At 44.4% G+C, this 144179-nt stretch overlaps 1 protein-coding gene across 1 annotated transcript; it reads left to right on the top strand.

Moving 5' to 3' along the window:
• Positions 1 to 27918: 27918 nt before the first annotated feature.
• Positions 27919 to 102688, top strand: LOC147684606 (UNC93-like protein MFSD11). Its single transcript, XM_086940446.1, has 13 exons — positions 27919 to 28030; positions 42985 to 43040; positions 46078 to 46185; positions 50642 to 50721; positions 51974 to 52070; positions 57724 to 57782; positions 67492 to 67633; positions 72745 to 72794; positions 75316 to 75381; positions 76456 to 76581; positions 79003 to 79177; positions 83638 to 83773; positions 102506 to 102688. The coding sequence occupies exons 1-13, from the start codon at positions 27941 to 27943 to the stop codon at positions 102656 to 102658; spliced, it is 1338 nt and encodes a 445-aa protein (XP_086796572.1). The 5' UTR covers positions 27919 to 27940; the 3' UTR covers positions 102659 to 102688.
• The last annotated feature ends 41491 nt before the right edge of the window (positions 102689 to 144179 follow it).

Genomic DNA, 144179 nt, shown 5'->3' with positions numbered 1-144179 from the left:
TTATGGTTTAAATTCTCTCCCTTTTCCATTGGGATTGAACTCTGTCTCAAATGAACTCCATGCCAAGTTGTCACCCGAGCTGGACAGAATAACAGCTGAATGCATCGTGCTGGGCATGTGACCAGGCTGGGCATGTGTGTCCTGTGACACTCAAGGTACTTAAATAGGCTCTTACTCGTTTGTGACTCAACACGTGCCAAACGCAGAGAACTGTGCCAGCATGACGTCACCCTAGTCACAATAATGAATCATCAAGCAGAAAAGAGTTCTCAAATTTGCGTTTTTTTAGGTAACAAAACCACTTAACCCTTCACCTCCGCTTTCAGGGGTCGGGTTTCAACGAGTGCCACAAAGAACAAAAAGTGTGCTGTCCTCCCCCTGACAAAGAGCTGTTGTTTGTGGAAAAGCTACTGACAGAGGATTTGTATCCGCCGGGCAACTCCTGAATTCTGCAACCTTCGTATTTTAAAACACAGACATGGTGTAGTCACCATGGGATGTAGGCAAATGAGAGGTGGGGGTGGTTTGTGAACATTGGTCGGCATACAAGACCTATGAAGGGTGCAGTCCCCCACCCCCTCTCCCCACCACTGCATGTTGAGAGCCACCTTAGGAACACAAAAGCTCACACATTTTTTGTTTAATTTCAGGTACAGTGTTTTCAAACACTGCAAGACGCCTCTGATGGAGCAAAAAGCAGAAAGCAAAGCATGCAGCACAAAGACTTAAGGACCACACAAAACCATGAGGATATTTACATATTTATCTACAAACAGCTTAAAACACCAATTTAAAAGTCTGCCTAAAACATATAAATGGTTTGCCATATATAATGAATACACAAAGAGTGTATATGTTATGTTGTATAGTTATATAGGAAATATACCGATATATATATTGTGTTTTTTGAAATTCTCCCTTCTGTATAATCCTGTTCCCTTATCCCATGTGGTACTTTCATTTTCTTTCCCTCCCCTTGCATCCATTGCTTGGTACATTCGGAATATTCTGTTCTGGAGATTCTAAACGACAGTTGCTCACTCATGAGGGGGTGCTGATTCAGCGAGGTGTTTGCTAGGCTTGTCCTTCAATAAATAATTATTTTTCACTTGTACACCTATTTGAATTATAATAGTATACCAGGTTCCAACCTTCCAAGAAGTTAGTTTAAGCTGACCGCTGTCTGACTGGCAAGGTCGGCGCAATTCAAGCCATAAAACCTCAGATCATCTTCATAGACTCCAGACCATGCAGAACACGGCGGCCCAACTCATCCTGGACCTCCCCAAGCGTACCCACATCTCTCTTCACCTCAGAAACCTCCACTGGCTCCCCGTACAGAAACCATGCCAGTTCAAGACGTTCACACACCCCTACAAATCCCTCCACAAACAAGGAGCTTCCTACATCAACTACCGGCTGAACTTCCACCTTCCCTCAAGACACCTGCGCTCCACTTCACCCGCCATCGCACACCAACCCGCATCCACCGCACCCGCAGCGGGGGCCGCACATTCTCCTACATCGCCGCCAAAGCCTGGAAGGACCTCCTGCCATGCCTCCAAATGGCACCCTCCCTGGCAGTCTTCAGAAAGCGACTCAAGATCTGGCTTTTCGATGCAGACGCAACAACCTCAGCGCCCAGATACCCCTAGGAGTGACAGTGCTGTGCAATGATTGATTGATTGATTATAGTTTACCACACTGGCTGAGGTTTTTGTGAAAGATCCACCTTCAATGTACACTCAGAACACCCCCCACCCCGAAAGATTCGAGCGACACTCCTCACGTGCTCTCCAAACATTTGTCCTTGAGAACGGACATTAAGACCAACCAGAAATTGGATGATTATGTCCCTTAACCCTGGGGCCTCAGATTTCTCCATTCAGATGCCTACAGAGCAGCTCTAAGAAATGTGAAAACATTGACATTTGACTTTTTTCTGAGTTCATGGTTTAATTTTAAATCAGGTAAATCTGTTTAAAGAAAAGATGCCGAGGCGCCATCCAACATCTGAAATGCCAGAAGCTCTATTCCCATACTTTATGGGTAAATACAGAGATTGGATCCTAAACACATTCCTGAAGCCAGAAAACAGACTTAGAGTGAAACTATGCCTCCAGGTACTCTGAGATTTTATAAGAGTCTGTACAGATGAAAGGTGATAGATACATTAAAGCAGGACATGAGGACTTAAGGCTCGGAGAGAAACTTCTCGTTTCCGCTACTTGTTGTAAGAACCCCCTTCTTTCAAGTTTGCCGCAAGCCCCAATGAAAACCTCACTGATGCTGTCCTTTGCAAAGCAGCATGCATTAGGAAGATTCTGCAAAACACGCCGCCAGCATAAAATATACTTTTTATAGGGGTTCCCCAGTTCGGGATATGGTGGAATGCTTTGTAACCTCAGCATACCATTTGTTTTAAGGTTTAACCATGAGAATCCTTTTTTTGGGAATGTTGTGTAAGAGAAAAGGATTGGGAAAATCTCTTAGGAATTTTCCAGTCGAGGCAAGTAATTAGAGCTTATGAGGAAGAGTGCCAGTACAGGGCAATCTGGAGCCAACAAGCTGTGGTAAGGAGGTGATTTGGTGTGACGGTTCTCAAGATGTGTTGAGCAAGCGCTTCATGTTAGTGGTTATGATACCTCTGATCAAGAGTGGCCATTCAAGCTGAGCATGTGGATTTACATTTAGACTTTGGGGTTCCAGGGGGAAAGTAAATAAAATCACACACTACAAGTCCCAATGCTAAACTTAAGGACTACTGCATGGAAAATGTTGCAAATCTCATAGCGAAACACTAACAGACCTGTCTGAAAATACTCAGGTACGAAAAAGGCAAGAGGTAAGAGGTTCTAATTTAACTGGTACATCAAAGTAATAAACTCCCACAGATTATTATACCGTTATTACACAATTCTAACAGAAGATGGATTAACAAGGCTGTTCTCAAGAGTTTTTTTGTGAAAAGTGTATACAAAATTTTGATGATGAAGTCATCTGCGAGGAGGAGTTCGCTTTTTTATCTAATACTGACCCTATCATTCCAGCATTATACGGCCTCCCAAAAGTCCATAAAGACATGACAAATCCTCCTATTAGACCGATTGTATCTATCATAGGATCACTCACAGAACCCCTCAGCAAATATGCGGATGTGTTCTTACAGCCCTTAGTTATTAAGCAAAAGGCATACATTAAGGACACCATGTCCATGATAAAGAGAGTAGAGTGCCTCAGCTTTAACCCTGATAAGCAAATTCTGGTAACACTAGACATAGAGGCACTCTATACGAATTTGCTCCAGGATTACACAATTGCAATGATTAGAAATCTCCTGAGCATTGAAGGCAGAGACCTGACAGCCCATCAAACCTTTATTGTGGACTGCATAACCTTGGTACTTAAGAACAATATTTTTTTTTTCAAGAAAGACCTCTACAGACAGGTCAAAGGGACCAGCATGGGGGCTACCTGCGCTCCTAGTCTGGCCTGTCTGTATGTCTCCCAATTTGAGGACAAACATATATTTAATCAAACTGCGCCTTTCTTTGAAAATGTATCAGAATGGTCAAGATACATTGATGATATTTTTTTTATTTGGACAGGCAGTATGGACACTCTTACCAAGTTTATCGAGTGGCTCAATTTAGGAGACAAGAATCTAAAATTCACCTCACACAAACATCGTGAGCAATGTGAGTTCCTTGACATTATAATCAAACACACAGAAGGTTCACTAAGTGTCGAATTGTACACCAAACCGACCGACAGAAACACCATGCTGCACTTCAATAGTAACCATCCGCCTTGCCAAAAGAATATTATCCCCTTTGGACAATTTCTAAGGCTGAAAAGGAATTGTACAACCATAAATGACTATGATAGACATGCCCAGGTCCTAAAGCAAAAATTCCTAGAAAGAGGGTACCCGCGACGGATGATCCGTCACGCATATAAACGAGCAAAATATTTCAATCGAGAGAACCTATTCAATAAAAAAGAGGTATCCCCCAATGAACCACAACCATTAATCTTTGTGACGAACTACAACCAAGCCAGCAACAAAATAAAAAACATTGTCAATAGAAATTGGCATTTAGTCACAAATAACAAACATGAGAAATTGCCTAAACCAATGTTGTCATTTAGGAGGAACCGGACTATTAGAAATAGTCTGGTCCACACATACAGAGAGAACAAAAATGCGACACAACCATGCATTAATAATGCACCACTACCCACGGGCACTTTTCCTTGCTCAGGATGTGTCAACTGTGGTAATATTATCAAAGGAAGCAATATCACATATAGCAATGTCACACTGAAGATTAAAAGCTTTATAAACTGTCGAACAAAAAATGTGATTTACCTAATACAATGCCCCTACCAACTTTGCTATGTAGGCGAGACATCCAGGGAGGTTCCGATCCGCCTAAATGAACATAGGCCGTAAATTAGGAACAACAAAAAGGGTGCCCCGCTCGCAGAGCACTGGAAGATGGCAGGCCATAGTATTGAGGATCTGAAATGGTGCGGCCTAGAAACAGTAGAAATGAATGTAAGAGGCGGCAACTTGAACACTAAAAGGAAAAAACATGAACAATTCTACATGTCCCGGTTCAACAGTGTCAGATGTGGCTTAAATAGCAGAGAGGATTGGTAATGAATAGTACAATGAGATGTAAGTTCAGCTTCATAGTATCCTTCAAGAACTTGTTACGATTGCACACAGTGGAGGGAGATGACCCTACCAGGTATCCCGGTACCAGTTAATACCACCTAGTATCATTTAAATCAAATTTAATGCTGCGTACCTTTAGCACACAGATCTATATCCCATGATACTGACGTCTCACCCTCTGATTCAATATGTAAAATCTTCAATTTGCCTAGTGATGCGAAGCATAGGAAGGTCCGTACTTGAGGAATCACAGAAACTGCGGTAATAAGGACTAGACCCTCATCTCCAAAACAAGATAATAGGGGGATAATCAATAAACAAGATAATATATAAAAATATTCATTTAAGAACGTATACAAGGAGTGCGTTACAAAAGAAAACATTGTGTTAACGTCGCTATATCAATATCACCCTGGTTGGCTACTGGTTAACCAATGGGAACGTAGCACTCTGTCCTGCAGTTCTAACCATAATACTGCTGTTCGAAACGGTACTCAAAGTTTTTGTACTTCCCAAAACCTTCCCCTATTTTCATACGGGGTTGTCATAATGTAAACATGCGTGAAAAGATACAACACGGTGAAGACACTCAATCGAGTACGAGTATAACGACGACACAACTTAGTATGGCATTGCGTTTCCGTTACTATAACAACAAAGCTTGGGTTGGCTGACGATAAACCAATGAATGAATGAATGAATGAATTGGGGATTTATATGGTGCAACTTAACCCGGAGGCATCAAGGCGCATCTGGTGGAAAAGCAGCTGAGTGGTCGGAGGCACCTGAGAGAGGCGAATTTACGGGTAGGACTCTGCGAAAAGCCCGGTTTTTAGATTTTTACGAAAAAGGGCAAGAGATGGCTGGCCCTTAAGGTCAGCTGGAAGCGTGTTCCACAGTTTGGGGGCAAGGGAGAAAAAAGCCCTCCCTCCACCTGGCCTTGACGGTCCGAGGGATCGTCAGAAGATTTTTGTGAGCTGATCTCAGGGCCCTGCCCGGAGTGTAGAAGGACACGAGGGACCCGATGTCCTCAGCACCCAGGCCGTGTAGAGCACGGTAGGTAAGAACAAGGACCTTAAAGTTAATCCTGGCCTGAGAAGCCAGTAGTTTAATTTGAGGCGTAATTACAGGATATATCGACAATATGACACTCAAACAATTGTCTATTTCTGCAACCCTTCTTATCTGCACACGGAAAAGTAAAATTATCGCATAATCAGAAAACACGCGTAATCAAAGTGTATCGTGTAGCCTAATAAACACAAACCGTGCGTTAGCGTTACCGCGACAACAGGCTTTGGATTAGCTAGAACCCATCCAATCGCGGAAAGCCATAGGCAGACTAACCACCATGAACTATGCGTTAATGTTACCAGGGCAACAGGTTTCGGATTGGCTATAAACCAACCAATCGCGTAGCTCGGAAAGTAGCCCTATCAGAACTCCGCTATTATAAAAGATGCGGTGTCGGCTGTCATGTTACTTGTATCGCTTACGACAATAAGACGAAACAGGCGACGCTGTCCAAGTGAGGAGCAGGGAGGCCGGTGTACACTCTAAAGGTTAGTAAAACGAAGCTCCAAGAATGTCTGGATACCGTTATTAGAACAAGCAGGCAAAATGGCATTCCCACTACTAATGAACAGCTGGCTAAAGCATCCAGTGTATACCCACATGCATCATTAAGAGGCAGAGTGATCAGGGCAATAGATCCTCCCTTTTTTTTCAATAAATGGTTCTTTTTTTCAATAAATGGTTCTTTTTGCTTAACATAACATAAGTGTATACCCATATGCATTATTGAGAGGCGGAGCAATCAGAGCAATAGATCTTTTTTCAAAAAAATGTTTCTTTTTTCTTAACATAACGTACTAAGAGGAGATTAATCCTGCATATGATTACGAATGTGTACAACTAGAAGAGGTCCATAAAACCGCCTATAACCGGCCTTTAAGCATGGATGAAAAGGCATAAGAGTCAAGCATCGCGAAGGCTAAAATCAACTTAAAAAATAAAATCGAGTCCTCTAAAGTATATGGACATTATACATGAAAAGATAAAGGGATATAGTGGACTGTCCATACATTAGCCGCTACTAAGCCATTACAAAGAGTAGAACGGTTACCCACAAAAAGGGCTATTAGCTGAAAATAAGACATACTCAGAAAGGGTAAAACCACACCGAATATAGACAACCAAAATGAGAACACTTTAACTCTAAACCAATTCAAATTAAGGGAGTAGTCCAGCACATTAATTCCATTGATAACGACAGTAATATCAAAAAAAGACAGTTAACAAGGACCAATCAAGTAAGAAAATCCCCAGTTGACCGCATAACACAGGGAGTTAATACTATACCAATTTTCTTACAGTGTGAGTCTGAACCTACATAAAGGCGGGAGGTCAATCCCCGAGTCCTTATGTGCCATTGAATGCAGCAGAAGAAGGTCTGTGGTTTCAGTGATCTGCTTACCTTATGAATGGTGAGTCCTGCACCTTACCAATAGACGCACACTAAACAAAGACAGAAAGACCACCTAATAACACTAATCATCATCTTACCTACAGAAATACCATTAAGAAGTATTCTCTTTCAAAGCGGTGGCTCCCCTGGACAGTGTGTACCGCCGCACTTATTATTGCTTAAGGTAATATAATAATTTTTTCCACCTGGGGGGCAGGAAAGACCATAAATAAACGGGGCAGATAATATATTGTTTTTCCTTCTTACCTTACAGTCAGTTGCCATTATCCTCATAAGCACTGATAGCCAACAGACCCATATAAGTAAAGGGATCCCGAGGCAGCACGAACTCCAATCTACCATTGAGTCCATAACAAACTATTTTTTAATTTCGTGGTACGTGACACCTTGGGGTTACTATAATTACAAAACAGTATAGGGGTCAGTCTACATAGATATAGACTGAAAAGACTAAGAAAAAGGGAGAGGTAACAGACTGTAAATGTTTAACTATATCAATTGTGTGTACACATAAAAAGAAAGAGGGCATGTGAACTTAACAGCTTTATTTGTATGAGGGAAAACTGTGATAATGTGTAAACAAAGACAACACTGTGATAATCAATGTTTGGTAATTCTGTGTTCTTTTAACCTAGAATCTGTCCTGAAGAAGGTGTTTTTATATGAAAAAAAGCCGAAACACGGCGTCGACATTTTTCTGATTCTTGTTTTATGTATTATGTTTTACATTTTAGAAATTTTGTATTAATTGTCAAAAGTATTGAGATGTGTATTCATCTATGTTTTTAACGTATTGATAAATCAAACTGTATGGAATATTAATAATAAAAATGTTGTATATGCTTTTCACAAAAAACCTCTTGAGAACAGCCTCGTTAATCCATCTTCTGTTAGAATTGTGTAATAACGGTATAATAATCTGTGGGAGTTTATTACTTTGATGTACCAGTTGAATTAGAACCTCCTTTTTCGTACCTGAGTATTTTCAGACAGGTCTGTTAGTGTTTCGCTGTGAGATTCACAACAATTTCCATGCAGTAGTCCTTAAGTTTAGCATTGAGACTTGTAGTGTGGGACACCACGTGATTTTATTCCCATTTTGTTAGTGCCTGCGTCAGTCTTACGCCTGTCATGAAGCAGGCGTAGGATTTTGACGCATTAGCGGCCAAGAAATGGCGCAGTGAAATCTTATAGATTTCACTGCGTCACTTCCATGACCCTTTCTTGCATCAAAACGCCCCCCTTGCATACATTATACCTGGCGCAGGTATAATGTGGCGCAGGGGTTTACTAAGTGAGGAATCTATCTAGATGCGTCACTTTGAAAATTTGGCGCAACAAGGCGCATTTGTTACGCCACTGGTGCGTCACAAAAAGTGACGCACCGGCCGCGTAAAAGTGCCGCACAGCCTCATAAATGAGGCCCCATGCGTTCAGCCTTGTTCCTCTGTATGGTCATGGAACTCCTCAGTGGCTTTCAATAATCTTATAATATATGACAGGGGTTGCTTTATCCTAGACTAACCAATATTTGCCTTTTATGAAAGCTTATGTGTGTTATGACAAAGCAGTGGGAAAGGCTGTAGGCCTAGTTGATTCATTTGAAAGTATTCTGCCAGAAACCATAGGTCTAATAACTTTTTTTAATGAAACATTATGGGTGGAGCAGACGGTCTGATTTATTTAATCTGAAAATCACATGTTAAAGCCAGTATGCCTTTAAGGGTAGATTGTTATTGAATTGTTAAAACCTGGAGGCAGGTATTGTGTTACATGGATTCTCACAGATTACTGTAGTAGGGGTGTTGGTTTCCCCATTTGACAAACCCTGCAGGTGGAAGAGTTTCACTTTGACAATTCTTGTTAACCCTCATAGGATGGGTTAAACACTGCGGTGCCAAAAGTAATGTTGTGCATATTTATAATGTTTTGACTATATGCCTGAGAGTTGCCTTGAGGGAAAGTTTATGCAGAATTCATTAGGCCTGAGTCGATTGTGGTGAAAGGTCAATGACAAAGGCTACAGGTCTGATTACTTCTTTGGGAAAATGTATGTCCGATACCATAGATCTGATATGTTTATTATAAAAAGTAATGACAAAAGCAGGAAACCTGACCAATTTATTGTAAACAACAGTGTTGGTAATGCCAACAGGCCTTTACGAGTCCGGCGGTCTGAGGATTGCCAGACCTGTGGTGGCACTGTGGTGGCAGTCTAGCCACCGCTGCACTGGTGGTCCAACCGCCCAATTGCACGTTGGGCAGTCGGCCCGCAATTGTACCGCTGGTTGTGGCGCAGAGGCGCAGCTGGATCTTGCTAGTTTGTCCACTTGGGCATTCATTGATAGCTTGCAGTCCATGATAATTCTGAGGTTTCTTACTTCCTTAGATACTTTAGGCAGTGTTCCCAGATCTCTGGTCAAGTGGTGAGTGGGTCATGATTTTTCCAAAATGTGACATGTGAGTATTTCTGTTTTGTAAGCATTCAATTTGAGATTGGTTTGTGTAATCAACTGATCACCGGCTCTGAGGCAACTGAAAATTTTTGATTTTACAATATATTTGGGGCTTTCCAGTTTGAGTATTTGCGTGTCATTTGCATATTTATAGCATGTGAGGTGAAATCGATGGGATCAGTGCCGGTAATGACTTCATGTAGATGTTGAAAAGCATGGGTGAGATGATAGAGAAGGGACCCCTGCTTTTGTGTAGTATGATTTGAAGGAGAAAGGGGGGGGCATGGATGACATTAGTTCTGTTTTGAAGGTAGGATGAGATCCAGTCGAGAGCAGTCCCATCTAGGCCAGTTTCGTATAGTCTTTTTTTAGAGTGTCATGGTCAACCATGTCAAAGGCAGTTGAGAGGTCCAAGAGAAGTAATGCAGCAACCCTGTTCTGGCCAACTGTGTTCTTAAGGTCATCCCAGATGACAATGAAGGCAGATTCTGTGCCTCTTCCTAGACGGAATTCTGTGGTTTAATGGTTTAATTCCTGATATCAATATATGCTAGTGCCGGATCGCGGAAAGTCAGGGCACGGGGGCTCCTGCTGGCGCCAGCAGGAGCCCCCGTGCCCTGACTTTCCGCCGGTATTCAAGAGGTGCAACCTGGCACCTAGCGGAATTGTTACTTAACCGAAAGCCTCAAGTGCGATCCGGCACTGGCATATTTTGATATCAGGAATTAAACCATACAAGGAAGGCCCATAGCCTATTGACGATTTAGTGGCTGTCAGCCCCCCGTTACGGATCTACTGGGCCGTATTACAAGCGTGTCATTACCGTTGAACCTTGTTCGTCCTTCAAACTAATGCGATATAGGCAAAATTTGTGAATAAGCTTAAGACAACAGTGAACTATCCCTTGTCCTGAAGATGATGCTTTATATTGTTGTGAATAGCATCGAAACGTCGTCGACACTAAAAGCACCATATGCAATATGATTTTATAATATTGTAATGATCAATGGTGTGAAAATGGATATTTAAGTCTGTCATAGTGATTACAAACAAACAGACACATCTTATACCCTGCCTTTGGCCATTCTGTTTTTCGTTGGTTTGTCTTGTGTTCTGTGGGTCACAGCTGTGCCCACTTGTCATTTAATGTTTTGAATCACAATCAACTGAACTTATATAAAAATAAATTCTTGTCCGGCTGGACGAAAGACATACGATCTATTTAAGCGTATGATTATTGTGGTTGTCCATTTTTCCTTCCAAAATAGGGACCACTGTTCTCTAAAACATGTTACTGCCCAAGGTCCCTATGGCATACCTTCTGGGTTTCCCTTGTTTTGTATAATACTAACCTGCTTACAGGCATGCTGTGTGGGGCCCCTCCATCTTTGCTAGTTCTCAGAGAATACTGATAGAATGCCAGTCCACTCTCAGGCAGATTGACATCAAGTAACCCCGAATGTATGATGTTACAATGCATACATTTACAATGCATGCCTTTACAACGCAGTTTTTACAGCGCAACATCCTTTACAATGCATTATTTTACATTGAATGCCGTTACAATGCATTTTTAGAAACTACATTTACAACACATTCCATTACATCGCATTATACAATTACAACACATACCATTACATTGCATTTAAGGTAAGCGATGGATAGTGTAGGGGTAAAAATTACTCCTCTAACTCCAGTGGGTGCAACAGTAGGGTAAGTGGTGAATAGTGTAGGGGTAAACATTACTATTGTAACTCCAGTGAGTGCAACAGTAGAGTAAGTGTTGGATAGTGTAGGGGTTGTAGTGACATGCGTTGTAATGACATACGTTGTACTGACATGTGATGTAACGGCTGCATTGTAATGGCATACAATGTAAAGGATGTTGCGATGTAATGACTGCGTTGTAAATGTAGTGCGATGTAATGACTGCGTTGTAAAGGTTGTTTCTCAGTCACCTCATTCTCTCTCTCTCTCTAGCTCACCTGACGTCTCCATTACTGACCTGGCAGAAGCAGTAAACTATTCTCTCCATCCACATAACTTCCCCAACCTACCCTAAATACAAAGCTAATCACCCTCCACCCACCTACCTTTAGTCTCCAGTGCACTTGCCTACCTGTGCCACGAAGGCAGCCTTTGCACTATAGACAAGCCTACAACTTCTCCCCCATTCAAGCAGTTTCAACATTAAACCTTCCTCAACCTTTCGATATGAGTTTACTGGTTCATAGACCTGCTGGTATCATTTGTCTGCAGAGTGTGTGTGTTTATGTATCTACAGGTTTTGGTGTCGGGGTTTGGGGGATTCAGGATGCATGTCAACAAGAGATGGGGGTGTGGGTAGTGTATGTTTGTGTGTGTTTGTTTACAGGTGGGTGGGGCATCTCTGAATGTCTGGACAAGGGTTCTGTGTATCAGCCAAAGGCACAGTGTGCGGGAGGTTTGACACAGTGTATGCCTGCAGGAGATTCTGTCTATGTAGTATGAGTGTGGGTTTGTGCATACAGTCTGTCTTTGTAGGGCGTTTTCTGCTTGAGTTGAGTGTGCCTGCAGTGGATGTGTGTTTGGGTACATCTCTTTAGGGAAACAAAATAATAAAAAGAAAGATATCCATAAAAAAGAAGGAAAGAAAAGGGAAAACTGACAGGGAACCAGAAAATAGAGGAAATGATTTAGCAGTATCAAATGTAACTGCATGTTGTAGGTTAAAACGTGAATTAGGTGCCCCTTGGTGCAATTTACAGTTCACTGGTAAAACAATACAATCCAGTACAAAACAATCGTTTTCTCAGCCTTACTTTCAACATCTATTTTCTTCCATTGTGCTTCAAAGCAACTAATTAGAGGCTTTTACGGGGCTGAATTGGGAATTGTTAGAAGGGACATGACGCCCAGTACTTTCTAGGGCTTGGCTGTCCTTCGGCAATATTTATTTCTAGAGTTTTAATTGCAAGCATGCCGTCTCTACTAATAATGAGGCTGCTTACTTGGCTTCACCGCTAGATGGCACTGTTCGCAATATGTTCTCTTTTCCTGAAGCAAATGTTCTTTAATACTTACAAGCGAGTGCTCATGCCACCTGGTTAAGAAGCGACCCCAGGGCTCTCACCAAGGTTTAGCTCCGCCTCCAGGACCCGCACTAATGTCTGAGAAACCTGGTGCATTTAGCCCCTTAAATTTAATTTACAAAATAAAATTTAAAAAAACATCGAACTCTTCCAGTGGGATGATGGTGTTATTAATCTTGGAATTTGACCTACTGCTGCTGTAAGCAGAAATACCTGCTTAATATAACTTATCTCTGTTGTTTGGGGGCTTAAGAGATAACTGGGCACTGTCTGGCAGAGCAGAAGGTTGGGGTAGGGTCAGTGGTACAAGTTATGGCACTCCACTTTATTTAGATGGGGCGGGGAGGTGCAGTCTGATCGATGTCTGTTACTTTGTTTGAGAGAGCTGTCACACAAAACCTTTTCTAGAGCGGATTCGGTCAGGAGGGTCCAGAAAAAATAACTAAAGTTGGAAGTAGAGAGAAACACAAAGAAGGAGTGGGCCCATCACAAAGACTGTTTTTGACGTGTAATCTATACATACACACACAATAGCGTAAACACATTGTAGTGCTGATTGACTATAAGTACTACATGCCTTTCACATGTATTGGTGACTTACGCCTATTTGCATAACTACTTATGCTGTGCCTATAATACACAGGTGTAGTTAGATGAATAAAATATTTGAGAAATTATTTTCACTTTGAATTTCTCCTTGTTGCATTTTTTCTCTCGGGTGCTCCCCCTTTCCTACGTGTAACATCACAGTGAGAGACACAATTGGACACTTTATTGCACTTTCTGCAGGACTCGTGTCGCATTCATTTGAGTGTAAGGTGGGTGCTGTGCTAAATGCACGTTTATACATTGAGAGACACAATTGGACACTTTATTGCACTTTCTGCAGGACTCGTGTCGCATTCATTTGAGTGTAAGGTGGGTGCTGTGCTAAATGCACGTTTATACATTGAGAGACACAATTGGACACTTTATTGCACTTTCTGCAGGACTCGTGTCGCATTCATTTGAGTGTAAGGTGGGTGCTGTGCTAAATGCACGTTTATACATCACGTACATTGTTTTGTTTCGGCGGTTTGGAGTCTGTCGGCGATAAAGGCTGTCTGTCGGCAGTGTGACTCGTCTCTCCTCGCGGTGCTCAAGAGGCGGGGGTGACCCGCGCTGCCCTCGGGAGGACAAGCAGTAGAAGTCATGTGAATGAAGGCATATTGAATTAGAAGAGATCCCGCCGGAAGTGGGCAGAGCACGCCCAGCCTAATTAATGTCTCGCGGAGGAAGATGGTCCCATGAGGGAGGCGGGCGCGAGGATCAGACCCCGTCAGAGTTTGGGACTCACTTGGGACCTGGCGGGGCGAACTGGACGAGAAGAGCGGCGCGCGGGCGGCATCGAGAGCTCCTCGGGAGTGGATCGAATAAAGAGAAAGGTAATGGGGTGGTGGGAAAGGATCACAATGTATTTACTTGGTGCTCGAGGGGGGGCTGGGGTGGGGCCGAAACTCATGCTGAGGGGCGCCAGGCCTTACTAGTAGAAGGGCGTGGATGCCTGTGTTCACCTCTTCTGAGGGAGGTGGGACTTTACAGAAGTTGAGGCATGTCACGATTGATGTGCACTGCCGGGAGCAGTGCTTTAATTGGGCCGGTACTGTCCGGTACTGAGTACCGGCACTTTTTTAATTGTGAGAGGGAGAATACCTGCACTTCTCAAGAGTGACCTAATACTTTTGAGAGTACCAGCAGTTCTCAGAAGCAAGCAGGTATGCTGGTACAGGGTACCTGCACTTCTAATTGTGCATCTCAAACAGTGGCTGGGAGAGCAGGAGTCACCAACCAAGACGGGCCGCGACGGAGCTGCAGTAATCAGTCATATGCGTGTCAGTCATCAAGTGCGAAGCTTCCGTTGATGCAGCAGGTGCAGTTGCACCGTAGCTCAGAGGCCCTCGCGGACCCACTGAGCCGTGATTTTGTTGCTATATTTTATCATTGAAAGAGCAGCTGGCATTGGGGGGGGGGGGGGTAATTTCCTTTCTTGCTCTAACTATGGCCTAGACCAGTGGTTCCCAAACTTTTTCGAACTACGACTCCCTTGACCGTTTGGCCATAAACCGCAGCTCCCCATTATGTTACTTTTTTTAGTGGGTGAGATGATGTAAGCCATGTCTCGGGAGAACTTCAATTTTTCTCGGTGAAAATAATTGCCGTGAGCTGATGAAGGTATTATAATCATAGATGCAACTAAAATATATATATAACAGTTGTTTAATAAAATACTTTTATTGGTTTAGTCACGGTGCATTCAAAACAAAGTTAAGCTTACAGGCCAGTGTAGGCAATGTATTGTGATGAATGCCCCAACAGGTGGCTCAATAATAGACAGTGTACGACCCTGACAGTTCATGGGTGGCAGGCAATTAACCTGAACTCTTTGTTATTTAATCATATTAAATATTTGTATTTAACTGGTAAAGGTCAAGACTGAGGATACCTAAATACAAAAGATGTTGAGGAAAGTCATGTCAATGACCTCTTAAAATGTTACTGCATTCTAGTGTGAAATACTACATTATCCGCTATACATGCAATTCCTCAAAATTGGCAAAACATTGAAGGTAAAAAAGAGAAAAATATTTGAAAACCTTCCACACTACCTCTGGACCCCACTCGCAACTGTTAGATTTAATTTTCCACCACTTGGAACAGTTGGAGCCCCGCCCCATTTTGAATTGGCTTACTAGAAATATTTAATTTTTGGAATAAACTGCATTTTTGATTCAACTCAAAATTTCCTACAGATTTCTGTTAAGAATGGAATATTTTACATACAGCTAAAATGTTGTTGATCTTTTCTCGACATGGCTCTAGAGAGGGGACAATCGCAGTCATCTCTTGCATGCTCAGAATATGGTGGGACTAGTTTCCAGTTATGTTAAGAGATTCACATTTCAGCAATTATTTAGGAATATGTTCAGTATTGGAGACCTAATCAGCTCAGATCGCTCACGTCAATCACCTCAGATTTCTGTCATCTTTTTATGTTGTAGAAATGCAGACCTCCTGTTCAGAGTGACCATGGTTTCTGTGTTTAAGAGCTATGTTCAAATATGCGCAGAATTGTAATTGAAAATGCAGGGCTTCCCCAAATGCCTCCAGGAATCAGAAGGTGCCATGGAAAGCTTCTCTGTGCTCCATTTAAGAATGGGACAGGTTAACAGATGAAAACTGTGCACAGAAGTATCCCTTGCGTGGACTTATAGCACACCACTTTTACACCAGATTCGGGCACTGGGGTGTTTACGCCTGAATCAGAATTTGCACGAAAATAGGAATAATTGCCTGAATCTCGGAATTGTGATTGTTTTCAAACAGATTCAAATCTTGCCATTATAAGTGCAACAGCATTACTGCTTCCTTTGATATCCCACATTAAAACCGCTCTATGTAAATGTGTTTAATTGAGAGGGTTTAGATGATTTTAAGTTATAATTAAGTAGTTTTAGAGGCTGACATGGAATATTTCCGGATTGGCCTGCAAGGTCGGGTTTTTAACTTGCTAAATCGCTTGGCAGCAGCAGCAACTTGATATACCTGGCCTTCAGGGCTGTGAGAGAAAGCGAAGGCTCCGCCAAAAACATATCTACAAACTGGTATTGTTTTTTTTTTAAAACGTGTTTATGACAGGCCTGTGCTGTGAGGGGGAAAAAACGTACCTTTCGGGACTAGATAGTTCAAATATTGGTTAAAAACCATTGTTGCAGCCAAGAAATTATTAAAAGAATTGGGGGGGGGGGGAGTCTGAACCGTAATACTTTTTTTGCTGCAAGATGCACATCTCAGGCAGTCATTCATGGAGAGAGAAAAATAATACATAAAGATGAACAGATGGTTTCCAAATATTCCTGCCTGCTCAGTTCTTATGCAGGGGTGAAGCTGGCAGGGTTAGGACACATCATCTGCTGCTCTGTGCGCAGCTCTGATTGTTTTCCTCTTGTAGCAATAACGCTTTGCAGCCTGTGGTGTGTCTTTTGGCAGTGCATGAAAAGTTATTTATTGGGTGTTTCTGATCTTTCTCACGAAGTCATTATCTCGCAGCTTTGGTAGCAGAGAAGTGCAGTTCTGAAGAAGAGGTCAAATACCTTGACAGTGGTTCCTAAACTGTGTTCATGTCGCCCCCGGCTATATGGCTGAGATACCCGCCACCCCCTCTCAACACAATCCCCAAGAATTGGGAAACCGGAAACAGTTCTTGAACTTTTGGAAGGCGGGAAGGGAGTTACCATTCCCGGCCGTATTTATTAAAATATGAAACAAAATAAAACATTAAAATAACAGTTTCATATTATGTACAATTTCATTTCCACATTACGATGTTTGGCTAACCTTAACAGATCTCTAATACAAAGGTTCTCCTAGCCGAACTAACATCCTACAAAACATTTGACTTGAAATTGTACATCCTAACGTTAAGGGCCAACGGCATGGTCGTAACCGGTGTCAGATCCCTAAACCAGAAATACCCCCCCTCACTTGTGAGAGGAGCGACCGCACAGAGGCGTACCTCACGTGCATCTACCAATTTCCCTTTGTACTTGACGGGGGCCCCAATAAACTCGACGCCATTTAACGGTCGTTCGAGGACTCGTGTGAGGTGTCTAAAAGGTAGCGTAAACCCCCTCCCGCACCCCACACAACTTACCCATCTGCCGTCGCAGATGTCCTGGCCCCGGGAAATTCCCCAGGAGGGGCCGTAGCCCCTCCTATCCAGGAAGGGGCCTTGACCACCTTTCCTTTCCTTCCGGCGGCCTCTCCTTAGACAGGACCGCCTCCCCGTTGAGGGGCCAATTGGCCACCTCCCCCGAGCGCTCCCATCCGTAATGGGTGACGCCCCCTCATAGGGATCTTCGAATTACTGCTCACCGATCATGACCTTACCGCCCGACCAAAATAAATACGACAATTCTACCTAAGTTACTAAGATTACAAAGCAAACATCACTTATTACCAAGCGTAAATACTGATCAATCCTTGTTCCAAATTACTTTATTTGCAAAACATACTGAAAATAACCAATCTTTATTGCATCTTAAGAAATTTCACGACAATCATCACAACCTGTAAGAAAACAGAGAAAACAAAAAGATACTATATCAACTGTATTCACAACGAATCGCTGTCCTCAGGGGCTGGTGGGTGGGTCAAAATTGGCTCTTCGTTCCGTCTCGAGCTCACGTGCAGCGGGGAGGTGCAGCTTCAGAGCACAGGAACAAGAGGATGCTTTCTTGGCTTCCGCTCCTTTTATCCGTCTTCAGGGCGGGCGTAAACCCGCCCCCGCCTGCCTCCGAGGGCGTGACCGGCCGCGTCGGTGTCTAGGCCAGCCCACTCTAGGGCGGGAAAAAGGCGCGCCCCGGCTACGCCGCTTCGGGCATACCAGCCGAGACTCGCCTCCCGCCCAAGATGGCTTCCCGGGGGGGATCGTGGTACTCCACCATACGTTCGGGGGGACCGAATGGTCGCCCCTTTCCATATGGCTGAGATACCCGCCACCCCCTCTCAACACAATCCCCAAGAATTGGGAAACCGGAAACAGTTCTTGAACTTTTGGAAGGCGGGAAGGGAGTTACCCTTCCCGGCCGTATTTATTAAAATATGAAACAAAATAAAACATTAAAATAACAGTTTCATATTATGTACAATTTCATTTCCACATTACGATGTTTGGCTAACCTTAACAGATCTCTAATACAAAGGTTCTCCTAGCCGAACTAACATCCTACAAAACATTTGACTTGAAATTGTACATCCTAACGTTAACCTCTTGGCTGCTAGGCGTTTTCCCCCCCTGTGCTGGAAATGTAAATTATTCTTTATTCATGACGAGCTCAGCTCGTCATCAGCACAGCTCAACTGTGCATCATGACGAGCTGAGCTCGTCATCAGCATCGAAAGGGTTAAGGGCCAACGGCAAGGTCGTAACCGGTGTCAGATCCCTAAACCAGAAATACCCCCCCTCACTTGTGAGAGGAGCGACCGCACAGAGGCGTACCTCACGTGCATCTACCAATTTCCCTTTGTACTTGACGGGGGCCCCAATAAACTCGACGCCATTTAACGGTCGTTCGAGGACTCGTGTGAGGTGTCTAAAAGGTAGCGTAAACCCCCTCCCGCACCCCACACAACTTACCCATCTGCCGTCGCAGATGTCCTGGCCCCGGAAAATTCCCCAGGAGGGGCCATAGCCCCTCATATCCAGGAAGGGGCCTTGACCACCTTTCCTTTCCTTCCGGCGGCCTCTCCTTAGACAGGACCGCCTCCCCGTTGAGGGGCCAATTGGCCACCTCCCCCGAGCACTCCCATCCGTAATGGGTGACGCCCCCTCATAGGGATCTTCGAATTACTGCTCACCGATCATGACCTTACCGCCACAGGCCGGATAGTTGACCGGCTATCCGGACCCCCCACAAAACACTCCTACCTAAAGGTCATGCTGTAAACTCCTTAACCAGGCTATGAAGTCTCCTATGAGTAACTCGTTCCCCACCCGGGACAAATGAACACCGTCCCCCAAATACATACTGTCCCCTTTGATACAACCATGCGAAACAGAATGCAGTGTATTTGAACGAAACAATCTACTCACTTTGTTATTTATCTTCCTTACTGAATGATTCAGTGCAGTAACCGAAATAGCCCCCCGCCACACTTTCCGTGGGATCATATGGGACCATGCAATTGTGCACCCTGGAACTCTTTTTGCCAACCAACTTACTGTGGAAAGCATTGCCTCAAGAAGAAGTCGTCTACCAGTGGCCACCAGATCGTTACCCCCAAGATGTACTATGATTATAGACGGCGGTGACCTCGTCCGCTCTAACAAACCCTCAAAAAAGAATTGAAACTGGTCAATACAGAGCCCGCCCTTTCCGTAGAAGGACACCCTGTACCCGTATTCCCCAGCCACGTGACTCATATCACCTGCTTTGAATACGTCCGCGGCACGCCTCACATATGAGTGGCCCACGACCCACACCTCCTTATTCGCAGACGGTGATTTCTGACCGCTGGTCCCCAGGAGTCGGGTCGACTGTACAGTCCGCCCCGCTTCGTAAGCTTGCGTAACTGAAAATCAAACAGAGACAAGAAGCGTGAGTATATCATTACAGCTTCACAACATGTGCAACCGCACATACCTTTTATAACAGTTAGAGGACCAACGCCCCACACGTTTTACTTGCTCCACACTCAGACCCCTGGCTGTAGCCTCAGTAGCAGCCCCTATCCGAAAGGAATGGGTCCCGAACTCGCCGGGGTTCAAGCCCGCGGCCGAAATCGACATCGCAAGCACCCTCTGGAACTGAAACCTCGTCAGTGGGGTGGCGTCAGCGTGTCTCAAGAAGGTCCCCCCCCATGCTGCAACCCTCTTTGCCAAATATTCCTCTACGCATACCACAGGGCACATGGAAGACCCGGGGATCCTCTGAATGATTACGCAGTCCCCCATTGCTCCTTGATCGGATTTGGACCTAACAAATGAGACCGTCATCGTCCCCCCCCTGACCTGAATGTGCTCCCGGCACAATCCCCCCATCGTATCCCGCTTGTTCTTTGCCACTAATTCGCTTATCCGCATAGCCCCATGGAATGCTAGTGCAAATGCGGCTCGGAACAATACCGCTTCATACTGGGATGAGCACGTTGCCGGGAGCACAGACAATAACCGTGTCAGCCTGTCCAAACCTATCGGGTGCCTCTCATCTACTCTGCGACCCTCAAGGCGTTGCCACCCACGTAGCGCTTTCTGCACAACGAAAGACGCTGTCGGGTCCTGGATCCCATGAGCCTTTGCCATAAAGGAAATGGCGGCCCGATGCCTCTGGGCCGTAGCTACTGATTTGCCTGCCTGATGTAAAGAGAGCAGGAATTTCACTACAAACTCTTCCTGACCCCAAAGCTCCCCCCTAGCAGTACCCAAAAAGGCCCAATAGGAACGGAACGCCCTTCATATGCCTTCCTCGTCCTGGGTGCTAAACTCTCTCCCACGAGGTTTTGTAGTTCGGGGCACCGAGAGACCAGAGAGCTTCGGGAAAGGGTGCCGCCACCGGGTCCGCTGTGGGCAGAAAACCCCAGAAGGCCTGCATACGGAAACGAGAAAGCGCATCAGCCGCTTGGTTCATCACCCCCGGCACATGTCTTGCCCTAAACAGTACATTCAGTTGCATGCATAACAACACAATTTCCTTGAGCAGTCTCAGAATCAATTTGCATCGTGCTGCCTGACTATTGATACACTCCACCACGGTCATGTTATCAGACCAGAACACCACAGAGTGATCACGGAAACCCCCAGGCCACGTTTTCAGGGCCACCAAAATAGGAAAAAGTTCGAGAAAAGCAATGTTACTCGTCAACCCGCACTCATGCCACCATGACGGCCATTTTTGAGCCGACCATTGTGTACCAAATATGGCGCCAAAACCCATACTCCCCGCCGAATCTGTCCAAAGCCCCAGCTCCTCGGAGGACACCGCTGGTTTGTTCCAGACAATTCGACCATTGAAATCCGCCAGAAATGCCAACCAAATGCGCATGTCCTGGCGAACCTCTGCCGAGAGTCTCGTGCGGTGATGTCCTTCCTTCAGGCCGACCATGGATTGTGCAATCGAGCGGGAAAAGGGGCGCGCCATCGGTATCACTCTTAGGGCAAAATTCAACTGACCCACCACCTGTTGCAATTGATGCAGGTTTACTTTTGTTGCACGAATACATGTCTCAAGGGATAATCTGAATTTCAACACTTTTTCCTTGGGTAATCGAAAACAACCTTCCACCGAGTCGAGCTCGATCCCCAGAAACTCGATCAAGGTCGAGGGACCCACAGTCTTACCTGGCGCCAATGGCACACCAAATCCATTCATTAAGACACAAAATTCATGTAAAGCCTGTCCACACTCAGGATCCCCGGCTGCCCCCAAAAACAGAAAGTCATCGAGATAGTGCATAACATGTTGAAAACCTGTCTTCCTTGTGAACACCCACTGCAGAAAACAACTGAACTTCTCGAAATAGGCACATGAAATCGAGCACCCCATTGGCATACATCTATCCATGTAATAGCAACCCTGAAACATGAAACCAAGAAGACGCTGATCGTCTGGATGTACCGGGAGCAACCGGAACGCTGACTCGATGTCTGATTTTGCCATCAGCGCCCCGGGCCCCAGGCGATTCAACATGGCTACGGCCTCATCGAAAGATGCGTACCGCACTGAACACACTTTCGGGTCTATCGCGTCATTCACGGAAAGACCACGTGGGGCTGACAAGTTATGTATCAGCCGAAACTCACCCGGGTCCTTCTTGGGGACCACCCCTAGAGGGGAACAAACCAAGTTAGCAACAGGTGGCAAATCGAATGGACCGGCAACACGACCTCGAGTCACCTCCTTCCCAATCTTTACCTGTACCACCGCCGCGTGCCGCAAGACCGACAGTTGATTCTTACAGTTTGCTACACCCTGAAAATCCCCCACTGGGATGCGGAAACCATATGAGAACCCGTTTCGCAACACCCCAGCGGAAGCATGATCCGGGTATTCGTTGAGCCAAGGAATCATTGCCATGGTATCAATCGGGGTAGGTAAAGGCACCCCTCGGACTATATCAGACCTGTTTGGCGCCTCCCTTACCACCGTTATCACCCGTTTTGGCTCTGCACAAGGACTCAGGATGGGATGGCTGCCCACACCCCCCACACTCATGTCTGAATTTGCATGACCCCTGGGGCCTCGTACATTTCCCTCTGTTAAAATTCCAACAGATCCCCCTTTTCCCTGTGTTGCCACTCGGCTTCGAGTGGTACTCATTACCTGCACCCGTCCGAAAGGGCGTCCCAGAGTTTTGGCGGGAAGATTCTCCTCCGTTACTCCCTACCAATGGTACCTTCAACATTCCTGTACTCTCCATTTTTTGCCATGACACGGAGTCGTAACAATCCCAAGTCAACAATGGGTTGTGTTCCTTAGCTTTTCTAAAAAGATTGTCATAGCAGAACCACTGATTGCCCCCATATGCCACAAAATACTCCATAATACGTGACTGATAAATGGGTAACTCGGTCAGCAACTCGGGCCTGCGCTCGCCCATGATGGAGGTAAATATGCCCCACGCTCTGCCCCAAGTACCAATGTTCTCGTCAACCTTAAAGGCGGCCATTTTTGCGCGCCAAACACTCGGATGCATGAGCTCCTTTTGGCTCTTCACATGCTCTATCTCGTAATGGTCGGTAAGCAATGAAAACATGTTTACATACTTATCCGCCCAAATCAATTCCTTAATTTCTAGTGGGACATGCTGGGCAATCTTCTCCCTTCGAGAAGGAACAGACCCCTCCCCCGCAATCGGCAATGGCCGCTTACCTGAAGTAGACCCCGCGCTTGTCGCCGAACTTGGGCCTGCTGTACTTCCAGCCGCCGGAACCTGTGGGGGAACAGAAGATGTTGCCTTCGCAGCCTCCCTAGATTCCCGCAGTTGCCTCATTACTGCCCGGGCGTCGTCAGCCGTGGCGCCCTCGCTATCTTTTCCCAACCACGCTGCCAATTGTGCCGCTAACTCGGGGGGCATATCCTCCCTGTTCACGGGGGTGACCACCACAGGGATTGGATTCCCCTCTTTCGGCACCGGGATTGGCTCCTCACGTGGGGTATCGGGAACCGGGGTGTCTCCCCCAAGTGCTCCCCTTCTGGGCCTCTTGCTTTTTCCACCGGGGACTGCTCCCTGCAAAGGCCGTTTCGGTCCTCCCTCCCCGTCCTTAGCCTCCACCTTTTTCTTCAGATCGGCTATCTCCTTCATGAGCATGCGGAGCATCTGCTCGGTACCGACCCGCTTTCCGACTTTCTTGGGCATTCTCAGACGGGATATCTGTAAGACAAAAGAAAGATTACAACGCTCAAAATTGGCTCTTCGTTCCGTCTCGAGCTCACTTGCAGCGGGGAGGTGCAGCTTCAGAGCACAGGAACAAGAGGATGCTTTCTTGGCTTCCGCTCCTTTTATCCGTCTTCAGGGCGGGCGTAAACCCGCCCCCGCCTGCCTCCGAGGGCGTGGCCGGCCGCGTCGGTGTCTAGGCCAGCCCACTCCAGGGCGGGAAAAAGGCGCGCCCCGGCTACGCCGCTTCGGGCATACCAGCCGAGACTCGCCTCCCGCCCAAGATGGCTTCCCGGGGGGATCGTGGTACTCCACCATACGTTCGGGGGGACCGAATGGTCGCCCCTTTCCAGTTTTAATGGTGCACCAGGGTGCCGCGGCGCACAGATTGGGAACCACTAGCCTAGACACTGGCGGCGCTACTGCGTTTCACGACGGAAGTGAATTAGAAGAGCTAAAAAGTCCGCGAGGGCGTGACGTCACGATGGAGACTGCAGCAGAGCTGACTATCCAGTAACAAAGGCAGGCAGGGATTGGTGTGCATTGATTGGCCGAGCTGAGTGCTGAGTCACAGAGCTCTGCATCCAGGGCTAGAAGAGGATCACCATCAAGCTTGTCTTTTCCACAATCCCTAGGACTTCAGTGATGTAACACTGATGGCAGCAGCACCCCCACTCTAAAAATGGTTCCAGCTCTACAGCCCATGGATGTCTTTGAGTTTGTGGTTGAAAGGGGTATTTTGCAATGGCCGTCATCAGACAAGTGGGTCCGCAGGAAGTGGCCTTGATTGAGAAGAGAATGGACCTTGGGAGCCTCTTGAGTAGGGTACTGCCAGATGGGATTTCCTTTTTACATTCTTCTAATAGGGGAGGGGAATGATCCTAGGGTCTTTGAGTAGTTGAGGGTGGAGGATGATCTGCTTGTCCTTGATTTGACCTTGATATTTTCATCCATTGAAGACCATGCTCTTAGATTTAATCAGGTTAAGGTTCAAGCCGCTGGTGCCACCCATAAGTGAGTGGTTTTTGGGCAGTTTCTCAGGTGATGGATGTCAGATGTGAAAGATACCTTACTCTGTACTGCATGTGGCCCATAAATTGTTGCAATGCAATGTGTAGTCTGTTCAAGAGATGTCCAGAGGGTGTAATTTGTAGAATGAGCAAAAATGGAGCTTTGGTAGCTAACGAGATACGTAAAGAACAAACTTCTCCTGGGAAAATGATTTCAATGTGCTAGAACCAGTAGTGTTAACTAATTCTGACCATCTATACTCATTCACTCATCTTCATTTATCAAAGACAGCTATAGTATCGTGGATCACAAACAGGATGAATCAACCAGGGCCCCAACAGTCAATTATGCAGAACAATACTCTAAAACAACTGATATGCAAAAGTAAACAAATTTTAATACAATATGCAAAATTCACACAATGGTTAAAAATACTTTCATAAACAAATTCATATAATGCCAAAAGGATAAAAAACACCAATATATAGACAATAAAAAGGAATAAAAATCAAGAGCCTTGGAAAAAGACGATCGCGAGATCCTGGTGACCACCCTCACAGATCTATTCCTCTGACCTTCGCATATACAGCAAAGAGTGGATAAATACTGGCGACCGACACAGACGAATTGCGTTATACATGCGCTTAGAGTCACAGTACCCCTATATATTTAAAAAAAAAGATTATTACTATTCCCATCATCAAAATATTAGACAGGGGTTTCTTCCTTTATCGGCTACATTACATGGGAGGACGAATAACCCCCAGGTTACCGCACCTGGTTTAAGAAGCATTTGGAGCCCTAAGGAGCCCCGTTTAATTTTTTAATTTCTTTGGTGGAGGACAGACCACCTTGTAGTGATTGTGTTATTATCAAGTAGCGTTTGGAGCCCTAAGGAGCCCAGCTATAACATTTTAACTGTGAAGATCTCTTGGTCCATTCTATAGATATCAAGAGGATTCATTGGTTTTTAACTGAAAGAGAACTGTCTATAAAACTTTGTCCTGAAGAAAGTGGCTTATAATAAAATAAAGGTGATCGAAACGAGTCGACGCATTATATGGTGTTACATCCAAGGATCAAATTGGGTGGTGAATAGAGGAAATGATTTATGGACACCCATGATATATTATGACAATGAATTCTATGTGGAGTAACGAATTGATGATGTTTTTATGATTACACATTGATGTTTGTTGTTCTCTTGATTTTTATTCCTTTGTATTGTCTATATATTGGTGTTTTTTATCCTTTTGGCATTATATGAGTTTGTTTATGAAAGTATTTTTAACCATTGTGTGAATTTTGCATATTGTATTAAAATGTGTTTACTTTTGCATATCAGTTGTTTTAGAGTCTTGTTCTGCATAATTGACTGTTGGGGCCCTGGTTGATGCATCTTGTTTGTGATCCACGATACTATAGCTGTCTTTGATAAATGAAGATGAGTGAATGAGCATGGATGGTCAGAATTAGTTAACACTACTGGTTCTAGCGCATTGAAATCATTTTCCCAGGAGAAGTTTGTTCTTTACTTACCTGTGGTACCCCTTCTCTTGGGTGTGGGGTCGCTCCCATTCTCTCTTTTTAAGCTAACGAGATATGCCTGTCTGCATTAAAAGTAGTTATCTACTTGCAGGAACAAATAAACCATCTGTAATTATCGGAAATTGTAATAATGCTGCAGGCACTATTCGTCAACGTCACCAGCGGATCACATATCAGCATCATTCTCAGATCTCTAGCAGCTCCTGGGGGGCATACATACCATTATTTGGAGGCAGGCAGTATCACAGGATAGTACTGGATTTGCCAATGCATGTGGAACAGTATCCTGTTTTAAGCATGACTCGGTGGTCGAAGGTGCCTAAGAATGCCATTGGCTCAAGAAGAATCAGGATTCAAGGTACATCTTTATCTAGAGTAGTTTAAAGCTCAATTTAGGAGGCCTGCAAGGTTGCAATTTCAGTAATACACTGAAGGTGAACGCCCAGCTGATAAACCCGTAATTGCGTGCACCAGTGTTTGAAGCTTTGGGGTTGGGCATCTGCCCCCCTTTTGAAGATGTTGTAAAGAAGCTTTATCCCAAATGACCCTATGGTCCTTGATCTAGAATTTAAGAACAGTGGAGACCTTCCTAAACTAAGGCCTACGTTTACTGTTGTAGTGTTTGGTCAAGGATGCCTTTACATCACTATTGTGAAGCACTCAGAGAAATAATTTCATACAAAGCATCTACACGCCCACCCTGGTTGACATTTGTACAACAGATTGGACTATCATATTACTGGACAAACCTGTATCCATTCCACACAGCGGCTCTAAGGTCTTCAAAAGAACGTTGTGATCTGTATTGGACCAGAAATTACTCTAGAATCCAAGAAATTGTCCTTTAACAGAATACTTCTTAGAACATAAGCACACACTCTAGTTCAAGGCTTTGAGTGCCTTCTCCTTGCCAGGAAATGACTCACGGCCTGGCTGTTTGAATGAACAGATCACCACAAAGCAGTTAGCAACTCCAGCGCCTTGAGACCCTTGCGGGTGATTTGCCACGCTTTATAAATCCTTAATTGATTGATTGATTTGAACAATATTCACCCCCCATATGATGACATTCTTTTCATGAAATCTAGATAAGGGTTCTTCCTTTTGAACAATTTTTACTGCAGATTGGCCGGAGAACTCAGATCATCACACTTTCCTTATTGCAATGATCCCGAAGGAATACTATTACCCGTCTTTATATTTTGTCCATTATATCATGATCACTGAAGTAGACGGATTATACCCGCGTTTAGAAATCTCGGAGTGAGAGATCATGCAACAACGCTTAGATTAGCATGGACCTCTACGATGCCTACAACAGTTATTGATGTATCTAGTTTTTTATTATAAGCGTGGAAGAAAAGAAGAAGCAGTTACATGGATCTTGTCCAATGATGACTTTTGTTTTCTTAGCATAATGTATAACTTTTTTTCTGTGGAAGATTCTTCTTGTATAAAATATGTCAACATGTTAACTTCAGTTTATATGCTGTTTTAATGTTTTCCTATATTTATATCTGTAATTATGATGTTTTTATGAGTAATAATTCTTGCAATAAACGTTTTGATTAAAGTAACATTATGGCCATGCCCTGACATAAGGTAGTGACTGCATGAAACATGCATAGTCTCATTGCATCCCTGTGCGGCCTTCTGTGTGTATTAAAGGCATATGTTAAGAATGCAAGCCAGAAGTGTTGCATTTGCTAATGCTTGATTCTTTTTTTTATCTTGCCTTCACAGGTTTATTGATATCAGAACTCTTGCAGCTATGGGAGTGTCTGGGATGGTGAATGTCCTCATCCTTGGGGTGTCCTTCCTGCTGATCTTCACTGCATTTGCCACATGTGGGAATCTGGTGGTAAGATTGCTATTGGATTCTAGGTGGGGTTGGTGACTACACCGCTCCGCAGGTAGCGGAACCTATAGACTGCTTTAAGTGTCTGTGCTAATTTCTACTAGAAAATGCTGTCAAAACACTAAAGAGTGAAATTTGCATGAAGGAACTGCAGGGGGCTAGAGCAACTGCATGATGGGTGGTTGAGAGGCAAAAGATAGCCTGTTTAGTTGGTGATTGACAGTTTGGTGCTGTGAACTGGAACAGTAAAGGGTGATGGGCATGACCCAAAGCCATTTTGTCTTATGTGAGTGTAAAAGCGTCAAGCAATCGACTGCCCAGCCACTAAATGTGATGGTATTAGAATTATTGTTGGTCAGGTATGGTAATTGCATTTGTTTAGTGCTTAATGCACCTGAAGAGGCATTGAAGCACTTTACGCCGGGCAGCACACTGCTCCGGAATTCAAGGTTAGTGTTTTCTTCAGAGGTAATTAAGATTACTTGTGTGCTCTTATGGAAACCATTCCATGCATTCACTCCAGTTTCTATGTCTTAGATTCAATTAGCAGGTATTAGTTGTGATGTTTAATGTGAGGGTGTGCGTGAATTCATGCAAGTGGTTGATGGTATTGAAAGATGAGCTTTTGGAGATTAGGCATTGGTAGTTTGCAGTGGTAGGGCTTTTAATGGAGAAGTTGTGAACTTGCAAAAGTGAAGTGGGCAGTTTGCAGTAAAACAGTAACAAGGATTACATTAATCTGACTTTTTTTTAATTATTATTTTTTTAATTTATTTATTTTAAACGTTTTATATAGCGCTAGCTAGACCCATAGGTATCAGAGCGCTTCACATACACACTGTGAAAAACAGAAGGGCATTACATTCCATAGAAGGCTGGCAGTAAGTAAGCAAACCACGGATAAAGAATACAGCATGAACAATAAATAACTGTGCAACGGAGGGGGAGATAATAAAAAGAAAACAAGGTGATTAGCATAGTCCGTTCACCAACAATCCTTGAATGGGAGTCAACTCGGATGTTGAGGTCTAGGTTAGTTGACGTTGTTCGGGAAAGTATTTGTTAAGGAGATGGAGTTTCAGGTCCCTTTTGAAACAGGAGAAGGAGGGGTTGCATCTGAGGACTCCAGGGAGAGTGTTCCATATCCTGGGAGCGTTGCCAGAAAACGATCAGTATTGGGTGGTTTTCTTTTTCATTTTTGGTGGAATGAGAAGGAGTGAGTCGGAGATTCTCAGTGTTCTGGATTGACTTGCTCTCACCAGTTTGTTGTTCAGGTAGTTGGGGGCCGGAGAGTGGAGGGTTTTGTGTGTGATGCAGGCCAGCTTGTAAATATATCTCCCTTCCATGGGAAGCCATTTGAGGGAGTTGAGAGCTGGAGTGATGTGTTCAAATCTTTTTACTCCAGATACAAGTCGAGCGACCATGAAGTATTCTGTGCTCAGAGAGAGAGAAGGCATGCAGAGAAATGAAAAGTAAAGAGAAGTTCGTTTGAATAAAGGAGAGGCAGCAAATGAAGTTCTGAGTCAAGGTCAATTTTCATAGGAATAGTGTTTTTTGAGATTGATGCAAAACTGTTAAAGAAACATCATTTGTAGCATGTGAGATAGTGCAAAATTATGTATTTTGATAATCATTAAAACCGGGCAAATGGTTAGCCTGAAAGGCTACTGCTAGACCACCGCTTCAGCAAGGACTGAGGATCCTCCCTGGGGTTGGAAGAGTAAAGTAAAGGGTGGACACCCCTATAAGGACCAATTCAATGCTGTAGGCTGTACCTAAAGGAAGTAGCTACCTCCTGATCATATCAACACGAGGCTACACATAGGGTACAAAAACACAACATTAAAAAGGAGTCTATGCAAATACTGGAGTAGATAGATGTTTATGATATTCACCCTGAAAGTTAGGGCCACAGTATTTATTAGAAAAGAAAAGTGGGGTCCGCCATGGGTATCCCAGCTTCCGTATGGCACAGGATAAGGTTGGGGACAGCCTCCAGGCAGTGGAAGCGTATTGCCCCATTCCAGTGGCTTGAAGGTGGAGACCAGACATTGAAAAGAGGGGGGTGAGGTCAGGCATTCCCTCAATGAGGGCCTTGTTAGGAGGTGGGTGCTGATTAAGTGCCTTGTCTTGAGCACTGCAGGTTTGGTAGATGAAGAGTATGTGTGTGGGGTGGGGGTGCCGACTCAGCACACAAAAATCACTGCAAAGTCCAGAAACAAGAAACAAAAAAGTCTAGTATTTTGTAGGGCAATAAGTCCAAAAATGGTACTCAAATGCTGTATATTGGGGGAAATGTAGCAAAAAGGCAGACTGGTGCCACGCCATCTATCGAGCAGAGCTTCTTTGTGGGCCGTTGGCCCTCTCTCTTATTGTGGAAAATCACAGGCCCAGCACAAGAACCATCCCTCAAACTCAACCCCCCCCCTCCCCCCACACACACACAAAGAGAGGTACGGGAAACACGGCATTTCCAAGAACAGTGAGCTTTAGATTTCTATAATTGAGTAGATGGTGCTCCAAATGGCGCTGATTTTAAATACCATTTAATCCGTGGAACTCCATAAGGGGCCACATACATCTTCGGCCCTAGTTCATGGCTCAATCCCTGAAAGAGGGGGTGTAGACACACCACATATATGCACGGATGTCAGAAGGCATGTGTCAAAAATATGTGTGCTTGTTTTTTTGTCAAACAAATGTTTGAATGCGCGCACATGTACTCCGATCACACAGTTTTTACAGTGTGTACACAAATGCAGAGATGCCAGAAGAGGCGCACACACATCACAAAAGACGCACACGTCACAAGCGGCAATACCATCACATAGATGTCGGAAGATGAAAAGACGCACACACATCACAAGAGACGTAGCCCAAAACTCACAGAGCGCCACACTCATCACTCAGGGGCCAGAAGAGAAGGCTGGCACACACGTCACAAGACGTGCAGACACGCAGCGCAGTTGTCACATGTGGCACACACGTGCTACAAACGAGCTGAGACACACAGATGTCCGCTGGCAGAAAGATCGAAACAAGGGTGACCGGGGCCTTGGAGGGCCCCCTGGGTTGCCCTGGGCTTCAGTGGCACTGCTCTGGCTTGGCACAGACCCCCAAACTGGAGGTCACCGGCAGGCCAGCTCCCGTGGCAGCCAAGATCTCGGGTCAGACAGGGCGCAGTTCATAGTTAAAGCGAAGAAGAACTCCTCCTCAGAGCCAAGCTTAGAAACTCTAGGGAAGCTGAAAGTGCCAGGACTGCACAGGCTGCAGAACTTAATCTATTCTAGCAGAGCTCAATTTGAGCAGGTGCACTGAATTGTCAACACCGGCACTTATGACAGTATGCCACATGGTGGCACTGTCTATTTAATTTAGAGAGGAGCACAGCAACCGCTGTTTATTATGTAATAAACATTTATATACTAATATTATATTATGCCATAAAAATAACTAATACCTTCCGCTCAATCCATTTTTTTAACTTTGGGATCCTAAAATAGTCTGAACTGTCACACTTGTAAGAGTGTTATGCTTAGTAGTTGTGTTAGAACTGTCATTGGCAGCGCTGGCATGGGTAATGGGTGTGGCAAGTTGCAGTGGCCTCTTAATGACGGCCCTGGCACTTATTTTTCTACAAATTAAGCCCTGATTCTACGCGTTTACCTTGGCAACACTGGTTTGAGTAGACATGCAATATACATACATGCCAATGGCGTACATTGTATTGTGTGTGGGAGGCAGGAGTTAGAGAAGTGCTGGCTACTCACTGTGCTGGAGTAAAAAAAATCTAGCTATTGCGTCAAGAATTTTCAATTCTCTTAAGGATACGGAGGTGAGGATTATGCTTCTCTTTCTTTACTGAAGCAAATACAGCAGCCAATACACTTTAAACTACATAGCCCGGAAGGTATACACCTCCTTCTCTGCACCAATCACCGTTCACCCATAACGTATATAACATTGTGATACGGAAGTCCTTCCTCTTTCTTTGCGAACCAACAACTTAAGTCCATGAACCTCCAAACCATAGAAATAGCACCGGCCAGCAGACATTGTCCAGAAACCAGTACTCATGAACGAAGATAGTGATTTCTCCTGAGACAGAAGCCGGGAGTAGCCTTGCACGAACTTTTAAAAATATTGAGTGTCACAATTACTTTGTTTATATTTTATCTGTTCTCATTCCTTACCCTGCACAGGGCTCCTCCACGGCCCTAACTAATCCAGCGCAGCGGATTTTAGCGCTGCTGCGGGACAAACTTTAAAACTCATTGCCGCCATTCCTGCCGTGGACACAGACCACACCCCTTTTCCGAGAGGCCACGCCCCCCTTCGCCACTACAAAAGACGCTGATTACAAGCGCCACGCTGATAGTGATTTCTCCTGAGGCGGAAGCCGGGAGTAGCCTTGCACGAACTTTTGAAAAATATTGAGTGTCACAATTACTTTGTTTATATTTTATCTGTTCTCATTCCTTACCCTGCTCAGGGCTCCTCCACGGCCCTAACTAATCCCGCGCAGCGGATTTTAGCGCTGCTGCGGGACACACTTTAAAACTCATTGCCGCCATTCCCGCCGCGGACACAGGCCACGCCTCTTTTTCGAGAGGCCACGCCCCCTTCACCACTACAAAAGACGCTGATTACAAGCGCCACGCTGATAGTGATTTCTCCTGAGGCGGAAGCCGGGAGTAGCCTTGCACAAACTTTTTAAAAATATTGAGTGTCACAATTACTTTGTTTAAATTTTATCTGTTCTCATTCCTTACCCTGCTCAGGGCTCCTCCACGGCCCTAACTAATCCCGCGCAGCGGATTTTAGCGCTGCTGTGGGACAAACTTTAAAACTCATTGCCGCCATTCCAGCTGCGGACACAGGCCACGCCCCTTTTTCGAGAGGCCACGCCCCCTCCCCCATCTCCCTTCCTGTATAAAAAATGTGCCTTTTCCGGTCGCGCAGCCGACGAGCGCAGCGGGCGCGCCGATTGCACGCCAAAGGTGCGCCTAAGGCAAGCCCGTCCGCGGCCGTCCGCGACCAACCGGGACAAAGGACATGCCTTCATACGCGATCTTTAACATATACCTTTGAACAACTGCGCTCCTTTAATAAAAATTGGCCGCTAAATACCGCCACATTGTCCTACGCTCAAAATCTTGGCATTGCTTTATCCACGACTATCATACCCGTCCCCCCCTCCCCACTGCTGTCCTTCTTCTGAACACGAGATCAGCCGTTAAGCACCAGACCGAAATATTTGATCTTTTGGATTCCAATTCCCCCGACCTTCTCTTTTTAACCGAAACGTGGTATAGATCTGATTCCTTGACAAGCGTCCTGGCCACCCTCCTGTCCCACTACTCTATGCTCCGTGCTGATCGATCCGAGAATAGAGCAGGTGGCGGGGTGGCCCTGATTGCTCGCAAGGGATTTCATTTTCAAATACTTGCATCGCCTACGATTCCAGCAGCTGATTGTCTCGTAGTACGCTCCACCTCTTTCAAGATTCCAATCACCTGCGTATTAACGTATTGGCCACCCCAACCATCGCCTGGCTTTCTCTCTGCCTTCCAGAACTTACTGGCTACCTTAGTAGTCAATAGTGCCTCTGTCCTCGTTCTGGGAGACTTCAACTTCTGGCCTACTGACCCCGCCGAAGACACCACCTCTAAAGACTTTACTCAGCTGCTCCTCAGCCTTAACTTCAACCAGCACATTCAAGGGCCCACTCACATTCGGGGCCATATCCTTGATCAGATCTGGACACTAAACATCCCGGCTTCCACTCCTACCATCTCGCCTTGTCCTTGGTCGGATCATTCCCTGCTCGCCTTTTATTTGGACCTGAGCCAAAAAACATCACCTTCCTTCCACAAAAACACCTGGGCAAGGAACTGGCATAAAGTCGACATTCCATCTCTCTGTAACTCGTTAGCTGCCACCTGCCCAGACCTATCAGGTTCGGCTCCACACTCTCAGGCTACCATCCTAGATCGCTGGCTCACCAAAGCCTGCGACCCAGTGGCCCCCTTGAAGCGGGTTACCATCAATCGCACCCACAAGGCCAACAAGTGGTTTAGCCCTGGTCTTAAAGTCAAGAAACTAGAGTTACGGCAGGCCGAACGAGCTTGGAGAAGAGCATATTGCCCCACTCGAAGACAACATTTTATCACCTTACTCAGCGAATATAAACAGGCCATTTTGACAGCTAAGACCGAATACTTCTCTGGGCGCATCCTTGCTGCAGAAAGCCAGCCTCGTGAGATTTTCTCCGCCGTCCACGAGCTGTCATCATCGGATAGAACTCTACCCAAGATCCCACCCTCCCAGGCCCTATGCAACTCGCTCAACGAGTTCTTTATTGAAAAAATAGCCCTCATCAAAGCTAACATCCCCCCCCCTCCGCCCACTTTCACTCACCCCCAACCCCCAGACAATAATCGGTCCCTCTCTGCTATCCCCCCACTGTCCAGAGAATCCTTGCTCCCTTTACTCAGCTGTGTCAAGTCGGGCTCCCCGGCCGACATCTGCCCGGCACGCATTCTCCGTCAGATTTTTACTAAATGTCCATCCCCTGCCCTTACCCTCCTGAATAATTGTTTCACTTATGGCTTTGTTCTGGCCCCTTTTAAAACTGCTATAATTCTCCCCATACTAAAAAAAACGGGGGCTGACCCTTCCTCCCCTGCAAACTACCGCCCTATATCTCTCCTCCCTTATCTGGGAAAGGTAGCTGAGTCCCATGTCACTCAGGCGCTCAGCTCCTTTATAGAGAACAGCAACTACCTTGCACCCTGCCAGGCGGGCTTCCGCCCCCGCCACTCTACGGAGAAAGTGGTTATTTCAGTCTTAGACCAACTCAGGGAGGGACTTGATTCCAACACCCCTCAGGCCCTGGTCCTCCTGGACCTGTCCGCCGCTTTTGACACGGTGGACCACTCTATCCTCTTGTCCCGTGTCAGGGCGGCGGGCATGGAGGAGCAGGTTCTGACCTGGATAGGCTCCTTCCTGGACAACCGCACTCAGGCGGTCCACCTTGCTGAATTCTCGGCCCCGCCCCGTAGGGTGAAATGTGGTGTCCCCCAGGGCTCTTCTCTCTCTCCCCTTTTATTTAACCTCTACATTTTTCCTCTTATTTTTGCACTCCAAACAATGGAGGTCACAGTCTATAACTATGCTGATGACCTCCAACTCATTTTTAATTTTTCTTCCCCTTCACCAGGCACCACTAGCTTCCAGTCCATCATGCTGTTTATCCGGGATTGGATGAATGCAAACCACCTCAAACTCAACCCGGATAAAACAGAGCTGATTTTGACTGGAGGCAGTGGCAACCCCTGGTCCCCATCATTCTGGCCCCCCTCTTTTGGCCCTTCTCCCATTCCCTCTCATTCTGTTAAGACCCTCGGTATCCCTCTCAATCATCATTTGACACTCCACACCCACATTAGCTCTGTTGTTTCTTCTTGTTTCTTTACCCTGTGCATTATTAGGAAAGTATCCCGATTTTTCTCCCCCTCTGCACTCAAACTGATTGTAATGGCCATGGTCTTATCCAAGATCGATTATGGGAACATTATCTATAATGGTGCCCCCGCCTATGCACTTCAACGCCTTCAGCTGGTGCAGAACCAGGCAGCCCGCCTGGTGCACGGCCTATCTAAATATCATCACTCCTCACCCCTTCTCAAGGCCATTCACTGGCTCCCCATTAAACAACGAGCCCTTTTCAAACTCTGCTGCATCACCTTTCAAGCCCGGGCGGGCACTGCTCCTGCTTTCATTAATTCTGCCATCACCAACTACCGCCCTCCTAGAGACCTACGTTCCTCCACTAAATCCTTATTAGTTATCCCCCGCTTCAAGAAAAAACGATCGGGAGGACAGAAATTCTCGGTCCTGGTGCCCACCTTCTGGAACACTCTTCCGCCCCCGTCAGATCCTCCCTCTCCTACATGGAGTTCCACAAAGCCCTTAAGACTTTCTTGTTTCAGCAAGCTTTTAGCTTATAGCTCCCGGTGCCCTCCCCAGTTCAGAAGTCCGTCAGCGCCAAGAAACTGCATAGTGAACGTGCGCTCTATAAATTGTTAAAAATTCAAATTCGAAGATGAAACTCCTCCGTCGTTAACCTAAACAGTGGTAATTGTCTCTTAGGACCCTTCAGGTTGTCTTGGTCTCTGCTCCTGAAAAGAAAACTTAGGCCATAATATCCCAGAATCAGGAAATACGTCATCAGCATTGCGGGGGAAAAGACATAACAAATCACAATAAAAGTGTTAACACAACAGCTCGTAATACATATCTCAAGAATAACAGTCAATAATATATGACATATAAAATCTTAGGGTGGGATAATCCTCACACCTGTGTCCGTAATAGATTTGAAAATTATTGAAGTGATAGCTTGAATTTTTTTATTCTATATCAGGAAACGGAGGCTTTATATTATGCTAGTTTAAAGTTAAGCCAGCATCGTAGATGCAACATACACATGTGCCGTGTGATAAAATACCTTGAATGTAGAATCAGAAGACCAATTCACCGCAGCCATAATGTCCTCCAAACAAGAACCAGTAACAAAAGCTTTTGAGACCATAGTCCCCCTTACTGAGTGAGCCCCAAAAATGGAGACATCAATACCAGCATCAGACAACAACCATCTAACCCATTGCGCCAAAGTTACAGAAGAGACTGGGCGGAAAGGTTTCTGCAAGAAAATTAACAATTAACCTGCCACATCATTACTCAATTCATGAGTACAATCCTCGTAGCATTTTAAGCATTTCACAAAGCATCATTTTTGATGATGTGAAAAGGCAAGATAACTCACACATCTGGAATTAGTTTTAGTACCCTTGGAAATTTTAAAAGAGACTCCTGAAGGAGTAAATACTCCACCTGCCAAATCCAGGGCCTTTACATCGGAAACCCATGTGCAAGAAATAAGGCACAGCAACAAGGTGAGTTTCGCCAACAGTTGCTTACGCGAAATGCCTTCAATCGCGAGCCAATCTCTGAGAAAATGAACCACAATGTCTACATCCCATACCATGGAATATCTAGGTTTTAATGGACTAACCAATTGAATACCCCTCTACAGTTTACAAACAAGGGGATGTTCATCTACAGATTTACCATCTAGATGAGGATGACCGACCGATATGGCCGAATGGAAATTATTAACCATTCTATAAGCCAGACCTTGACTGGCAACATCCTATAGAAAGTTAACAATCATACGGATACCTGATCTTACGGTATCCACTTCTTGTTCACCACACTAACAAACCCACCTATGCCAAGCTGACTCATAAGGTTTGTGCATAGAGGGAACCCAAGATTGAAACAGGAAGAACAGTGCGTCCTGCAAAACTCCTGGCACTTGCCAGCATCTCCTGAAAGTCTCCAGGTCATGAAGGACAATAGACCCTGCCACACTAACAAGTGTGGCAACTCCATTGGATCGACAAGAAGATCCGGAAGTGAGAGAAGTCTAACTGGAGGAGCACATGACAGATTTAACGTCACTGGGAACCACAATTGTGCCTTCCAATAGGAAGTGACTAAAATAATATCTGCTCCCTGATGGTGAACTTACACCAATACTCATTGAATCATGGGGAACCGGGGTAATGCATAAAGCCAACCTGTCGACCAAGACTGAAGAAACGCATCAGAGATGAGTATCTGGTGATCCGATCTCCAGCTGTAAAACAGGGGCAATTGTGCATTCAGGCAGGATGCAAATAGATTGATTGTGCATGGTCCCCACTTCAAATCCAGTTGTTGAAACACCCTTGAATGAAGTCTCCAGTCCCTTGAATCCTGAAGAAAGCAAAAATTCCAGGCCGCCACTACATTGGAACTGCCCCGAATGTATTCCGTTGTCACCGAAATGTGATGTTGCAGACAATAATACCATAAGTCCTTGGCTATTTCAACCAGGAGATGGGACCTCATGCCACCCAAAAGATTGATGTATCTTACCGCAGACACATTGTTCATCTGTAATTGTATGCAACAACTCGTTTTCCTCGGAGGCAGAGTCCAAATGACAAAAGAATCCACTAGGAGTTTGAGACAATTGATATGAAGCAGAAACTTCTCTGGGGACCATCTGCCCCCTTGTCTCTACAGAACTACAAAGGGCTACCCAGCGACAACGACTGGCATCCGATTCTTTTACCACCTCCGGAACTGATGCAAAGATGTCTTATCCGTTCCATGCATTCATGTGATCCAGCCACCAGGACATTTCCGTCCTGGCTTCCGTAGACAATGCAATCTGTTCTGTGTCAGTTAAATCCTTGCGGAGATCCAATATCTTCATTTGTTACAGGGCCCGATAGTGAAGAAGGCCCAGAAATATATTGTTTGAATCAAGGAAGCCAAGAGACCCACTAGTCAAGCCTGGATCCTCAAGGATATAGTCGGAGAGAGGCAAGCGCTCTCCTCAACTCCTTCTTGATCAAAATCCACTTGAAATCCCAAACACTCCATTGTTTGGGAAGGGACCACTACAGACTTGTCCGTATTGATGACGAACCCCAAATCCTGCAGGAGCTGAGTTGTCCAAGACAGATGAAGTAAGACCAAAGCCACGTTCTGTGCCATGACCAGAATGTCATCTAAGTAAATAATTAGACAAACTGCCCTTTCCCAGAGATACTGTATCACTGGTCTCTGCAACTTGGTGAAACACAAAGGAGCGGATGAAATGCCGAAAGGCATGGCGACAAACACGAACCAACCATGGCACCTCTGAAACTGATGAAACCTCCGATCAGGTGGAAATATGGGGACCGCTAAATAAGCGTCTTTGAGGTTGAAACGAACCATCCAGTCTCCCTCCAATAATAAATCTCTCAACAAGTGTATGCCCAAGTGTATGCCCTCCATCTTGAAGTGGCGATACACAATCCAGGAGTTGGATTCTTTGAGATGTAAAAGTAAGCAGAACCCTTGATCCTTTTTTGGAACCAGAAAAATAGTGCTCACAAACCCGTGAGGATGTGGACTTGAATCTGTTATAGCCCCTTTCTGCATCAGCGACATAACTTCATTGTCTATAAAACTGCTCTCTATTAGGGAAAAATGGAGAGGGCCCGGCCTCTGTCTCTGGGATGGAGAGGAGTAGAACTCCAGATGAAAACCCTGAACCATCGGAAGTACCCATGGATCTTGAGTTGGCATCTCCCAATTGTGATGAAAGAAACTTATCCTTCCTCCCACCCAAACTTCTGACGAAGGACAGATCTTTACCTCTGTATCAGGTATCACCAGAGTTGTTTCCTCTCCTGTTCCCTTCACAGTGTTGTTGACCTCTGCCTCCCCTATTTTGGGTGGGATAGAAATTGGAGCGGGTAGGGGCTTTCCCACGTCCTCTTGCCACATATCCTCTCGAGGCCTGATAGAATTCTCGGCCAGGCGCCCAAGCTCTAACGCTCTTGACCGTTTATGCGCCCCATCGGGCGTTCTCTGGCACTGGGAAGGGCTTACTCGAGGAGCACAGACCGATAAGCTGATCGGGAAACAATGATGTCTGGTCACCTCCTCGCACGTGCGCAAACCGGGCAGAACCAGAAAGAAGTCTTTCCATAATACGCGCAAAGCGCGTGTGTCCTGCTCCCGTCCACCAAAAATATGGGCGGCAGCAATCAGTGCACGCCTACCTATGCATATTCGCCCGTCTCATACACTTGCAGTAACACTACACAGACACACACAATAATAGAAGGATATAAGCACTTAACTCGCTGCTGCAGCAGTAAAGAAAGAGGAAGGACTTCTGTACCGCAATGTTATTTACCTTATGGGTGAACGGTGATTGGTGCAGTGAATGAGGGTGTATACCTTTCCGGTTATGTAGTTTAAAGTGTATTAGCGGGTGTATTTGCCTCAGTAAAGAAAGAGAAGCATAATACGAAGCCTCCGTTTCCTGATATAGAATTACCTTCCGACCCACATACCTTACCCTACCCCTCTGTGTCTGTGACCTATCCTGCGTGCACATAATGTGCATGCGACGTGGTAGGTGTCAGAATACTCTTCCGGGTGATACTTCCTCACTAAAGGTGCACAACATAACATAGCCTGGTGCCTGTCACAGCGCTGGCTCTGTGAGCGGTGACATGCAACACCTTCTCATTGCCTGTGCGCTGCATCCAGGCTCAGTGTTGTACTTATCAGCTGCGCTGTACATGCCCTGACACAGGGCAGTTCTCTGAAACAAACATATTCTCTACCTGTCCTCACCACAGGACCTAATGCCCGCTGCTGTTCACGTGCTCCATGCTACACCTCAAATGTGCCACTGCTCAATGAAAGGACCAATCCTTTATACCTACTGGTTCTTAGTGCAGCAACATGGCTCAGTGAGTTAAATGTTCGCCATGAGCCATGGTTCTAAGGAGTTTGGGAAGCACTGACTTAGACATTTTTTAGCTTTCCTGTGAGTATTGAGGAACTGTATGCATAGATTCTGGGAGGCCAGAATTTCCCATAATGGCCTGAATCTTTGCATACAATTGCTAGAATTCTGAGTTAAACCCTATGGAATGAGGAATCCCTGCATTATTTAGGGGAATTGTGCATGGTATTGTCTATTGCATCAGGCGGGGGAGTATTTCATTTTGTCCCTGCGCCTTGCCTGAGGGTTGGACAGGTTCCGGCCCTCCAGCCCATTCTGTAGAGTGATTTTACTGCTGAAATTCCTGGACAGTAAAAGCAGGTCCGCTGTTCCAGTCCCTGGGAAATCTGGTTGTGGGAACATCAACTATCTCATAACTGTGCCAAGCAGGGGCGTAGCTAGCCCTTTGGTCGCCCGTGGGTGGGTAGTGGCGGCCGGCATGACTCACGGGTGGGGAGTCATGGGGTCGCTTGCGGAGGGGAGGGTCACACTGGGAGGGGTTAATTTAATTTTGAAAAAACGATAACTAAACTTACCTGGCAGGGTCCCGCGTCTTCTCTGCTCTCCTGCTCTCCAGGAACAGGAAGCAGTAGCAGGCAGCCAGGCTCCCTCCTTGCCCTAAGCCAATCATAACACTGCTCAAGCAGCGCTGTTATTGGTTGGGACGCCGACCAGCCAGGCTGTAATGGTCCGGCCATTTTCTCCATGTAGGCTGCTCATGGAGAAAAGGCAGAATGCGCATGACTGGTTTGGGCGGCCCCAGAGCACCAACCAAACCAGTCATGCCAACTCAGGAGTGGCAAGATTACTCCTTTTCGTTTGCTCAGTCGGTGGCCGATTGAAGAGTGGCTGGGGGGAGGTGGAGGAGGCATTGCCGCACCGAGACGGCAGGTAAGAGCGGGGAGAGGCCACCGCAACAAAACCTCGTGCCGCTTTGGGCCGACCACCCCCCCTTGCTACACCACTGGTGCCAAGCGGTATTTCGCACTGGAATTCTGTTCCACAAAAATTTTATTCAGGGCCACGATGAGGCAAAGGGACTCAGGTGCAAGCCGGTGGCCATCGCTAGAAGGCCTTTCTGCAAAGCTTGCAGGGGCGCTGTGGCTATCAGCACACAGGCCCAGAGATGGTGAGAGGTGCCTGTTGTCACCAGCCGACTGCAGCATTGGAATAATTCCAGTTCCAGCCTTTGCTATTTTAGACCCAGATTTACCTATTTTAGGTGTAGGTATGTGGAGGCAGTGATGAGTCCCCAGTTTTTTCCAGAGGCCAAAATCAATACAATTTTAACTGTGAACTGCTGTGTGCAAACCATTGACAAGAAACTGTTAACTTAACTTATCTGCAAAACGCTAACTACTGTCAAGATAACCACACGAGCTGTGTTCGAGTGTTGACCTCAGCACTTGTTTGCACATTGTCTAGTCTTGGGCTAATCCATTTAATCTCCTTACGTGGTTTGAAGGCATTCTGTGAATCGCAGCGCCTTGATATCACGGAGGGGATGCAAGTATGCCGGCACTAGATGGCCTTAGCACTCGGCTGAACAGCAGTCACTAAATTATAGGCAGGTCCAATGGGATTATGTGGCAGTGGAGGGCCAATTTATGTGGCATGACTGAGTAAATTATGCGGTAAGAAAAGGCAAATTATGTGGTGGAATGCAGCACATTTTGTGATAGTATTCATTATTTTGTCATTTCTACACTTGTTAACAGTGTCTGGGCATTGCTTGCACCTCATTAGTACCAGTTTTACACACAAATAAAGCAATAAGCAACAGAAAGGCGACCAATCAACCTTCGCATAGGGCCTTCCACTGTGCAGCAACGCGCGTTGCTGCATTTTTCGTAACTTTTGAACTGTTTGAGCTAGAAACATTTTTTTGGGTTAAAATCTGCCGATTACGCAGCAGATGATAAATTATGTGGCAAATGCGGCAAAACTATAACTCCACAGCTGCAGAATCGCATCATTCCAGTAGCCCTGGTTGAAGGCACATCAAGGCGAGGGGGGCTCACACCGGAGGGCTGCTGTGTCCTTGCACGGCCAAGGCACCGAAAAACGATGCTGCTATTAAGCACTTATAGGATCAGCCTCAGCTAAAGCTGCTGACCGCTGCAAAAGGCGCCGTGAATGAATGAATGAATGAGAGCATTTATAGAGCGCTTTCACAGACTCCCTTCAAATGACGCTGAGGGGAGTGAGTCCCCCTCAACCATAGGGGCATTCACAGGTCCTCCCTGCTTATCATCTTCAAACCTGACACTGGTTCATGTGTGTAGCTCGGTGGTGGCATCAAACCGTGTTTTGAAGAGTCCCTGGTGTGACCAGGACCTTTTTACCTGTGTTGCAAAACTGGGAGCTCACTGTCCCCCTTGTATAACATTTCTCTGCTTATGATGAGCCCAGAATGTTAGCGCCCAGATCCCAGGCACGTGGATGAATGAGTGTTGCAGGTGAAAAGTGAATATATCTGTCTGTATACACTGTGCCTCTGTTTTTGTTTGCATACTTTTAATCTACATTTCTCCTGTTCTTTCGGCAGCAAACAATTACAAACAGCGTGACAAATTCCACTTTTACTGGCAGTGGCTACTACAGGTAACCTTAACCCCAGGTTTTTTCTTTCTTCTCCTGTATGTGTGCATGCTGTTTGGGGTTTAAAAGGAATGTAATAATTTGATTTCATACATTGTCACTTAAGAAACTATTACCAACCTCATCTTATTTACAATGTGAACCCATGGATGTTAATGCTGCAGCATGCTTAGTCTGCCTGACACATGGGGCCTATTACGATTGTGTTTTTTCCGCATCTTCCGGGCCGGCGGAGGCTTCCGCAGGCCTGGAGGAAGCGGAAAAAATGCAGCTGACCCACCAAAGACCCACCGCCACATTAGGATGGCTGGTGGGTCCTGGGTTCCGTCCGCAGCTTTTCCTCCGCGGTTGGCTTACAACTGCGGCGGAAAATCTCTAATATGGTGACGGTGTCTCTCAGACACCGTCAGCTATATTAGGATGGGCTGTTAAAAATGCTTTTCCGCGGCGGGTTTTTCGCCGTGGAAAAGCATGTGTAACTTCACTGCGGGGGCCCGTTGCAGGCCCCCTGGGTGAAGGGGGGTGGGGGTGCACATGGGGGGCACCTATGGTACCCCCCTGCATTTGTATGCAGAAATCGGTGCCTGCCGCTTTCTGCATACAAATGCAAAGTATGCATTTTTACCATTGCGGCGGATGCAGCTTGAAGCCACACCCACCGCAATGGTAAAATAGAGGATGTGACCGCCAGGGTGGCGGTTACATCCTAATTGCACAGGAGGGAACTCCGCAGGCCATGCGGAGGTTCCCTCCTACTCTATGGTGACGGATGGACTCAGGTCCGTCCGCCATCATAATCGGCCCCTAATATGGCCAATGAGTGGACTTTTATTGTATGGTGCCTAACCTTTACAATATCAAATGTAGTACACTTTTTGAAGCACATGTGAAGGCCACCTTCATTTCCTGTGAAGCTGAAAGTCATAAGAAGATCCAGGCATCTTCATCTTCAAACTCCCACTCAGCATCAGCACCACATCACACCTGAGGGAGCTCCACTGGCTCTCGATACACAGTTGTGCACAGTTCAAGTTTCTCACCCATACTTTCGAAGCACTACACAACCCAGGTCCAGTTTACCTGCACATCCGTTTCTCCTTCCACCAACCATCCAGGCAACTTTTCAGCTAGGTTCTTATTAGCACACGCTCCACACATACACAGCAACAGAACCGGAGGTCGAACCTTCTCTTTCATCGCTCCTAAAGCATGGAACGACCTCCAACTTCACATCGAAGCCTCCTCCTTGCTTCTTGAATTCCGTAAGAACCTCTAGACCTGTCTCTTTGACTACCCCCCGGAGCCTTGCGGCCAGGCTCCTACACCTGCTCATAACTGAGATACACTCTCTGGTGACTGTGCACTTTATAAACACATAACAATATAATAGGCACATCTTCTTCAAACATTCCGTACCACGCATAGTCAATATTACCATGGAGACTGAGGTTTTGCCTCACCTGCCATGTTCCAAATGGCCTAAATCTATCTAAATAGAAATAGTCCAGTGAGAATTCCAGCTTGCAAAACCTTGCCTAGGGGAAACAGGAAGCTTTTTATATTGTACTTGAGACCCATTAGCTATTTGGTGCCAAGGATATAGGCCGGGGACAGCAAACACACAAATTAATTTATGTCAAGGATTTGTGTGTATCAAGGCATTGACACTATTCCTCCCAAAAAATAATATAGAGGGAGATACAGTCACCATTTTGTGAAAGTGACTCGGGTGGAAAATATGGTGTTAATGTATGAGGTCTCCAACAAGTATTAGCAGCTCTCTTTTTAGTTCTTGGATCACATTAAGTCGCAACAAGCTAACGGGTTGCACAGGGACTTGGTTAGACGATCATGGGAAGAAACTTGTAGGAGCTACATGGTTAAGATATGGATTCGCTCTATGTAGTTAAAGGATGTTCCCATGCCAGGGAAGCAGGCATCTTTCAACCTGATACAATTTAAAAACAAAAGATGAGATGCAATTATAAAAAAAGAGTCACATCCACAACACTTTATTGGGTTGAAATATGCAATAAGTCGGTTCATTCTTGCAATTTCTTTTCTTTCTTTTTCTTTCTTCTCAACAATAGACAAACACACGCAGCCAACGCGTTTTGCCCGATACATGTGCTTCTTCAGGGCAATGTGATTCTACTAGATACAGTTGGGCATTTGAAGAATGGTAGCGTCGCACTGAAGTTTAGGAAATATGTTCCACTCTATTAGCAAACCCTTGGAGACACAAGGTATCAACATCGAACAAAAACAGCCACACCCGCATACCTGTGTCCTTCCAGACACAGGTACGCAGATGCAGGTGCCTTGGTTGGATTACAGAACACAGCATATTGGTTTGAAAATACACTAATAATATGGGACAAGGAATCTTTGTGAAGACATCGAGATTTTTGGACACTTATTTGTTGTTGATAACTTGTGACCCCAAGGGTTTGCGAATAGCGTGGAACACATTTCCCAAACTTTGGTGCAACGTGACCATTTTTGAAATGCATATCTGTAGCTAGTAGAATCAAATTGCCCTGAAGAAGCCTATGTGTTGGGCGTAATGACGACACTGCATGTGTTTGTCCATTGTTGAAGAGAAAGAAAAAGAAATCAAAGAAATTCCACGAACGAAACGACTTATTGCATATTTAAGTCAAAAACAGTGTTGTGGATACAACTCTGTATTTTTTATTTGCCTCTCATCATTTGTGTTTTAAAATGTCTAGTATATGACCATCTACTAGCTGGTCACTTGAGGTGGGCAATTTCCATCCAATTCTGTATGGGTGATTACTTTAGGTGGTGCAGTGACTGAGTTTTCTACCTGCCTGTACTTTTTTAACCTCAAACAATTCTTCTTGAGTGTTGGCACACGTTGGGTATACTGACAATATTGAGCTAGGACTGGCACCAGTTCATGGGCTATACACGCTACGTGGCTGCCTGTGTGTGTCGGCACTGATTCTGAAGGGTACTTGACAGTTTCCATTTTGCTGCAGCTAATTGCTCTTCTTTTCTGTTTTGTCTTTATTAGTCTTGCAGTGATCTACGGGGTGTTCTCCATTTCTCAACTTGTAGCTCCCCCCTGGGTGGCTCTGCTTGGACCCCGGGTCTCCCTCATCATCAGTGGAGTGTTCTACAGGTGAGTGAAGTTCACAATAAGAAGTAGGAGACCCGCCCATTGCTGTTCACAATAAAAGAAAAACACATGCGCTAGGAATGGAAGCCGTGAGTGACAACACCGTCCCTGTGTTCTCTATTGTTTTGATATACTTTAAACAATGCTCAGTCCACCGGTCTTACATAGCTTGCCCAATACTCGGCTTAAAAAAAGTCTCCATCAGCCCACCCATGTGGCGGAACCTCGTCATCTGAAAGACTAAGAGAAGAGGGTCAAATGTAGCCAGTGTTGCTCCAAGGCTAACATATATGGATACTAGACCTCTTATTCTCAAAATATCTCAGCCTCTGTGATTGTTCAAGGTATGAGGCAACTGATGGAGTGCAGTGCAAGTGATAAATGTGTGTGAAGATAAAAATGACTAGTAGGACAAAAAATGTTTATTAGGGATTGTCCTAATGCCATAGGATAAAAACCGCCTGATAGTTTGAAATAAATTTACTATCTTTAGGCATCAAGTGAGGTCGACATGTTTCAGCCGTACGGCCAATTAGCCCGGCTTTCTTCAGGACCTTAATAGATGTTGTGTGTTACTGCTGAAAAAACATTGGTGAAAAAACTAATCATCCAATTTGTTCATAAGGAAGTAAATGAATCAGTGGTGTATTACCACCCTACCCGACATGTATCCCATGTGTGTGTAGGTGTTCATTCTCAGCTTTCTGTGGGAGTAAGCTATGTAAGACCGGTGGACTGGGCACTCATGAGCATTATAGGTTAATCGTCGCACCAATAGACTGATTTTCTCCCTGTAGTTAGATGCGTTTGTGATTAGGGGTGTGGAGCTAATCCGGTCTATAAATACTATCCCCTAGACCCTCCCTTACACTTTGTTGTTTTAATACTTTAAACAATGTCACTTCCTTTCTATACCTCAGTGAATTTTCTGGTTTAAATTTATATATGTGGCCTGCCTTGATATCTTGTTGTGATATTGTTTAACTGCCCAAGATACCATGGAATTGTGGCTGAGACACTGGATTTACAGTTGGTCTTGTGTAAATGCAGTATGTCAGCATAGTGGCTTAAGTTGTGACCCTGAGAAAAAACATTGTCTACTCAGTACTCAAGTAAACTTGTTCTCATACCGCGTCATAACTTTTCAAGACAATATTAAATGTATTACGGTGCCTGCGAGTGGTCTAAGAGGGTGAGGTAGTAGCTCGCCCGCAGTAACAGGAATGGATTAAAAAAGATATAAAAGTAATGCTGTAAAAAGTAATATGCTATGTAATGTGCAAAAATGATGGTCTGTGAAGAGGAATAGAAGCACACTACTTTGAAAATATACGTACAGTAGTGCAGGAAGGGCAACAAAGTACTGGCAAGACCTAAAAGATCTGTGAAAAGGACAGCAATTGAGGGCCTGATTTAGCGTTTGGTGGATAGAGGTTAAACCATTGGTATTCCAGAGTACCTCATTCTTGCCATTCCGAGGGTCCTTCGCCCACAATAGTTAGAGATGCCCACCAGCACAGTGGACATGTCAACTTTGGCAGTGTATTTCAAGTTTGACAGACTGCACCATCAACAGTCTGTCAAACTTGAAATACACTGCCAAAGCCGCCATGACAGAGAATCCTGCCTATGTTGACATGTTCAGCAATGTTATTGGAGTGCCCGCCCCCCCGGTGAGACCGGTGGAGCCAGTGTGCCCTGTAGTTTAGGATGGCTTTCTCATTTTGGAAGACCATGTCTTACCTTCAACACAGACTGAGTCAGGATTTTGACACAACAGAGATAAGGACGGCTGTCAGCAATGAAGACTACTCGGTGTCCGTGGCTAACATACTCCTCAGATGGCCCAACAGAGTAAGGGCCATGAGTGGTTTGGCTACTCAACCACCCGCCTGATTTTAAGTTGGTGGTCCAGTTACCAGTTTTCACTGTCAGTCACTGTTGGGTAAAACCTAGCAGTGAGGGGCAGTGCAAAATGATCCCTAAACCACAGGAGACAACACCACTGAGGGTTATTAGTTTTTGTATTTTCAAACACAAAATTACGCTTTGGGATTTTGTTCCTAAAAATACAAACATATGTTAAAAAACGAATAACCCTCAGTGGTGTTGTCTCCTGTGGTGTAGGGACCATTTTGCATCCTAAACTACAGGGCACACTGGCTCTGCTGGTCTCACCGGGGAGGCGGGCACTCCAATAATCACACATTTGTTAAGATAGTAGTTCCTCTGGTCAGCTCTTTGCAGATAGGTGACCAGAGGGACTACTACCTCGATACTACAGGGTTCCCGTTAACCCTGAGGAAGACTCACATCCCTTTTTGGGCTGTTAGAAGGGCCAAAACATCTTGGTTAAAACGATGAGGGAGACATAATACCTCTTCGCATCCACCCAATTTTTTTTATCCTACCCAGTATGCCCTCTAATAAAGAGATATCTATAGGGTATACACCAAGGGAGTTTTATTACTTAATCTGGATGCCCCTATTACCCAGCGATACAAAAGGGGATAATGGACGGAGCTTTTGAGCAAATCAAACACTCACCCCCAGTCAACTGCTCTAGGTTTAATCCATCACCATTCTTTAGCTCACTCCACCACCCCAGTTCAGACATGGCCATATGCAAATCAGTCTGACCCTGTGCCTCATAGGAACAGTCCAGCCCGAACTGCCAAGCCAAGTCTTCCCTGGACAGTAAACAAGCACCTTGGGACCGGTTTCGGATTCATAATCCTCATCAGCCAGGCTATCTTGAATCCAGTGGCCAAGTGAGCAAGGGACTTATGTCTGAGCATACCTTGCCAACTTAGGGCGAACAAAACAATACAAAAGGGGATGATGGACGGAGCTTTTGAGCAAATCAAACACTCACCCCCAGTCAACTGCTCTAGGTTTAATCCATCACCATTCTTTAGCTCACTCCGCCACCCCAGTTCAGACATGGCCATATGCAAATCAGTCTGACCCTGTGCCTCATGGGAACAGTCCAGCCCGAACTGCCAAGCCATGTCTTCCCTGGACCGGAAACAAGCATCCTGGGACCGGTTTCGGGTTCATAACCCTCATCAGCCGGGCTATCTTGAATCCAGTGGCAAAGTGAGCAAGGGACTCACGTCTGAGCATACCCTGCCAACTTAGGGCGAACAAAGCGATACAAAAGGGGATGATGGATGGAGCATTTGAGCAAATCAAACACTCACCCACAGTCAACTGATCAGCGTTTAATCCATCGCCATTCTTTAGCTCACTCCGCCACCCCAGTTCAGATATGGCCATATGCAAATCAGTCTGACCCTGTGCCTCATGGGAACAGTCCAGCCCGAACTGCCAAGCCATGCCTTCCCTGGACCGGAAACAAGCATCCTGGGACCGGTTTCGGGTTCATAACCCTCATCAGCCAGGCTATCTTGAATCCAGTGGCAAAGTGAGCAAGGGACTCACGTCTGAGCATACCCTGCCAACTTAGGGCGATCAAAGCGATACAAAAGGGGATGATGGACGGAGCATTTGAGCAAATCAAACACTCACCCCCAGTAAACTGATCTGGGTTTAATCCATCACCATTCTTTAGCTCATTCCGCCACTCCAGTTCAGACATGGCCATATGCAAATCGGTCTGACCCTGTGCCTCATGGGAACAGTCCAGCCCAAACTGCCAAGCCATGTCTTCCCTGGACCGGAAACAAGCATCCTGGAACCAGTTTCGGGTTCATAACCCTCATCAGCCAGGCTATCTTGAATCCAGTGGCAAAGTGAGCAAGGGACTCACGTCTGAGCATACCCTGCCAACTTAGGGCGAACAAAGCGAAACAAAAGGGGATGATGGACGGAGCGTTTGAGCAAATAAAACACTCACCCCCAGTCAATTGATCTGGGTTTAATCCATCACCATTCTTAAGCTGATTACCCAAAGCAAAACGTTCTCTAAGATCTACCCCCTTTGGAGGTTGAGACCACATTGGCAATACTATCTGACTAAGGTGGGACGGAATTGCCTGTAAGGAAGCAGGCCACAAGAGTGTGGGAGGCTTTACCATTCATATCTTTGTGATGTGCTCACTGGGACATTTTGGTTAAGATTGAATTGATCTGGGTGAAAAGTAGACATATTTCTTGCTGTGTTCTGCTTCTGTAGGCGGGGAGTGCATACCTTAGGATGCAGGGCAATTGTTTTCTAATTGTTGGTCCTGTTGGGGACTCATGTGATACCTAAAAAGGCATGCAGGTATTTTTATAAATATTTCTCTTCGGACATGTCTATGCAGGGGAGCGATCTGACTATGCAATTTGGATGTTTTCTGATTATTTCCCGGCTTTCTTTGTCTGTGGATTTAATGCCTCGGGATGCAGACAAGGTATCTTCCTGGTTGTTTATGTTTTGCCCCTGTGGTAGTGGGTGAGATTCATTAGAATACATGTCTTGTTTTTAATACTTAATCTCGGTTTCTCTTGGCAGTGCGTACGCAGCTGCTCTCACAACCCCAAAGAACTGGTCATTTTACCCTACTTCAGTGCTCCTGGGAGTGGCCGCTGGTGGTAAGTTCACACTGCCCGGTGTCTCAAGTCGAATGATGTTTACCAGAAACTGACACAATAATCAAAATGGCTAATTGGAAATTGAGCGCACTCCAGATAAATGCATCTATGGGTGGATTATAGGCCAGGCCAGTTGACTAGTTAAATACTTTTTGTACATCTTTGAATTTAGCAGGTTTTTTTCCCTGTTATCTGTTGTTTTTTGTCCAAATTTGGGAGACCTTTTTAAACCATTATTTTCTAGGATTTTCATTTGATTTAAGAATAATGATAGTTTTATCTGCAGTTCTCAGCAACCCAGTAAACAATTTCTGATTTTTTTCTTTTTAATATTCCATGTCAGAGAGTGAGGCATGGGTAGGGATGGGATTAAAACAAGAGCATAACTAGTCAGGTGGTACAGAGTAAGGAAGTGTGAGGAGCAGACCCCAGCATCATCCATTGTAACATGGAATACACTGTGAATGTGGCAAAACATCATGCATTATAAAACTGGCCCAGCAGAAATGTGGAACATGTGGTCTGAGAGAGACCAGCAGATAGTGTGACTGCGGCATCACAGCGTACATGGATGTGGAGGTGTCACAACACGCAGCAGCAATGTGGAACATGCATTCATACAGAGACCAGCAAACAGTGTGAATGTGGCATCACAGCACAGTGTACATGGATGCAGTTGTACCGCAGCATGCAGCAGCAATGTGGAACATGCAGTCCTAGAGGGACCAGCAGACAGTGTGAATGTGGCATCACAGCGTACATGGATGTGGTGGTAGCGCAGCACACATCAATGTGGAAAACAGCAGTCAGTGTCAGTAGGTAGCAAACAGCATAGGTGTCACTCAACAACAGGCAGTTAGGGTTTTTAAAGCAGGCAATGTTAGCATTCATATTATCAAGAAGAGTGAGTCTGAGAGTGTTCATGTGGTGCAGCAACAGGCAGTGTGAGTGAGTGCACCTAGCAGACAGTCTGAGTATGCCCCGGATGCTGGCAGAGTGGCTCTGCGTAGCAGGTTGGGTGTAAGTCAGATGCAGTCGTGTGGCAGCGGCCACCAAGCGGACTGTGTGAGCATGCAGTAGCAGGCAGGGTGGGTGCAGCTCAGAACTAGATTGTGTGAGTTTGTTTGTGAAATTCACACAGTGCAAGCACAGCTGTGGCACAGAAGCAGCTTGTGTTAGTATTAACTGCAGGGAGTGGTGCATGGCAGGTGGAGAATGTTCCAGTGTTCATAATCTTCTTTCATTTTCATAGTTCTCTGGACGGCTCAAGGACTTTTCCTCACCGCAAACTCCAATTCCTACAACATCCACAAAAACACAGGCATCTTCTGGGCATTGCTGCAGTGCAGGTAATTTCATTTTACACTGAAAGCCAACACACACCTTCTGTCCTCTGTATCCCACATTTCAAGAAGAGAACCAAGGGGGCTGCCCAGGATGACATGGTGAAGAATAATCCTTGTTTTGAACTCCCTGTAGTGTTTGGTAAGGTCCAGATAACCACCCACACCAAGGGGAAAACTTTCACTTAAACTATTGCCTATCAATCAGGTGGGGCACCCCACACTCATCTCATCACTCAGACTACAGGAAAACGTACTTCATTCACACCCAGGCACACCGCTCCAATTCCAATGCTCACACCCAGGACTCAGTCCTTTACTTCTGCCACCCACGTCAGCCCTGTTGCCAGTCACACCACTGATACAACCTTCTACTGCAATCACTATCACCACATGCACATTCCTCGTTTGCCCCATTTTCAGTTATTACCAGATGAGATACACCATGCACTCCTTTACTTGCACAACTCACATCCCATGTACACTATTCCACTTGTATTACTGGCATCGAGGCACATATATTCCACTCACAACAGAGAAAAGCCTCCTCTCTTCTGTCACTCACAACTGATGCAGACCTCTCCACATCTACCATTCAAACTGGAGAAGTGCTCCTCCATGTCTATCCCTCACATCTGATGCACGTCCCTCCACGTCTGCCACCTTCACCCCATGTACACATATTCACTTATATCTACCACAGCCCATGTACACCTGCCACTTTCACCACTTACTAGCCAAATACACCCAATAACTTCTACCACTGACAGTCCTGGTATCCCTGTCACTAATTACTCAAGACACATGAGAGACATCTGCAAAACACCCCTGATCACTCACGACCATATCTACCACTTCCTCTTGATTAACATAAAAACCCAAGGATACACATCTGTGCTTCTGCCACAACCTTCATGTACTGAGTGAACTCAAGAGGTCCAGGACTTAGCACCTGATTTTGCAAAATCGATGCCATCTTTGGGGTCGATTACGATGTCGTTCAGAAAGGCTCCGAACAGCAGTCGATTTGCCTGAAACCGATTCGGAACCTGCTTTTCCGACCAACTTGGATACTTTTCAGAATGACCTATTACGATGGCTGGAAACCGTTCGGACTTTCCGCCTCGGTTTCGAAAGGCATTTGGAGTACTCAAGTTGATTGGAGCTGAATCGTAGCGGTCTACAGACTGCATTTCCAACCAAGCAATTAAGATGTCAGATTCGGACAGCCTTTCAGTATTGGTAGTTCCGACATGGATCGGCTGTCGGAATCTGACTTTAGGGCCCGTAGCAGGCCCCCATTCACCCGTGGCCCTCCGAATCGGGTCCTGTGGGGTTACCCATGGGTCCCACCTTTCCATGCATGCACAGTGTGGAAGGGCACCATGAGGTGCCCGCCACAGGGTACAGGGTTTTTCCCAACAGCCCCTTGTGTCAATCGGAGCCTGTGTTCTCGTTCGGAACACAGGCTCCCATTGAAGTCAATGCGAGTCCGGCCGAACGATGTCCAGAAGCATCTTAATCGGTCAGTCCGACTCGCAGAACCCGATGTGATCAGACACGATTCCAAAACCAATTTGTCAGATCGTAATCGGCCCCTTTGTGGGTCTTGTGTAATATGGGGTCTAGAAGAGTCTGACATTAGAGGGTCTACGTGTACAGGTCGATAACAGTGCTTGAATTTGGATGCCTAGGCTGAGTAGGACAGTAGAATGGAAGTCTTCTTTTCATGAGTGATAGAGCTGATTTGTTTTGAAGCGCACAAAGTTTAAATAAAATGGGAATACATAAATCACTAAAAGTAGGTGGTCTTTTAAGGCATTAATGAGGTAAGTTGGAACTGGAGAACTGTGAGTGAGCTCCAGAACTACAATAGCTGGTGGTATAACAGATTGCACGTAAATGCATTGACCGTCTTATCTCTAGTCCTGAATACTAAACCTGCATGCAGTGCCGACAGACGTGCACACCTGAAGTGCACTGCCTGGGCTGTGTATGGGGTTTCAATGAGGTAAATGGTGGGGTTTTTAAAGTCAGGGTTTGGTTTTGAGGCAATAGAGATGCAATAAATATCTCTGGCATATTAAAACTTTGACAACTTTGAGAAAAGGATAACACTTGAATAATTTCTCTCATTTAGTTTCTGCTTTTATAGATTCATTCAGCAATGCTTCAGTATTCGGTGCAATGCACGTGTGCACTAGATGGAACTGATTTAGGATACTAAACTGTGAAAAAGATATGTAAGAGTGAACAAATTACCCACCTAATGTCAATTCATGATATATCAGTAGTTTAAAATTTGAGTTTTATTCTAGGACAGCTATTGTGATCTATATTAGCAGACTAGACAGTAGAAGCTGTAGGCCAATTCCTTAGAAGTCAATCTGATTTGCGCCCCATGTGTTTTCACTATAATAACCATGGTGTGCATTGGAGCAAATCTGGATAGGACAGGGGCAGCTTTAACCCTTTGCGTGCTGCCGTCTGCCGTTGGACGTCGCGAGCACTACCTCGCTGGTGCTGCGCACGTCCAACGGCCGACACGGCCAGCCCGTTTTGCGGAAGTGCCGCGGCCGCGGCAAACGGGTTAAGATGCTCTTGTAAATACGGAATTCACAACAATAAGGTCAAGTGCAAATGTAAATGTTTCTGTGATTCTTACTACAAGTCACAGATAAAAAAACTAGTTGGAAATGTAAATGTCCATTTTTTAAAATATAACATTTAATAATAGATGCATGCAGCTTTAAAGCTCTTCAGATTGTAGCAAGCATGGGAACAAGGTCAGGGAGAGATGAAGTAATCTGTTGTGAATTATGCAAGATACTCAAGTGAGACCAATGAGGTTAGGGCTAATGCCTCCTAGTTCTACCACCACTAAAAAACTGAATATCATTTCATCCACTAAATCACATTTCCAATGGATTGTATGTTCTTTATTAGATAACATTTCATTCAGAAGGTCACTCCTCACTCCAGGCTAGAACACATCTTCTCGGCTAGACCCCCTTTGCTGCCAACAGATGATATCCCCTCCACTAGAACTCAGCACCTTTACCAGACCCCATCACCTCAATTAGGCAATATCTCCCCCGATAAACAGCTTTTTCAACATTTCCTCCACTAAAAACATAGTCAGCCTTAGAAGACTTTGCCCCAATTGTCACCAATCTCACTTGCTAGATGAGATCTCCCTGAACACGCCCCAGTTTCCTAGTCAACAACATCCTTTCATTATGCCTCATATCCTCTACTAGAACGCGTTTTCTACACATAATACCATCTACTTCCATAGAACCCATCGGCATCACTAAACACCATATCATCCATGGGACTCAGTCCCCTTCTCTAGAACCCATTTGCTCCCGTCGGACACATCAGCTCCACTAGACCCTGCCTCCTCCACTTGGCCGCGTCTTCCCTGTCAGACACCCACCTCTTCCTCCAGACAATGCCCTAATTTAGAGTTTGGCTGCCCACTGGCTCTGCCAATGGAAACCTTCGACTAAGCCTCGTGCTGGAGATCTCCCTACGGTAAAGTGTAGAAAAAGTTCAAAAGTTTATTAAACTTGAAAAAAAAGTGTAAAAATATTTTTAAGTCAAATATTAATGTAGGTTCATTTGATATGTTTACTGTAAGTGTAGTACAAAAGAAAAAGTTTCAGCATTAGTAAATTAATTGAATTTTAAGTTTATATATTATGAAAACATTACATTGAAATTATGTTTTTGAGGTTAAATAATTAAAAAAAAAATCCCAACTAGAGTAGAAATTCATATATTTTTAGTACGTTTTATTCATTATTAAAAGTGAGGTAAAGAATTAAAAGTAGAATTAATTATAAATCTATACTGATATATTTTATTATAATATTTTTAGATTTCAATAAATATAGTTACATCTATTTTTTTATTTCAAAATAGGTTAATAAAATATGTTAAAATAAAATTATGTTTTATTTTGAGATACTCTTTCATAATGTTTAATTCTATTTATTTACTTTTTTTACTATTTTAAATAATTTTATTTAATTCACATTATTTCCTATGTGGTTTTATTTTAATTCTCCAACGCTATTATTTTCAATTGGAGAGTGTTGCAGTATGAATAGTTGGCCATGTGTGGTGCTGGACGTGGTGCTGGACTTACTCCACTTCTAAGCTGGAGTACATTTTAAACGGTTTCGGGTCAGTTTTAGCTGTGATAACATTAGAAGTGTAGTGTGTGAATAGGATATGGCTCACTCTGTTGTAGATTGGTTTACATCCATTTCCTAAAGGCCTCTCTAAGTCCTTAACGCTTAACCCCTATCACACCTCCCTTAATCTGTCCCTTTTAGTAGTAAGTATGCCCCATTTTCCAGCTTCTCCTCCCTGTCAATCCTACATTTACTACTAAAACATATACTTACATGAGAGGAGTTGCCGCAGTCGGGCAGAGATTGCCACACAGTAAAAGGTAGGAGAGGTGGAGAGGAACCTCTGCACATTGATTTGTGAAATGCATGTTGTAGTATGTTATTAGTACTATTGTGGTACTGCTAAACATTCTAGAAAATGTAGTTTGGGAATTATCCCCATAAACTCCTGCTTCTGGAGTTTGGTTTTGAAAAACATTGCTATGCAGGCACGCGGTGCATGGCACCTGCTCCACAGCTTCCTTGCCTGTAGAGGACCCACTATGGACATGGCTCCTCTGAAAGGGCATAGAGTTCCACCAGGGAGGTGGAGGTCTCTAACTATAGTGGGTAGTAGTCTTCTACACCTGCAGAGCGGGTGTATGACGTTACAACGCATACTTTTACAACGCATACCTTTACAACTCATTTTTTACAACGCAACATCCATTACAACGCATTCCATTACAACGCATGCCATTACCACGAATTTTTAAAAACTACCTTTACAGCGCATTCCATTACATCGCATACTAGCTTTACAACGCATACCATTACAACGCATAACATTACATTGCATGTAAGGTAAGTATTGGATAGTGTAGGGGTAAAAATTACTATTCTAACTCCAGGGGGGGTGCAACAGTAGGGTAAGTGTTGGATAGTGTAGGGGTAAAAATTACTATTCTAACTCCAGGGGGTGCAATAGTAGGGTAAGTGTTGGATAGTGTAAGGGAACTATGTGTTGTAATGCTATGCGTTGTAATGGTATGAGTTGTAATGACTGCGTTGTAATGACATGCGTTGTAGTGGTATGCGTTGTTGTGTCATGCGTTGTAATGGTTGCGTTGTAATGGCATGCATTGTAATGGATGTTGCGTTGTAAACGTTTTGTTGTAATGGTAGTGCGTTGTAAAAGTTGCGTTGTAAAGGTAGTTTCCCATGCAGAGCACATCTCTGTGCTGCCCTGGCTTAATGGAGTATAGCCTTCAAGTGCTAAATAAGCCCCCACATTTCTTACACTACTAGAAAACTTCGTTGTAACCATCTCCCGTTACTCACAATAATGCTCAGGGTGGTGTAGTAATGGACTGTTTCTGCCTCAACAACACACTCATCTTGGATAAACAATGCTTGTGGTTTTTTTTTTGCCTCAGTCTGTGAGTCCTCCCATGCACCAGTTCCTCAGAAGCTGCCTTGTTTCTCCTCTTTGTCCATTTAGCAGCTAATCATAACCCTTGTTTTTCTTGTTATTTCAGCTCCATCTTTGGGAACCTGTACGTCTATCTGGCGTTAGATGGAAAAAGCAGCGTCTCAGGTATAGACAAACACCAGGAGTTAGTTTTCCAGCAGATATTTGCTGCCTCGTTGTGTCATGGTCTGCAATGAGATTGTACATTGGGGGCATGTAGCAACAGAGTTATTGAATCCATGAGTATGGCTGAGGCAGTGAGAGGGCTGTAGATACTCCTATAATTTCCACGCATGCGCATCCATTAGCCATAGGGAATCCCTGGGATTCCTTAAGGATACTGAGTACAGCAGTAAAAGGGAAGTCACTAGGATATTGTTGTATATAAGGTTTTGACAAAGGGTAAAATACACCCGGAGTATTAAGAAGTCTGCATGTTAGCTCTTTAACCCCTTCCACGCTGATGACGAGCTGGGCTCGTCATGGCGTAGCCTCCTCGCACGCTGATGACGAGCCCAGCTCGTCACGTAACATGCGATTTAAAAAATCTCAGCGTGCGAGCGGAATTCCGCTAGCGCGCATGAGGTTAAAGTAATTGCCTTTGCCGGGCCTTCACCAGGATAGCTCCTTAGAAAGTTTTATATCATTCTTGTGATGATGTGGCTGAGAGGATGTGGCCTAATGGCTAGAGCGGTCGACTGCGAAGCTGCGTAACCGGGGTCGGGTCTCGACAGGGATGCTCAACATCCTGTGATTCTGGTCAAATCACTTAATCTCCCCGTGCCCAACGAAACATGAATGTGTCCGTCTGTAACCCAACTAGAGCTCATTTAAAGCGCTCTGATACCTTTGGGTCAAGATCGCGCAATATAAAACTTCAACAAAAAAAAGAGTTCCTCCTTTGGCAGTTCATAGAATGTTTTATGTTTCATCAACTGAAAACAGCAAAATTGGCCCTAAATATTTTCTGTTCGATTTTCTGGTCTGAGTGGAGACAGCTCCTGCTGTCTTCAAATCTTTTGCTACCAAATTAAAAAAAACATTGAGGGTGATGGCCCCACCAAGAGCAGTGTTTCTCTCTTACCTCATGCTGTTGGCTGCGTGGTGTATCATTCCATGACATATGGAGTGTTTGTATTGCAATGCATGGATGACCATTTTGCGTATAGAAAGTATACTCAACCATCGCACTTTATGTCACATTCAGTTGTTCATCCCACACTGGCATTATGAACAGAAATCATGTTTTTATGCAGGTGGAATTTGTTAATGCTTTTTGAATTAATCATATTTTAGCCTAAATCTGTTGTGGCATTGTACACATTGTGACTGACTGACTAACTCCACTAGCCCAATAGTACCACCAACAAACCAATACTATCGCCACCAATACCACTACCTATACCATCACAACCAACATGACCACCATTTTCACCATCATCAGTGCAACCAATACAATTACATTTTCCAGAAGGTGGAAAAAAGAAAAGCTACACAAAGAATTGTCATTCAGGGTGCAATACCTACAAGACACCGTCACAGCAGATGTTCCCCTGACAGGCTTCAGGGATGCTGTATGTTCCAGTGATACAGGAAATACAATTAAGATAGATCCACGTCTCCATATCAGAATTCTTGACCAGAGAGCAGTGATCTGGACTTCTGGTGACCAGCAAGGCAATTCGCAGCGAACACTTTGTGAAATACGTTTATCGTTACACTTCATGCTTGCAGAATGGATGAGCAGGTGTGCCACAGGTGTGCCACATTTAATGTTTTCAGCACCAGTACTAATGTGAGTTGTAGGAAGACCTTAAATAGATATATTTGCTAGATCACACTTTCCGACACATATCGCGTAACAACTAGCCAAAAATTGCAAATGATGATGTTATGAATTTACTTACCCCCTAAAAGGATTATTGAGGTAAGCTGTAATAATATTGAAAAATGCATTGGTAAGGGATGTTTGCCTTCCCTTTGTCACCAACACCACTGCTTAAAGATGTGAATGTCAAGAATGTCAAGACGCGAGTGTCACGCATTAACGATCACAATAGCTTCAACATGGGTGAGATAACCAAGATTTTCACAGCTTATGGAGCTTTCCCTGTACCATGTAATGAGATTCCTGCAACAAAGGGTATACCGACTGGAGCAATTCCATCACAATGATAGGAATATTGGTGTCGTTGGGGCCCAATATGTGACAATCTAATGTAAATTGCGGAGATTCTGTTTTATTTCACTGTTGGCTCTCTACCAAGCCTGGGTGTGTTATAAGGTCAAAACTCAATAAAAAGTTTTTTGAAGTATAGGAGTATTGGAAGGGAAATCATATGGTCTTCCATTTTCAACCACATTGGTGTGACCTCTTGCAAACATCAACCCAGAGGACATCGCAGAACGTGATGTAACATTCCTTTTGCTCCCCATGCCAGGAAATGACATCACAATACCCACGTCACTGAAAAAGTGACATGAAATGACATCATTGCTGTAGATGAAAACATTATACTTCTACTGGAAATAACTAGCCTCAGCACTTCACAAAAGAAGGAATGAGAGGCCCCATGTTAATTTCATTAGCCACAATCCTGCTGAATTTCTTTCCACATACAGTGTCCCTGCAGTATGATTCTGGCGTAGACTCAGCAGCAAGAGAAATATGCAGTTCTCTCTTTCCCTTACTAAGTTCTAAGTGCATCTGCTCTCAGGCAGCCCTGATGAAGTGCTCTTGGGAAAAGCCTCTTCAGCTATGAGATTCACAAGCCTGGTTTCAGGGAAGTCTGTCTTAAGGTTGCACGTTTTCTTCTAATCCATTGCAAACCTATTGTGGAAGTATCTTACATATCCTGTATGCCAGGAGACCTCTGGTAGTTTGAATATGGGGAAGGTCAGACTCCTCTCTGAGTTAGTGGACATTAATGTTCATTCTGGAGCATCCAGGTGTATTCTTCTGTTTATTAACCACATCGCTGCTGTGGTTATTTTTCCCCTGTGCTGGAAATCGGTATTCTCTATTATTCATGACGAGCTCAGCTCGTCATCAGCACAGCTCAACTGTGCCTCATGACGAGCTGAGCTCGTCATGAGCATGGAAGGGGTTAAACATTGTTCCTTTAAGCAGAATAGCAAGCATAGTTCAGAGGGGTGAAACGTGTGGAGCTTCATCTTCTGGCCAGAACACACATTTACCAACATTCTGACCCACAACAGTATGGGAATGCTGGACAAAACCTGCTCAACAATGTATGTAGCTAATCTTTAATGTCTAAGCCAGCCTTTATAATGAAGGGGACATCTTGCGAAAATAATGTCAACCTGAAACCATCTTCGCCTACAACAGACACAGCTTATGTACTTATCTGCATCTTGATGTCTGATTTGTTATTCAAGTGTTACCCTCCCAACCTATCGAAGGTTGAAGAGTTTACGGATGCTGAGCTGCTTTCATATTCAATGGCGTACCCATTTTGTGGAGATATTCAATGGTGTACCCATATTGTGTAGATATTCAATGGTGTACCCATATTGTGGAGATGTTCAGTGGCATACTCATATTCTGGAGATATTCAATGGCTTACCATTACTGTGGAGATATTCAATGGCTTACTCATATTGTGGAGATATTCAAAGGCGTACCCATATTGTGGAGATGTTTAATAGCTTACCCAAACTGTGTTGATAGTCAATGGTGTACCCATATTCTGGCGATATTCAATGGCGTACCCATATTCTGGAGATATTCAGTGGTATACCCATAATCTGGAGACATTCAATAGTCTGGGGATATTACGTGGCTTACCCATATTGTGGAGATTTTCAATGGTGTACCCATAATCTAGAGATATTCAATAGCTTACTCATATTGTGGAGATATTCAGTGGCACACCCATATTTTGGAGATTTCAGTGGCTTACCCATATTGTGGAGATATTCAATGGCCTACCCATATTCTGGAGATATTCAACAGCTTGCCCATGTTATGGAGATATTCAATGGCTTACTTATAGTCTGAGATATTCAGTGGTGTACCCATATTCTGGAGATATTCAATGCCTTACCCATATTCTGGAGATATTCAATAGCTTACTCATATTCTGGAGATATTCAGTGCTATACCCATAATCTGGAGACATTCAATAGTCTGGGGATATTACGTGGCTTACCCATATTGTGGAGATTTTCAATGGTGTACCCATAATCTAGAGATATTCAATAGCTTACTCATATTGTGGAGATATTCAGTGGCACACCCATATTCTGGAGATTTCAGTGGCTTACCCATATTGTGGAGATATTCAATGGCCTACCCATATTCTGGAGATATTCAACAATTTACCCATGTTGTGGAGATATTCAATGGCCTACCCATATTCTGGAGATATTCAACAGCTTACCCATGTTGTGGAGATATTTAATGGCTTACTTATATTCTGAGATATTCAATGGTGTACCCATATTGTGAAGATATTCAATGGCGTAACCATATTCTGGAGATATTCAGTAGCATACCCATATTCTGGAAATATTCAATGGTTTACCTATATTCTGGAGATATTCAATGGCATACCCATATTTTTTTGATATTCAATGGTTTACCCATATTCTGGAGATATTCAGGGCGTGCCAATATTCTGGAGATATTCAATAGCTTACCTGTATTGTAGAGATATTCAGGGCGTACCCATATTCTGGAGATATTCAGTGGCTTACTAATATTCTGGGGTAATTCAATGGCATACTTATAATCTGGAGATATTCAATGGCATACTAATATTCTGGAGATATTTAATTGCTTACCATTGCTGTGGAAATATTCAATAACTTACCCATATTGTGGAGATATTCAATGGCTTACCTGTATTGTAGAGATATTCAGGGCGTACCCATATTCTGGAGATATTCAGTGGCTTACTAATATTCTGGGGTAATTCAATGGCATACTCATATTCTGGAGATATTCAATTGCTTACCATTACTGTGGAGATATTCAATGGCTTACCCATATTGTGGAGATATTTAATGGCTTACCCAAACTGTGGATATAGTCAATGGCGTACCCATTTTCTGGCGATATTCACTGGCATACCCATATTCTGGCGATATTCAAATGTGTACCCATATTGTGGAGATATTCAGTGGTGTATCCATATTCTGGAGATATTCAATGGCTTACCCATATTGTAGCGATATTCAATGGCCTACCCATGTTGTGGAGATATTCAATAGCTTACTTATATTCTGAGATAACTAATGGTGTACCCATATTGTGAAGATATTCAATGGTGTAACCATATTCTGGAGATATTCAGTGGTATACCCATAATCTGGTGACATTCAATAGTCTGGGGATATTACGTGGTTTACCCATATTGTGGAGATTTTCAATGGTGTACCCATAATCTAGAGATATTCAGTGGCACACCCATATTCTGGAGATTTCAGTGGTGTACCCATATTCTGGAGTTATTCAATGGCTTACTCATATTCTGGAGATATTCAATAGCTTACCCATATTCTGGAGATATTCAGTGGTATACCCATAATCTGGAGACATTCAATAGTCTGGGGATATTACGTGGCTTACCCATATTGTGGATTTTCAATGGTGTACCCAGAATCTAGAGATATTCAATAGCTTACTCATATTGTGGAGATATTCAGTGGCACACCCATATTCTGGAGATTTCAGTGGTGTACCCATATTCTGGAGCTATTCAATGGCTTACTCATATTCTGGGGCTATTCAATGGCTTACTGATATTCTGGAGATTTTCAATGGTGTACCCATATTCTGGAGGTGGTGCCAACTTCGAGCTTCGAGGAAAGTATGCGAATGACACCCAGGTCTTCCTGAAGCTGGGCGGCTTTCATAACCTCTCAACCCTAATAAACTGCTTAACTGATCTACAAAAATAATTGTGCCACTTGAAACTGAACACACAGAAAATTTTATTTCTTGTTATTTCCTCCAAATCCAAGAGCAGACTAACACCCCAATGACAGGAGAAACTAGAAACTCTAAGCAATTATGCCCTCAGCCAAATCCCAAAGGGTCAAAATGGGTCTAAGCTTAGCCTCGACACACACATCCAAGGAACTGCTAAGTGTGCCTTTTCCATGAATATCTGTCATTCAAGAAACAAGTAGAGGACTGCTGAAATTACTGGCCTACCTAAATACTGACTTGCTCCTCCCAAAGCTGTTGTTCGCTATGGTACCGACTCATTGCCAGAAAGAAGAAATCCAGTCTCAATAAATCTCTGTTGAATGCTTTAAACTGGCTGCTCCAGGTCGCTCGTAACACACCCGCGACTTCCTGCATTACACCTAAGCTCTCGACATACTCCTCATACCTCGCTCCCACGCTAATGCTCTCCAGTGGGAACAGAAATGTAGGAGGTCGAACAATCCTGTATCTCAGCCACAAAAGATTTTAAGAATTGTCCACAATGAAGAAACTTTAGTCTGCAATGCGCCTAAAACCAGGAGCTGCAGACCCTCAACATTACACACCCCTCCTCTACGCTGTTCTAAACCATCCTGAAGAAGAACTTGTCCGAGGGGTCCATCTAGCTCTGTGTCGTATCGCTTGGCCCTACATTACCTTCTGTGCTTTTACTTCTGAGACTTTGTACATGTATTAGAACATTAGAATGTTGAGAGCTCCATTGAAGATGATGGCTAAATTGGCTCAGGGCTAATGATGACTGGGATAAGCCTTCAACATTCCAATGTTTGTCTTCATGTTTCTCCCTTTTTAAATTTAGAAAATTCTACCCTCAGTGCATGGAATGTTCTAATAGCCTTGTAGCCCTCCTGCCTCATGCTATACTGGTTGTTAAAGGCCCTCTCTATCGTTAGAGGCCCTCTCCTGCAGCTAGGACCATTAAAACAAGTTGCTCAAGTCTTTTAAGTATCGGTATCGGCCTTGGCAGCAAGCTATAGGGCTATATTGTGATGGTGTGTTTTAGAACTCTCACGTTGTCTAATTATGTTTAAGTTTTTTTACCTGTTAATTAATCTTGCTTTGACTTGATGTCCCAGGCTTGCAATTTCATGCTGTTTAATTTTAAGTATGCCAGATTTGTCAATGCATGTTCTAATTCTACTCTGTACATGTTTCTCTTTGTAAAACTCTCTGAGAGAGCTAGAGATGCACTATATAAAAACCTAATAAAACGAAAATTAAGTTCTGGGCGACCTCATACAGGTCATTAATGTCCTCATAGTTGACTTGGCACGTTTTGCTTACAGTTTACCAAAACACTCAAAGGCACTCCCGCATCCAGCCAGTAGCTGGCGGTATAATGTCAATAATGTAAATCCATAAAAGACTGAGGCCGAGTAACTACTCTCACAAAAAAAAGTAATGCTACCCTCTGTCTCCAAGTTTTGTTGTGCGGTCGCCAAAGCTTCAAGATGCTTCATCAGACCTGGTGCTAGCATAGCTTCTACTTCCCTGATTGGCTTTGTGTTTAGTCTAAAGGTGAGTAAGACACAGCCAAGTGTTTTGGCTCCCATTCGAACGGTTCGAAGCACTTGGGGCCGGTTGTATGACATTACAACGCATGCTTTTACGACGCATGCCTATACATCGCAAGTTTTACAACGCATGCCTTTACAAAGCATAGTGTTGAGGGGTGCGGGATAGTGAATAGTTTAATTTACTATTCCAACTCCAGTTCCCATGGATAGTAGGGAAGGTGTTGGATAGTAAATTAAACCTATTCCCTATCCTAGAGCGCCCCCCAGCGCAATGCGTTGTTATGACATGCGTTGTAAAACTTGCGATGTAAAGGCATGCGTCGTAAAAGTGGCGTTGAAAAGGATGTTCCCCCTTGGGGCCAGATGTACATAGGTTTGACTTTGCGAATACCAAATAGCAAATTTTTGCGATTTGCTACTTGGTAATTGCAAAGTCCCATGTACGTATGTATATTTGACACATTTTGCGATTCCCAGTGGGTCCAAATAGACCTACCTCATAAATATTCATGAGGTAGGCCTCGGTTTTCAACCTATTGGGAATTGCCAAAATCAAAGGGATAATGGCCTGCTAGTGTCAGCAGACCACCATGTTTGTGATTGCTTTTAAATAAAGCTATGTTTTTTTTAATGCAGCCCTTGCTCAGAGTGTCGCGCCTTGAAGAACGGGTAGAGGCACATCCATACATTCTTTAGAAGCACTTTTCAAGGACCATCATCACTAAGTTGTAAATAGTTCTGCAAAACGACCTTTGGTCCCAGCAGCCTTCCTATTTTCAAGCCGTTAATTAATGAATCTCTGCTACTCAGCCCAGAGTACTTGATCATCAGTATGCTCAGTTTAATTCTACTTTGAACATTCTCAATATTGTCATTCAGAATTATTCATTATGCATTTTATAAGGATTCATAATAGTCTCCAAATGCCATCTTTGTGTAATTATTAGCAGTCACTCGTTCTACTTCTTTTGCATTTCCATCTACCGAAATGTGATTTTACTTTGAAAGTTTTGATGAGCCTAAAATTTTCCAAACATGTTATTACTTGCTTACTGTGTTTCTGTAAATGTAACATATTTCTAGATTCTAATGGATTCCTAATTATATCTAATTGCATTTTTGGCCCCCAGGAGCTTAGCAGAACAATCCAATTGACATGCAACAGCATTAGTGGGATTTTCTAAAAATCTATTCAGGGCTCCTTTAACTTATTCTCTAAACAAGCGCTACATTCCACTTCCATTTGTTTGTTGACTGTTGATAAGAATAGAATGAGAAAAGATTTCAAACACTCCAATAACAAAATATGGTTATGATAAGACACAATGAACCTCCATAATTTCAGTGGTGGGTGCTATCAGGGAAAACTGGTGGGGCAGCGCTGGGGACAGTAGCAAAAGAAATAATAAAATAAAGCAGACCTGCCACCTCACTGCTCTTCTGCTCCTGGTGCACAGGCTTCCAGACTCCCCTGCACCAATCCAGATGCTGTTTTCATGCTGGTAATACTATTACCCAACATGAGAGAAGCGCCGGGATTGGTCTGAGCAGGCTGGTTTTGCACTCCCACAGGGGCTGAGAGCCTGGGCCTGCTGTTCTCCACCAGACTGTGCAACACCGCTTGGATTGGAGTCTAAAGTAAACTAAGTGCACATGTTGGTTTAGCTGTTCTTAGACAGCTGGCTATATCGACATGCGCACTTGCTGTCCCAACCACTCCTCCTCCATGTTTGCTGCTGTCCTCAGGATGGCCCTGCCCCAAGACTCGGCTCTGGCTTAGTGATGAAAAATAAAATGGTTTAATTATCATTGTATTTTTCATGTGTTCATCTGCTGGTTCCAGCGGTGTGCCAACGCACCTTCGCCATAACGGAGGAGCCGCCACTGCATAATTCCTGTATTTGATATTGAAAATGTAAGAGAGAGGGAGAGCAATTGCAGATTCACATTCCTGAAAGAGCTGTAAGAATACTGATAAACACAGAAATATGCAGAGGGGAGAGACCCTAAACAATTAATAAACAATAGCTGACAGCATACGGCAACAAAACGCCTTGGAAACCAGGAGAAGATCAAATCAAAAAGTGTCACTTTGTTTTGCTTTCTCTTTCCTTGTTCTTCTGAGGTTATAATTTGCCATTCTTTAATATGCTTCCCATATTCTCTCTGTCTTGGTATTATACTATTTGATTTTCATTTTATCCTTCATTTTCCAAACACTATGTATAAACGACCCCTTTTACTCTCCTTGCCGTTACTCGAGTACTGCAAATATTTGATACAGCTTTGTTCAGTCTGGCATGAACCTTTCCCAATATATATCCTCTCTTCTTTGAACTAGATAAGGACCGAAGGACCTTGTTAGGAACTCTTTCCATCATTTCTCTGGTGGGGACGGCACTCTTTGTATTTCTCCAGAAGCCTGAAAGCCAAGAAGAGCCACTTAACGAAGGTGAAGACCTCCTTTTGGAAGCTGAAGTAATGTAAGCAAAATCAATCCAGCCTGCTCAGGGATTACTTGCATTGGTTAATTGGATTGCCACTTTTCTTTTTTGTTGTTGAAAAGGTGCTGCAATGACATTGCTATGAAGTAAAGTCCGCAGGGTAATTGAATCAAAATTATTGTGGAAAAATAAATGACCTTATTGTGACTTTTGACCTGGAGTTTAGTAGTCATTTAACTGTCGACATAGCAACCTCTAATATTGCCAGCTACTACCTGTTTTGAAATTTCTGCATAGCATTATGCATTTCTATGCCTTGAAACCTCTGAACAAAGCTACTGTGTAAAATCCTCTGCTCAATTAGATAATAGATAGAGGATGAACTTGCAGAACTTGTTTTGCTATGAACTTATCCCTCGGACAATTATAAGCTGCTGTCCCCAGTGCTGTGTTTTTAATTATAAACGCAGCTGCGCATTGTATGGTTGTAGATCGTCATCAAGGTTTTCACAGCTCCCCCAGTCCTCTCGCAAGGATGACAGTTACTTGCTTCAGATAAACATAAGTGATGAAGGTGGCACTTACTCCTTTTCTGTCTTGTATAAGGAGTCTCATAGTAAGAAGGTTCATATGAGCCACATGTCTCCCCAGTCTTCCAAGAGAGAAACTCACTGAACAAAATAGCTCTGTGCCATTTTGAAAGCAGTCAGGGAAAGTAAATTTGCACAAGAAGAGAGTGTCTCCTGTCTTGAACAATGGAACAGCAATACAAATCTCCTAGAAGAAAAGACAAAGTCCTTCATTGGAGGAATATCTGAGTTGAGTCCAGAGTCACAACGTTTGAGGTGCTCATGATAACGTAGGGGAATAAAGAGAGTTATTTGAAAGATCTGCTAAATAAATGCAAACTTAGGGAAAAGGTCTTGCTATATAAATTTGAGGATCTTGGGTAGTCACGAAGAGGCTGAAATATCTTCTCAGTGTCCGGGTACATTAGAAATTGTCATATTATTAAAGTGAGTGTTGGGGCATTTCAAGAAAAGCAACACACATCTCACCATTGTCAGAGCACATACCCCTTCATTTACCCCTCCAAAAGTTGGGGGCTGCCCTTGCAGCTAAGTTCCTGCTAAAAGGCATTATTTTTGTGATTGAACCAGAGAAACATCAGATAGTAACCTCTCTGAGGTGTTACTTTTGATTTTCTTTGACCAATATTTGAGATTGTCAGTAGGTGAAAGTATGTGGAGAGATTTAGTAGAGCTCCCTGTTTTAGTGTTTTGCAAATTTTATTTTTTATATCTAGAAATTCTAAAAGAACACAAGCAGAATTTATTTTACGGTGAACTCTGATGGCAACCTAGATTTAGTGCAATTCACTAATTGGAACCACAGGAAGGTTACCCATTCACAGCAATTAATGATGGATTCTTCAACTTTAGCTGATCCAGAGATTAAAACTTAAATTATTTTGAAAACAAAAATATTTTTTCTCATACACATGTGTTTAGATTTGAGTGGCCTGGGGTAGCATTATGGCATTATCTTGTAGGCATGTCATCTCAGAACTCATAAAACACAGGTGTGTGAAGAGCAGCAAAGTTGAGGAGATGTCATCCCTTCTGATTATATGGAAGGCTAAACTGTTATCTGGTTTAATGCCAAGGATAAAAAAAAATATGACAAAATTAAAGCTTAATTAGAGGTTATATTAAGACATCATGAATAATGTTAATTATAAGGCATTTAAACAAAAAAAGTATAGATCTGGAGGATATCCCAAGAAGGAGGAGAATGCGAAAACGAGGAGTATAGGAGGACTGAATATTTAGTACTTTTGACCAGTGTGTCTGCAGAACTCTTTTTGTATTCAGTAGGTTCTGGAGCTCCCAAGTCTTTCCATAGTATGGGTACAGACCTTTATAGGGAAAAGTACCATACAGCTTGTGATTTGTACCATCCAGGCTTACCTTGCGGGAAAGCATCAGGAGAAGATGACTTAGACTTTGGACGCTACAAGACCCTTTCACCAGAGGTCTCTTCAGTCCTTGCTCTGACAACTGTTCAAATCCATCTAGTTTTTTGTTGTTGCAATTTTATACAGCACAGACTCCACTCAAAGCTATTGGAGCACTTTACATGAGCACCAGTAACATTATAAGGTCACATTAATTTGTTTAGGCTCAGGTAAATTAAGTGATTTGCCCAGAATCACAAGATGTTGAGTTAACGCCAAGACTTGAGTCTAGTTCCAAAGTCGGCAGCTCTGACCGTAATGTCACGTTGTCAATTATGCTGTTTGGTGATGTCATTTGTGATATCATCAGTGATATCAGCAATTATATGATTTGAGATGTTATAAGTGAGTTCATTCATGATGTCATTTGAATTGTGATCTGTGATTTCATGTGGTAAGTCTTGGGCATGGCATGAGGAAGTGTGTTAGGATTTGTGAAGCTATCTTGAAATGGTTGATGTAGTGGAGACCAATAATTTCAGGGGCCATGAATTCCTCTTTCACCCTTCAGCCTCTTTAACATTCTCAACAGACAGATCAGCATGAAACTTCACATACAGAATCTTAACGAGTTATGCAAATGGTCAATCAAATTTTGGACAGAAACGTCAAATGGCGTCACATTTATAAGCAAATGAAGCAAGCATTGGCAAAGCCAATAGGTCTGGCATGCCCCTCCAGCCTTTTGACAATTCATGTCTTGTTTTATAATGGCTTTTTCAAAATGTTATTGTTTGAGAATCTCCCCTTCATCAATCCAAACAAAAATATTCGCTTAAAAGGCAAAAATGTTGTTTTGATCTAAAAAAAACCCCAAATTTTTTTGAGTACTCATGGCACTGAGCGGAACAACTTTGTGTGTTGATGTGCTGCTTGTAAAAGGGCAGCAAGCCATAATTCATAGTGAAGTCAGGCATGGCTGAAGTGGGCTGACACATTGCCTCATGATGCATGCTGGAGTGGGTGTAAGAGAAATTTTAATGACCGACTAATGGACGAAGTCTGTCTGAAAACCCCAATAGATAAGTATAATTTTAACACAACATTTTAGTCAAATTAAAAGGTCATGGCTAATGACGACTTAAAAAAGCCATCCAGTCTGGGCATTGGCTGCCAGCCTCTAGAAAGAAAGAAAGAAAGAAAGAAAGAAAGAAAGAAAGAAAGAAAGAAAGAAAGAAAGAAAGAAAGAAAGAAAGAAAGAGGTTATGAAAGAATGAAGGAAAGAAAAAAGGAAAGGAAAGAGAAGGAATACAAGAAGGGAAGAATAAAAGAAAGAAGGAAAATAGAAAGATAGAAGAAAGGAAAGAAGGGAGGAAAGAAGGAAAGGAACAAAAAAGGAAAGAAGGAAAGAAAAAGGAGAAAGAAGGAAAGAAAGAGGCAAAGAATAAAAAAAGGGAAGTAGAGAAGAACAAGAAAGGGGGAAGAAAAATGGAAAGAAAGAGGCAAGAAAGAAAAATGAAAGAAAGATGGAAAGAAGGTAGGAAAGAAGAATGAAAAGTTAAGAAAAAGGACAGAAGGACAGTAAGCAGGATAGAATGAAGGAAGGAAACAAAGAAGGAAGGAATGAAAAGGGAGAGATAGAAATGAAAAACGAAGGAGAGAAGGAATGACAGAAGGAAGAAAAGAATTAACAAAAGAAGAAAGAAGTGAAGAAAGAAGAAAGGAAAGATTTAAGGAAAAAAGAACAAAAGAAGGAAACAAAGAAGGAAATAAAGAGGAAAAGAATAAAACAAGAAGGGAAGAAATAAGGAGGAATGATATATGCAAAGAACGTTAAAAGGAAAAAAAGGCGAAAGAAAGAAAGAAAAAGGTATGGAAGAAGGGCAGAAAGAAGGAATAACACAGAGAGTTGCAAAGATAGAGCACCCTTATGATCTTATATTCAGAGTTCATGTAAACTACTGGTATGATGTGAAAAAGCAGCAGTCAGATAAACAAAGACCACTTCAATAGGAATTTACAACAGCATTGGCAGAAGGCAGGAACTGATAAAGCTGAAATGTGCACTGTGCTCTCTCTCGTAGAAAGAGTCCTGCTATCACATCAGACTCTTCAAACAATGGTAACAATAAAGTAATAGTAAAGTAACATCACTAGCTGTGACAGTAACTACCTTTTTTGTGTATGTGCACTTTGTGAAAGGGCTAAATGAAGTCACTCAAAGTGAAGTTAGCCAGTGACTGAAGTAGTCTGAGCCAAACTCTCACATGCTGTATGCTGGAGTGAGGGGAGGGAAATGTGATAAACATAAAGAGACCAATGGATGAAGAGAGAGGTGGCTAAAGCCCCTTTATGTAAGTATACTATACATATCATTTGAGTAAAATCAATAGGTCTTAGCTAACAGCAGACCTAGGAAGGAGGAGTTTGGTCTCAGCAGATGGACCACCCCGCGGCACATGTTCGGATCGCAGCTTCCCCGTGTAACCACATAGGAAACTGTCATGTTATGTAAAGTTTCAAGAGCTTAGAAATACACTAAAAAGGCCAAATATAAAAGCTGGATGTTTGCTTTTGGTTTGTGAACACTTTGTGCTTGGTCATACTCATTTGGCTGCTGTTTGACCCAAACAGGTACCCAAAATATCTTATTTCATTATGAGCTTCCGAAAAGCATAGGGAGTGATAGTTTGTACCGTATGTGAAAGATAACACAGTTCAGCGGTACCTGCAAGGTATTCCTTAAGACTGCAAGCTCTGTGGTTCTATTATAAAATACAATGTGTAAAACTTATTTTAAGAAGGCTGGACTTTTTCTTATGCATCTATAGGGATGACTTGCAGTGAATTTGACTGTCAACTGGAATTATTGGCCTAATTGTGAAAAGTATGAAAATGGAGCTTAGCTCAATGGTCTGTATTAAGATACATCACAAACACAGGACATTGTTCACCTTGTTCTGTAGCTGCACACTAAGGAGTTGGCGTTGTTCATTCGTTGATATGTGAGGCAGACAGTGCACATACACGTCATTCAGGCGCAAGCTGCACTCAGTGCCCCGTCCCAGAATGCATTGTGGAGGAGCGAGGCTCCATCATTTCCCTCATGGGACTTGCAACGCAGATTCTACCACAACTGGAGAAAAGGCGGCCATCTTGAGGGCTTTCTTGATGTTGTTGGTTTCTTTTCCAGATCAAAGGAAACAGTGGCTTCGTCTTTGAGAGAAGCATCCACAGAGCTGGGTAAGTCTTGTGCTGCCTCAACCACCAGGCCATTGTGGGTTGCATGAGTTGTAGAACATGAACTGCACTGCACATGGATGTGTACTCAGGGTCCCGCTTTTGCTTTTGGAGCACATAAGTAAAATGGCCGAATGAGCAGGACAAAGTCATCTATCGCTTTTAATGTGAAAGAGATCCGCCGCAATTTTTCTGGTACTTTGACAATAACCAATAATCAAAAAGAGAACGGACACTAGTGTCTGCAAAAACCATTAGTTTTTGTCGAAAACCCTCATAGACATCCTGGAATTGTCATAGCGGTATATCTTTTTATCCGCCCCATCAGGAGTCTTGGCATAGTCATTGGGTCAACGATTAACGTGCAGTATGCCTGCCTCACCAGAGGCTACTTCTGGTGTATGCAGAAGTGTCCAGAAATGAAAAATTGTGTTTAAAAAATAATGACTTAGTCAAAAGAAAACATTTTTAATCTAAGGAAAACGGAGACTAGTCACTATCATTAAAAGGTTTTGTGATATCTAGGTAGTTGAGTTACTGAGATACCATATCATTCTCAAAAAGTGTCGACATGTTTCAGCTCACGGGGCCCACAGAGGGTCAGGGGAGCTTTCGTCAGGACGGTAACAAAAAACAAACAAACAAAAATATATAGCCCATACACCTTTTGTGTGTATGGTAGTAGTTGCACAATGGGATTTCCAAGCTTATGTGTTCAATGTATTGGCTTCAACAGGGACTTAAGAGTCGCTTCTGGAGTTACTCCATGCGGCACGAATTGCGGGCCTTGTGCTGACTCTGCCCCCGGCTATTTGACAATAACCTCCATCTTTAATTTAGCCAAGAGGTATAATGGATAACATTTAAAGTTTCCATATCGTATGATGATATTCCTTCGCTACGTAGACGGCGATATTCAGAGTTTTGAGAGTGTTCTGTAGAACATGGACCCTACATCCCATGATTCACATACATTTATACCAAGCTGAGCTCTGTCCAGGGTACAGCCTGGTTGGCTTGATGTTCCCCAGTACTGCAATATCCTACGTATTATTCTCGTTAACATCAAGATGCCCACACCCGGTGCTACACACCCATCAGTTTCTCAACCTAAAGAGCAAAGCTGAATGCTCCATCGCACCCAGAACATGTATTCCTTAAATTTACCCTCACCAGGCTGAGCCTGCCTGTGCTCTGAAGCTTCTGCAGTCCCATGGTTAGTTGCCATAATGTGGATTCTTCTTTGTCTTATAGCTTTGGGGGTTCCACATACACGGATGACAGAGTTAGCTTTTCCTGGAGTAAGGGTTTGTTGGTCCCAAATTCATGTCAGGCAGAACTCTTCCTAACTGCCTTACATGACATTCACACTGACACTAGGTTGTGCTCTCTCCTGTACCGCGGCCTTATGATCCCCTTATGCAAATATACTATATTAGGCTGGCTTCATGGGTCCACACTAGTTTGCACAAAGACACATTTTCTTGTTTATTGCAGCTTCAAAGTTCACTCACTGACCCCAAGCAGACCTCTCCTCCATGTTAGAGCCCAATGGACCCTTTACACACAGACAAAATAAAGGAATCTTCACTACTTTACCTTTTAAGTCCCACAATGCCTAGCAAAGAATGTGAGCTCTGTCAATGGTTCCATATTAACGCGCTGGCACCAACTGATTCATTCACCAATACCAGAACCTAATGACCTGTTCACTTCCTGACACCCTATTGGGCTCTCCCATGCAATGCCTCCTTAGTCCCAAAGTAGCTGGCTTTTAGGTAAGTTCTACCTTGTAGTGTAGCCTCAGACGAGCCACACAATGAGTGACGTCAAGTGAAGCTCTCTTTGGTGCTGCAGCCCAATGGGTCCTTTACACACTGATGCAGTAAAAGGCTCTCCATTGCTATCCACACATATTTGTTTCCTTGCTGAAGACCTGGCATGGGCCTGTCTTTGAGAGGGTGAAATGGCACATCCAGTGAAGCTGCCCCTCGACTCTGGATTACCGCTTGCGCTCAGCTGAGCTTCGAGCTAGTCTATTCCCATCGGATCTTCTGCATCGTGTAGTCCTTTTGCCAGGCATTCCCTCTGGTGACACCTGCTGCCCAAAACCCACCACCTACACCAATACACACATTACTTCAAGTATCAGAGAAAGACTCTAATATGTGTTTACTATTCTAGGGTCTTGGTCTCATGAACACCTCACCGACACACGCACAACATACACTCCCCACACACATGCATGACACACCCAAACACATACATACACACAAAAACACACGCACAGAGCTTCTTTTCCCAATTCCTACTACCACCTGTACTTTGGACTTATGACCATAGAGAGTATACTAAGTAGTATGAATGGTTGCATGTGAGTTTGAAGGCAGCCAGCTTTGTTCACGCTGGTGGTGGCTCACACCTCGTTTACCTGTTCCGTGTCTCCCGCTATTTGTTGTCTGTCTTCCTATTAATGAAGGAAGGAGGCCACTCATGTCTATAACTCTCTTGGTTTCCACTGCAGGGGTCCTTTGGAGGTTGCTATGCAGCAAAAACACAGCTCTTTTGAGTATCTCCATGATTTACACAGGTAAGGAAAAAGGTTTTAGGAAGAATGGATGCTATCCCAGGAACTTAGCAGATCAGAATCCCCTCTTTCCCCAAAGTTAGGAATGGTTGTGGCCATCTCGTGTGACCAACTCTCTGGAAGCTGCTCCCAACTTTGCAAATAGCCTTGTTGAGATGGTCTTGCTATGCGAAGGGCCGTTCTAAGGGTCCTCTCTGACTGGACACGACTTTTTTTATTTTATATACAGCGGTGTGCCAAATAATCAACTTTGTTAACTTAAAATGATTCCTTATCTGGCTATGAGGCTTATGGTGAAACATAACTGGGTGGTTGTGATGATCCACAACATTCGGCAGGTTCATTGACTTCCAATGTGATCCATGTTGTATCCAAATTCAATCCAGGAGTCTGTGGATACACTCAGGATTACTTTGAAATCTGACCCATCCATATTTTCCCTTTGATCAACTGTGAAGGATGGATAAAGTATGAGGGGGTTCCTACATTTAAACAAGCTAGAGCTGTGGTAGATACATTTTGGTGTAGGATTTTTGTTTTGGATTAGTTTACCTCTTGCACTTAGAAAAAAAGAAATATACATAATATAGGAACCAACTTTAATCATTTTTAATTCTCAGCTATGGCGTTTTTATATAGCCTTACTTTAAATCATTTCTCCCTCTATCTTGATTCCTCAATGGTATTGTTAGTGGTTTATAAATGCATTTGGACATGAAAACAAATGCTTTGCACAAGTCTTTAATTTTGACTCGTGACAGCACATATCTTCTCCTTTCTACACACTGTGAATCTTTCGTCCCATTAATTCCTATGTATTTCTTCATTCCCATTAATTCTCATTTACTTCTTCATATAGAGCTTCCTTTATCCCCCAGAACATTGAGCTTTTGAGGTCTCATTGGCTGCAAATTAAATCACACACAGCGTATTAAAATAATGATTCTGACTCTGTCTCAGACCCTGGCAAATTCTTCCTTTGTGTACACACCCAGGTTAAGTGGCCCCAGGGTGTAGTAGAATGCATGTTGTGGCTACAGGATTTGATCTCTCTCTGTTCTCAACCCATGTTCCTAGGCCTCGAGTTGGCATTTTACAGCGGCGTGTATGGAACCAGCATCGGTGCCACTCAAGCTTTTGGGAGTTCAGCCAAGGCACTGATTGGCCTGTCTGGGATGCTTGTGAGTTTTGGAGAAATAGCCGGTAAGCTGTTTATTTATAGTTCTTTAACTACCTCAGTCATCCTTCATGATCTGCAAAGCCCATTTGAACAGTAATAAGTATTAGAACATTGGAATGTTGGGAGCTCCATTGAAGACAATGGAGGGGTTCAGGGCTCATAATGGCTGGTGTAAGCCTTCTGCCGCAACATTCCAGTGTTTGTCTTTCTAGTTCTCCCTTTTTGATTTAGAACATTCTGCCCTCAGTGAGTTGAATGTTTAATAGCCTTATAGCCCTTTCGCCTCAGACTTTACCATTTGTTAAAGGCCCTCACCTTCGTTATATGCCCTTGCTTGTGGCTCGGGCCAATAACTCAGTTTCAGGGCCTTTACCAACCAGTATAGCCTGAGGCAGTGGGCTGTAACGCAGTATTGTATACTGACCTCTCTTTTATACACAAAAAATTCATGAGTGTTCAGTACAAATCGGCACTCAATCGTGGATGCATGCTTGCGCCCCATGCAGTCGTGACATCATACCTTTCAGCTGTTCATGATTAATCTGCCCTGTCAATGCCCACATCCCTTTGGTGCACCGGGTGTCCAACAGCAACTCTCATTGGCTGTGCAACAGGTCCCTGCTCCCCGTTAGTGCTTTCAATAAAGTCCCAAAGAAGTCTGCAATTTCATACCACCTCTGAGGTGGAGTAAAAATTGCACTTCCCAACGTAGGTGGAATATTTTTTTTTAATTTAAAATGCTGTGGAGGCAGGGGAGGTGATCTCATTTGCATAGTAAGCTTCTGAGCCTATCGCAGCAGAGAAGAATTATGAGTGATGCAAATACTGACAGAAACACTGCTTCACACTATTTCCTGTCAGCCGGCCTCCTAGCTGCCACCAATGGAAAGCATTACAGGGAAGCATCTAAACAGCAATACTATGCCACAGCACAAAACAAAATTGAACATTTTACCCACTCAAGTTCTTCAAAATCGTTTTGGTACATTACAGGCAGCCACTGCTCACATGGAATAATTACCATCATGTGCCTTTTACTTATGTCAATTCCTACTTTCCTAGAAACCCATTCCTGCTTTTTCACATAAATCAGTGCGAGATTTACACAGTTTAGCTTCATTTTTGAAAGACAAAACAGTAGTGAACTCAATTTATAAGCCAAAACCCAGGGACAACACACACAAATTATTAAATTAAATGTTGTGACATGTGAACAATATTAATAAAAACCAAACATGTTGTTTGTATACAAAAAAAGTATTTATAGTTTATTTATATTATTTTCTTCATTTTTGTTGGAAATTTCTTATTTAGCTTCAGCAAGTTCTATTGTGCCCAAGCAGACCTGTGGGAGTACACAAACTGTTGTCAACCTCCACCTCATGTAACACATTCATGTCCCCCCTCTTCCCAAATATTGTTTAATGATTTATCCCCCATAATCAAGGAAAATGCTGATGTTAAGTGTACTTTTGTTTTCTGTGGGCAATTACTTTCTTTGTAATGCCTAGAATGTGGGTATTAGAGAGACTGTCTGGTTTTGTATGTTCAAGGTGTCTTTATTTATGGTCAAAGACAAACTTTAGCATTTATCTGAGGGAGAGTTTGATCATAAATTGGGTGAGTTTCCGCCCAGCCAAACTTGTGGTCTCACCATCTCATGGTGAGGTTGGGGAAGTGGCAGGTTTCCAATGACAGAACCTCAGCTAAAACCCTTGACCCAGCAGCCTTGATTTTTCCTGCTTCAGCCTCCCATGCAATGAATGACATTCCTTGCCAGGGAAAATAAAAAAAAGCCCACACTTGCAGGAAGGAGGAAGAAACAGAGTATGAAACCTTTGCTCTACTATCCAGGCCCGATGGTTCATTCTATAAACCGCGTCTCATTGTATGCTATGTTGATTTCCTTCTGAGATAAGAATGAAATGCAATGTTCTTGTCCCATTTTTTATGTCTAAATGATGGGACTTTGAATTGGTGCAGCTTGTGTGCCTGGCAGAACTGGCCAAGGACACAAGCTATATACTAGTAACAAAAATAAATATTGACTATCGATGCATTCAACCTATTCCCTGTCTGCTCTTTACTCAAGTATGTACTTTAATCAACGTATGTTTAGGCCTAGCTCAGCGCCAGGACACCCACGGGTAATCGTGCGCTTCTTATAAATTCCAATAACATAACATAACATAACTCATCAAACCCACTGTGTTTTCCTGCTTTCCTTTACTTTGTACTTTTGTTGTCATTTTCTGCACATTCTTCTTGAAGAAATGCCACACAGAGTGGGCTGTGGCTGGAAAGTATTGACTCATCTCCCTGCTTCTCCTGATCTACCTCTGTTATTATCTGTAAGTTGGCGTCTCCAACCTCCTCGCTATGCGGAGCGACTGCTAATGCACGTTTTGAGTCTTTCTTCTCTTTCTTCTTCTGTTCTACTGCAGGCGGTGGGATCTTTGGGTTCCTGTGTAAAAACAGCCACTTTCGTCGCATGTCAGTGCTGCTGCTGGGGCTGGTGGTGCACCTGATCGCATTCTCTCTGATCTTTTTGAACCTTCCTGGTGATGCGCCAATAGTCGGCAAGGGCGGAACGTGGACCAGTCCAGCCTTCAATCCCAGGTACTGTCTTTGTTTACGGAATCAGGCTAAAAACATGTTTTCATCTCAAGCACTGCTCATGTGAACAAAAGCAGAATATCATTAGATAACCTAACCTAAACTAGTGCAGTCTTTCCCTAAGGAATCAGGCTATCAACAGAAGAGAATCCTTAACTGTAAGGATTGTGCATCTATACAGAATAAAACTATCTGCAGAACTTCACTCTTAATTTTCAGCTCTATCCATATGTACATAATAACTACTAGAAAGCTTGGGCATAGCTGAAGAGAACACCCTGTCTCAAGTAGTTACATTTAATCCATGTTACTCTGTCTGTGCAAACTCTAACATCATTTAGAATAGCCAAAATTCATCTCAGTTCCTGTCAAATGTTTCAGGCTCTAGCTGATTTGAGAGTTGTTACGCTCTATTTGTGTAGGACTCTACGCTGTACAGAATAAAATAACTTTCTCATAAGACCTTTCCCATAATCTGGCAATCGTCTGGCCTGGAATGTATGTACTTATGTATGTGGTATTTATATAGGATGAACCTAGCCAAAAAGAGGAGATCGTACAGGGTTCAAGGTAAATACGCCATCAAGGTGTGATTGAAGGGGTAGATAGTTTTCTAAGAAAAGGTAAGCTGCTACAGCATCATGATGTAGTGTTGGTTAAAGAGGTGACTCTTGAACGTGTTCCTTAATATGAGGAGGGTTGGGGCAGCCCAGGGGGATATGGAGATTTTAGTCCAAATCCTGAGTGAATACATGGAGAAGCCTGTTTTCTGTATTGTACAATTTTGCACTTCTTTAACTCCAGTCAAATTATGTCCTGACTATATGCGCTGAGAGTCACTGACCACTGTAGATGGTGATCTTGTCAGCTGGAGAGGTAAGGTGCAACTCTTCATGGCGTTGCAACTGATGCAGCTGGTTTTGAAGATGGTGCGCTCTGGCAAGGGAAGATAATGGAGTTTCATCAGGGTGAGGGTGATGTGTAAGACATCATCTTCATTAGCCTTTAGGCAGTTGAGGATGTCAGAGCTGCCTTTGAGAGACAGTGGTGTGAAGGATAACCATTGTGGAATGCAGAGAGAAGGGGTGGCTCTCAGAGGAGAAGTAGTTTTGTTGTTGAAGTATTGTCCGATCTTTTTTATTTTTCATTGAAGAAGTAGTTGGTGGTAATGTCCTTTGGTGTTAAATCTGGGATAGGAGGGTAAGGCAGGGGATTGATGGAGTATTTTTTGCTTTGAAAGTCTTCTGCTTCTGTTGACAGCTTCATTGATGGTGTTGCTATAGGACTTTACTTTGGCTGTGGTGAAGAGTTGTTTCTGTGTGTTACTTGGAGGCAGCTGAGTAGCATGAGGTTGATGTGGGGCTCTGTTTTTACTCAATTTTTTACTCCTGTCTGTGAATGTTTGTTGGCAATTCCTTTGGAGTACTTCAGTGATGAAGGTTTTTCCTTGCACATTCATGTTTTAGTTGTGACATAGATGTTCAAATGGTTTCCCAGAAAGGCGCTGAAGTTGGTTAGATGGATGTTGATGTCAAACGTGTAGGTGGCTGGGCACGAGATGAGTTTGAGCTTCGGGTGGTCAAGTTTTCAGTTCATGCTAGCTGTGTGGGATGCTTTCTCTGAACTGTTGACACTGAGAAGACGAGGTCCAGGAAGTTGTTTTTGCAACATGCTGTACCATTTTTAGGTCTCGCTATAGCCAATGCGCTTGTGCATTGCTTCTGCGAGAAATTATGTAGGGGCTCCAGGAAAGCCTAACAAGAGGGCTTTGGAATGCGGATTATGGCCAGTGCATGTGAGGAATTCAAGCACGAAGCTGGCATCTGGACTGCTTTCGCCAGCGCGCGCTCGGCCTCACTTCCTGCTCCCCCTCTTACTTTCGTTATCGCTCACACACCATATGCTCGTTCCCTCCCAGCCTTCCTTTGATGCCAGAGGGCTTTGGAATGCGGATTATGGCCAGTGCATGTGCCTCACCATTTGCTCCCCCGCGCCCCCCCATCAGACTTGAAAGGAATGCACTCCCGCTATCTTGTTCTTTTAGCCCTACACTCGCCATGCATTAGCTAAAGCTCACCAGTGGGCCTTTTGCCCCTCAATAAAAGCTCCTCTCCTCACGTCTCTTTCTCGCTCTCGCACCCACGCTCTTTCTGTTATTCCTTGCTCTCTTTATCTCCATTCCTCCCCTGTAGTTCTCTCTCATTCTCGCGCTCTCCCTCACTCTTCCCGTAACATCCCTCTCGCTAACCTACTTTCCCTTTCAATGCTGAATATTGAAAAATATAAGCAGTCGCCAGGTGTTTTTAACTCAATTTTTTTCCCTTTCTACGTGCGCACCACTCGTGTGTGATTTTTTTTCTCCTCCTACCCCTCTCTATACGTCTCTTTCTCGCTCTCGCACCCACGCTCTTTCTGTTACTCCTTGCTCTCCCTCCAACTCCACCCTCCAACTCCAACTCCACCCTCCAACTCCAACTCCACCCTCCACCCTCCACCCTCCACCCTCCAACTCCACCCTCCAACTCCACCCTCCAACTCCACCCTCCAACTCCAACTCTACCCTCCAACTCCAACTCCACCCTCCAACTCCATCTCCACCCTCCAACTCCAACTCCACCCTCCAACTCCAACTCCACCCTCCAACTCCACCCTCCAACTCAACCCTCCAACTCCAACTCCACCCTCCAACTCCACCCTCCAACTCCAACTCCACCCTCCAACTCAAACTCCACCCTCCAACTCCAACTCCACCCTCTGGGACACCACCACATCACTCGGGACACCACCACATCACTTGGGGACACCACCACATCACTCGGGGACACCACCACATCATCACTCGGGGACACCACCACATCACTCGGGGACACCACCACATCACTCTGGGAACACCACCATATCACTCGGGAACACCACCACATCACTTGAGAACACCACCACATCCATCACATCACTCGGGGACACCACCACATCAATCGGGGACACCACCACATCACTCGGGGACACCACCACATCACTCGGGGACACCACCACATCACTCGGGGACACCACCACATCACTCGGGGACACCACCACATCACTCAGGGGCACTGCCACATCACTCAGGGGCACCACCACATCACTCAGGGCCACCACTCAGGAGCACCACCACATCACTCCGGGACACCACCACATCACTCAGGGACACCGCAATATCACTCAGGGTCACCACCACATCACTCAGGGGCACCACTCAGGGGCACCACCACATCACTCTGGGACACCACCACATAACTTGGGGACACCACCACATTACTCTGGGACACCAGCACATCACTCTAATACACCACCACACCACTCAGCCCAACCACATCATCACTCAGCACCACAGCAGCACTGTCCTTGCTAGCTACCAACAAGCATTGCCATAGCCAATAGGCTCGCATTAGGAAAGTGTAAGCTATTGGCTTTGTGAATAACAATGCTATTAATTTATATATTTTCAAAGCCAACACATATTAAAAAATGTGTCATTTACAATACCAATAGCTCACACTTTCCTAATGCGAGACCTATTGCATTGCAAATGCTTGTTAATATGGTAGTGAATTTGAAGAGGTAATTTCCTGTTGTTTCATACTTAAAGTCTATGGGAGGTTGAAATCAGTGGAAATGATGTGGCAGTGGTGTACAGTCGAGGTGGTGAGAGGTCTGAGAATATCGATAAAGCCATTGTACTGTTCAGGAAGCCTGTGGGTGTGGTCAAATTTGATTGACATGCTGTTAGGGAGGGAACTGGCATTTGGTGCTGGACCAAGAGGGTTTAGGGCTCACCACAAGGCCCCCTTCTTCTTATGAGCACTGGCTGCATGCTGGATGCTGCAACCTGTGGGTAAAAGGAAGTCCTGAATGATCAAGTATGTGGGGGTTGGCCATGTTTCTGTGATGAAGCGAACATCAAGGTTGTGATAAATGATAAGGTCTGCAACGCCTGGACTGTGGAGTATTTCAGAGCTAGAAATTATGAGGAAACCAGGATATAATTTTCTGCAGGGATGGATACAGGTAAATACTTCTCTGGAGAGGGGCGCTGGTGAATGAAATCTGCTTATCTAACCTATTCTTTTAGAGACGGGTTTCATAGAAAGCCAGTGATGTCACTTCCTGTAGAGATGGTTGATGGGCAATGCAGTGATGTTACTTCATGTGGAGATGTATTCTGGGGAATGGAGTTCATTGATTTGGCTTATTTTTTTAAAGATGGTTTTGGCAGAAAGCCAGTGACATCACCTCCTTTGCTAGGAAATGCAATGATGTCACTTCCAGGGGAGATGGATGCTCTTTTTCAAACAGTGGGGCTATTAGCCTTTCTTAGTAAGGCCTCACCCCTCTTCAATCCAAGTGACATTTACTGGAAGAGAGTCCTATGGCGGTAAGTCTTACAGTACTTCCGTGTAAGCTCCCTTCTTATCTTGTCTCTTCAGTGTTGGCATCGCCATGGCCTGCAGCCTGCTCCTGGGGATTGGAGACGGCTGTTTTAACACCCAGCTGTACAGCCTCTTGAGCTCTCTCTACACAGCCAACAGCACATCTGTCTTTACTCTCTTCAGGCTCATACAAGTAAGTGTTCAGGCCTCATTGGATTACAGAACTGCCTTGAATGCACAGCATGCAAACATTATTTTTGGGAATTCTAGATTTCTGTCATTTGCTGCTGGCTTAGAAAGTCTATTGCAGTTTCTAGCAACTAGGTTCACTCCAATAGCTGCAAACGTTAGCTTATTCACATGTCAGTTAACACCATCTCAAAGGCTTGTGTACTTTTGTTAATCAACACATTTCCTTGTTGGTCTCCAGATGTGTTCCTTGTTAGGGCCCATTCACAGCTAGACTTGCGTAAGGTGTTTCACATGATAAGCAACACCACAGCGATAGGAAATATTCTCGCTGAGAAAGAGCAATGCCAAGACATTGTCGCCTCCTGAAAGCCCCCCCAACCCCTTTTTCATGCAAACATCCATGGGCGGGTAGGAACCACTAAAAATAAATACTTTGTGGGTCATTAGGAGGTAGGGCGAATAGCCACCGCCCGCATTGCGGTGGCGATCCGCCCTACATCCTTCCCCACCCGCCACCCATTTACCCCCCGCCATATTAGTATGGCGGGGGGTACCCCGGTGGACGGGAAGACCGTCTGCCACTTTTCCGCCCGATCGATTAGTCGTTGGGCGGAAAATGGTTTAATATGGTAGCGGTGTCTGCTAGACACCGTCATCCATATTAGTATGGGGGCGGAAACATGCCTTATTGTGGCGGCATTGCTGCCTCGGAAAGGCATGCGGATTCTGTTGCAGGCCCCCAGGGTATTGGGGGGAGTTGGGTGCACATGGGGGGTATCTATGGTACCCCCCTACATTGTCGTAGACATGGTGGCAGGCACCTCGCGGTGCCTGTCACCTTGTGCATGACAATGCACGCAGGGCATTCCCAGCATTGTGACGGGTGGTGCTGTGAGCACCACCCGCCACAATGCTTGGAATGGAGGATTCCACCCCCATGGTGGCGGTGGCATACTAATCGCCGGTGCGGTACCGCCGCACCACTGGCAGTCGGTCCCAGCACCTCTAGGGTGGTGAGTCGACTGAAGTCCGCCCGCCATCCTAATTGGCCCCTTTGTGTTGGAAATACTTGTAGCAGGGTCTATTTTGAGGCAACTGTGGGTTTATGGATCTGCTGTTATAAAGAAATACAGCGCTAATAAACTTTCTTTAGCAAAACGAATGCTGTTAGTGAAAATATCACATCAACAATCTATATGCACAAATTGATGTTAGTAAAATAAATAAATAATAATAGCTGCATCTTTAAAAAGAAGACACTACAAAAAATGTAACTCAACAAAATTCCTTGATGAGCAGTTGAGGGTGACTTTCTACCATGACGTTATTCCCAAAAAATGCCTTTCCAACTACCAGAAACACTCCATGAGTATTCAATAGCATGAAAAATGTGATCCAAGCCATAAATGCAGCCATATGGAAATCAATATTTTAGCTAAACCAATGAAGAAACTACTAGCGAACAATATAGAAAAGGGAATTTGTTATTTATACAAAGCACGTCTGCATATGACATTTTGGGATTTGAAAAGTTTTGTTTAAAAACCTTTCCAAGTTTAGGCTTTTAATTTTTTGAAAAATATTTGTAAATGCAATGCATTCTCAAGTAAAACTCTAATGTTACAAAGTCGAATATATTGATCGCAGAATTAAAATTACATACTTAAAAGAGTCTGAAACATGTTTGAATTCTTTGTTACTATTACAACTAATGGCAACATTTTCCGAATTTTCGCTTTAATGTTCACAACGTATAATTTGGAATATTCCAATATCACATGGATATGGATGCCATCATCACACAAAACACATTATAAATTAAAACACAGCCATATGGGTCGAAGGCCTGTCTGCAGCTTTTTTCCATTCTTAGGAATGTTGCGGTGACCCTGTCTTATCTTGATTAGTTAGGGTTTTCTGGGAAACTAGCTTTTGCATCGATGCATTTCTTATATGCTCATGTTATGGCATTTTTCATGCCCTGTCTTGTTCCATTACACCTTGCAAAATGCATCTGGTAAAACCTGTTTAGGATGAGTCGAATTGAAGTCAATATATGGAAACCTTTTTGTTTCCATGTTACCATGGGAGTTTTTTTATATCACTAGTTATGTTTTTATTCTTTTGTATAATAATGGGTTTATATTTCATTATTGACATATTCCAGTTTTCATTGGAAGCTATTCTGTGGTGAGCCGTTTAGTTATTTGTGAGCACAGCTATTTTAAATGTGAACAGTGTGTTTATTGTACATATATATATGTATATATATATATATATGTTGCAAGAGCTCGCCTCCGTCTCCACAAGAGAACTACAGCCACACACCAGCAAAGACGAGGTAGACCCAGTTTTCGTGCTTGTCTTTTTTATTATTTAGCTTCAAAGTGCAACCATGTCAGCCACGACGCGTTTCGGCAGATCCCTGCCTTGATCACATGACCAATATATATATATATATATATATATATATATATATATATATATATATATATATATATATATATATATATATATATATATATATATATATATATATATATATTTATTTATATATATATATCCTACTAACAATCGCAACATTCTATTCCCGATAACTTTGGCACCGATTGACGAATCTTTGCGAACTTTTCAAAACTCGAGGGTCGCTCTGGTCCGCTCTTATCTTTGAAGTTTCGGGGTGATTTGTCAAGCGGGGGCAGAGAAAAAGGGGGGGCCCCAAAACATGTTTTCCCCATGCAAATTTCCATCGGAAAATGTTGCCGTGTCTACAGCCCGAACGGCTGAACGGAATTACACCAAATTTGGCAAAAATGTGCCCTTGGTTCACAAAGAACTCTTTTTGTTAAATGGTGTAAATCTGTTCTGTAGTTGCTGAGAAAATCAAATAAAAAAAAATAGTGATATCTATGGCGGCGCAGGATCCACGCACCCTCCCGATCACGAGCTTCATGCTAATTGGCTGTCAACACTCCTAACCAGGAAGGGTTGGCAGGCATCTTGTGCCTCGGTAGAACCGAGGCACAAGAAAAGACAAAAACAAATGTGCAAAACACGAAAAGGGGGCAGAATAGAAACACCCTGACCCCCTAGGCCTGCTTAGGGGGTCCCACAAGGACCCCCAGGGCCAAAATTATTATTATTTAGTTTTTTAAATTGCGGGAAGCGCGGAGGATCCACGGATCCGGCCGCGGAAAAAAAAGCAAAGCACGGGCTCCATTGCTTTGTTAATATTTAGCCCCCGGGTGGGTCAAATCCCGGGGGCAATCTTTTATTGTAATGGGGCCCCCCAGCACCGGGACCGCCACCCCGGGGCTTTTTAAACATATTTGCGGGGGGGCTCACAGCCCCCCCAGCGCCGGGGACCGCCACCCCCGGCGCTTTTGAATTAAATGGGTGGGGGAGGCTCAAAGGCCGCCAAGCCCCAGGGACCGCCACCCCGGGGCTTTTTAAACATATTTGCAGGGGGCTCACAGCCCCCCAGCCCCGCGGACCTCCACCCCCTGGGGCTTTTGAATTAAATGGGCGGGGGAGGCTCAAAGGCCCCACAAACCCGGGGACCGACCCTCCCGGGCTTATCTAAAATATTTGCGGGGGCTCACGGCCCCCCCGCAGCCCCGGGGACCGCCACCCCTGGGGCTTGTTTTAAAATAAATAAAAAGAAACCTAACCTGTGTAGGTGGACTCGAGCCTCCCCACATGCCCCTAGACCGCCACCTCCCTGGGGCACTGAGTATGCAAATTGGGAGGTGTGTTACGGACCCCCCAGCCCCGGGGACCACCACCTCCCTGGGGCTTTGCTAATGTTAGGAGGGGGGCCCACTCCTGGAGCCCTGTCATGGCCCTGGTGACCGCCACCCCCCAGGGCCGGCTCCTGCAGTGTCCCGGGGTGCCCACCCGGCACACCTCTATTTGCTATGGCAGGGAGGGAGCTTTGCAGCTCCCACTCTGCCATAGCAAACTCTACTTTGGTATTCGGAAGAGAGAGCAGGAAACCTGCTCTCTCTTCCAAATACCAAAGCAGATTGCTTTTCCACACAGGGAGCTGCATCTAAGCAGCTCCCCATGTGGAAAAGCAATGCCGGCTCCCGCAGGAGGCGGGGAGCCGATGGGACCGTGGGGGGATTGGGGACCCCCCCACGGTCCCCAACAGAGAGGTCCAACCCCGGGGGATGCGGTTAATAGTGGCCCGGGAGGGGGGCCACGCGGCCCCCCTCTCCGATTATAAATACATTTTTTTTTAATTTAAAAAGGAAAGGCCGGCCCCGGGGGATGGAGTCCCAGGCCATAAATGGCCTGAGGAGGGGAGCCACGCAGCCCCCCTCCAATAATAATAAAAAATAAAAAAATGACCATGCCCTGTGGGAAGGGGTCCCCGGGGCCAATTATGGCCTCAGGAGGGGGGCCACGCGGCCCCCTTCCAAATTTTTTTTATAAAAAAAATAAAATAGGGGTCAGGCCCTGGGGGATGGGGTCCCCAGGGCCAATAAATTAGGAAAAGAAGGTGGGCCACACAGCCCCCCTTCTTAAAAAAAAAAAAGTTTAAAAAAGATCGGCATCGCGCCGGAGGCCCCGCCCCCTCCCTGCAGTACTCTGCAAATGCGCACCTGGCGTGTTTGGAGATGAGGAAATGATTCCCCTTAAATACTGGGGGTCCCTAGGGGCCAACTAGCCCAAAGGAACCTCCAGTATGCACCAGGGAGCTGCGTTGCAGAGAGGTGTTTTGAGGCCGCGCCCCTTTTTACACCTCTCTGCAACGCAGCTCTGTGGTGCTTAAAGGAGGTACCTGGTGGGCTAGTTTTACCCCAAGGACCCTCAGGATTCAAGGGGGGTTAATTCCCCATCTTAAAACGCGCCACAGGGCGCGTTTGCACAGTGGTGAAGGGAGGGGGCGGGGCTTGAGGTGACATGTGAGCAAACACGCCGTGTGGCGTGTTTTAAGTTGGGGAATTAATTCCTCTTCAATCCTGAGGATCCCTGGGGGCTAACTAGTCCACCAGGTACCTGTAAGCGCCATGGAGATATATATATATATATATATATATATATATATATATATTCACAGAAAAAACCATAGGTTATACTCCATATATAGTTAGGAATTTGCATTTACAAAACCTTGAAAATTCAATGAAAAAACCATTGGTTTTAGGCCATATATAGTTAGGGATTTGCATTTAGAAAACCTTATTTTACTCGCATAAAACCATTGAAATTCCATATATAGTTATAAGCGCTAACTATATATCGCGCACCCGCAATCCACTGCTGATGATGTCACATATTACATCATTCATGACATGGTTAGTGACATCACTGATGACATCACTGATGACATCTCAAATGACATCACTGATGACATCACTGATTACAACATCCAGTGACTGTATGTTTCTGTAAAGTTAAAATATGTTTTACATATTGAAGAATGAGTAGATATATAAGTGTCTGGATGAAGGATTTAGTAGGTGCATGACTGACTGTATGAGTGAGTGATTAAATGTGTCTCACTGAGGGCATGAGTTAGTGACTAAACTGTCTTAATTTGTACATCATTATATCTGTTGTTCTACAAACTGCTGCATATGTTGATCAGTAGCTATATGAGTAACTGTATGGGTTATTGATTGGTTGTCCAAGTATTTGTATGGGAAACTGAGTGTGTGTGTATGGGTGGCTGGGAGGTGTGTGACTCTGTACATAGATGTGTGAGTAGTTGATTCACTATATGTATAGATTCAAAACTGCATGTGGAAACAGCTGTATGGGCGGTTGACTGTGCATGAGTGTATTAGTGAGTGAATGGATATCTCAGTGCTACATGTCAAATTAAGTACATATGTAAAACACAGTACATGTGAGAGTTGACATCTATAAATAACTGTGCATAAGAGCTAGTGAATGTGTGAGTGGCTGTATGGATCATTGTGAACATGTATCAGAGATTGTATAAGAGAGTAAAGTAAATATGTGTTAGTATATGTTTGAATAAGTAAGGTGTGTATAACTGTATAGTTGAGAAAATGGAGGTGTGATTGATTTTTGGCATAACTGACTAGGTGTGTGAGTAACTCCATGGATGAGTGACTGTCTGTTTACACTGATTGTATCTAAGGTTATATTAGAGTCTGAAGAGATTCATGGTATTATCACATGAATGATATCATCAGTGATGTGATCAGTCATGTCAAATGAGATGTTATCAGTGATGTCATCAGTGATGTCATTTGAGATGTCATCAGTGATGTCATCAGTGATGTCACTAACCATGTCATGAATGATGTAATATGTGACATCATCAGCAGTGGATTGCGGGTGCGCGATATATAGTTAGCGCTTATAACTATATATGGAATTTCAATGGTTTTATGCGAGTAAAATAAGGTTTTCTAAATGCAAATCCCTAACTATATATGGCCTAAAACCAATGGTTTTTTCATTGAATTTTCAAGGTTTTGTAAATGCAAATTCCTAACTATATATGGAGTATAACCTATGGTTTTTTCTGTGAATTTCAATGGTTTTTTAATAGCAAACATCAAAAGCTGTCAAATGTCAAGTACGTGATAGGTAAAAACGTTTTCGTGTTTATGCACGCTGATGTGCTTTGAACGCTGCCCCCCCTCCCCACTCCCCTCTTTTCTCTTAGTAGTACTCTCTCTTTGCAGATAGTGAACGGTAGTTAACGCAGACCTTTACCCCTGTTGTAATCCGTCGTACCTGCTTGTCTCTCCATTTGATTGATTATTATCCAAGCATTTACTGTTTTACAATTGGTTCTCTTTGGATCATTCTCTATTTACAAACAAGCACAAAGTCGCAATACTCTGTTTAGTCTTTGCAGATAGTGAAAAATCGTGTAAAAAAATAAAAGTAATCGAGCAAAATCAGTAGGCCACTAATTGGATCTCTTTTTAACCTCGGTAAAATACAAACATTAGGAATAACCCTTCATGAGAAATACGAAAATAGTGAAATGAATTGAGCTCCACACCATGAGGGCTGCAAAACAGCTCGACTCCGCCACCCACACCGCCCAAAATAACGGCAAACCCTATGCAAATATTATAAATATACACAACACACCACCAAAGAAACAGAATAAAACATTTTATTAAATAACTATTTACATAACTATTTTATACTTTTTATTGCCCGATCCGGCTAGCTCAATCGATCGAGCATGAAACTCATGCACTGATAACAAGCGTTGAGAGTTTGTAGAATGATGGCTTCAGATTTTCCACATACGGTGTAGTGGCGCGAACTGGCAGGGGCCGTTTGGATTCTACCCCTTCTCCAAATAAGATTTTCATACGTGAATGTTCGTTCATGCTTTTTGTCCCTGAGTTGCTTCCATGTCACTGCCTTACATAAATGGCATAAGTCTTGGTTATTGAGTGCCATACTTCAGAATTCTAAGCAGGTCTTGTAACACTGTTTAAACCTTATTGGCACCTGCTGCAGCTTCACTATTCAAAGTAAGTGGGGTCCATTTGTGGACCTGACTGCATTGGAAAACAATGTGATACGGTGCCTCCCTAAACCGCTTGACGGAGGCCCCCGAGGGGCGGTGAGATGGCGCGGACTGAGAGGGGGCGCTTGGCTCCTGCCCCCTCCCCAAGTCGTGTTGCCCTGGTGAGGCCTGAGATCGCCCCCGGCATAGGCGGCCGGCTCCCGGGGTCCGGCGGAATTTTTTCCCTTTTGAAGAATCTTTCATTCTGGACCTTGTCCCACAATCCGTTTCACCTGAAGACACGCTGTCGTAGGGCGCCCCTTTACCGTTTTAGTTGCCATTCCGCCCGCTTTTGGTACTCTGTGCCTCTTCCGCCATTCAGCTGTTTACCGCTCGCTCTTGCGACTACAACGTCTCGCTCACCATGTAGTTGAGTTGCTCCCGCTCTTAAGATTTGACCGAACTTTTTGGACTGCTGAAAGCGGTGGAATTCCGACCGCTGGTTGGTGGAGACATTTTGACTATATTCTGCACCTGCATTGTCGCGTAATGCGTCATATGACGCGACGCGTTAGCGCACCCGGAAGTGCTCCGGTGCGCAAGGCGCAGCTTCCCGGAAACGATCCAGAGCGCGCCGCGCAGCGCGTAACGTAAGCATAACAGGTCATGTGACTTGTTAATAAAACTTTTCATTGGTTCATTTTACTTTTCTTTTCCTAATTATGTAAGACTAGGTCATGTGACCTAAAAATAACACTTTTCATTGGATTAAAACATTTTTTTTCCCCAAACGATGAAAGCCCCACCTTGTTTCTGGATGTTTCAGACTGAAGCTGGCGTCACCATGAGAGCACCACCATCTCGTAGCTCCGTCGTGGCCATTCCGCAAGAAATCATGGCAGCCGCTCCCCACCGGAAGCCTGCGGGAGTCGAGGGCCCCCAAGACTTTTGTACAATCTTCAAGGCTGAGGGGACGCTTTCGAGAATGGAACCCAAGCCCTGGCAGACAAGCGTCCGAGTTCCAAGGTGTCCCAGGGCCATTTTACTGGACCAGGCCCAAATCCGAAGAGCCGGCCGCCATTTTAAGAGTCCTGTGGCAGCCGCCTACCGCTGCACCGCAAGAGTGGGAACAACTCAACTACATGGTGAGCGAGACGCTGTAGCCGTAAGAGCGGGCGGTAAACAGCTGAATGGCGGATGAGGCACAGTGTAGCAAAAGCGGGCGGAATGGCGACTGAAACGATAAAGGGACGCCCCACTACAGCAGACAAGCCTCCGCCATGTGCTTCAAAACTGCATATGTATCTCGTGATATCAAGGTTGGGCAACCAGTACAGAACAAGCAGTTACGAGTCCCATTTACACCGGCGCCATTTTGGGCGCGGCCGGGCAGGTCCAGGATCTACTGAAACATAAAAAATGAGGCTGACGTCTCTGAAGCAGTTCACGAACAGCAGGACATAGCAAATAAACATGAACTCTCTAAAGCTGTTAACTCACTGCAGAACAAAACAAGTGAACCTGAAACCTCTGGAATAATTGTCGCTCAAAAGAACAACACACAAAACTCTGTAGAGCCTGAAGAAAAAAAAACAGAAGGGCACTGTAGTTTCAGACACACTTAACACTAATGACGAAACAAAGATATCGTCTGTTTATAAAGCAGTTATCATCTTGACAGAATTGACAAAGAAGTGTACAGACACCAATGCATCAGCATTCTCGGAGATAACATCTTAAGGAACAAAGAAAGACCTGTTCACTCTTGACACCCCAGGTGCTGTGTATATTGCACTATAGTGCTGCATCGAGAAAACGGGCAACCCTATTGATGTGGATTTTTCATTATTGATTATTGTAAAGAAATGGCGACTCCCCCCTTTAGCAGATTAGCTAAATGTTTGCGTAATTTAGGCATAAAAGTTATATTATTGTTGTTGTTGTTGTTATCGTTATAGTTCTGGTTAATTTCAAAAAATGGTTAAATATATTTACAGTTTTTGTTGCGTTCGTTATATTTAAATATTAATAAAGTTTTAAAATGTAACTGTCTTGGAGTACTATATTTTTTTTAAAAATCGGGAGAATGGGGCCTTGAATCGGGTTATTGTCATGTGTGGGCTTTGCAAGTGTACTACTACAAGATCGGACATTTCAAACTCAAATGCACGTTCTTTTTCTTACCTTTCCGAAGAATGGAGCGCAATAGCAGGCAGAGAAAAGGTGATGCACGTGTTGAACACTGCCTGGCCTGCAAATTGCTGCCAGTGCCCCCCCGCCCGCTCCTGAAAGAGGACACACACACACCGCCGCCCCGAGTACTTCACAAATCTTTAAAAGACCATGCGCTTGTTCAATGGGAAGTGGATAACATGGCTAAGAGCATTTGCTGACTAATGCATGAATATCGCTGACTTTTCAGCGATATTCATGCATTGCGGCCGTTTTTTATCGCATTTGCGATAAACCTTGCTAATAGCAAGGTTTATGTGCGATAAAATTCGCCGAAGTGCGGCGATAATTATTGTCTCTAAACAAGTTAGAGACAAAAATTACCGCTAGCTGTTGGAAATATGCCCCCGGGTTTTTCCTTGCAGGAATCGGGAAGCGAAAGACTAGCACTGAAATCAGTAGTCTCACACCTGAATCGGGAGGGTTGGCATGTCTGGATACTCTACAGCTGGAGCCATAAACTACATCCGCAGGGCTAGGTGATAGCCTAGGTCCGGCCTGGACAATCGGACACAGAGGAAGAGAAGTGTCAGAGGGTGCGGTAGTGAATAGGGTGAAAGGGAGGTGTCGAGCGGGCACAGGGTGTGATTCTCAGAGAAGAGCAGCGCAGATGGGGGGAAGTATATGGCCCATGCATGAGAGAGAGAGCGGGGTGACCAGTGCGTGGGGGAGATTCTTGCGAGGGTGGGGAGCCATGCTGAGAATCGACGGCGTGCAGAGAGTGGCCCTGGTCAAGGCATCTAAAATGGCTGCCGTGCACGACAAAATTGTGGCATTGGACAAAAACGCAAGATGGCGCAGACAATGTTTATCAATAAGGATTCATTTATAACAAAATATTTACTCGCAGTGACAAAATGGTGTTCAACACTTCCTGATTTCCATCGAATCGAACGTTAACAAACGTCACGCAGCAAAAAAAAAAAAAAAAAAAAGCTCACGCACAGAGCGGTTTTTAGCCATGTTATCCAATGGAAGGTGGATAACATGGCTAAGAGCATTTGCTGGATAATGCATGAATATCGCTGACTTTTCAGCGATATTCATGCATTGTGGGCGATGTGCGGCGATAATTTTTGTCTCTAAACAATTAAAACGAAGCACAAAATGGCGAATTCCCGTTTCGCTACCAGTTTGCGGCCCAGTTCGCGGCCCGTGAAGCGCTTCTACCGTGAAAAATCAATTTTTTTTTATTTTCCCCACGGGACCCTTTAATAATCCCAACAACATTCCTAGGGGGTCAAGAGGGGTATACCTTGCCCCCTTTCAATAAATTCCCCCTTTGTTTTTCACCTCTTCTTCTCTCTCAATCCTACCGAGAGATAAGATGGCGGCCGCTCCGGACTATTTAGAATGTTGACAGACACCGGAGAGCCAATCAGCTTTCTGTTATCCAATGGAAGGTGGATAACATGGCTAAGAGCATTTGCTGGATAATGCATGAATATCGCTGACTTTTCAACGATATTCATGCATTGTGGCCGATGTGCGGCGATAATTTTTGTCTCTAAACAATTAAAACGAAGCACAAAATGGCGAATTCCCGTTTCGCTAGAGCGGGGTGACCAGTGCGTGGGGGAGATTCTTGCGAGGGTGGGGAGCCATGCTGAGAATCGACGGCGTGCAGAGAGTGGCCCTGGTCAAGGCATCTAAAATGGCTGCCGTGCACGACAAAATTGTGGCATTGGACAAAAACGCAAGATGGCGCAGACAATGTTTATCAATAAGGATTCATTTATAACAAAATATTTACTCGCAGTGACAAAATGGTGTTCAACACTTCCTGATTTCCATCGAATCGAACGTTAACAAACGTCACGCAGCAAAAAAAAAAAAAAAAAAAAGCTCACGCACAGAGCGGTTTTTAGCCATGTTATCCAATGGAAGGTGGATAACATGGCTAAGAGCATTTGCTGGATAATGCATGAATATCGCTGACTTTTCAGCGATATTCATGCATTGTGGCCGATGTGCGGCGATAATTTTTGTCTCTAAACAATTAAAACGAAGCACAAAATGGCGAATTCCCGTTTCGCTACCAGTTTGCGGCCCAGTTCGCGGCCCGTGAAGCGCTTCTACCGTGAAAAATCAATTTTTTTTTATTTTCCCCACGGGACCCTTTAATAACCCCAACAACATTCCTAGGGGGTCAAGAGGGGTATACCTTGCCCCCTTTCAATAAATTCCCCCTTCGTTTTTCACCTCTTCTTCTCTCTCAATCCTACCGAGAGATAAGATGGCGGCCGCTCCGGACTATTTAGAATGTTGACAGACACCGGAGAGCCAATCAGCTTTCTGTTATCCAATGGAAGGTGGATAACATGGCTAAGAGCATTTGCTGGATAATGCATGAATATCGCTGACTTTTCAACGATATTCATGCATTGTGGCCGATGTGCAGCGATAATTTTTGTCTCTAAACAATTAAAACGAAGCACAAAATGGCGAATTCCCGTTTCGCTACCAGTTTGCGGCCCAGTTCACGGCCCGGGAAACGCTTCTACCGTGAAAAATAATTTTTTTTTTATTTTCCCCACGGGACCCTTTAATAACCCCAACAACAATCCTAGGGGGTCAAGAGGGGTATACCTTGCACCCTTTCAATAAATTCCCTCTTCGTTTTTCACCTCTTCTCTCTCGATCCTACCGAGAGATAAGATGGCGGCCGCTTCGGACTGTTTAGAATGTTGACAGACACCGGAGAGCCAATCAGCTTTCTGCGCGCAAAGTTCCGTTTCACGAAAAGTAAGCGGACCGGATCGCTGCCCGGAGCGCTGTTACAGATATATATCTTGTTTTGAACGTTAATTTCTCAAAAACTACTGGAGCACATATATTGAGACCTAGCAAAGGCACATCGGGCTAACAGTCCCTACAATTTTGCCAAGTTTCGTGCAAATCCATTCAGCCGTTCGGGCTAAAAGTGAGTCCAACCGCCCTATGGAAAACTCAATGTTAAAAACGCGTTTTGGGACCCCCCTTTTTTCCCAGCCCCCCCTTGACGAACCCCCCCCAAATTTCCAGGAGCTGCTCAGAAACAAAATGTGCCATTTTCCTGAAAATTTCAGCCGATTCCGTCCACAAACGCCAAAGTTATTAGGCATAGAATTTTCAGAAATCCCATAGGGAAAAAATCCTAACTATATATACCTACTGGCGATAGCCAGTAGGTAATATATATATATATATATATATATATATATATATATATATATATATATATATATATATATATTTATATATATATATATATATATATATAGATATATATATATATATATATATATATATATATATATATATATATATGTTCTTTATTTAATTCACTCCTCCTCCTATATATTAAAAGTCGCAATCCTGCTGGACTCCTGGGAGACTCATGAGACTCCTATGGGATTGCGATTGATGAAAAGTAAAAAATAAAATGCCTGTCGGTGTTAAGATATTTATATTATTTGACAGAGGGGACATGTGGCCCCCCTCCCTGAGCCAGAGATGGGGCCGGGGACTCAATATCCTGGAGCCAAATGAATCAAAAGGGGCAGGGGACGTGGAGCCCCCTCCCTGAGTCTTAACATGCCCCGGGGACCCCATCTCATGGGGCTGAAAATATATTAATAGAGGATGGAATGCAGATGACCCCATAACCTCTGTCTCCTCATTTTCCATACCCCTTTTGAGCAGGAGTCAAGTTTCGCAGGACGTGCCCCTTGGCAAAGGTGGGTGAGGGAATTCACTTCATGGGACTTCCAGCAGAAGAGGCCAGTCTATCCTATTCCAGCTCTGATAGTGAATAGGACTACAAGGCCCATTTACCTTCTGCTAAGTATGGGCGAATTTTGCGGATTCGCGGTCCGCGAAATCGCGCAAAATGACAAAAAAATCAGAGAGTTCGCGTGTGTCTGTAACTTTGCCAAAGCGCCGACAGGCGCCGAGCTCCCTCGTGTGAGCTGTCCATCACAGTGGGGGACAGGGCGGGAAGACGTTGCATACCCTAGTGTGTGTGGGGCTGGGCCAAGTGGATGGGGCTTTCATGCTAGTTCACATGCCTCTTAAAGGGTCAAAGACCGATCAGAGCAGCAGATGAGAAGAAAGCAGCCTCCTGGCCACAGGAAGTACACAGGGATTGCGCTACAGAAGCTGGTGTACAAAGACCTCCAAGGATTACATCTAATTGTAGGCGATAGATATGGGGAGGAAGCACACCTGGCTAGCCTGGACCGTGCTCACTAGTTGTTTGGGCTGATTATAATGCGTGACTGAATTTGAGCTTCAACTCGGGCACCTGCTTTATATCTGTAAGTGCTTCCTGTTGAGGTTTAATTTTTGTGACAGTAGCATCGTGCCAGAATGAATCCTGCCTGCATATTTATCCACAAAGATGCCACCGTGTTGTGCCATACCTCTACTCAACTGGAGTACTTTCTACTGGCTAATCAGTAAGTGCTACCTCGGTGGGTAAATGTATAGTGCTTTTGCTACACTACAGCTGCATAAAGGGCCAGAAGAGTTATCTCCAGTGACCAAGTGTGTCTGTATTTTGCCACCGCGCCGAAAGGCGCCGAGCTCCCTCGAGTGAGCTGTCCATCACAGTGGGGGATAGGGCGGGAAGACGTTGCATACCCTAGTGTGTATGAGGCAGGGCCAAACGGGTGGGGCTTCCATGCGAGTTCACATGCCTCTTATAAAGGGTCAGAGACCGATCAGAGCAGCAGATGAGAAGAAAGCAGCCTGCTGGCCACAGGAAGTACAAGGGGATTGTGCTAGAGAAACTGGTGAATGCAAAGACCTCCATCAAGGATTACATCTAATTGTAGGCTGTAGATATGGGGTGGAAGCACACCTGCCTAGCCTAGACCATGCTCACTAGTTGTTTGAGCTGATTATAATGCGTGACTGAATTTGAGCTTCCTTGTAACTATTCTCTGACCCTGCCTCGGGCACCCGGCTGTTTAGGGTCAGGACAGGGTCAGAGAATAGTTGCAAGTAAGCAGGTTCGACTCTGGCAGCTTGTCGGCGCCACCATTTGTAACTATTCTCTGACCCTGCCTCGGGCACCCGGCTATTTAGGGTCAGGACAGGGTCAGAGAATAGTTGCAACACATCCTGCCAGAATGTAAATCCGCCCACGAGCGGATTTGCGGATTTTTCAGCAATTTTGCAAGATTCGCGGATCGCCAAATTGCCGAAAATCCGCAAATTCCGCAAGCGGAACGGATTTTGCGCCCATATTTACCGTCTGCACATAACAATGAGCTGCTCCTGGTTCCTTGGAGGCCAGGTGTCGTACTTGGAGTGCCAGGGGGTCATAAGAAATATATCTGCAGAAGCGCCTCTGCGTAGGCAGAAGAGTGACGGTGGAGACAGTGGAGAGAGTTAAGAGATGTGGTCATGCATCTAGCAGCTAGGTGAGCTTGTCTCACACTATCAGCCTGATTATTGCAATAAACAGGTATTCTGTAGGCACAGACCAGGTTCATATTTAGTTCATCATGTACAAAGTGCAATTTCCTGCATACCTTTGTCATAGAAAAATGGAAAAGCTTTGTGTCCCTTTGTTTGTCTAAGCGGTGATGCCTGTTGTCCATAAAACCTCTTGGACAAGAGTTAGCATCATTCACTACTTCAGTGTGGAACCTGAATTAAGTATTGAGCCCTATGTGAAGGTTCTGATGGATTCGCCCAACATTAAAGGGACAGGCGAACAAAAATGTTGATCCCCCTAAGCTGCCTGCTCATTTTGAGGTCACCAGACACAATTCAGTAACTTATTGGGAAAGTTGAAAAGGCTCTTCCAAGTCACAAAATGGATGTAGTACATTACACATACCGGGTTGCTTTAGCAAACTCAGTGTTTTTCAGAATTGCCAGGTAAGCAAATGCAAAAGGTTTTAGTACTTCAGGCCTGGAGTTTGTTAATTATGGTTTTACTGTGAGTTCTATAAAAATCTTTGGCAGACTGAAGTACTGGGGGGCTTGCTCTTTTTATATAGTCTTCTAAATTGCTCAGTTGTAGGTGCGTAGGATGAGAAAACCTCTTCAGCCTAATGACTGAGATCTCCCTAGGATGAAGTATAGGGAAAGTTATAATGATTATAAAACTTGAAACAAATTTGTAAAACTAATTTTATGCAAAATATTGATGAAAATTCATGTTATATATTTATTTTAATTGTAGAATAAAATAAAACAAATGCTACAACAGTATTAATGCAATTTTAATTTACCATGTGATTATTTTTAATATTATGAATTAAAAGAATTTTTCTCAAGTTTAGATTATTTAAAAAAATTCCTACAGAGAGACAAAAATGTTTTCTTATATTTTTTTATTATGTACTAAAAAGGAGTGTGCATACATACATTATTTACATGATGTACAAGTAATGATTTATATTTTAATAAAAAGAATGTTCCCTGAATGTTTAAATAAAACAATTATTAAAACATTTTAAAATAAAATAAGGCATATGATTTATTTTTAGATATTGTTTTCAACATTGAGTTGAACTTGCATATATTTTTAACTAGTTTAAAATATTTAATTTAATATTTCGGATGGGATTTTATTTTATGTCCCTGCCTCCATTATTTTCAAAGGGATGGTGTTATAGTACCAGTGGTTGGCAATGTGTGGTGCTGGACTTACTGTAGTATATTCTGTGAATATCAATGGACTTACATGTTTGTGCATGTCCCTCCCGTAACCGCATCATACTCATCTTTAGTAGTAAGTATTCCCTATTTTCCAGCTCTTCCCCTCTGTCCCCGCCACACTTACTACTAAAAGGTATTCTTATGTGTGCGGAAACTCTGCAGTCAGGCTGGAGATCTCTGTACAGAAGAAAATAGGAGAGCTGGAAGTGGAACCTCCGCACATAGGTTTAGGAATAGCATTTTGTAGTATGTTAACAGTACTATTCTAGTACTACTAACTGTACTACAAAATGCAGTTTGTGAATAGGCCCCCCTTAGTTTTATTACTCTTCATTATTGGTTATTTTATTTGATATCCTCTACTATTCATATAGCACCATGTTTTTATTATGGTTGGATAGTATTATTATTATTTACTTCTGCCTATATGCTTCTAGTGCCTCTACACTTATCTCATATATGTACCCTTCATTTGCCATGTAGTTCATGTATTTGTTTCTTTGTTTCACTGATCTAAACCAACAAAAAATGGCTTGAAAAGAAAAATTACTTCCAACGCAATTGGAGTTTTCCCTCATTATGGTTTCCTAGACCATGGAAGGAGCCACATCGAGGGAACAACTCCACGATGGAAGTGCCCCAATCACCATGTGTCACGGAGGAAGTACCGTAAAATGATCTCCATACTTGGATTGCACCTTCACTGTGTGGGTACATTGCTAATAAGTACCCTCATGTCTGAACACCATAAGGTAGAGCGGCTGGAGGCTTCTGTATGGAGTCGGCAGCCTTTGGTTACCCTCACGCAGGCTGGTGGAATACATGGAAGAGTGGGCTGGGCTTGTGACAGAAGTCCTTTTACTATGTTTCTAAAAGAGTTCCATTCTCTCATTCTTGTGCACACATTTTCTGGGTTGAGTTTCACTCATTTGCACTTCCTGTTCACGGCCGCTGACATTTTTCCTGTCCACTATTACTTTCTGTTGCCTACTTCTGCTACCTCTTATTTTATCCATTCACAAGATATACATGGCTTTCCCAAACATCTGCAAGTATATCTTCAGATATTTTCATGTGTTTATGAAGCACTTATAAATTTACTTCCATTAAGATACATGTTTATTCTTATAGCAAATTATCCTTTGATGAAGTGGGCCTCTTAATATCCTTCTTTTATATCATATTTTGCATTGTAATTTCTCATAACATATAGTTTAGGATATACTCACTAAAATGAATGACATCTGTACAAGTGTTCTTTAGATCACGCATAATTTGTTCTTACTAAACACAGTATTATGGAGATTTTGAAGACAAAGGAGGCCTGGAAATATTTAGGCATACATTCTAGGATCAGTGGATGAGTTTGATGACATGGTACAAGGATAGTAAGCAAAGTAATTGTACAGAGTTCCCCAGAGGGAGCCGACTGATTGGCTCAAACTAACCTTTCTCTCATTGAGTATGACAGGGAAAGTGCATGATGTGAACCCTTTGCGGAATTAAGGATACCTCACACAAGTCACCGGTTGGACGACTACTGTCATCCCATCCGATGACCGTCCAGCGTCATCATTGGTTTCCTGCTCCTGCAACAGGCTGGCGGTGCAATGCCCGTCGGGCAGCAGGGAGGGCTGCACTTTGGTGGAGTTCTTTTATTCCTTGCCAATGGGTGTGTGAGTGTGAGGGGCCTAAAAAAGTGCAATAGTGAGCGTGAGTGTAGTCTAAAAAAAGTCAGTAGAGTCCATTCAACAAAGTTTTAATAGCATGGCTCACTGCTTTATTAAAAAAGGAAATTAAGGGGTATTGAGGCGTGATGGGTAAGGTAATCAATCCTCATTCAACCCTTAGTGTGAGTGTGGTCGACATGTTTCTTGCCTCTAAGGCAATTCATCAGGACCAATAGTGCTCATATAATTGCTTGCGGTCCCTCAATAATAAGAGGAATCGAATATACGACCTGAATAGTGTCGTAGAATGACCCTTTTCTTTATGGACCTCCCGGCAACCGCTATTCCCGTGTGAAGATTCCACAGGCTGACCTGGTGGGGCCAGCAACACGTGTGGAGCACCTCATAAGTTGCTGGCAGCAGGCCTCTAGGCACCTACCCCACCCACGTCGCGATGATAGCAGGACAGCCGGTGCAAGGATACACACTGGTTTCATATATTGTAATACTCCCAAAATAGACAAAAAAGTTAATCCAATGTGTTGGGTGATCTCATAGGGCTTATTATGAAGCATTTGTATGTCCTCTAAATGAGTAAAGAACTACATATTATGGTGTGTGCTTTATATGGCGGCTTCACCACTGCCTCTGCTCCTCTTGATTGAATTAAACAACAAAGCCTAAATTGAACTTTCATCCTGTGCCTTCTTCCCCACAGTCCCTCTCGGCGGCGGTGGCCTTTCTCTACAGTGGCTCTCTTATACTTCCCTGGCAGCTCTTCATCATGACTTTAGCGTGTTTCCTGGGCACACTGGCATTGTTTCACGTGGAGAAAACAGAACTTTGCCTGCTTGGGTTTTGGGACATTTGATATCTGCTGCCTGACTGCCTGCTGTGCAACTGAAGGACCAAGTGACACGTGCTGGGAAGATTACACACTTGTGTGGCTCGAACTCAGCCTCTAAGTCAAGTGTTTGCCTGTGACCTCCACATCCCTCAAAATAAAAAAATAAAAACAACTTGAGCAATCCACTGGAGGCTTCAAACCTCCCCATAGTGTGTATAAGGGGATACACAGGTTTACGAGTGCCACATTTGCAAAAAATGTATAAAATAATTTGAGTTCTCCTGAGTCGTGTTGTGAGAGGTGGTGCCACCTTGCTACGTGGTTGAGTATTATACGTGTGTTTGGTCCTGTGACCTGTGTTTGTTTCAAGCAGAGGTTATTTTGTTCTGTCCATAATGACCACCTTATGTTTGTCTAATGTTTGCGTGTGTGTGTGTGTGTGTGTGTGTGTGTGTGTGTATGTGTACACCTTGTCTTTGTGCGTATGTGTGTGTTGAGGACACCACCTTTATCAAGTGTCTGGATCACTCTACTCCAATGTCTGTGTTTGTGTCTCAGGTCCCAGTGTCTGTATCTTCCAGGCACAGTGTCTCTACCTCCTAGTGCCAGATCATGTGTCAACCAGATTCCACTATATGTGTCTCTCTGCCTGTTGCATATATGCATTAGTACAAGTGCCTGTGTATCCTGGTGCCTAAATCTCCAATTGTCTTTGTTGTGGAGTCAGTGCACGAAGAGAAGCTAAGACTAGTACCTATGTCTCAATCCCAGTGTCCATTGCGCCCATGCCGCTGTTCATAGGTGGTTCTTCCTACTTATGGTCTTGGCGTTGGCGGCCTAGTTCTCTGAGGGATGTTCCAACTTCGTATCCTCTGCCTGTGAACAATTTAGGATTCATTTTTGATGATCATTTGACTTGTTCTGCTTAATTTACAAAATCGTCTTTGGGCTGTATTTTCTATCTTAAGCTATTGAGTAAAGCCTGTTCCTTTACTCCCATTGAAGGTGCAATTTACAGTAATTAGTGCAATAGCTGGCTCGCGACTGGACTATAACGCATTCAATGTACGTCTGTACCCAAATATCTGCTTCATAAACTGCAGATAATTCACAATTATGTCACGCCTCCCTGGTAGGGTGCTTGTCTCTGAACAGCTTAAGTGCTTTCATCAAATTCCAATTGCAAAAAGGGTTCAATCTGAAATTCTGTCTATATACCACAATGACGACTATGGTAAACGTCCTAGTTTTATACACAGATTAATTTGGGTCCATCATCCTTCCCGCTCCTTGTGGTCTTCCACTTCAGGACTTTAGTAGTTCCCAAAACATATACATTCTGAGATGGTGATTGCTCTTCATCAAATGGAATTCTTTGCTGGGCCAGCTGCGGACTTTCACCAATAATTTTGCCTTTGGCAAGGCCTACTCTGATATGTTACCTGGTCGTCTGGTTACTAGTCAAGCTGCCTTATGGTTCATCTTCAGGATGTCCTTTTTAGGGAGATGCCCTTTTCATAAAATTACCAAATAATAACAATAACAACAACAGCAACAACAATAACAACAATAACAAAGGTATCCATAATAATAGTAATGGTCACAGCAACATCAACAACAAAACTACAGCAACAACAATAACAATAATAATAATAACAACAACAGCAACAACAACAAAACTGCAGCAACAACAGTAACAATAATAATAATAACAAAAGCAACAACAAAACTGCAGTAACAGCAATAATAATAATAGTAACAACAACAGCAACAACAAAACTGCAGCAACAACAGTAACAATAATAATATTAACAACTGCAACAACAAAAAACTGCAGCAACAACAGTAACAATAATAATAATAACAGCAACAACAACAAAACTGCAGCAACAACAGTAACAGTAATAACAGCAACAAAACTACAGCAACAATAGTAATAATAATAATAACAACAGCATCGACACCAATAAAACTACAACAGTAATAATAATAATAGTAATATTAATAACACTAACACTATTGCCCCAGACCGCAGCCTCTATCTCCCAGTGTGCCTACCAGTCTCCAGTGTCAGTTCGCTTGATGTCAGTGCCTCCCAAAAACAACTGCTATATAAGTACCAAGTGTTATTCTAAAAGCATCTTGCTATCATTTCCCCAAAAAAGAAACTCTAAGCCAGTTAGATGTGTTAATGCCAAAGTTTTATTAACCTCATAGCTGCGTCGAACTTTCAGCACCCAGTGCTGAACGTTCGAATTACGAGCGCTGGCCCGTCGGCCAACGGTCGTGCGCAGCACTGGCAAGGTAGTGCTCGCGACGACCGTTGGCCGACGGCAGCGCTTAAGGGGTTAAACGATTCAGAAAAGGGGTGGTGATGAACAGAGTGTTTGAATTAAGCAGACCACTCTTACCCAGTCCAAAGATCAGGGCTTGATCCATCACCGTTATTTATCTCACTGCACCATCCCAGCTCAGAACCTGGCTATATGCAAATCAGTCTGTCCCTGGCCCAGTGCATCATGGGAACAGGGCAGACTAAACTACCAAGCCAATTCTTCACCAGAAAGGAGACAAGCTACCGGGGACCGGTTTCTGGCATTTCAGCCTTCTTCGGCCCGGCTTGCTTGAATCCTGATGGTGCAGTGAGAAAGGGACTCATGTCTGAGTATACCCTGCCACACCTATAGTGGCCAAAAACGAGTCAGAAAAGGGGTGGTGATGAACAGAGTGTCTGAATTAAGCAGACCACTCTTACCCAGTCCAAAGATCAGGGCTTGATCCATCACCGTTATTTATCTCACTGCACCATCCCAGCTCAGAACCTGGCTATATGCAAATCAGTCTGTCCCTTGCTCATTGACCCATCAGGATTCAAGCAAACCGGGCCGAAGACGGCTGTAATGCCAGAAACTGGTCCCCGGGAGCTTGTTTCCTTCCCAGTGTAAGAATTGGCTTTTGTAGTTTGGTTTGCCCTGTTCCCATCATGCACTGGGACAGGAACAGACTAATTTGCATACAGCCGGGTTCTGAAACTGGGATGGTGCAGTGAGCTAAAAAACGGTGTTGGATCTAGCCCTGATCTCTTGACTGGGTGAGAGTTTTCTGCTTAATTCAGAGACTCTGTCCCTCACCACCCCTTGTTGTAAATATTTTTGTCCACCCTAAGCGTGGAAGGGTATACTCAGATGTGAGTCCCTTGCTCATTGCACCATCAGGATTCAAGCAAACCGGGCCCGAAGACGGCTGTAATGCCAGAAACCGGTCCCCGGGAGCTTGTTTCCTTCCCAGTGTAAGAATTGGCTTTTGTAGTTTGGTTTGCCCTGTTCCCATCATGCACTGGGACAGGAACAGACTAATTTGCATACAGCCGGGTTCTGAAACTGGGATGGTGCAGTGAGCTAAAAAACGGTGTTGGATCTAGCCCTGATCTCTTGACTGGGTGAGAGTTTTCTGCTTAATTCAGAGACTCTGTCCCTCACCACCCCTTGTTGTAAATATTTTTGTCCACCCTAAGCGTGGAAGGGTATACTCAGATGTGAGTCCCTTGCTCATTGCACCATCAGGATTCAAGCAAACCGGGCCGAAGACGGCTGTAATGCCAGAAACCGGTCCCCGGGAGCTTGTTTCCTTCCCAGTGTAAGAATTGGCTTTTGTAGTTTGGTTTGCCCTGTTCCCATCATGCACTGGGACAGGAACAGACTAATTTGCATACAGCCAGGTTCTGAAACTGGGATGGTGCAGTGAGCTAAAAAACGGTGTTGGATCTAGCCCTGATCTCTTGACTGGGTGAGAGTTTTCTGCTTAATTCAGAGACTCTGTCCCTCACCACCCCTTGTTGTAAATATTTTTGTCCACCCTAAGCGTGGAAGGGTATACTCAGATGTGAGTTCCTTGCTCATTGCACCATCAGGATTCAAGCAAACCGGGCCGAAGACGGCTGTAATGCCAGAAACCGGTCCCCGGGAGCTTGTTTCCTTCCCAGTGTAAGAATTGGCTTTTGTAGTTTGGTTTGCCCTGTTCCCATCATGCACTGGGACAGGAACAGACTAATTTGCATACAGCCAGGTTCTGAAACTGGGATGGTGCAGTGAGCTAAAAAACGGTGTTGGATCTAGCCCTGATCTCTTGACTGGGTGAGAGTTTTCTGCTTAATTCACCACCCCTTGTTGTAAATATAAGGGGTTAAACTGCATTGATTGCCTACCCGCATAAAACAGTGCATGTTGTTGCCTATGGTTCGTCCCAGGTGGGGAGGACTATGTCCGGTGTGTATGAGACTGACGACCACTGTTGAAAATTTGCCCTTGGTGTCTTCTGATGAAGCCATCAGAATGCAGCTGAACTCCTTTAGTTTCTTTATAGAACTTTATAGACCTCAAAACGGTAATATTTCTGATTCAGATATTTCTGATACAGTTAATTTATTGTATTTGTATTTAAAGTACTTAATAAAGAATAAACTTTGCAATAGGTGACTGATAGGGTGCAGTACATTAATAAGAGAGTCAGGTCTAACTAACCCAATTGTCAATATAATTTGGTCTAAAATATGACTTTTTAAGTCTGCGGCGGAGAAATCATTCTTGTCTAGATCAGAGGAATTCCTATAATTATTATGCCTATTCCTACAGAGAATTTACATACAAAAGTGTTAACCCTTTCAAGTCTACACAGCACCTTTTTCAGATGCCTATTTCTCAAAACTGTTTATGGATTTACAGCAAATCAAAAAAGCATGCGTTCTGAGTAAAGTTCAATGTTCATACCACCTTTGGTGTACATCTGTTAAACATTTTGAGCTCTGTCTTTCATTTTAAAAATCCTATCAGAGCTAAAATGGGAAATGTAAAAAATTTTCACCCCCACCCTCTTTAATGTTTTATTCCGTTGTTGTATCTTTACTCTGCTTGGCATTCTGAAAACTAGCTGACTGAGTTAGTAGACTGCCAATGTTTTTGAAAATCCATCAAAGAGTTCAAAGGTTATAGGCAAATCAAAAAGTGCATTTTCAGTGCAAACACCGGGCCCGATTCACAGAACTAACTTAAGACAAAATCCTAAACTTACTACTTTTGGTATTCACAGAAGTTAGGATTTTGTCTTAAGTTTGTCTTAAGACAAACTTAAGACAGACTTAAGACAGACTTAAGTTAGAATTTTGTCTTAAGTCTGTCTTAAGACAAACTTAAGACAAAATCCTAACTTCTGTGAATACCAAAAGTAGTAAGTTTAGGATTTTGTCTTAAGTTAGTTCTGTGAATCGGCCCCACCATCTCGAACTTAACTACATAATGTCTATTGCCACCTTGTAGTAAATTAGTTTTAATTGAATTCATGTGATTGGCCAAATAACTGAACGGGACTAGATTTACATGCATCTAGAAAGACCTGATGTTAAATTAGAATTTGCTTTGTTGAGGAGAAGGCAATTATTTTTAGGTGTAAATCAACAATAGGGGGGACACTTTGTGCAGTCACTCAAAGGGAAAGAAGCCAGTAGGTAAAGTGGACTGACTCACTGCCCCATGCAGCACGATGTGGTGGGCAGAAGCAAAATGTGAATGCCAACTTAAATAAAACTATTTATTTTGCGCACGCTGCATCTCTGAGTTGGCAGCGAGAGAAATTATGTCTTTAATTACTTACTTTACTCCTGTTCGTCGTATGTCTAAGTGCACTACCCCCGCTACCCTGCCCCTCCTCCCTCTGCAAGCCGCCACTGCTATATAACATGGCAACTGTTTATTTCAACTGGAAAAATAAGGTTTGCACGTGCTGCAATGCCTCACATGCTTTGCACACTTCTGCCATCTAGTGTTAGCTGCAAACAATGCAAGTTGTCCATCCTCCAAGTAGAGAAGTCATTCACACACAACTAGCCTTTAGCAAACAGCCAAAGCCCATTACTGAGAGCTTTTTAGCTCCATAAATTCATTATCTCTAGGCACCCTCTGAAGCTTCAAATGAGATTATTTATAAATGAAATGAGCCTAAATGTTTTTAAATCTCTGTATCTCTATTATTAATGATTATTTTGATACAACTGCTGTTCATGGATCCAAGTTTATTCATTAGTACCCGTGGCCTTTTATATTAAAATGGATGTTTGCATTTACCAAAGTAGGAATTATTTGTATTAAAGTTTACATTTATCTTACGCTTGCTGTATGCTTGAATTATTTACCCACGATTTTAATTCTAAATGATCAGAGACAGGGCGGGACTGGTCGTTTCTCCGGGAGCCGGGAGGCTGGTAGGTGGGTGCTGGTTTTGCAGTGGTGGGGGGTGGTTTTGTAGCGGTGTTGCAATATTGGACTCCAATAACAACAAGCATTTGCAATGCAATAGGTCTCGCATTATTTAAGTTTGAGCAATAGTACTGTAAATGGCAATGTTTTTATTTTTATTTATGCGCTATTTTAATTTTCTTTGCATAAAAAAGTACATATAAAATATGTGTTGTAGAAAAGTCATTTATGCAGTATTTACATTTTCTTTGCATAAAATAGTACATATACAATATTTCTTGTAGAAAAGTTAAACATTTTAATGATGTGCCTAAATAATTTTTATATGTACATTCTATTTGCAAACGGATGGGGTGGGGGGGGGGGTCCAAGTCTGGCAACCACGCTCAACACCCAGTGATTCCCAAAGTTATACCTTACTGATAATTCAAGTAAACAAAGACAGAAAGGTCAAGTTAAAAATCAATACAGACTTTTTCTGCTATAAATTCAATTTAATCGTAATGTCTTTGTAGACTCTTTAAAATATGAGCAGAGGGCCGGTATTTTTTATTTGAGAATAGTAGCAACAACTCTGCCAGCTAGCGAGAGCAGGGGAGACAGGTTGCAAACAGAGAAAACAAACACACTTGGGTTCTCGATTCACTGTTATCTTTGCATACTAGCGCCTATCGTTATAAGGAGTAGTAAAAGCTATATAAATAAAATTACAATAGTTAGCATAAAGGACGGAAAGGGCCAGAGGTACTTCACTACTAGGCAAGCTAACGTATTTAGTAATGTTAGCATTTCACATATAACACAACTCGAGTACATTTTACGCCGGTGGGGGCTTGAATCTGCCGAGATGCTGTTGCGCATGCGCAAGGCCATACCCAACATGGCTGTTGTGTAAAGGGATTAAACTTCCTATCTCGCAAGGGCGACTACTTCCGGTCGGAGCACTTTCAACGTAACACCCAGTTCCGTTGTTGAGATTCTCACGTGTCGCACAGAGCCAGGGTTAGAGAAGTGGCAGGAGGTGAAGAGAGCGGAAACTGTGGTTGCAGGATGCCGCGGCTCGCAGATCTGGATCTGATCGGAACCATTGGAGAGGAGGAAGATGTGCCCGAGGAGCCCGAGTCCGATTCTGGTGGAGAGGAGGTGAGGAGGGTGGAATAGGGTGGCACGGGCTGAAAGAGAAGCATTTGAAGTACAGAAGCGTAGCATGGCAACTCGTCCTATGTTGTGAGTTATATTTCTAGGTAATCCTGATTAAAAGCCACCAGCGACCAGCGTGTAGGTGCGGCGACGGGGGGTGTGCCTGTGTATGCGTGTGTATGTGCGCATGCGTGAGTGCTGTGTATGCGTATGGCTGTGATGTGCGCATGCGTGAATGTTGGTGCGCGTGCAAGCAGCTGAATCCAGCCGGGGAGAAGCGCGTGACAGTTTTTTGTCCGTCATTCCCCCGTGTCAGCTCGCTATAAGTCTCCAGCCTGGACGCATCCTTCGGATGCGAATTTCCAGGCGAGACCTAAAAAGGATGGTATTGAGTGTGCCAAAATGTCGTTTTCAGTAATTCAGTTAATTCAAGCATTTTCATTCATCCAGTTGTCATTTTCTCATCAAGTTGAAATGGCACAGAGATAGATAGTCCTCTGTACTTCCAAGTGGAAATGGCAGTGATAAAAACAGCTCTGATGATGCACCTCAGGCACGGGGCTGACAGTTATTATTCACACAGCTCTGATGATGCACCTCACGCACGGGTTCAAAGCTGTTATTATTCACACAGCTCTGATGATGCACCTCACGCACGGGCTGACAGTTATTATTCACACAGCTCTAACGACGCGCCTCAGGCACGGACTCACAGCTGTTATTATTCACACAGCTCTGATGATGCACCTCTGGCACGGGCTCACAGCTGTTATTATTCACACAGCTCTGATGATGCATGCTTGGCATGGGCTTAAAGCTGTTATTATTCACACAGCTCTGATGATGCACCTCACGCACAAGGCTGACACAGTTATTATTCACACAGCTCTGATGATGCACCTCAGCACGGGGCTCACAGCTGTTATTATTCACACAGCTCTGATGATGCACCTCATGCACAACCTCACATCTGTAATTATTCACACACAGTGATGACCCCGGGGGCAGCCTGCACCTTCCTACGCTACTGTCTCTGCATATCACAATAAGTCTGGTAATGGGCAAACTGTCCTGGTTGGCATGACATGAGGAAGTCTGGTAATGGGCAAACTGTCCTGGTTGGCATGACATGAGTAGGGAAATTTTAAGGAAAAAAATGCAAAATTCATTTTCACAACCTCTTCCTTGAACTTTGCCAAGCAAACTATTTTAAAAAGACCCATGAAGACGCCCGCCTGATTTTTCCACTATGTGCTAGCAACATATGGGGGAAAGACTTAAACGAAGGGCCACAGCTAAAGTGCACTCATTGGATTCAAAACAGAGTTGGTAGGATTCTGGCATCTGACACATTTACACTTTTTAAATCCGCACCAGGGACACAAACATCCAACAATATCCAGTTTGCTGTGAGAATAAGGCATCATTTTCCTTTCGAATATTGAGCAATTTAAATGGTACTGCAAGCAAAATGATGGGGGAACATACATGTACTGTATGCAGCCTATGCAGTAAAATCAGAAACATTGACCGTAGTAATTCCCACTAATTCCCCCACAGCAAGTTATCAGATGCTTCCATTACAAATCCAGATTGCACTTTAACTTCATTTTAAAACACATCAGCACTGCAATATGGTGGCTTGTGAACAGGTAGGTGTACAGTAGCCATAGCTGCCAAAGTTTGAGATTGCTATGTGTGACATTTTCATAATTTCAGTGTAATTATGAGTGACATTTCAACATCTATGAGTGACATTTTCTCATCAGCAAAATTAAGCAATGAAGACGAGGGGAACATATTAATATCATCACAGTATCCACGTCACAATATCAACTGCTTATTAAAAAATTGTCTTACCATCATCTAGGTGAGGCATACGTCAAGTGCATTATGACGATCCCCTGGACAACTTCAGAGGTAGCAGATTGGTTGTCGGGCTCTCATAACATTGTTAACTAAATCTGTCCTTGCACTTTTTGGCGCTCCATAAACTGCAGGCATGCTCGGGCCGCCAGCCACCGCGGGAGGCCGTAGCAATTAGAGTTTGACCCCCGGCCCTCCTCCAGTCATAGTCGCGCAGGCCTTGGCACTGTCCTCCCACTGTGCATGAAGACGACCCCCTGGACAACTTCAGAGTTTGAGGTAGCAGATTGGTTGTCGGGCTCTCATAACACTGTTTACCAAATCTGCCCTTGAACTTTATGGTGCTCCACAAATTGCAGGCAGGCGGGGGCCGTGGGAATTAGAGTTTGCCCCCACGGCCTTCCTCCAGTGATGGTCGCCCAGGCCTGGGCACTGTCCTGTTACTGACTCTTGCCGATCCCCACCCAGTGCCATGCTGCAGAAATGAGACAGTCCTGGGGGCCCTGATTAACTCGCAAGCAGCCCCACTGTGTGAGGGACTTAGACGATGCCCACACTTTTTCAAAACAGAGGCCACAGGCTTATATTACAACTCCAAGGGAGGCGTGCAGCCGCATATTTAGATGGCTGCAACCGCAGGCGATGAAGACTCGGGGGAAAGATAGACCTGCCACTGATCCGAAGAGCTGGCTGAGATGAGGTGGGAGCACGGAATAGGAGAGGACCAACTTCTAGAGTTCGTGAGCCGGAGAGCCCCTTTCTGAGACCTTGCTTGAAAGGGGGAGGATCAGACTGGCAGGCTAGGACCTCGCAGTGGTGAGGGGACAGACGGCGGCAGCTGAGGACGGCACCGTTGACACTGAGAGGTGGGAAGGAGAACAGGCCCAAACTGCACTAATGCATCACCAGTGCAGATCAGACTGCGATGGAGGAACGGCCCGGAGAACGCGTCGGCCCTGCTGAAGGTGGGAACAGTCATGGGCGCGGGCCGAGACACAGGCTGAGCGTCCTGTTGCTAATAGTGCATTGAGGGTTGGATTGACCCCTACTGCACTGCTGTTTTGCCTGAGCAGGTTTCCTCGGGGACAGAGAGACGATCCTGGCACGAAGGGCTTTGGCCTGGCCAGAGAGTTCCGGGCGGGGCCGCCCACTAACAGACTGTCTGTCCTGGCGGCTCCTGTGTCACCGACTCCCTTCCGTCGGCCGCAGAAAAATATTGAATTTTCTCCTCAATAACAGCTAAGAAGCACGTGGCAGACCGGGTCGGAAAGAGCCCGCGGCTGATGGCGCCATGATTATATTAAAGCTCCCTCCGGCCAATATTATATGCCTGCTACGCCTGGAGTGCCCACAAAATTGCCTGCTCCCTTCAGCTCGAAAAACATACTCCTCGCGCTCGGCGGCACTGAGACGTGCGCACGCAATTACAACAAGCAAACATCTAAAATGGCAGAGCAAAACGGTAATCATGATGTGCCCCAGCCCACCACTGAAGAACATAAACCCAAAGCTAAGAGAACAGGACTTACTCTGGCCGCATACTGTAGTGATGTAATGCGTGGACAGGGCAACGAATGAAGAGTAAAACGGTTCATACTGTTTATCGTGGTGTAGCATCTCCGACTCACTAGTAAAAGAAACAAGAAGCCGTGAGCGTGCACACTCCCGAACTTCCTGTTTTGGGATGTGCACGCTCACGGCTGTCGTGGGGCGGGACTTCCGTCTTTACGAGAAGCCCGCGCCCACGGAGTGGATGGCCAGAGGACCGGTGGCAGCTGAGGCCGCTGATGCGGTAAGTGGGCCATAGTGGGGGGCGCGGTGTGTGTCTTTGTGACTGTGTGTGTGTGTGCGTGCGTCTGTCTGCGCGTCTGTCTGTGTGTGTGTCTGTGTGTATGCCTGTGCCTGCAAGGCATTATGGGCTGCGCCGCATATTAAATGAGCGGCTCTCCCGCTGCTCTCTTCGCCGCTTCCTGGGCCATAGATGGGGGGTCTCTGTGTGTAGGTGCGGCGGCGACGGGGGTATGTGTGCCCGTGTATGGATGTGTATGTGCGCATGCGTGAGTGCTGTGTATGCGTGTAGCAGTTGTGCGCATGCGTGAATGTTGGTGCGCGTGCAAGCAGCTGAATCCAGCCAGGGAGAAGCGCGTGACAGTTTTTTGTCCCTCATTCCCCCGTGTCAGCTCGCTATAAGTCTCCGACCCTGGACGCATCCTTCGGATGCGAATTCCAGGGCGAGACCTAAAAACAGCAAGCAAGTGTTTCCAGCCTCGCGGAGCCAGGCAGTGCTTCCCCAGGGACTGGTTCTAGGAAATTGTCTGGGCTGCTTTGGGTTCCCAGTCCAGCCCTGATCAGAGACAATTATGTTTGTGCATTGCAGGCCTGGTATCTTACTGCTTAATTTAGCGACTCACATTGACCCTGAAACTGTGTAGAAAACTGAAAGCCATTCCTTTTCTTTACCTTATCACACAGAGGTCGGCGAGTTGGTGCAAGGGAGCGAGGAGAGCTCAGTAAAAGCAAATAACCTGGTTATTCTAAATAACATACTAGAGTTTAAACTTAAGACTTAGGCCCAATGAGAAGTACCGGATAGTTTTTCAACCTCTTTGCGGAGAACAGGTTACGCAAGGGACAAAATTATAAGATGTGTGAAGTTTACTGTACCTGGTACTAACTCGCTGATATTAGGTGAGGACGATGCCAGGCAATCACTAAAATCTGCTGCCCGATTCACAAAGGTAAAGTGAGACGAAAGTCTAACTTGACAACTTTTGATATTCACAAAGTGTATTTATTACTCGCAAATGCCCTTTGTGAATACTGAAAGTCGTAAAGTTAGTCATTTGGTGGTGAACAGACAGAATATCGAGTTTTTTTTTCATAGTACCATAATATCGAGTTGTAAATATCGAGGTACAAGAATATCAACTGCAAGAATATTGTGGACCAGAATATCGACAGTAAGGTAAGAAATATCGTTTTTTTAAGAACAGTAATATTGTTTGTAAAAATATTGTTTTTAATAATATTGATGTTTATATTAGTTATGTATTTTAGTATGTATTTTAAATGTATGTGTTCTATATTTTTGTTTAAGTATTGTATGTATTTTTAAATATATGAATTACATTTTTAGATGTTATTCATTTTTTTAAGTAAATCTGACGTTTTAGTTCTGTAGCGGGCTGTGGGTTTATAGGGGAATAGGATGGAAAGTAATTTAATCATAATAAATGTAATAATAATTTTTAGAAGTTATTAATGATTTTTAATTACATTTTGCGTTTATATTCCATAGCAGGTTGTGGATTTATAGGGGAATAGGGTGGGAAGTAATTTAAATATAATTATTTAATTCATATCATTCATTAATTAATATTTATATATTTAATATTTTATAATGTTAATTGTGGTAATACATTTTTTTTTCAAGTAGTTATTAATTGGTTGTTAATTATTATTAATTATTTGGTAACTAAATGAATTATGTTACTTTTTTAGGAGCGGTTATGGGTTTATAGGGGAATAGGGAGGGAAGCAATTTAATTATAATTAATTAATTAATCTTTTTTATTCATTAATAATTAAGTATTTATGTTTTTATATTGTTCATTGTGGTAAATAATGTATTATTAATTATTTATTAATTGTTTGTTAATCATTAGTAATTAATTGGTAAATGTGTAAATTGTGTTATTTTTTTAGGAGTGGGTTGTGGGTTTATAGGGGAGTAGGGTGGGAAGTAATATAATAACAATTAATGTATTTATATTTTTAATTATTTAATATTTATGTATTTTAAATTTTATATTGAAAATTGTGGTAAATAATATATTGTTAATTATTTATTAATTGGTTAGTAATAATTAGTTATTTACTAATTATGTTATTTGTGTCATTGTTTTACAGTGTGTTGTTTGTTGATAGGGGAGTAGGCTGGGAAGTAATTTAATTTCAATATATTTTTTAAATTTTGTCATTCTAACATTTATTTTAAGTTGTTTTATATTGTTAATTGTGTGAATTGAATTATTATTTATTGTTTTTAAATTGCTTGGTAATTAATTAATTAGATCATTATTAATCAATTATGTTAATAGTGTTATGTTTTAGAACATTGGTGGTGTCATTTATAGGGGAATATGGTGGGAGGCAAAACGAATTACATTTATTAATTGTTTGTTTATGAATTTTAATTATTTTGCTTGAGTGGGAATAGAAAATGATTCCCCTATGCAATTCAACATTTTCCCTACTGTTGCACTCGCTGGAGAGGGAATAGTAATTTTTACCCCTACACTATCCAACACTTTCCCTACTGTTACACTCACTGGACTGGGAATAGCAAATTATTACCCTCCGCTATCCAACACTTTCCCTACTGTTGCACTTGCTGAAGTGGGAATAGTAATTGTTACCGCTCTGCTATCCAACACTTTCCCTATGGTTGCACTCGCTGGAGTGGGAATAGTAATTGTTACCCCTTCGCTATCCAACACTTTCTCTATTGTTGCACTCCCTGGAGTAGGAATAGTAAAGTATTCCCCTCCGCTATCCAACACTTTCCCTACTGTTGCACTTGCTGGAGTTGGAAAAGTAATTGTTACTCCTCCGCTATCCAACACTTTCTCTACTGTTGCACTCCTTGGAGTGGTAATAGTACATTATTTCCTTCCGCTATCCAACACTTTCCTACTGTTGCACTCACTGGAGTGGGAATAATAATTTTTACCCTTCCTCTATCCAACACTTTCTCTACTGTTGCACTCACGGGAGTGGGAATAGTAAATTATTCCCCTCCGTTATCCAACACTTTCCTTACTGTTGTAGTTTATGGAGTGGGAACAGGAATTGTTACTCCTCCGCTATCCAACAATTTCCCTACTGTTGCACTCTCTGTAGTTGGAATAGTAATTTTTACCGCTTCGCTATCCAACACTTTCCCTACTGTTGCACTCACTGGAGTGGGAATAGTAAATTATTCCCCTCCGCTATCCAACATTTCCACTATTGTTGTACTTTGTGGAATGGGAATAGTAATTGTTACCCCTCCGCTATCCAACACTTTCCCTACTGTTGTATTTGTTGGAGTGGGAATAGTAAATTATTCTCCTCCGCTATCAAACACTTTCCCTACTGTTGTACTTGCTGGAGTGGGAATAGTAAATTTTTCCCTCTGCTATCCAACTCTTTGCCTACTGTTGCACTTGCTGGAGTGGGAATAATAATTGTTACCCCTACGCTATCTAACACTTTCTCTACTGTTGCACTCCTTGAAGTGGGAATAGTAAATTATTTCCCTCCGCTATCCAACACTTTCCCTACTGTTGCACTCACTGGAGTGGGAATAGTAATATTTTCCCCTCCGCTATCCAACACTTTCTCTACTGTTGCACTCACTGGAGTGGGAATAGTAAATTATTCCCCTCCGTTATCCAACACTTTCCCTACTGTTGTAGTTTGTGGAGTGGGAACAGGAATTGCTACTCCTCCGCTATCCAACAATTACCCTACTGTTGCACTCTCTGCAGTGGGAATAGTAATTTTTACCTCTACGCTATCCAACACTTTCCCTACTGTTGCACTCACTGGAGTGGGAATAGTAAATTGTTCCCTTCCGCTATCCAACACTTTCACTATTGTTGTACTTTGTGGAGTGGATATAGTAATGGTTACCCCTCCGCAATCCAACACTTTCCCTACTGTTGTATTTGTTGGAGTGGGAATAGTAAATTATTCTCCTCCGATATTCAACACTTTCCCTACTGTTGTACTTGCTGGAGTGGGAATAGTAAATTATTCCCCTCCGCTATCCAAAACTTTAAAAAAAAAAATTTTAATTTATAGTTTGCAATATACAATACCACAAAATAAAATAAAAATCAAAAAGAAAAAAAAAACATGCACTTCCGTTCTGCAATACAAGCACATTTCACCAATAGCATAGCTGCTCTGCAATATGAGCACAGTCTTCAATTTGTCTAATCAGAGAGCAATTTCAACACATGTAATAAAGTCTAGCATCAAAATAGCCCATTATTAAAAGACAGGGCGAGTGCAAAGCAACACAGGTAGAATATAAGAAAACGCCAATGCAATGCAGGAAGAGACAATGAAATGAAGATAATGGAGGATCAAAAGGAAAGGAAATAGAAAAAGGTCAAGAAAAAAAAAAGAAAAGGGTAAAAATACCCCATCAACAATCACAATATATTGACTTTAAGTTAGATCAATCACTGTGCGGCACAGCCATCCAAGTGTCTCTGCAGCAACCCAGTCGCTTTCAGTAGTTGGCCTCACAAGTTCACTCCGCAGCGTATCCCCTTCATATTTAGGCCTCAACCAACGCCCTACTCGGAGTGTGCGAGCAAATATAAGCGCAGTGGTTCCCAAATATCTCTCGGTCTCGCGGATAGGGGCAGCTCTTCCGCATACACACTGAGACTACCCCGACCATACACCAAATCTGCAAGCCAGGCCTTGAAAACGGGTCGCTTACCCCTCCCCCAAGTGATCGCCACTCGCCTAGCAGCCATGAGCAACGCCAGTCTCACAAACCTGCCATTTGCCCCCCTGACATGTGGCACGCAACAGAGAAGACACACTATCGGTGTACTAGGGAGGTCCGCTGCAACCATCCCACGCAGACTGCACATCACAGCATTCCAGAACAGCGACCACCCGACAGCCCAAAGCTAAGTGTAGGAAGTCCACATCATCCTGCCCACACCTGTCACAACTCGCCGTCTCGCGTAAGCCATAGCCATGAAGTCGAGCCGGAGTATAATACACTTGGTGTATATACTTGAAATGAATAATTTTGAGATTCCCATTCATGCAGAGTTTCCCAGTCAGCCCGCATATGTGCTTCCAATTGTCTTCAGATATTGCAACATCCAGACAGGCGTTCCATCTCGCCCAACTTTTGTCTATGCCCAGCACTGTTTCTTCTTTAATTAATTTATACAACTTAGAAATTAGCCTCTTATTATTAGACACAGTGAGCACAGTCTGCAAAGACCCCAAAGCCGGAGGTTCGTCCGGAAAGGTGACATAATGTTCCCGAGCCGCACTTCGCAAGCGATGAATCGCGAAGCGGAACAAAAGTGACTGATTCACAATGTGGCTCAGGTCCCCTTGTCCAATAAAAGTGCCATTAGGGTACACATCCCGCATGTGAGTGATACCTGCCTCCCTCAGCACTCTCATTGATGGGGCCTCATGTGTGACCGACAAATGCGCATGATGTTCCAGGCGCAGGTCAGGCGCAGGTCCGGCGCGTACAGCGGTAATTTCGGGGCCAACTTCCCAATGCGCTGCCATGCTGATACCGTAGCATCAATCGCATTGATCTCCACCCTCGGTGTACCGCGCGAGATATGAGTGATCACACTGTGCAACGGGATCGGAGCGGCGTCTCCCTCTTCCACTGCCACGTTTGGCGTGAAAGCGTGCGGTCTATACCAGTAATACAGATATTGAGCCTGCGTGCTTAAATGATAGGCATAGAAGTCTGGGGCCGCGAAGCCTCCGCGTTCGTACTCCCTGGTGAGAACCGACCACTGCACTCTCGCCACTTTACCTCCCCACACCAACCGAAGTAGATGACCACGCAGCGTCTTAAAAAAGGACAAATTGAGCACAATGGTCACATTCATGAATAAATAAAGAAATCGGGGTAGCACCACCATTTTAATAAGAGCGATACGATCCACGAGTGACAACGGTAGCGACAGCCAGCTGTCAACCATATTCTCCAGATGCGAGCATGCTCTGCATAGTTCTCACGAATTACAACTTCCGGATCGCGGTGCACCCACACTCCTAGGTATCTAACGGGGTCTGCTGTCCACACCAGTGGAAATTCTAGAGGAGGTCTTGTGGTCCCAGCCGTTAATGGAAGCACAAACGACTCAGTTGATATGCAAACCAGAAATGCTCCCGAACCGTATATATTCCCGCAACAATTGCGCCAGATATCGAGATGGTTCACGCACAAACAGTACCATATCATCTGCGTATAATGAGATTGACACAGGACAACAGTTAAAATTTAATGCTGTCTCCCTATGACGCTGCCGGATAACGCAAGCCGATGGTTCCATAATAATCGCAAAAAGTATGGGCGAGAGGGAGCATCCCTGCCGGGTTCCCCGCTTAATACACAATGAAACAGAAGTGAGCCCGCCTACTCTCACTCTCGCCGACGGCTTCGTGTAAAGCAATGTTATCCACTGCAGAAATAATGGGGGAAACCCCATGCGCCGCAAGACTCTGTGCATATATCCCCATTCTATCGAGTCGAACGCTTTGGCAGCATCCAATAACACTGCCGCATCCTCCAAAGTGGGCTCCACTACATGGAATGTGGAAACAATTGTGCGCAGGTTGTGCGAGGTGGACCGCTCCGGTACAAAACCCGACTGATCCGGCAAGATCAGTCCATGCATCAGGGGCTGGAGTTTGGTGGCTATGATTTTCGCCAAGATCTTGGCGTCAGTATTAATCAAGGACAACGGGCGGTAGGAGTCACAGCGCTCCGGGGGTTTATCCTTCTTAAGCAATGTGACTATGAGTGCCTCTCTACCGAAGATGGGGGGAGTATCCCGGCATCGTACGCCTCCGCATACACCTCCAACAGATGTGGCGCAATTAGATCAGCATATTTCTTATAAAATTCGACCGGAAGCCCATCCGGGCCCGGTGCCTTACCATTAGCCAATGCCGCTATTGCCAACTTTATGTCCTGCTCATCAATGGGAAGACACAAGTACTTACGCTGCGCATCCGAGAGCCACGCGCATGCAATGTCGTCTCAGTATTCATCGAAGTCTACATCAGATAGCGTACTCCGAGTACCATACAGATCCGCATAGAAGATACAAAATTGTTCCGTTATATCCTCCGGAGTGAAGTGCTCAGCCCCGTGTCATCCACTATCCTATCCACCCGCTGCTGTTCTAGTCTCTCCTTAATCTTGAACGCCAACATCCTTCCCGGCCTACCCGCCTATCCATACCTTCGGGCTGCATGTCTACGAGATATATATTTAATCTCTGCCTCTGCCTGTGCCTCGTATTCCGTCAGCAGTTCCTGTATCCGAGCTAGTTTAGACATTTCAGGTCGAGTAGCATAATCTCGCTCTAGCTCCCGTAACTCGGATTCTAGTCTCTGCAACTGCGTGCGTATATCCCGGAGTATGCCCGCCGCCGTGCCAATACATGTCCCTCTAATGGTGACCTTAAAGGCCTCCCACAATGTTGCTGCCTGATCAACCGTACCCGTATTCAACGTAAAGTATTGCTCGATAGCGTCATGAATGGTTTTGCCATACAAAGGATCTAGCTTTGCCTCAGCTCGCAGTCGCCATGTGAAAGGACGATGCACTCTCGCGGGGTTCCTCAACAGTAGTCGCACCGGGTTATGATCCGACAACGTTCGAGCGAGGGGCGCTACCTCCACCACCCACTCCATTAACTCATCCCCAATCAGCCAATAATCAAGTCTCAACCAGCTGCCATGCATAGGTGTTGCATGCATACCCTCCTGCCTCTCCGGGTTTCGCACTCTCCAGACATTGCACAGTCCAAATTCATCCATCGCTCGCAGCACACTCTTTGCCACTCTGGGGGTGCGGTGCGTTTCCGGATTAGACTTATCTAATCGTGCATCAATATACGTGTTCAAATCTCCCTCCCCAGATAACTGGCGCAGCAGGCCAGTCCCTCAATTGAGCACAGATGCGGGCCACGCACGCCGGATCGTCCACTATTGGACCATACATATTCACAACGATAACTAACGTGCCATACAACTTACCGCACACCATAGCACATCGCCCCTCATCATCCACATATGCATGCAACATTTGAAAGTCCACACCCCTTTTGATCAATATCATCACTCCCCTCGCATAGGAGGAATATGAGGCAGCAAGTTGAAAGCCCGCCCACCTGGTCAGCGCCCCGCATTTCACATGTGGGGATAGATGTGTCTCCTGCAGCAGCGCCACTTGGACTCCATGCCGGTTCAGATATGCCAACACCTGTCGCCCTTTTTTAGGAGAGTTGAGGCCACGAACATTCCAAGTTAACAGTGTACAATTATCAGCCATCAGGTATATAATGTCTCCAGACTAGCAGTGTTTGACAGAAAGCCCTCCGGGATACCACGCACTCCACCTCAGTGCCGCACCAGATCATGAATAGCAAATACAGCCTTTCGCAATTGTGATTGATGCCAATTCAAAAATAACAAAAGAAAAAAAAGAAACTAAAACAAACAGACTGCAAAAGAAAAACCCTGCCGCCCTCCACACTCACCCACTCCAACCTCCCAATCAGGTCGAGACCAGCCCTCCCCGCCACCCTCCTCACAACAACCATACGGGTAATACCCACCGGGGAAAGAAGCACGGCAGCGAGTACACGCACCGAAGTGCGGCCGCCGGAACTATTTCCATCACATCCCCGCTGAAGCGCAATTAAAACTTCATTGAGCAATAAAACACCAGCGCCTGGCCCCACCCTGGCCTCCCGGGAGAGCAAAAATGCAGCCAGAGCTCCCGCCCGCCACGACCCCACAAACTAGCATAAACAACAAATACAATAGTGAAACCGTAGCTAAGCAAAGCGTTAAACAGTCTGTCAATCTGCGTCCTCCAGTCCGGACGTCATCTCCTCCTCAACTGTCCGTCTTTCATGTAGCTTCGTCTTGCATGTATGTTTCGTAAACTTCAATGCAGATTTAGCGTCCGTAAAGAAATGAGGCTGTTCCTCATGAGTAATTTTCAGCTTTGCTGGGTAGAGCATAGCATAGGGCACCGTCGCCTCCCGCAGCAGCTTCTTCACCGGGACAAACTCACGGCACGCCGACTGCACCGCAGGGGTGTAATCAGGGAAAAAAGATAGAGTGTCACCTTTATATACCACCGGTTCTTTCGCCCTCGCCTCCTTCAGAATAGCGTCCCTTTCCGCATAGTTGAGCAATCTGGCGATGATTGGCCGTGGCGGCGCACCTGGCTTTGGTCTGGGACCCAACGACCTGTGAGCTCTTTCCACTATCATCACACTAGACAAGGCAGGCCCAAAAAGCTCTCTCAGCATGCCGTCAATGAAAGGTTCCATCTTAGATATAGGCGTCGTCTCCAATAGGCCGAGAATACGTACATTATTCTGCCTAGAGCGTCCTTCTAAATCCTCGTTATTTGCACTGATCACCTCCAGAATCTTTTCCATTTGAAGGAGCTGCGTGCGGGTCTCGGCCTGCATGTCATGTCCATCAGACACCCGATTCTTGAGTACATCCAGTCGTTTCTCATGCTTGTCACCTTTTTTTCACCACATCCAGTCCTGTGGCTAACGCATCTATCTTGCTATCAATGGATTTCATCCCCACATGCAGTTCAAGGAGGATTGTGCGGTTATCACCCTCAGTCTCGTCTGGCATGGAAGACGCACCTTTAGCTTCGCCTTGCTCCGACAGGCCGTCCACTGCCCTCGTCAGGCGCTTGTTTTCAAAGGCCAGTTTAGCCTGTCTGGGCTCAGATTTGCCCATGGCGCTGCTCAGCGTGCCCCAGTAGGCCAAGACCTCCTTCAGCCCTATGAACAGCAGGTGACCCAAATGCTACGGCCCCGAAACTCCTCAATCCTTTCTTGCGCACTGCAGCACGGCCCTGTCACCTCAATGTGTTAAGCCACGTGCCAGCCTGATACAATCCAGTAGATGAGGGGGCCTCCGTCTGCCTTCTCAAGCCGCCTCCACAGCCGACACTCACAGTGCTGTCCGGTCCCTCCGCCGCCCACAGCACCCGCAGGACCCCAACCCCAGCTACACACTCAGCCCCTGTCTAAGCTAGCCCAGGGATGTGACGATGCAGCCAACTGGCGGTGTCCCACAAGCCCCGCAGACAGCCCAGAACCCAGCCAGGCACCGCGCGCGGCGCCATTCCAGCCCCAACCCCCATGGGCCCCGCCGCATAGAACCCGCAGGGCGCCACCGCCTCCCGTTGGCAGCGCGCACCGCCAGTCCCACACCACTAGACTCCGTGAGCCCGGCCACAACTCGCGCCCCACTTAGCGGTACCTGTCTTCCTGCAGACCGCTTTGCATCTTCTCCGAGACTCCTCAGGATGGGGCAGCAGGCAGCCGGTTCCTCTCCGCAGGGCGGCCTCTTCAGCTGGCCATCGGAGTCTCCGCAACTAGCAAAGGCTAGGAGGCGCCCGGGCCGCACACATAACCTCCAGTCTGGGGCTGCCCGCTCTGCCGAGCCGCACGCCCCGATCCCACGCATCTCAGGAGAGCCACTTCAGGTCAGACCGGGACAACAGGGACATCCAATGCCTCCCAGCATCTGCCTCCTCCGTGTGCCTCGCCTCACAGACGGGTCCTCCAGTCGCACTCACAGCGCCGAGCGCCGAGCCGCCATTTTGTCTTCCGCTTCGCAGCCCGCCGGCATCGCACTTTCTGGGGGAAGTTGTGTCGCTCAAAGCCTCTGCACCTGTACAGAATGTGCCAGCTCACTCCTGGGATTCCCAGGCATGGTTGCAGCCCGTTTTCAGCGGGGTGAAGGATGGTATTTGCCTAATATTCAAGCCCGGCGTACGGAGCTCCCTTACAAGGCAGCCATTCCGCAATGCACCGTAGCCACGCCCCCCCTCCGCTATCCAAAACTTTCGCTACTGTTGCACTCGCTGGAGTGGGAATAGTAATTTTTGCCTCTCAGCTATCCAACACTTTCCCTACTGTTGCACTCCCTGGAGTGGGAATAGAAATGTTATCCCCTCCTCTATCCAATATTTTCCCTACTATTGCTGTTAATGTAGTGTAAAATGTAAGCCTGAGTGCAAAATCCGTTCCGCTCGCGGATTTTGCGGATTTTCGGCAAATTCGCGATCCGCGAATTCCCGCGAATTTGCCGAAAATCCGCAAATCCGCGCGCGGAACGGATCCGGGGGGCAAAAGTTCAAGCTTCAAGCTTGTAACTATTTTAGAATGGCGCCGGCAAGCTGCCAGAGCCATTCTAAAATAGTTACTAAGTTAGCTTCAACAGGGAGCACTAATAGATCAAATGAAGCAGGTGCTCGAGTTTAACTGAATTCGAGCTTCAACTCGAGCACCTGCTTTATTTTATCTATTAGTGCTTCCTGATGAAGCTAACTTAGTAACTATTTTAGAATGGCGCTGGCAGCTTGCCGGCGCCATTCTAAAATAAAACAGGAGTGGGGCAGAGGGCAGAAGGGCACAACAACAAGTGTGGCAGAGGGCAGAAGGGCACAACAACGAGTTGGGCAGAGGGCAGAAAGGGCACAACAACGAGTGGGGCAGAGGGCAGAATGGCACAACAACGAGTGGGGCAGAGGGAAGAATGGCACAACAACGAGTGGGGCAGAGGGCAGAAGGGCACAACAACGAGTGGGGCAGAGGGCAGAAGTGCACAACAACGAGTGGGGCAGAGGGCAGAAAGGGCACAACAACGAGTGGGGCAGAGGGCAGAATGGCACAACAACGAGTGGGGCAGAGGGCAGAAGGGCACAACAACGAGTGTGGCAGACGGCAGAAGGGTACAAAAACGAGTGGGGCAGAGGGCAAAAGGGCACCACAACTGGTGGGGCAGAGGGCAGAAAGGGCACAACAACGAGTGGGGCAGAGGGCAGAAGGGCACAACAACGAGTGTGGCAGAGGGCAGAAGGGCACAACAACGAATGGGGCAGAGGGCAGAAAGGGCACAACAACGAGTGGGGCAGAGGGCAGAAAGGGCACAACAACGAGTGGGGCAGAGGGCAGAAGGGCACAACAACGAGTGGGGCAGACGGCAGAAGGGAACAAAAACGAGTAGGGCAAAAAAAAACCCGCGAACACGCAAAGCGTCCCGCGAACACGCAAAGCACCCAGCGAACACGCAAAAATAAAAAAATCCACAAATTCGTGAATTTTGCGGATCGCGAATTCGCAAATCCGCAGATTTGCGGATCGCGAATTCGCAAAATTCGCCCACGCTTAGTAAAATGTAATTGTAAAAGAATAAAAATATTTTAATTTATTATATATATATATTTTATTTTTATTTGTATTTTACTGGTATATGTATATATATATATGTATTTATAATTTTTAATATGTTTCTAACATTTTACAATTCATTATAATTATTTTATTAATATTATTAAGTAAATATATATTATATTTTAGATATATATATATATATATATATATATATATATATATATATATATATATATATATATATATATATATATATATATATGTATGTTTATTCTTTTACATTATACTTATTATTTCTAATTTTAAACATTTTATAATAATTATAACTATCTTTTTTTTAATTATATGTATTATTTACTTTCTTTTATATTCTTTTTTTTAAAAAATTAAAAACAATATTTTTAACAATATTATTACAACAATTTTTTTTCCCGATATGTTTGTACTTACTATGATGTAGAAAGGATGTCGATATTCTTGACTTCGATATTTAGGTGTTGATATTTTGGGACCTCAATATTGTGGTCGTCAATATTCTGTCAGTGATTCACTTTTGGTATTCACAAAGGTCATTCACGAGTAGTAAATGCCCTTTGTGAATACTGAAAGTCGTAAAGCTAGACTTTCACTCACTTTACCTTTGTGAATCTGGCCTAGTATGTTTTGCCCCATTTAGATGGTCTTAACTCAGAATAGACACTAAGGGCCCCATTACGATGGCGTCCCCCACCGTATCGAAAAACAGAACCGACTGCCAGAGGTGCGGTGGTCCCTGAAGGCCAATTAGGATGCGTCCGCCAAACCTGGCGGTCGCATTTAGCATCTTTATCAGTGCGGCGGGCGGTGCTGTAAGCATCACCCGCCACAATGTTAAAGTGGCATTTTGTGCATTGCCATGCGCAACGTGACAGGCATCGTGCGGTGCCTGCCACCTTGTGCGTGGCAATGACGGGGGTACCATAGGTACCCCCCAAGTGCAGCCACCCACCCCCCACAACCCCGGGGGCCTGCAACAGGTCCCCACAGTGAGTTACCGTATGCCTTTCCATGGCGGGCTCTCCGCCATGGAAAGGCATACCCACCGCCAGCATCATAATATGGATGGCGCTGCTTGCCAGGCAGCGCCGCCATATTGTGGGCCATTTCCGCCCGGCCGGCAATCGTGCGGATTGCCGACCGGCAGAAAAGTGGTAGACGGACTTTCCGTCCGCCGCAGTACCCCCCGCCATGGTAATATGGCGGGGGTAAATGGCGTGCGGGCGAGGAGTTATGGCGGGCTGGTGATCAGCCCCCCATCATAATGGCCCCCCTAATTGTTATGCCTGTTAAATTCCAAACCCCATGGTATCGGATCTTAACATGTGTGATAAACATCAAATCCAGTGCGCTCATAATCAAAGACATAGCAGGGAAGATCACGGGGCTTTGAAACACATGAATTGGAATTCTAGCAAGATGCAATAGATCAAGAGAGCAAAGGATTTGCTCTCTTGGATTTGACAGGAGGCCAGACACGGCCACAGGAACATCTGGTGTGGACAGTGAGTTACCAGAGATGGCAGCTGCCACGAAAATAGAAATAGGCACTTTCTAGAAATGTCCTTCAGAGAATTTATCAGAAAAGTGTGCATATACACTGAAAGTTGACAGTATTTAGGTTTGAGACCTTTCTCAGTGAACATTCCAATACTTAGATGTGATAATAGTTTAGAAATTTAGTAGATTTGACAAATAAAAAACAGACAGACTTGCGAGCCAATGAAGCAGAAAAACAAAAGAGAATAAAGGAAAGCACACAATGACCTGTCATAAGAGCCTTCACTGAGGTCCACAAAATATATCACAGCAGCAAATGATTTGTTTAGAACGCAACCATGAGTGTGAACACTGATTATCACATAGGTAGATGTTAAAAGTGCTGAAAACATAATTTCTGATTTTATGACTGTGAATAAGTGCAAGCAACAAACACAACAAGTGACTTTTTCATACTCTTTGTAAAGAGTGGGGCATATTACCAAGCAATAGCGATAATTATCGCTATTGCTTGGTTAGAGACAAAAATTTACCGCAGCGCTGCGGCGATTTGTACCGCAAATAAACCTTGGTATTACCAAGGTTTAACGCAAATGCGGTAAAAATCGCAGCAAAGCATGAATATCGCTGAAAAGTCAGCGATATTCATGCATTAGCGAGCTAATGCTCTTAGCCATGTTATCTTCCTCCCATTGGATAACATGGCTAAGAACTGCTCAGGCAGGTGTTAGCTTTTGGAGATATTCCCGCTTAGCGCGAATATCTCCAAAAGTTGGTAATAGGAGATAGCGATGTTAGCGACTGTTTTCAGTCACTAACATCTTGGCACGCCCACTTTGCATCTCATTAGTGATAAATATCACTGACATGCAAAGTGGGGCCCAAGATGGTCGTTATCTCCTACTAGCTGTCGCTAACTGGTGTTAGCGGCAGCTAGGTAATAGGGAGATAATTTTATCTCCGCTTTCTTGGCTTTTAAAGCCAAAAAAGTGGAGATAAAGCCCCTTGATAATATGCCCCACTGCCTTTAATAACATTGACACACCATTTACTTCAGCCCGAATAGGCAGGTGGTCCCTGTGAAGCACGTGTTGGCTGTCTGCCACCCTCTACCTCTGACTTCAAGGCTAAGTACAGATATTGGAACAACACGATTCGAAACTCCATGGACTTTTAAAGCATTTGAGTATTCTAAATAAGGACTGAGTGTGAGAAATCGGTCTATTGGTTGAGAAGGGGGTGCAACATTTCCCAGGCAACAACTAGAATCCTCTTCGGGGTGAACCACAAAAAGTCACTAAATTAACCTGTGCTCAGCCCTCTGGTAGCTTGGCACAAAAGCAGCCAGGCTTAACTTAGAGGTAATGCGTAAAGTTGTCATGCAGCACTCAAACAGTAACAAAGTGAAAACACAGCACAAGAAAAATCACACACCAATCTAGAAAAAGAGAGTATAAATGCAATAAATAAAATGAGTCCAAAACAACAAAAATCCAATCAGTAGTACTGGCGTTATGCAGTTTCACAGATTTAAGGGAAAATGGTGCTTAGAATCAAATAACGACAATTAAGGTTATCTGGTTGCGCGGGACTGGGACCAAGCCACAAGTTTTCGGCCAATGCAATGCAGTGCAGGGCGGGCACAGGACCAAACTTGGCCTGCTGAGATAGTACCATGTGTTCTTTAGAATCAAGATGCAAGGCGGTGTTGGCCAGCACCACTCTGCGTGGAGAAGCTGTCAAGCAGGAGCTGTGATGCGTGGTTCTGTGTTGAGATGCATTGCGCTGGTACAGTGCCGTCGGAGCTGCTGATACAAAGCTGCGATGCTAGCGTTGAGATGCATCGTGCTGCGACAGGTCAATTAAGCCACCGGTCTGGGGCTGTGTTGCAGAGACTTTCATCGAGATGTGTCGTACTGGGTTGGGGCTGGGGAAGCCACTGGTCAGGAGCTGCGATATGAGGTCTGGCATCGAGGTGTGGTGCTCTGTCAGTTCTGATTAAGCCACTGGTCTTGAGCTGGTGACGCAAGAACCTGTGTTGAGATGCATTGGTTCCAATGAAGTCGTCAGTCAGGAGTCTGTTGTGTCCCTGTAGCTCAGAACAGGGGGCAGTCTACTGACCTTTGGAGACACTTCGAAAGTCCTGGGTTCAAGCACAAGGCAGTTATTAGGTAGGTGGGCAGTGCTCAAACTGCTGGGCAGTCCTCAGGCACATGGGCAGTCTTTCTTCTTGTAGAACCTGCAAGTTCAGGACTGTTCTGACGAGTGGGTCTTAGGGTCCAATATTTATACCTGGCACCTGCTCTGAAGTGGGAAAAGCATCTGGAATTCCCTTCATATCTGGTTCCGGAATTTTCTTCATTCCCCTGCCCAGGCCCCAAGATGTCTAGGGTCACAAAAAGCTATTGTGAAGTGCTTTTGAAGTGCAGGAGGCAGCCCCTAATGAAGTGCAAGAGTGGTAGGTAACAGCTTCGCCCACCCATCCTATCAGGCTTGCCAGTTTAAAACTGATGCATGTTTTAAAAGGGCAACTTAAGTGTGTGGTACAATAAGTGCTGCAGGCCCACTAGTAGCATTTAATTTACAGGCCATGGGATAAGTAAATTAAATGTGTCAGTTGGTTTTAAGCCAATTTTACCATTTTTAAATGAGTGAGCACAAGCTGTTTGAGTCCCATTAGCAGTGGTAAGGTGCACAGAGCCCTAAAGCCAACAACGATGAATTCCAGAAAAACAGGAGGGGAGAAGGCAAACAGTTTGGGGAAGACCATTCTAAGGCTGTCAGGTCTAACACTGAGGAATTGCACCATTGCATAACTTTTAAACATGGTAACTAGACATTATGACTGCAGGTAATGTTTTTATGTGGCATTGTTTGGGAATAGTAGTAAAATATCTTTTGTTACGTATGACAATGAAGTTAGGTATAACTTTGTGCTATGCTCGCTCTAAAAATTAATTGTTTTACATACGAAAGAAATATTTTGCCAATTGGATTTTCTGGGGCTTTTTTGTGGGTGAGGGATGCAGGGCCACTTAGCTTTGCAAAATCGGTGTCTTTTGTCTACAATAATCACAGTTTCAGATATCATGAAGGATACCATGGACTTGCTTGCCACTCAGCAGCCATGATGTAATCAGGCACATGCTTCGATCTCCTGTGGCCTATCTCATCATGCAAGTCCTGCCCAGGGCAGTGTCCTGAAGATAAAAAGTCAGCATGCACCAACCTTAGCATCCTTTTCCAGAGGCAGAAGAGTATGCCTAGAGTTGAACATGAGCTCCCCCTCTCCCTACGAGTACCATTACCCCCACACGTCAGGTCCCTCTGTCAAAAGAAAGTCAGGCATTGCTTCCATGGTGCAACCCAGGCCCCCTCAAATGCTCTTTTGCAGCTTGCTGGAAAACAGATGATATCCTACCATGTAGCAGTGGTACCTTGTGTTGACCTCAAAACTAAAAGGTTACTATGTACCCATCCTCTTGTATAATGGGTGCATGGGGTCTTATGATACCAAACTTCAGGCATATCCCATTTTAAGGCAATATATATTTTACTACTAGCAATATCTGCTATTAGCAAGGTTTATATACACCAAAGCAGCCCTGCATTGAATTGTTCCAGTTCATAATAATATGTACTGGACTTGTTGTTGTTCCCTCACCATTGCAACAAATGATGCTGATGTGTGTGGCGTCATCATGTCATCACGTAGCATGCCCCTATGTAAACGAAGCGGGTGTGGCCTCAGTCGCGGCTGGCATGACTCTTGGGTTGGAGCAGGTGGGGGGTCAAGCATGGGGTCACTCTGGTACGCTGGTGGGGGAGGCGGGGGTAATTAACATTTTAAAAACTTACCTTACTGGGCCCCGCGCCGCCTCAGCTCCTGGCCGGGTCCTGCGCTGTGATTGGTGGGGACAGCTACCAGCCGGGCGCCTATGGGGAGGCCAGTTTCTCTATGTAGGCCTACATAGAGAAAATGGTGAGTGCGCATGATTGGTTTGGTCGGCCCCAGAGGGCTGACTAAACAGTCAGGGCCCACAGCCTTGGGCAAGCCCCTCCTCCCACCCGCCTGCACCCAACCAGGCATACCCTTCTGCTCATCCCTCCCTGACCTGCCCGCCCCCAACCATGCATACCCTTTTGCTTTCTCAGCAGTAGGGCGACGCTCCTCCGCCCACATGGAGGAGCCATCCCTGCGTGGCCTACGTGATGTGCGTACTGGTCAACTTCAAGAGCAATAATGCGGCCGAATGTAAACACCATTCGGAGGCAGCACATTGTATAGGTGTAGCAGCAGGAAACTCCTTTGATGACGTAAGTCCCATCGTAAGTATCAACCAGTGGCAAATCTCCATTTCGCGCCAATGTCATGACTTTTCTCTAAATATTTTATCTAGTGTGTGATTACAAGGATTCTCCCACGTACCTTTCCATTGGGCCACTTTTACCTTCCCCGTAGGGTAAGTTTGAGTGAAATACATGTGCGTTACTATGCAACCCAATACACCAATACACTGAATGGAGTGATTTTCCTTTTAAAATACACAATACCATTTTTCGCATGAGATTGCATTGTTTATTTTTGATCATTTATATATGTTTGTCTAAGACTAGAGCACTCTTACATTTGCAAGAAGAAACACGTCCATGGAGCGAATGAACTTCTAAACTATTGCTAATATACATTTGTTTTATATATGTATACACACACACACACACTTTTTGTTTGTGGCGGCAGCCGCTGTCAGGACACTTCCAAATGCAAGGATCTCAGATGGGAAAAGCCCTCACTTCCTGATTGTCTGTTTATGTATTAAGTATATGGTTTGAGAGGACCAATCCTGGACTGCCCACTCCTCTCGTTCCCGCCTGTTACGATAGGCCATCTAAATATTTATCATGCATACCTTGCTGCTACATAGTCTAGGAACTCACTCGAGTCTCTTATGTAAAAGTCCTCCGAAACTGACACCCTTTACTTTTCCTCTTCCTCTGTGCCCCTTCCCACTGTTCTTTCCACTTTCCCCCATATGTCTTGCAGTGGCGGTTTCTTCATTAAGGTGCGGGAGAACAAGTACAGACTTACAGGGTCTGAAGGAGCGTCCAGCCAGCTTGCTCCTTCCAATCCTTGTGCTTTTCTCATACTGGTTAACAGTATGAGAGTAGCGTCAGGATTGCTTAGGGACATTCGCTTTTCGATTTGTGCTCCGAGCCACAGACTGTAGAAGAACACAGAGGACGCAACCCGGGTAAGTAACATTTCTTTTATTTAAAATGTTAGTGTAATGCATGCCAGTGATTTAGTGTGTGTTTATATTGCATGCTTGTTTTATTTTTGTCTTTTAGGAAGCTGTGGGGCACTTAGTTCGCCTCACCACTTGCAAATGTTACCATCCACCTTGATGTCTTGTCTTTCTTCTCTACATTCCTAAGCTGGAATGTACCTGTACATACCTACAGCTTCCACTGCAGCATAGTCCCAAGTGCTACACATCACAAATATAGAACCGTATCTCCCACTCCCCTTGTTCGACTGGCCCATAGGGCAATCACGCACCGCCCGAAGGGGTGGTCTGACAGGTCAGTGTGTGGGCCAGTTGTTTGGCTGTTTCGTTTCCTGCTATAGGGTCTGCTGGGCCATTTCTTTCACTGTTGATTTCACTGATATTGCCGCAAACGTTGGCTGTTGCTGCAGAATAGCTATACAACGTGTCATTACAAGTTCAAAAATGCCCTATTTGCAAATGTGGGAGACTTTCTTTTAGCTATCTGATTTGCTAATGGGGGCCACTTTTATTTTGATGCTCAGGCCTATTTTCTGTCCCAGTCCGAACCTGTCCTTGGACGAAGAATCGTGGAAGCACGGAGACCTGATCTGAAAGAGGGTGCCGCAAAGTAAGGAGAGTCTAGATGGAAGAAAGGAGAGAAGATGGTCTGCTGGCACTGCTCCTAGCTCTGCAACATGCTTTAATTTCTGGTCCTAAAGGGGGCTTCTCAAGTGATTTGTGGCCCACCAAAGCCATCAGGAGTTTGTTTCTTGGATGCAAAAAAAGACAATAGAATACTTGGGTATTTTCAATTCCCCCTCCGTTCTCTATCATGTTTTGGAACACACTAGACGGTTTACAGTTATGTACTCTTTTGTTACTCATCAACTAAGACTCTACATAATTGCTTACAGCAAACATATGAATGGATACTGATAACCATTACCCTCATGGACCAACCCAGAGGCAGACCAGCCAATAATTTAAAAAGTCAGGTTGTTGGGCCAGTTGCACTTACAGGAGACATTATCAAACAGCCAGACGGTACTTTGGAGACAAGATCGGGGAATTGCCTCAAATAGACTTGTAGATAGCCTCACAGAATTTTGTTGATTCCTACTTCATTATGAGTCTTGAAGAAGTCACTCGGGTGATGAAACACGTGTTGGCTGTGCCTTTTGATGTCACTTTATTACTGAAGATTTGAAATCACAAACAATAAACAGGACTTGAATTGAACTCACAGTGATCCTGACTCTTTGGACTACATTGAATTACTGGATTATTTATGGAGTGCTGTGATATCTTTGGTATTTACAGCCCTGTTCTTAAATAAGTTCATCTACTGCATACTACACCAATTTTTGCAACAGCCTCCTCCTGAGCCCCCCTTAGAACTCCTTGTTACATGGACTGGACATGATTCTTAAGTTTGTTGCCAGGAGATGACCAAAAACACACAAGAAGATGGACGAAGTGTTGCACAATGGCAAAACATTCACCCCCAGTCGCAGATCTGAGTTTAATCCATTGTTATTTTGCTCACCACCCCACCCCAGTTCAGACATGGCCATATGCAAATCAGTCTTGACCCTGTGCCTCATGGGAACAGTCCAGCCCGAACTGCCAAGCCATGTCTTTCCTGGACTGGAATCAAGCATCCTAGGACCGGTTTCTGGCTATCAGCCGTCATCAGCCAGGATAGCTTGACTCCAGTTGAGTAGTGAGCACGGGACCCACATCTGGGCATACCCTTCCCACATAGGGCGAGCAGCAAAACACACAAGATGATGGACGGAATGTTGCACAATGGCAAAACATTCACCCCCATTCACAGATATGGATTTAATTTATCGTTATTTTACTCACCACGCCACCCCAGTTCAGACATGGCCATATGCAAATCAGTCTTGACCCTGTGCCTCATGGGAACAGTCCAGCCCGAACTGCCAAGCTGTGTCTTCCCTGGATCGGAATCAAGCATCCTAGGACCGGTTTCTGGCTATCAGCCGTCATCAGCCAGGATAGCTTGACTCCAGTGGCGTAGTGAGCACGGGACCCACGTCTGGTCATACCCGTCCCACATATAGGGTGAACAGCAAAACACACAAGGATATGACTTGGCACACACCCTGCCCTTGCTTTCACCACAATGCTTGGTGGCACTGAGCTAGGAACAGGAACCACCACAATTTCACTATTATTGGGTAAAGTGTCCCATTACGTCTCCTTGGACTATCTCATGGATTCGCCCTTGAACAGATACATGACACCTTGGAATTTACAATCCACCAACCAGAACTTGTTGGTCACAACTAAACCACTTTACCTAGCTTCCAAAGTTTGATGCCTCTTTGTCATGCGCTACTGTCATTAGAACTCATTACCTCCTGAGATCCGGACAACACTGAATCAACACAGGATGCCAACATATTACCCTTTCATTGTTGTAATCATGCAATATTATAGACCTAGATTTTTTTTTCTCTGATGTGACCCTGTACTTCACAGAACACCATCTATTTCCAACATCAGACACCAGTCTGGTTGTTTTATGATCCGTCTGGTCATTCCTCCCCAACCAGCAGGATGGCTCAGTGAGTTGAATGTTTCGTGGGGACAAATGTGGTGATGGCTTCCATAAGTTTGAACGCCAGTAAGGCAAACTCTGCCTTCCACCCTTCGTAGGTCAGTAAATCAAGTCTTATAAATCGCATACATACATTTGATAATATAGATTCTGTCATGTACATTGCTCAGAAATGGCAAAGTGCGGCTTGAAGCACTAAGTAAAATAAACAAGTTATTATTATAAAGGCGATACCGCTCTTCCAACTAAAGAAGAGAGGAGAATTCGTAAAACCGAAGCCCAAAAAATACTTCTCTTTGAGTTCAACACAACACAGACCCCAAACGGAAACAGTCAGTTAGATGATATGACGGATTGAATACAAAATACATGCCAACAGCAAAAAGTGACACTAATCTTAACTCATTCTGATTGTGGCAGAGGATTACCACCAACACCTAGATTGAGAAACCAAGGTATTGTAGCACACAAGATTCCATTGAGTCGCTTAAGATAGACTAGGAGAAGAAGTCATCAAAACCCCTGTGTTTTATGTCATATGTGTGTTGATGATGGACATATGGTCAAATACTGCAAAGAAGAAATTGACTAGGCTGGTGAGCACTTCATAGAAGAAGTGAGCCAAACAAAATTCCAGGCCATTGGAAGATTAGCAAAAGGTTTAGACAAGAAGCATCAAACATACAAAAGGCAATGGGTTGAATTATTGCAAATAGGTTAAACCACTAACAGTGACACTGTGTAGCATTCCATCCTTGTTTACCCACTGACACACTCTGGGCAGAGCCCTACCTTTGTAAATTCATATTGAACATGCTTGTCATGGGAAAAATGTATCTAACCTGCCAGGTGAGGCTTGCTACATAAAGGAACGCAAGCAACCCCACACCAGTTTCAGCCTTGTTGGGCTTCATCAGTGAGGTACAGCTTGGGCCCTATGGCACACGCCCAAATGGTGATGGGAGGAGTGCTTACAAATAGCCAAAAGCACTAGGAAATCACTCTGGGTCAGATTCCAACCCATTTTATTTTTTTTGCACAATGAGTAACTCCAGAGAGGGTCCCACCTTACGCAAATCATGACTCTCCCCTATACTAATAGGAAAGGTTCCTCCCAAACCACCAGGTGTGGCCTCTCCAGAAAACACAAGCAATCCCAGATCTGTTCCAGCAACCGTGGAGGTACAAGCCAGGATCCCGTGGCACATTAAACAGCGGACCCTTGTCTGGACTTACTCTTTCACACTTATTTTGTTTATTGATTTTTATTCTATATTTCTTATTCAGTTTGGGAGTTTTATTGTTTTGCATTTCCACTGTATTACTGTTTTGTTTCTGCATAAATCCTTCACCCTTTGCCTTACGATAAGCCTGTCTGCTCTGTGCCATGGCTTCCAGGAGGGTTGATCCCAGGTTATTTTAGTGACTTTAAACTGTTCACCCTAACCAGGCTTGTAATTATTCTTTCAGGTGGGCAGTCATCTACCTCAATTATTACTCCAATGTCATACAATTGTCTTCACTAATAGTCTGTGTTAACATTTGAATGCAGCATGTATCTTTGGGTTTTAAGAGAAAAAAAAAATTCTCACTTCATTATGTGTTTTGTCACAGATGAGGAGATACCAGGCATGCGCACTGTAGTTTAGGATACGAAGGTAGTGTTCACAATAGTTGTGTGTGGTATCAGGGCTGCAGACTGGGTAGATGTAACTACTTTTCTTCCTGGAGACTGTTTATTTCCTGCAATCTTATTTGTTGCATGTCTTTTTAACATCACACCTTGAGGTTTGTATTTCCTCAATGGTGAACTTTGCAACCTTCAGTCAGTTCAGGTTCTGGGTACAGTAAAATGCCAAACATTTGCGACCCCTGGTGACAGTGTAGCTAGCTTCCTTCCAAAACAATCTGACTGTATCCTGACTTCCTTCACTAAGAATTCAGGTTCTACCTCAGTGACTGTTTGCTATCTTTACCTGCTGTTTCTATTGTGGCAGGTTTTTGTAGGCTTGTCTGGCTGTGCTTCAGGTTCATTGAAGGTATATCTGGTGGCATGCTTTGCTGGTGTCATCTAGGTGATGTCTTTAGGTGTTTCTTTAGGCAGACTTTTGAATTAACCCCTTCCATACAGGGCTAATTCCCCCACAGTGCGGGGAGAGGGGGGCCGCGTGTGGCGCAGTGGTGCTCGTGATGAGCCCAGCCCGTCATGCTGCACAGTGGAGCTGTGCTCATGACGAGCTGAGCTCGTCACGACCCCCCCCACTCCCATGAAACGCCCGCACAGGAGGGGAATTACCCCCGCGTGGGTATTCCGCTTCAGTTATGACGAGCTCAGCTCGTCATGAGCACAGCTCCACTGTGCCTCATGACGAGCTGAGCTCGTCATAAGCCCCGAAGGGGTTAAGCTTGACTCTGGCTGTGCGTATAGTATCTCAGCTGTGTGTCAACAAGCATGTTGGCGTGTTTAAATCGGTATATACAATACAAAAATATTGTCTGATGTAAATATTGTGATCTAAATATCATTTATAAAAATGTGGCCTCATTGGGTGTAAAATGTATATTATTATCTCCATTTTAGAAAAGGATATTCTTGTCAGGTGATGTTCTGTCAATGATATTCTGGCACCACATCCGTTGATATACTTCTGGTGGCTTCTAAGCGGCTGGAATTGATGTCTTCCATACACAGGCAACAACCATGATCCTTCTCAGGGTGAACCACAAAAATCACTACATTAACCTGTGCTTAACCCTCTGGTAGCTTGGCACATAAGCAGTCAGGCTGAACACAAAGATTAATAAAGTGAAAACACAAGAAAAATACCAAATTAATTTCGAAAAAATAAAGTAACTTTTAATAAATAAAATGGTACCAGAAGAACAAAAATCCATTCAGTAGAACCCAAGATATTACATGTTAAATGTTTTTAGTGAAAAAAGCATCTTAAAGCACAAAAAGCAACTCGCTGTCGTCTGGGCGTGCTAGGCAGGTTAAAAGTCACAAGTTTAGGTTGACTGTCTTGGAGTGTGGGCTAGATGCAGGGACCAGGATAGTCCCATTGAAGAGTTACCTTCTCAAGACTGGAGTGAAGCGCTCAGCTTCCCTTGAGGGAGCCCGTGAGGAGCCCAACTTCAGGGTTTTCACCTTTTTCTTCTTGGAGGAGCTTCCAGTAATGCCAACCAAGGGCCCAGGACCTAGAGAGGGAGTGCTGTTGGTGATCAGGAGTCACTCCAGCAGAGGCCAGCAGCAGGGCTCAGACAGGTCCAGGCGGTCCAATTGCAGCTGGTCCCCTGGGCAGTTGCAAGTAGGCCTCTGGAAGCTTATTTTGTCTCTGTAGCACACACAGGAGATCAGCCAACTGACCCTTGGAATCGCTCTGGGAAGCCTGCAATGAAGGAAACTAGGGCCAGTCCTTCTTTACACAGTAAGGCAGTGCTTTAGGCAGCAATGCAGTCCTACAAGCAGCAAGGCTGTTCTTCTGAATCTAACCCAGTCCAGGAGTGTACTGAAGAAGGGCCCTGAAGGTACTATTTTTATACTTAGTGACGCCCTTTGTGTGGGGGCTGGTTCTAGAAAATTCTTAGCCTGCTCAGGGCTCAGAACTGTCTGGGTTGACAAAACGCAAGGAATGCTGGGTGTCAGGTTTCTTTGTTTGTGCTGGAGACAAAACCCATTGAAGTGTAAGAAGGCTAGAGTACAGCATTACCCCCGTCATCCTGTCAGGAAGGCCCTCTCCCATCTACACCCAGGTTCTATTGTTGACTGCCTAGCCCTAATATGCATTCTTAATCAGGGAGCCATTAAAATACCTCAGCAGCTGGAAACTTCTAGAAAATCTCAGAAAATATTTTTGGGCAGGAAAATGCCAATTTTCTAAAGGGGCCATTTTTGAAAAATCGAAATCTAAAATCTGACTTTACCATTAAAAAGAATGGTATATTGCAATTCATTTGAGTGCAAACAGTATATTTCTACCTGTTCCAATATAAAGTTAGCACATATTAATTTAAATAAAGTAACCCAGTGTTAGCCTATGGGAGAGATAGGCTTCACAGTAGTGAAAAATAACTTTAGGAGTTAATCAATACCAAGACATGTTAAACTTAAACCCACATGTCCTACTTTTTAAAGAGCATGCACCCTGCCCTATGAGCACCTTAGGGGTTACGTACAAGTATTAAAAGGTAAAGTTTAAGCCTGGCAAAAGGTTTATTTTCCCAGGTCAAAGTACAATGATAAAACTACACTACAGGCTGCAGTGGCAGGCCTGAGACATGTTTCTAAAGTGCTACTTTAATGGGTGGCGCAATGAGTGCTGCAGGCTCACTTGTACTGTAGCATTTAATTTACAGGCCCTGGGTACATGTAGTACATATAATAGGTAATTGCAAGTAAATTAAATGTGACAATATGGTGTAGCCACTTTTACCATGTTTAGGGAGAGAGCACAGACACTTTAGCACTGGTTAGCAGTGGTAAAGTGCAATGAGTCTTAAAGCCAACAAAAACAAAAATTCAGCAAAACAGGAGGAGTGAAGGCAACATGTTTGTGATGACCTTGCAGAAGGGGCCTGGTCCAACATACCCCATGTGTTGTGTCTTCTACCAGGAGCCAGAGAGAGCACAGAGTTCCCACTGCACAGTTCATATTCCTTGGTTGGCCTTTGAACTCCTCTGCCCCTGTGGCTGAGTCAAGCAAAAGCACACAAAAAGTTGCAACCTAGGGACAGCAGCTAACACTCCAAAAATGGACTGTGAAGAAGGAAATCATTTAAATTGTTTTTAGTTCCCCACCTCTAAGAGGATAATTTCCTTGTCATCAGAGAAAGAAAAGCAGACCTGCTTTAAAGTTAATCCGTTAAATATGGAGACATTACGGCACATTAGCACAGCCCTTCAAACGACTATTAATTAAGGATTTACCTTCTAAGCTGAAACTCCTAATAGGATTGATGCGTCAAGCTTCTTCTATCGAAAACACTCCTGAAAAACTCTTTGTTAACACTGCTGCACCCCCACATGAGGCCCTGGTAAAACATTGCGGTCCTGGTTCACAAACGTAACTTACTCTTTTGAGAAATTTGCACTTTTGAGTTAGTTTATCATTACATACATTTTTAAATTCAAAATAAGATATTAAATATTTAAAATTGAATAATAAATGTGTACTCTTTTTTTAAATACATGTTTACCATCAAATTATATTTATTTATATTTTTATCTATTTTAAATAATATAATTAATTTCCTTTGGGTCTTTATTTTAATCCCCTGCTTGCAATATTTTCTTTTTTGAGGGTGTTGCAATATTGGTGGTGGCCATATGTGGTGGTGGAACTACAATTTTTTTCTCTAGTAGAATTTGTGAATAAGTAGAAAGTAGAAAACGTACTGAAATGTGTAAATTACTCAAAAGTGAAAGTTAACTTTTCGAATCAGGTCAATTCTTTGCCTTTTGGGTGCCTGGAGGGTAGTGTGTGCTAATCTGAAGCTTCAAAATGATGCCAGAATTAATACCAGTGGGAGAGATGCATGAGTCCTCTGTGGTAGGCATCCTACTTTTACCTGGACAGGGTAGAACTTTGGTACACACTCATTTACCATATTTTTGGGTGGCAACCTTTCCTCTCCAGATATGTCTAGTTGTCCTTCTGGCTAGTTGTGTCCTGCAGAATGCCTAATCTTATCTAAAAAATACCTTAATAATGTCTCAATGCTGAGGTAGACCAAACCAAGCCCATTTCTGTGTCCTCCGGTTCAGCTTCTTCTTGTCCACCTCAGACCCATCTATAGGTATTACCTGGTGGGGGTTTCTGCATGGGTTAGAGAGATACTCTTTTGGTATACTTCCTCCTATTTAGGATATTGCTCCTACGCGTGATTGTACTCCTGTCTTTGATTTTCTTCAACCAGAGAATAAGCTCCTGCATTTCACAGCTTTGCTTAACCTGTTCTGTTACAACTATTGTGCTGTGTTCTCCTTTACATCCTCATCGTATACTTTGTGCTGTCAAGAATCACTCTTATACACACCTTTCATGCCACAAAACGCTTTGCAATTTATTACCTTCGCTTACTCACGTTACAGCACACCCTTTGTCCACACACATTGCCGCAGTATTAAGGTAAGAACGAACCACTAAAGAAAGGTTGCGTACCAGGAATAGGTGCCTACCTAAGTAGATGAAATAATTAGCAAAGACCTGCATTATGTAGCGAGACACTTAAACTTTCTGTTTTATTGTGTGGAATGCTAAACCAGACTGAATTAAAACTTTTTTAAGCATTGAACATTTTGATTCTAACAACCCCCCCTACATTTTACACCCATAACAGAGACTTGGATCAGCCTCTGTGACTCAATAATACTACCAGATCTCCTCACTGACTTAACCACAATTCCATACACCTCCACCAGAGGGTGGAAGGTTAGGCAATCCACTGAGAAGTCTTTCACTACTACTCTCAGTCTGAAATCAGCTACATAAGTAATGTTTTGAATACCACTGCAAATGAATCATCACACCTTACAAGGCTAATATTATGGTCCAGGGCATGAAAAACGAAATCTTTGAAGAATTGGACCCTTTCCTTGACCTACTTCCACCATCACACTCAACATCCATATAGGTGAAAACATCTTAACACTTGGCCATCAACAGCTACTCACAACTCCTCTCTGGCCACTCCTCGCCGCCGTTCCCCGCATCTAACGAACGACCTCCGGCGGCAGATCCTTCTCCTTCCTCGCCGCCAAGACCTGGAACACCCTCCCTGCCCACCTCCGGCAGACACAAGACCTGCTCACCTTCAGAAGACTCCTCAAGACTCCTCAAGAACTGACTCTTCGAACAGTAGCAGACCCCCCCCCACCCCCCAGCTCCTTGAGACCCTCACGGGCAAGTAGTGTGCTTTACAAGTTTCTTGATTGATTGATTAATTGATTGATTAAAGAATACCCATTGGACATACTCCACTACAGGAATCCTTTTTTTGGTTGCAGTTTTTTACAGCGCAAATTTGAACCAAGGGCTTTAGTGTGCTTTACATGAGCAGCAGAAAACATTGCACATTTGTCTAGCATGGGAAATTAAGGGGTTTACCAAAAATCATTGAATTTTGATCCGAGGCTGGGACTCAAACTTGTTTCCCAGTTCCAAAGTTGACCTCTTCTCTGTAAGGCATCCTTGCGGACTGCCCATCATCCATTGGTTTGGAGCCTTCACCCTGTTCCCTGCACCTGATTCAGAGGATGCAGTATTGTATCTCTCAGGTGACACTGCTCATTGATGTCTGGTCAATGTGTCACAGTGGGAGATCAGTAGGCTGTTACAACCTCTTAGGGTAAGGTATGTGGTGAAGGAGTACAAGGTGGCATCGACCCAATTAATTCCATGTAATCTTCATTGCACCAAATCTAAGTCAACCTCATTGCAATCTTCCATTCCTGCCGATCAGATTCCCAGTTCGCTGTCCTGTGCCCTTGCTTGGTATTGCACAAGAAGTGGAAAGGGCCTAGGGTTGTCATATAATGTCCTGTACTAAGGTCTGCAGCTGGTACAGGAATCACATCTTGAATGTTATTCTACTACAGGTAACACTACTGGGTGTTAACTGTCTCCCTGAAAGCTGCCTTCTTCCTAAGTATCAGGCATTAGCAATGCCAGTAAGTCTTGATTTTATGTGGCAACGAATGCAGCATCAGCATATTAGAGAAAGACACTTGGAGAGGGAGCCAGCAAGAGTGGAGATAGAGAGGGATGTGTTTGTAAAGTAGTCACACAGGCAGTTCAGTGCAAGCACTTGAGCTGAAGTGGAAGGATACACTAAAACATCCAATAGGATTATGTGAGAGAAGAATACTCCAGTGGCCAGACCCAAGGCATGACTGACAAAGTCTCAAGCCAATGGCTGAAAGGACCTGGTTAAAGCAAGCCAATAGTTGAAAAGGATTGACCCAAAGCCCATTCTGTATACTTTTGGCAGTAATGCGCCTCAGACCCAGAGCTACATATAACTATATTGAGAAACTATTGAGGTCATCACTTCCTGCAACCATACCCTGCACCCAAATTTATATTAGAAGAGTTTTCATATGTATGTTTCTAGTGGCTGCGAAAAGATGATCTTCACAGTACAGCGCTCTCGTGGTATTTCTAAATTATGTGGTTGTACGCGATTCGGCTCATTTTCTTTAGCAGGTATTTTACATATGTCAAAACCATATTTTAAAAATCAGGTGAACCACCTATTGTGTCAATTGGGAAGGGTAAACCAGACAACTTTTTCAAGGTTTGTACATCATGGATCAATATCTTCAAAGAACTAGAATCAATTTATAAATGTTTCTTCTTTGGTCTTAAGAGAACCAAGGGGCTGATTACGATGGCGGATGGACTTCAGTCTGCCCGCCATCGTCTCGGGGAGTGGGACCGTCTGCCTACAAGGCGGTGGTCCCACAGGTGGTATTACGATGCAGATGCCACCCTGGCGGTCACACGTGTCAAACTTAACATTGTAGCGGGTGATGCTAGGTGCAGCACCCACTGCAATGTCATAAAAGCACTTTTTACATTTCCCTGCATTACGTGGCAGGCCCCATGCGGAGCCTGCCACATGGTGCAGGGGAATGTAGGGGGGCACAAACCAAAGTGCCCGGGTGAAAGGAGGGCCCACTACGGGCCCCCTACGGGCCCCCAAAGCCCATCCTCGCCAGCCTTCACCCACAATGGAAAGGCTGGTGGGGATGGACTATCGTAATCCCAAGAGCGGTGCCTGGTGGGCACCGCTGCCATTTATGGGACTTCGAGGGCCTCCGCAGCACCAGCGGACTCAAGAAGCCCGTCGGATTCATGGCGGTTGGAGTTTCCGACCGCCACGGTACCACCC

The sequence above is a fragment of the Lissotriton vulgaris genome, chromosome 10 (genome assembly GCF_964263255.1).
Source record: "Lissotriton vulgaris chromosome 10, aLisVul1.2, whole genome shotgun sequence".
NCBI lineage: Eukaryota > Metazoa > Chordata > Amphibia > Caudata > Salamandridae > Lissotriton > Lissotriton vulgaris.
This window is presented reverse-complemented; position numbering and strand designations above follow the sequence as displayed.

What these genes read in the sequence shown, in the direction of transcription:
- LOC147684606 (XM_086940446.1), top strand. Translation starts at nt 27,941, where the DNA reads ATGGGAGTGTCTGGGATGGTGAATGTCCTCATCCTTGGGGTGTCCTTC. An exon ending in GAGTTTTGGAGAAATAGCCG is followed by an intron (nt 76,582 to 79,002) that starts GTAAGCTGTTTA and finishes GTTCTACTGCAG; the next exon opens with GCGGTGGGATCTTTGGGTTC. An exon ending in CTCTCTTCAGGCTCATACAA is followed by an intron (nt 83,774 to 102,505) that starts GTAAGTGTTCAG and finishes TCTTCCCCACAG; the next exon opens with TCCCTCTCGGCGGCGGTGGC.